Consider the following 144,179-nt stretch of genomic DNA (forward strand, 5'->3'; position numbering starts at 1 on the left):
CAATGATATTGCGCATATCTGCAATCACATCGGCAGGTGCATGCATCTCTCGTCCAAACGTCAATAATGCTGGTAAATATCCTGTGCTATGCGTGACAGCAGAATTCATCGCGAAGCGTATCGCGGGTAAGTGGGTGACCCAGGTGCTGTGATCCTTACCGACCAGAAAGGCCAGTTTCGGTTTGAGATCGCGGTTCTTCCTTTCGACCGGGTTAGCTTGCGGATGATACTTCGGCGTAAGCGACTGACTGATGCCGAACGTATGGCAAACTTGCTGCATCGTCTCGCTTATAAACTGTACACCGTTGTCGCTCAGCACTCTTCGAGGGACTCCGTATCGCAGAAACACTTCCGAAATCAGGGTCTTGGCACATTTCGTTCTGCAGTGCGAACAGCTCCACCCAGCGTGAACAGGTGTCTTCTTCGATCAGGATCCACTTGTTTTTATTTGGTGTTTCCGGTAGTAGGCAAATTTTCCGGTAGTCCGAAGTAATAGGATATTTTAATTTTTAATTGTAATTTTTTCTTTGTTAATGAAACGTGTAAATCAGTCAATCTTTTAATAATTTTTATAAAATTCTATTTTACATCTTAACAACTCCTCTTCCAATAATATTTTTATTAATTTTCGCCTCTCATTGGCCATTTGTGCCTCATGGAGTTCCTTGCGGCACATCATTTCATTTTCTGCTATTTTCATTGCTGCATTGTTTGTAGTATTAGTAATCTGTAAAAAAATGTTACAATGAATTTACATTGTATTTTTAATAACTACTATATACCATTTATGTATTTAAATGCTATTTTTAATATTAATATTATTTGTTACTTATAACAGTTGTTAACCACATTTTTCAAACAATGTAAGATAGCCAACCAGTGTTGCCAACTTGGATTTTGAAAAAGGCGTAGGCCAGATTAGAAAATTACGTAGAAATAGTAAAATTTCCATATGAGAAATACGTAGATCTACGTACTTTTTTTTTTGATTGAAATTAAGACAGTAGGGTAGGTAAAAGTGTATAAAACGACAATTCATAAGACCCTAAAAGTTGCAGACAGACAGCAGATAGATAAAACTGGTTAGAGAGATATCTCCGTGAACAAAAATAATAATAAATAAATAAATATTCCAGTAGCCGGTTAGTTTTTACAATATCTACATTCTACATGTGAAACCACCACTTACAGATAATTTAAAAAAGTTCGCTACTTTCAGGGTCATCGATTTATTTAAATTATTCAATTTTTATTATCATTTTCAGACAAATTAAATTTATACATATATTTATTAAAATGTTTAATGTGTTCCTGCGAAGGCTCGCGGTTTATTTTTAAGCCACTTTTCGTGAAAAGTAAGCCTGTTAGCGTTTCTGTGGAAAGTCTGTTTCTTATGCTAGTTTTCATCAAATTGATCGCAGAAAACAGACGCTCGACATTTGCACTGCTATGTGGCAATACTAATAAATTTTGCGCAAATTGGGCCAGTAAAGGGAACATTTGAGACGAGTCGCCTTTTCTTATTTTTGAAATATGACGCCAAAACTCATCTGCTTTGATTAGCTGATCCTCTTGAAATGGAAGATTAGTATTTCTTAGCGTTCTCCATTCCCGGTCTAATTCTGTCAAATTTGTTGGACATAATCCTGAAAATAAATTATTAATTGAAAACTAAATAAGACACAGACTCAACTTTTAAATAAAATATTTGAAGTTAATGATTATTACCTGGAAACATTTGCCCTAAATGAGCTATAGACGGTACAGAACGTCTTAAATTTGAGTCCAGCAATGTGTCAGGGTTTAAAAACCTTAAATTTTTCAACCTTTGTCTGTGCTCATCTTCAAAAGGGAAGCGATTTTTTATTTGAATAAGACTTTCAATGTAAAACTCAAGACATTTTTGTCTTAACTGTCTTATTTGATCTGGATGCATATTGTTTTTGTTCATTGAAATTAAAGCAGTAACATTGCCTCCTAAGTAGATGTCTTCCAGGGGTAAATGGTTTTCAATTTTTTCAAAATCAATATTCAATATTTTTGTTTCCAATGCTGCAACTTTGTCATGGACATGAATGCTTGTTTTTTCCTGTTCAGTTAATTCCAAATATTCTGGTTTTAAAAAACATTCCATTATGGTCTTGTAGGTTATAAAAATTTTTTCATATAGCAAGTAGAGTTTTGGGCTTTCAGATTGCATTTCTTTGTTCAAATCATTGAAGTATGGCAACACAAAATTTAAAAATTCTAAATATATTTCTGTGGTTGGTTCCATACATTTATCAAGGATTGACTGAGCTGCAAGCAATCTGTCAGTTAACACAGCACTTTGAAAATATAATTTCAATGCTGGTAGTTGTTGTAGAAGCCTTATTACTACTTGTAACAAGGACAGCCACCTTGTTTGGGCAGGGTGTAATAGTTTGAATGGTTTAACATTTACAAAACATTGAAACTCTTTGTAGTCTCCAATGCGTTTTGGACTATTCTGTATATAGTTGTAAACATCACGAGCAAAGTCCTCCACACCTCGTGGTAACTTTTTGCAAGCATATGAGGCACAAAGGTGAAAAGAGTGACATATGCATTTCATTAGAAACAGATTCGGAATATCTTTTGCAAACAATGTAGACAAAGAATGATGTTGTCCAAACATGGAATTAGTTCCGTCAGCTGCAAATCCAATCATATTTTCTTTGAATGGAATATTCTTTTCTTCAAAATATTTTGTACATGCATTATGTAAGACTGTAGCTGTACCGTCAACAACTGGTATTAGACATAGAAAACTATCTTCAACATGAAAATCAACTGCAGTCCTTACAATAAGTGCCAAATGTTTAGTTGATGATCTGTCTGTGCTCTCATCAACTATCAGTGAAAACTTATTTTTTTGTAACATTTCAATTAATTTGTTTTCAGCTACTTTACCAGTGACATTTGTAATAATAGCATGTGCCTTTGTTCTTGAAAAAGTTAATTGTGATGCAAGCTTTGAATCTTTGGCAATTGATTGTACAAGATCCTTTAGACTGTCTGCTAAACTAAATGGCAGATTGTGCTCTGCTAGGAAACATGCCATTGTTATTTCTCCAGACTTAATTTTATCTGTGAATGACTTTGATGCAGACTCAGGCAACATTGAAATAATAGTAGGTTGAAGTATTGCACCTGAAAGTAAAAATAAACGCATTAACAGGACTGCGCTTATTTTTATCATGCAGGCTGGCTCTAGCTGTAGAAAAAAATATCCTGAATACTGAAACTGAAACCATAATCCTTCACATCTGATAATTAAATAAACTTACATTCACTAATGACAATAATAAAGTAAAGGAATATTAACATTATTCTGAACTTAGAACCTAGTTCTTTCTTACACTTTATTGGAAAAGTAAGTAAATAATTTAAAACATAAAAAAACACACCAGTAGACCACACCAACCTTTAACATTATTCTTATGTTTAAAAGATTCTGCATGCTTCTCCAAAACTCTTTTACCTCCACCACATCTCAAGTCACACTTACATGAATTACAATAAAAATAGTAATCTCCTTTGTTGCTTTTTTTAATCCAACCTGAATACTTTTGGTCCTTTTCCCACAAGTGTGAATATTTTTGTTCATAATGCAGCTTTCTTTTTTTAGTGGGAGTAACATTGCGCTCTTCCTCACTGTCACTGCTTCTTTCCATAACAGAATTCAATTAAATTGAGCAGGAAGCTGAAAAATATTGAAATTAAACTAAACAACACCTTCGATATCTTAGTTCGAAATATTTTTAGGTTAAGATTTACTTTTACCGTTTTATTTACAGCAAGACGCCAAGTTTTACACAGTCTTAATTCAGTTAAATTGAGCAGGAAGCTGAAAAATATTGAAATTAAACTAAAAAACACCTTCGATATCTTAGTTCGAAATATTTTTAGGTTAAGATTCACTTTTACCGTTTTATTTACGGCAGACACCGCAGACAAGACGCCAAGACGTTTCGTTTTACACAGTCACATGAGTCTCAGTTCTTTTGAATTGACTGATGACTGACACTGTTTTTAAAATGAATGGCGTAATAATAAGTTGAGTGGCGAGGCGAGGCGAGTATGCGCTAGTATAAAACGGAACGTTTATTAACTTTTTTTTACGAAAGTAACAAAAATAATGCCCATTCAGTCTAACAACGGGATATGTTATTTTGCAATTGAATAATTTTGATAGAAAATACGTAGATTCTGGGACTAAAGTTCGTAGGTTTGCGTGGAAGGCTTAAAATACGTAGATCTACGTAAAAAGACGTAGAGTTGGCAACACTGTAGCCAACCCTCCAGGAATAATGGGTGTAATAATAAATACATATGTAAGGCCTCTGATTCTGCTGAAATACAGATTTCACCTACAACAAAGGCTATGAAAGAAACTATTTTAATTTTGATTTTAGATTCATATTTTATGTATAGGATATTTTATTTTCATTCATTTCTGTTTCAATTATTATTATTTTGTAATATTACTTAGTACAATTCAAAAAATATATCAATTTACAAAAACATTTGTATGGTTTTGTAAATTGTATATAATAGTGTATAAATGTAATAAATAAAATATAATAGTGATCTTTCTTGTGGAAAAAAACTAATGTTGTTGTTCTGTAAAATAGAGATTTTATTCTGTTAATCTATATTCTATGTACAATAATAAAATTAAAATGATATAAATGAATAAATAAATAAATAAACCTGTAAAATAGAGAAACGAAATTTTTAGATTTTTATTCCACTAAAACATTTTTCTATTTAAATTTATGTGACATTGAATCAAACGTCACAAATAAATAGACAATAGTAAAATAGTTCACAGTCAATAGTAAAAAATAAATTAAAAGACTTTTTCTTTACATATATTTCATAAAAATCATCAAATCAAGAATACCTTACCTTTTTATTTTATCTTTTATTTTCATAATTTTCTAGTGGTGGTTACGAATGTGTGATATTGTCTTCTAGGTCGGAGATCTAAAAGAATAAACTTTGATATAAATAACATTTTCTCATTGATATAGTTTTAATATGAAAATTTCCTTTAAAATTCTATTGGTGTTATTTTACAATAATGACACATGAACAATATAAGGTTATGGTTGTTTCATTATTATTATGTAAATTATAATACACAAATACAATTATTACTTTTTCATTAGAATCTTCTTTATTATCTATTACGGGCATCTTTGATGGCTCCCTCAAATTTTGTGGAGAATTCTGAAATACAAAACAAAAATATTATCTTTGTCAGGATATAATATTTGTAGAACAAGTACATTTTTTTATGCTGCATGGCCCCCACCTGATTTTAATATTTGTTGTCGCTCTAAAAATTTAGTTTTTTGCAGTCATCTTAATCATCCCCCACTGGGCTTTTATCTGCTGCATGGTCCGCGGTGTTCAGGCCATGTTTTTAAAACTGAAATATTAAATGCTGTATAATACTAACACCTATGAATTTGTCGTTATCAAAATATAACATAGAAGAATATAAAAAGGCAATAAGTGACACAACTTATATGTTAGTGATGTGTCCTTGGTATTTGTTTTTCGTCTTAGTGATTTTACTGCTACATATACTAAAATATAAGAAATTTTTGTTGCGAAATCAGCAAAAATTTGCTGGAATATGGATTTTTTTTGGAGTATTGAGGAAATCTTATATTGTGTTTTTGAAGCCACTCAACCGTTTCTTGTTTTATTGCTGCCACATTGGGAGGTTTATCTTCCTCCTTACTGACTAATGACTGGATAACTTTTTGTTGTAATCATTTGGTGTAATATTCCGCTATATCTTTCTGGCCATAGTTGCCACTTTTTGTGTCGCTATTAAAAGGTGGCCATTTTAAAATGGTGCAACCGACGATTTCATTGTTTTGGAGCTCAAATGTAGTTGTGTCAATCTGGTAAATCTAGTGTCAAATCAGTCTCCTTAAAAAGTCACTAGCGCGAGCACTTGTATAGAAAGATAAGTATGTGTTTTATTTTATGCGGTTTCAGTCTTGCGTTCAATCGCAGTGCGTTCTAAGCCTTAAAAGTTAATCCTCGGTGTTTAGTTTTCCTCTCTGGTTTACATAAGGATGGCCCTTTTCCTTACAATTATAGCACAACAATGACGGGTTAACATGTGGTTTTGTGGGTAATCTATTGTATTGACTGTTATTAACTGTAGTTCCATCCATTTTATTCCTAAGCAATGTCTGTTTTTTTTTCACAAATCTTAAATGCCTGTACTTATCTACGCAATCATTTTGTGGAGTTCCATAAATAGCAATAAGAAACCGAATTCCTTTTTATTGTTGCTTGAGGTGAAGAAACAATTCTTCAGTTCTTCAGCGTGTATCAATTGCCAAGGTCTATCTTGCTCAAATGGTCCATTAAATACAAGAGAGGAAGATTCATGTGCTTTTGATAACAAAGACAACTGATTCATCTCCGTTTGCACAATTTCTAGACATTCAGCAGGACGTCGACATGTTTCCTTCCGATGTCGTCCTTAGAGACACTTGAAACACATCTTAGACTTGGTAGCGACGTCTCACGGTTCTTTCACTAGCAGCTGTAGAAATTTCCGACATTCCAAGTGGCGATGCTCGTACTGGCAATGAAGACATGTCTTCTTTTCTCCGACTTGTTCGGACGTGATATTCGTTAATTGACATCTGGGAGGCTGGCGCGGCTGCTGCGTAGTCTCCTGCGTTGCATATGGTCCACACCGGTCCGCCTCCCTGTTGAGGAACATCATTAAATGCACCAGGACTGGATCTTGATCTTCAGCGTCGGCGGCGAAGTCGATACTGCAATACCGCCTGCATCTTGCTCACGATAATCCTTGCCATTTCCGGTGAGTGTAGATACTGCGGTCTTCTTGGCCCCCATATTGTCGCGACGGTGTTGTTCACTCGACTGGCGAACACGCAGATGTCGTGCGCATTTTCATTGATCCTAGGAAGATTCTTTACCTTTTCCAGTTCCATCAAGATCAGGGCTTCTGGTTTTCCGAACCTTCGACGATGAGCTTCCATTACTTCTTTAGGAGGGTACGCTGAATATAACGGAGTGCATTCCGTTGATTATCTTAATATTAACCCTTGCAAAGTCGTCCATTTTGGATGCGAAATAACGGGTTTCTGTCACTTAGTCGCGAGTGCGTCTGCGCGACATCGCCGCGACACTAGTCTAAAAGCGATATCTTTATAATTTTGTATGACACCTATATATAAAATCTATGTTTTTGAAATCTATATAATATAGGCTAACTACAGGCATAAGATTTAATAACCTTATTCACAGTAATTTATTTTTATTTCAATTTTTAATTAGGAGAACTTACTTATTTCCAGAATTATGTATAAAATAGGTGAAAGGTAATACAAATAACACTATTTTCAATGAATTACGATTTATTTACAAAGACAAATACATATGTCTTTAAACTTAGCACAAAAAAGCAGACCTTTTGATACATTTTGTTTATATTACAAGCTTAACAATAACACCCATTGAGAACACTGGCGGCTGAGCAGCTCAAAACAACAACTAATTTTATAGTTTGGTACTTAGTCTTGTCAAAAATAAAAATTCAGCTGTAAGGCATGTTTATTTTATGGGCTACGAACAAAAAACTAAGCACTTGAAAATGGGGACAAAAAATCTTCTACTACTAAAACTCATACTTTGAGCCATGGAGCAAATACGGGTCCGTATTTTATTAATGTTAATTTGAATTACAAAAGTTAAAGATATTAAGAAAATGAAAAATGTAACACAAATGCACACGGCAGTACAAAATTATTTCAGAAATGGTTATCGAAAAACATCAAGAGACGACGATTTTAACCACAAAGCGCCAAGGATTGATACGTACATAGTATGGATGTGGCACTAGTGAGCTCACTCACTTAACATTTTTAAAATTTGTGGATTCAAAATTAAAAATAATTCATAACATATAAACAAAGAATAAAATGAAAAACAAAACCAAAAAGACACACACACACAAAATAAAAACAATTTTTTTAACATAAATAAAACTTAAAATATAAACAAACAATATAAAAAAAAGAAAAACATAACAAAAAAATACAAATATACACAAAGTAAACATAAAAATAAATATTGCGCAGTTCTGACCATCTCAACAAAAAAAAAAAAATCGGTTGTCTGTAAAGTCGGTTTACTAACGATAGTTGAACGTGACAACGTCATAAGAAAATACTGATGACACGGTTGCATTTTTCAAAAGAAAATAATTAATTAATTAATTAATTTTAAACTAATAATTTACTTAACACTATCAACATTTATCAATAGTATGACATAACCTATAAACTCAGTTTCTCAACTTTTGTGTCAATCTAACAATTAATCAATCAATCATAGTTTACGATAATGAAATATCAGTGTACAATTATTTACCTTTATTGTTGTAGTTGTTGTAAATGATAAATGACGAATCTAAGCACTCCATATTTTCACTACAGACACAGCTGACGATACTTTAACCACACGTGTGAACTTGTATTGTGACGCTTTCTTGTTTTTCCAACGCCAAGAACGTTCGAGAAAGACAAAGACAGAGACACAAGCATGCGCCGATTCAATGCGCCTAATTCTCTAGTGCTGCGCGCGCGGCAGACCGATCATAGTTGAGTGGGAGAGAGACGCAAGGCATTCGGCGGGCCTCTCTCTCGTTCGGTGACTCATCGTAACGTTACCGGGCGTTACACTTTTTCATAAGTGACTCCCAGCCGCAACCTAATTTAAGACGTTGTCACGTCAAAAATACATGAAAGTTGGGTTGCACCACAGTATAAGGATATATCCTTATACTGTGGTTGCACCGTTGGCCCATTTAGTTTGTGTTTATGTTAACTATAACAATAACTCTGCCGATAGCGATGGAACAATTCTGCGGTGTACCAAGTTATTTGTAATTAACGTCATTTATGTTACTAATACCACAATTTTGAGTCAAATCAAAATCAAATTAAATCATTTTATTTTACAATGTGACTATTTGTACAGGTACTGGACTAATAAATTATATTTATTTGTACATTTATTCAATTTTTTTTTCTTTAAACAATGTGACAAATTCAATTTTTTTTTAAATATATTTATTCGTACATTTATTCAATTGGTGAGGTTAGGTTAGGTTAGGTTTTTTTTTTATACGATGATTTCTCAAACAGAAATTTTATTCTCATATTATATATTTACTTGTGGTTTATGTACAGGGATATTTTGCTTAGCAAGAGGATTTTAATATTTCAGATAACGCGATTTGATACGTTTTTCTGAAAACTTAAAGTTCCTTTTTGATTGAAAGATATATATAAATTATATAATAATAATTAAATATATATTGTTAAGTATTTATAAATGTAGGTATATATATAGATATTGGTTATATAATGTACATATATATTATAAATATAAAAAACATATTTTCTCTCTTTAAGTGATTAATTTGTACAATTCATTTGTTTTAAATTATTAATTATGGATTTACAAAATTTTTCATATGACGATATTGCTGTTTCTTTTCTTGTAAGATCTTTTAAACTGTATGGTGATATTTTTAGGTGTCTGCACAATTCTTCGTGGTCTTGCCTTTGGCGCGCGAAAATGGGGCATTTTTCGAGAAGATGGTTAATGGTTTGGGAGGAAGTGCCGTCGCATGGGCAAGTGTCGTCAGCGGATATCTTAAAGCGATGCAGGTAAGCTTTATGGTACCCGTGACCGGTAAGTACCTGTGTGAGTTGGAAGGAGGTGTTCACGTGTGTTCACGAAGACTGTGTTTTTTGGCGTAATGTAGTTGGCGGTGCACCTCCACCGCTTGCCTTTTGAGATGTTCTAGGTCAGGGATGGCGAACCTTTAAGTAACAACGTGCCATTTATTCTATGGAAATGTTTGATAAGGTCATAGACGTGCCATCATAATTTTGACTTAGTGATTATCGAGAAAATAATAATAATAAATATTATAAAATCTTTATTAGGTTATAAAAGGTTTATAAAAGGTAACTTAAAATAAAATTAGTGAGATTTCTGTTGTTGCAGATTAGATGATAAATTACTTATATTAGGGTTGTAAGATGTAACTTTTAGCAAGATGCATGCTGAACTGGATTCATCTGTTAAACGGTTTCTAACCGTGTTCTTAATATTATTCATCTCTGAAAATAGGGACTCGCAAGCATAGGTAGACGAAAATATAGTTAAAATGGAATGAGCCAGCTTCTTCAAACATTTAAATGTGTCTGGTAATGCATTCCATATTTCCAATATTTTATTATCAGCATTTCCACTAATGTTACCTGTTAGTCTTTCTCTTTCATTTATTTCTAATTCTGCCCTCATATCAATAAATTTTTTAACCCATATTGAACTTGATTGAAAATCAGCTGCATTTCAAATTCTTCGATTTCCAACCAATCGAATTGGGACAAGTTCATTTTATCAAATGAAGTCACATCAGGGTACATAATAAACTTAAGTGTTTCCGATAATTCCTTGAAATGAGAAAATCTCATTGAAAATTCCTTAATTAAATAATCAATCACATAAATAAATTCGTCGGTAACTTTTTCTTTGTCTGGTGCCTCATGTATATCTAAATCGTTCATATATTTTTTTAAGTTTGGAAAATATTTGTAGTTTTTGATGTCGATATCGTTCCTGAAAACTTGCAGTTTAGCCTCAAAAGCGCGAATCAGATCTATCATAACAATAATTGTTTTGGCTTTGCCTTGAAGCTTCACGTTAAGGGCCTCTTTCACCACCCTTGAGTAAAGTATCGAGTAGACTAATCGTCAGTTAAAGTCACCCGTAACTGCATGTGTCTATTTCACGACGCTCGAGTAACACTAATCATATGATTAAACTGACTCGTAACTTACTTGCCACATTGTCTGCCAATTAGCGTGTTTACTTGGCAGTTAAATTAAATGACAGGCTTTAGATTTATGAACATTTGTGTATCGGTCGTGTAAAAATGGATTTAATTGATTTAATTGACCATCAATTGGATGAATTAGAATATTCTACGCTGCAACGGATACCGAGGATTCGTGTGTTTAAATTCCGTGTTGATTATTTTACAAATTTAGACGAAAGTGATTTTTTGGCTAGATTTCGTTTATCGAAGTTTGCAGTAAACCAAGTGCATAACCTTATAAAACATAAAATAACTTCTAAAACGCAAAGGTGAGTATCATTAATTATTTATGAATAATTTAATTAAATGATTTTATTAATAGATAACCTATAAAAACATAATGTTCCTTCTATACGACGACGTATAGAAGGACGTAAAGATTGAATGCGGCGTTCTATCAGTAACCTACTTCAGCTACTTTAATTAATCATAAAATCTTTATTTCAGAAATCAAGCAGTTTCAACTAAAGCAAGCCTATTATTAACGTTGAGGTATCTTGCTACTGGATCGTACTTAAGAAGTGCGGCTGACTTTTGTGGTGTCAGTCCACCAACAGCAAGCCGTATTGTTAAGAAAGTAACTGAGGCTATCGCTCAATTACGACCACTTACAATAAAGTTCCCTGAGGACCTAACTGCACTACAAGACGGTTTTTATCAAATCGCAAAATTCCCCAGGGTAATAGGAGCTCTAGATTGTACCCATGTTACAATACAGTCACCCGGTATGTTATAAGTATTTCTAAATATTATCATGAATGGAAGTTATTATGATTGTTCACCTAGGAACGTACATAGTACAACATTTTAATGTAATACTTGTTATTTCAGGAGGCGATTCAGCTGAAAATTATAGAAACAGAAAATCTAATTTCTCAATTAATGTTCAGGTGGTTTGTGATAGTCAATTAAGATGCTTGGATATTGTGGCAAGGTGGCCAGGGTCTGTTCATGATCAGACTATTTTTTTTTTTTTTTTTTTCATTTATTTAATAAAGAAGACTTACAAAATAAACATAACCCCCTTTAATCCCCTTTCTGAATCCTTCATCCCCTGCAGAAAATTTATATAACGAATCACACATACGGACAAGGAACACCATTGAAAGATGTTTTGGTGTGTGTAAAAACAGATTTCCTGTCCTTCGGCGACAGATAACGTTAAAATTAGATCGTGTACAAGCTATAATAGTTGCCTGCTTTGTACTACATAATATTGCAATTGATGCAAATGAAGAAAAATTTGCAGACAACTATGACTCACATACTGAGGCTGGTGAAGAAAATGCAACACAGAGTCCTGATTTGAATAATGATTTGAGGAATAGACTGGTGCAAGAATATTTTTTACCATTATTAAATAATAATAGAGAGTAAATAAAACAAAAGTTTTCATTTAAAATTATTTTGTAATTTTAATTTGTACTCCTCTTCCTTCCATTTGCGCTCTTTTTCTTTAAACTCTGCCTCCTTCTTGCGTTCAGTTTCTTCAAATTCCCACACTTTCCTTTTTTCAGTAATTTCTTCTTCCAAAAATTTTTTTTGAAGTAGAACTAGATCTAATTTTGCTTGAGTCAGCTCATCGAAAAGTGTTTTTTTCTGTACATTAGCTGTAAAGAAAACAATAGTAAAATAAATACCGATAGAAATAGTACACATGACCACTCAGCACAGGTAATACTTTGATCCAGGGCAGTGGTTGTTAACGTAAGTATGATTTCACGGGCCCTCTTAGCAAAATTATTTTTATAATTAATTTTAGTGCTGCAAAAAATAACTTACAATTATTTATTTAACTAATTTAAATGCCAATAGATAAGACGGCAGACCCCAATACACAGCAGCTGCTCTTTGACTCTCAGGCCACAGGTTAAGAAATAATGACCTAGGGAGTTTCTCTATTAGCACAGCAATCAAGATGTGGTGTTGTGGCTGTAAACCTAATGTCTTACCAATCAGTGAAGAGTGTTTCCTTGATTTTAAATTCCTTCTACTAGTGACATCCCATTTTTTATTTGCATTTGTACATGGAGTTATTACATTTTTCCTCATTGGAGTATCAAGCAATGTTTGTGCATCTGTAACAAAATTAATGAATTTTAAACATAAACTTTTAAGGCAGAGACAACTACACACTTCTTTTAGGATTATATATTTAGAAAAAGCATCAAAAACAATATCAATTCATACCATTCATATTTTCTAGCATTATATTTGTTTCTCCTGGAATTGTGTCTGTACTAGTAATTGGCAATGGTTCACACTCGTCAGTAACTAGTAACATAACTTCTGTAAAAAAAATAGCATAATTACCAGATAAGAGGGAATAATTATGAAATAACATTGACTGTGCTATGAAATAACATTGACTAACTACTAAGTACTTTAGATACTTACGATTTTCAGTAGTCTCACTTTGTACAACCTCAGTTATGTCAACGTCTAATACTGAAATCCCTTTAAATTCTTCTAATTTGGGAACATCAATGACATCTGTAATATAAGCATATATTTTCATTTCATTTATTAGGAATTAGGAATTCATAATTTATTAACGATACTGAACATTATAATACTTTATTTATTAAACAAATAAACATTTAACTCACCTTGATTTTCATGACTTTGTGATATTACATCACAATCGTAAACACTTTTCATGCCATCGGTGCTGAGTGTAATCATGGATTTTATTTGTTCCTCCACATTATCCAATGAAGGTGCCTTATTACTGCCACCACCAGTGCGGTAAAGCTCCGAGCGTATTGCAGCCGACTTTTTTCTGACCGTACGTTTCAGGCCCTCATACTTTACTTTTAAAGTTTTGGTTGATCTGAATGTGCCTCCAGATCGCGCATTAAATTCGTTCTGGATGCTTTCCCAAGCGGCTTCCTTCATTTTCCACGTCGAAGCATCGCTTTTTTTATTTTCTAGCACAGTTTGATATTTCTGCACAAGGGATACCAAAATATCCCTCTCGGGCAACGAAAAGTTTGCACTTCTATCTCTTTTAACTTTGTCCATTACATCCATGATAATAAATACAAACAATAACAACCAAATAAACAACACGCTATGACGCGAAATGAAGATACGAAATTAAAAATGACAGCTAAGCTGCCAAAAAACGACGTTTGACAAGTGACTTTGACGTAATATTGAACGAATGTAACGTATGATTTGTTACGTCGTTCACTTAACCGGTGAGTTGTTACTCGAAGCTTGATTTTCGTTTGTGAAATTGATAGAAGATACTCGGAAGTTTTACTTGCCAATTAACGTTAATTGCCAAGTAACTAATTAACGCTTTACTTGGTGATGGTGAACGAGGCCCTTAGAGTATTTAAATGTTGGCATATATCTGTAAAGAACATCAATTTTGAAAGCCACGTAACGTCCAACAATTTTATTGTGAATATTGTTCAAGTTTTCCCTCATTTTGCAGAAACAGTCTGATTTCCTCCAAGCAATTAACAAATCTTTCAAGTACGTGCCCGCGACTCAACCAGCGAACATTATTATACATCAGTAAGCCGTTGTACACCGAGTTAACTTCATCCAACAAAGCATCGAACTTTCGCTTGTTTAAAGCCTGTGATGAGATAAGGTTGACTATTTTCGAAACAACTGCCAGTACATTATCAAGAGACGTTAAGCCACTCTTAGCACACAAGGCTTGTTGATGAATGATGCAGTGGAATTCCAGAATTGAATGTCCTACGTCTGTTTTAAATAAACTAATGAAACCATTTTTTTTACCCACCATACTTGGAGCACCATCAGTTGTTACAGAAACAATTTTTTTTAAATCAATTTCTATTTCTGCAAGCGAATTTTTAACGGCCATACAAATATCTGTGCCCTTTGTAGTTGTTTCCAATGATTTCATAGCTATTAATTCTTCCTTAATGACATTTCCCGCGCAATATCGAGCAAAAACAGCTAATCTTGCAGATTTAGTGACATCAGTGCTTTCGTCAAGACATAGCGATATAAAAGGAGCAGAGCTAATGTCAATTTTTTGTTGGTCTGTTACATTTTCGGCCAGTTTTAAGATTCGTTCCTTTATTGTGTTTCTTGACAGAGGAGTATCTTTGATGCGCTGAAGTATCTTCTCTTTGTTATCGAAATCATCAAAGAGAGAAGGCGCGCATGCTAACCAAGGTTCCTTCAAAAACTCTCCCTCTTGAAAAGGTTTACCATGCCGGGCAATAACATTTGCAGCCACGTAACTTGCCGCGCTCGTATGACAATTTTTGGCAACATAGTTAAACATTGATGTTGACTGTTTATTTCTGTCTTTCAATGCATTTGCAATTAATTCCTTTTGCTCTGCTTCGCTTTTTTGACTAATGAATTTGTGATTTGTTTCAAAATGTCGTTTAACAGACGATGTTCTACATACCACTGTTCCGAAACATAAAACACACACTGCTTTGTCACCTTTACTAATCATGCCATACTTCTCAGTCCACCAAGTTTGAAATTCTCTGATACTTTTACTATCTTGCACTTTTTGCTTTTTTGCTGAACTTGCCATATTAAATAACAGTTAAAAGTCATACAAATAACTCAAATATACTTTAATACATAATGATACGAATGAAAAATGCTATATTATGCGTATATAAACAAAGCGTGATTAGCAATTGAAATCTACGACGACGTAAACAAAGACAAATGAGCGCAAACAACGCAATAATGCCGCGCAGCGCCCTTTCCGCCTGCCGCCGGGCCGCCCCCACCCCGCGCACCTAACCCGAATTAACCCGAACTGTCCCGAACAATCGGCAGCGTAGGAGCACGCGCTCGCGTTCGCTCGTCATAAAAGACCTACCAGGTATATTATTATTGCGGATAGGTAGGTCGTACCTATTTCATATTTTTCTTGTGATCGGTGACGTGCCCAAAATATTGTGTCGCGTGCCATCAACGGCACGCGTGCCATTGGTTCGCCATCCTTGTTCTAGGTGGTCGTCCCACCATAGTGGCCTGATTTTACTGCTGCCATGTCCTCCCCGAGTTCGCATGGATGACTTACATGCCGTGTGTATAACAGAGGTGATATCATCGATCATGTTTTCTAGGTCAGCAATGCTTGAGTTTTGGATGTCCCTATCAAGTATGTCGGAGTTAATCATGATTGTATTAAGAGTGTCTTTAAAATCTGCCCAGTTGGCTTTGTCGGATTTGTACAGGAATGTCGTAAAATTGTCAGTTTGTCTGTCATGTGTATTGTCTTCTGTATTTATGGTATAAGTGACGGCATTGTGTTGAGATGAAGGGCAAACATTCAGGTCCACCTGCCAATCAGAGATTCGATCGACGATTCGGCTGGATGCGAAAGTGAGATCAATAATAGAGGATCTCTCTCGTCCGTGAGTGATGGTCTCAAAAGTTGGTGTGGTTCCAACGTTACAAATGTACAAATCGTTTGCATACGCCAGTTCAACAACCTCTGAACCTCTGAGGTTCGCTCGGTCACCACTCCACAGCTGGTGCCACCCGTTAAAATCGCCACCTACTATCTGATGACATCCTCTAGTGGCCTTAAGAAAGGTGTCGAGCTGTTCTAGGGTGTTGTGCACGTCTTGGTCGGGCTCTATATAGATCGAGGCTATGTATATCTTCTGATGGCCCACCACAATCTGAACCACCGGGAGGTTGGCTGTGGAGTACTGCGACAATCCCAGAGTTGATCCGCTTCCGGTTTTGGCAAGTATGCAGGCTTTGACTCGCCTGTCTCCGGGGAACTGATAGATGTCGATACCGGGGACGTTTCTGACCTCATTTGTAATGCCAACGTAAGGCTCGGATACCAGGGCAATCTGCGACTGCCCGCTCATGAAAGCAACTAATAGCTCATGGAAGCTGTGTTTGGACTTGTCCGTGTTACACTGTATGATGTTTATGAGCCTATCAGTATCCATGGTCGACACGGTTGTTAATTCTTTTAATCATTGCTCTCATGCGGGGACAGCCAGTCGATGTAGCCCTGTGGTTGGTACTCTCCGAGGTATTAAATCTGTCATTATGTTTAATGCAGGTGAGGCATCTACTGGTGGTGTTCGTCTAGTTTGGACATTCACTGATCTGATGGGACGCCTCCGCACAGTGCGCACAGTATACAGTGCTTGATGGGCATTTGGATCGGAGGTGCCCAAAAGAGAGGCATTTGTAGCACTGTACAAAGGGAGAGAACTCTCTTACGTGCACACGCTGATGATCTATGCAGACGCGCTCCATCTGAACCAGTTTCCTCCAAATCTGTGGTTGACATACGAGAACAGCGTTATATAATGCTGGGTTTCGGTTGTTTCTCAAAAACCTCACTCTTAAATCCCCTTCCCCCCTAGTAAGGTCCGAGATCTCCCTGTTCTGTCCCACTATTATGGCCACCAAATCCTCCGATGGAACCTCCTTGGAGACGCCTTTGACGATAACCATAGGCAAAATGGCGCGTGCGGGTTCGGCACTCACGTCCCTAGCACCGCTCAGGCAGCTCAGAGTGTTATCCCTCTCCTCATTGCTATTAAATTCCACCCTGAGCTTGTTATTTGATACAGCCTGAACGCGGGCAGGGGCGTAGCCCGAGTCCCGGAAGGTGACACTGCGCCTCCAGGCTTCGATGGCCTCCTGCCTGGACTTTGCCGCTTTAGGCGTGACAATTATCGCCGGTTTCGCGGTCGGCAACTCCGCGCAGCGATCGATGTGGACGCCGGGTCTGCCACCGGAAGCCGCAGCCTGTTCGTAAGAAAGGCGGTCATGATTAGATTGCTGCGTGCGTGTTTGCTGCTGTTTGGTGAATTTCTGCAGTTCCTCCCTCACACACGCAGCAATCTCCTTCCTAAACCCCTCGGAGGTGGAAGGAGGGACAGGCGGGGCAGGAGGTGCCTGTGACTCCAGCCTATTCTCAAGTATTCTAGTGGCACGGCGGATCTCCTCGGCGGCCGCGCAGATTAACCTTTTATTGCCGGCAGTGACGCTTTTTGCCTCATTCACAGCACTGGAGATACAGGCGGCCAACTTCCTGACTACCTCCATGAAGTCCGCGGTGCTGGTGATGTCCTCGGCGGTAACGGGCAATTCAGGTTTGCTATTATTTGGTGCCATATTGGAAACTGTGTATGTGTCTACAGCTGTATATTAATTTACAGAAGTGAAAAGAAGATATGTGTAAGTGCTGGTTTTAATTTAAAGTGTTTGTATATATGGTATTTTAACACCACAACATGAATTTGATATGAAAAGTGTGTAAAAAGACGAACCAAAAAGAATCCAATCCAGATATGTAAAATTTTGTTGGTCTCAAAATCGACTAGTCCACCTTAGTAAAAAACTTTTCTGATTTTTTCGTCTAAAAAGGGGAAATTCCCGCGGAACTACTGATGGTATCCCGTCGGGAGTGGTGTCTATAGATAGGGGCTGAAGAGGAGCAGATACTGAAAAAAAAAATGAAGAAGATAGCACGTCGGAGTGCGGAGAAATCGAAGAAAAACAAAAGGCGACTAGTGCGAAAAATGAGAAGTGCTATTATTATTACTAATTTGCGCAGAACGGAGTGAAATGTATATGGGGAGAAAGGTATTGATGAGACAAAGCTAACGATATAAGAATTATTCACGTAGGGCCGCGGACGGCGAAGCTACAGTGGTTTCAAAATGTCGTGAGAATGGTTAGGTTAGGTTAGGTTAGGATTTTTTTTTTTTAATATATTTATTCGTACATTTATTCAATTGGTTAGGTTAGGTTACGTTAGGTTAGGTTAGGTTTTTTTTTTTTTAATTGATTTCGAACGGGCTGATGGCAATCGACGTCATTTTTTGATGTTAAGAGCTTAGTTTCTAAAATCGATCGGTAGAGCCGTTTAAAAGTTATTAATAAAAAAAACATTTCAAAAAAAAATTTTTTGTAGTTTTTTTTAGATTTCTCAAAACCTACCGGTTCGAATCGGATAAATTGTTTGTCCAGTACCCGTATTAATAATTATAAATTATTCGTACGGTAACCGTATTAATAATTATAAATTGTTCGTACAGTACCTGTATTAATAGACTCAGCCTTTATTTTATTCAAAATACTTTCTTTACAGAGCACTTTTTGAATGTCAATACAACTACCACCACTTTTAAACTTTAAATAAATATAAATACATAATTACTCATAATTATGTAATTTACGATTACATTCCCCTATACAAACAGTTTTGCTGCAACCGGGACAGTACATGTGCACCTTCCTTTTACAGCGGGTGCACGACCGGCGCTGGTAATGAGTCGCCCCTTTCGGGTAATTCTCGATTCGGTGAGTAATGTCAATTTTTCTGTTATGTCCGGTTACAGCCGGAAAAAAGATGACAGATCTTACAAGAGTCATACGGAAGATTCTTTGAATTAGAGGAGAATTATTGAGAAGATTGGAAGAACTGCGGTGAATGATATAAGAATTCAGAACAGAGATGTTTAAGAGACGGCGGAAAAGTTTTTTGTACCTACCATTACCATACTCTTGTACGTTTTCGTTCCATTGGGTACATGGCCAGCGTCTGGTCTTTTTTGTCCACCCCACCCATCATGACGATGTAATCCAATATCAAGATGGGTTTGATGGACTCGCGCTCTTGAGCGACAGCGTTGCCATGGTACGTAGATATCATAGAAACTTTATTCTTGTCTTGCCATACTATAACATCGATGTCACCTGAGGTAAGACCAGTAATCTGGCCAAGACCCATATCCGTCTTAGTTGGTTGTGTAGGGCCTGTGGAACAAAATGACGATTTGTCCGCAGGGTTCCTAAACAGTCAAATCCCAGCGACTTGAGTCGGCGAGCTAGGCATGGGGAATTATAAAAATTGTCCATCCACACCGTGTCCCCTTTGTATTCAAGCCCATGTAAAAGCCTTAACACCAGAGCAGGCGTGAATGCTTTTGATGGATCTTCCAACTGCTGCGGTGGAGATCTCTTATGGGCGTGAACCTCAAACCGCCATAAATAACCGGTTTGAGATTCACAAATCTCATAAGTTTTAATCCCCACTTTGGCAGCTTTATTGGGAATTAATTGGTTAATATCTAACCAACCTTTCCACAGCAGAAGAGATTCATCTAGGGCAATATTTTGCCCCAGATTATATAATGATTGGATTTTTTTTATTAAGATGGGACAGTACTGGCTTTTTTTAAATATTTTCGCATCGGAGCGCTCCAGTTCTGACGCACACATGCCCAGATTATCATTAAAATTGATAAATGTAGATAATACACCAAATCGATTCTAGGACATGTGCGCGCCAACAAACGGGGTCTGGAACATGTCATTGTTGGCAGCCCAGTATTCACTTAACCGTGACATAATGAGGACCCCCATCCCAATGAGCATGGCAAAAAAGAGATAGAGTTCTTCAACGGATGTATCCTGCCACCTGGTAATTCTACTATTGGGATGGAGGTCACCGTTAAGGAACATTTGTTGAGCCACCTGGTACAATGGTAGCAGTGTGAAGCGAAACACGAGTGTTACGATTTAAAGGTTTATTCTTAATTGTAGTATACGTATTGCTATTCTCCTGATGCACTGGCTCAACAACTAACGATGTGCGCAGGCGGCACGTCCATTCTCACCCATGGCTCGCACGACACTGACGCCTGTGTAGCGTCAGTGTCAGTGCGTGCACTTGTATAGAAAGCTACGTGTTTTATTTTTATGTGGGTCCAGTCTTGCGTTCAATCGCAGTGCGTTCTGAGCCTTAGTGTTGAGTTTTCTTCTTTGGTGGTGTACTGTATTAAAATATAAGAACAATGTTTTTTGTGGAATCTCGTAGCTCTAATATTCTCGAGAGTGTCGGTTAAGTCCCCTTGAAGTCCAAATATAATTCCTCAATCTGGCTGTGCCTGTCTTCTCTGAAATATGGTATGGTTTCTCGTTGTTCCTTTCTGCTGCATTTAATGAATAATTTGTGGTTTTCTCTAAACGAATCCCAATACTCTTCTACGCATTTCATTTTCGTTTGTAAGTATCCAACTGTCATTCTTGCCGACGGAGGTATTTGATTTATTTTTGCCTTTTTTAATAACCGATGAAGATCTTCATTGAGATTCATTCAACCAATTCTTCCAACGCTGCCAATTGATGAATTACGATTAACACGTGAAAATGGCGGATGCACCAATTGAATAATTTCTTGTCAATAACACTATATTTTTGCTTTCTTGGCTCGAAGGACCTACATGTAATTAGTGAATACTTGCGATATTACTGAGATTTTTATGATTTTTGGAGTTTAATTAAAAACTTTTTGCGAGCTGCACTGACATCTTTTATTGCTTTTTTCAACAGGACATAGACAACGGATGACACTATTAACTATGAATTTAACAGACAACATTTTAATGACCAAAAATAAAAAAAATAGATAATTAATTAGTCCTATGGCCATAGACACTGAATATTATTTGGAGTATTCAGGAAATACTATATTTTGTGTTTGAAGACACTCTTTCTAGTTTTATTGCTGCTACATGCAGGGTCTATCTTCCTCCTTACTAAGAAGCGTCCATTATAGAAATGTAATTTTGCTGTATATTAGGCAACGTTTTTGTTCCAACCATTAAGTGTAATATTCCGCTTTTTCTTGCACGGTATAGACGCCGCTTTTTGTGTCGCTGTTAAAAAGGTGGCCTTTTGAAAATGGTGAAACCAACGATTTCATTGCTTTGAGCTCAAATGTAGAGGTGTCAAACGCGATACATCTGACAAAAATAAATAGAGTAAAGATTATGTATCACCTATACATAATCTTTACTCTATTTATTTTAATAACTCCTCTTCCAAAAATATTTTTTTTTAATTTTTGCCTCTCATTGGCCATTTGTGTCTCATGGAGTTCCTTGCGGCACATCATTTCATTTTTTGCTATTTTCATTGCTGCATTGTTTGTAGTATTAGTAATCTACAGTAATTTACATTGTATTTTTTAATAACTACTATATTCCATTTAAGTATTTAAAGGTTAATTTTAATATTAATATTATTTGTTACTTATAACAGTTGTTAACCACATTTTTCAATATGCAATGTAAGATAGCCAACCCTACAGGAATAATAGGTGTAATAATAAATACATAATATGTTGTCCAACTTCTGCAAATTTGTCAATTTTGTTTGTTCACGGACACATTAATCCAGAAATGGGCCTCATCACTGAAAATGATTTTTTGATTAAAATTACGGTTAGTTTCTAACTACCCCAGTGCCCATTCAAGGAATCAACGTCGTTGTCTATGGTCGTTTACTTTCAGTTCCTGGGTCCGTTAAATTTTGTACGGGTGCAAGCCCAAGTCATGTTGAAATATTCGCTAAGTTGTCGTCTGCTAAAGGCGGAGTTCTTATGAGCGACGCAAGATCGACAGCCTCGAATTCTCCTGCATCCTCTCACAGACTGTGGCGGTCTCTTTTCGTCAGATCTTGCGTTACGTCGACGTACGGGTGTAGGTCGATCTGTTACGAGCCTCAAGATCAGATGGTTTTTAAATAAAGAATTTATACAGCACCCGCACTTGTAGGACCGCAATTTGTAATATTCGATTATAAAGGACCTATTTGTGTGGTATGGCATCAAACGGCGACTGTGAAGGGCGGTGTGATTGTTGGAAATATACAAGTTAACGGTTTACAAAAAGGGTTTATTGACGCTCATGATTCTATTTACATATATAACATAGCGATACGAGCACCTAGCACATACGATATACATGATTCGGTAAGGTAGTTGATAATAGCCAAGAATAAGATTTGGTCTTACTCCATTTCAAGGTGATAGCTCGACACAAAGTTTAAATACACAATTCTGACTAATATTTCCCGATTTATACTACTTTACTTATAAACGGCTAACAAGCACTTCGTATCACTACTTTTCACAGAGATCACTTTCACATATCAATTATGCTTCACAGTATTAGGGAAAACCGACGAATGCCGGGAGAGATAAGTCTACTAATATACCAAAGTCTCGATTCCACTTTTCCGTTAAACACTGTTAACGGCTTAATTGTAAACTTTATTTAAATACAATTACGGGTTTTAGTCTACAAATTATAACAAATGGCCCTGATCAAGCAGGTACCGCGGCATAGTTTGGCTGCACATGTGTCTTAGTTTCAAATTACTATTTCTATACTAAACGATTCTTAAAGTCAACCTTTTCTTTGGCTCTGTGTCTCTCTCTCTCTTCTAATCGTTTTCCTCACTGCTGTGGTTCGTGACCGTCATGATTCGCATTAAGCACAGTTCTTCGTATGATATTGCGCCACTTATTGCGGTTCTCGGCGATTGCAACAGTATTATGAAATGTGATGTCCGAACTTGGTCAGACCAACGTAACGGGCTTCGTTCCTCCGATCTTACCGGTAATCATAAGTTTCTCGAGGTTATCAGCGGATTTTCTGGCTATATGATGTTTGTGTTTGAGAGCCTTGATGTAAATGATGTAATTGATGATTGTTTGAGTATCGATACGTTGCTCCTGTCGATGTGCTATCCACGATATCTGTAGCATCCTTCTTCAGCACCACATTTCGAAGCGTTCAGAAGGCTGGTGTTTAACAGCCTCCTGAACACTTTCATATTATACCATTTTTGACTACGCTTTATTCCCATCAAGTACATGCTTAATTTTTGATCTTTCAAACCAACGCCCCCCATGTATCGGTGTACTCGTGGACAACTGCAGGCTACTGGACCGCCTGTGCCGCGCGTCTTCCCGGCATCATCAAAGGCTGGTAGTAAATCGAAATTGCAGTGACAAATTTCACGTCCATCCAGGCAGTTAGTGCCATGTCACCGCAATGACTACTTACCACAGCACCACGCTCCATCTGGTTCGGTATTAAATCTTTTATGGCTGATGGGGTGCCATTGCGACGACGCACTATGGGACTTTTTGTTTCTTCACATTTTAATTGACATCTCCAGATGTATTCAAGTCAGAATTTTCAGATGTTGAGGTACTGCATGAGGCAATAGTACTTTAAACTTACCATTAAACCAATTAGTGTTTTGGCTCTCGAAGCGATCTTATTTTCTTTGAGCTTTCACCCATTTGGTTACAAATCGTAATCAAATTCCTTTGTATATTTTGTATAACCGTATTCACTTCTGTTGTTGATAAATGGAAACTGTCCAACAGATATTTTTCAATATCTGAAGTACTTTTCCCGGTTATTACTTGAGCACATATATCGCGTCGAAGACAAACAAATTCAGTCATTCTAAACTTTTTTCAGCAAATTCACAGATACTGAAGGAAGTTATCTGGACACTTTGATGAACATGCTGCAAAATTCGAGTTTTTATAGAAGTTTCAGTAACTTGTGCAAAACCAATGAAAAAATTAATAAAAACAGTTCTCACACACCACTATTGATCAAACGAACTAAATTGGCGACATCGGTCACGGTGGACTATAAACTATCGCCGTCACGTCATATTTAAATGGGCCCGAAATAATCTCGTTCTCAGTGACGGGACGGTGGCGGTGGATAAACGACCTTAATGCTCGTAAATGAAGTTTGTGGCTCGTCGTTAAAATCATCGTCTTTATCCCTTTCAATGCAGTTGTTCACTGATTCCAATATTTCTTCCTCTGTTAACATCCCTGCTGTGACTACTTCATCATCGCAAGTAACAAAGTCTTCATTTCTTCGTTTTCTTCTGTTAGTGCAGGCATTTTTACAAACACCCTTGATGGGTTAAACGGATTTATTCCAAATCCCTCAAATGCTTTACAAATGTTTGTCTCTATGTTTATTTTAGTCATTAGTTCCTTCAGTGACTGTGGAAAGTGAAATTTATTAATTGTGCTTGCGTGCTTTACAATTTCAAGCCATATTCGCTTCATGGACCCAAGAATGTACCATTTAGCGGTTGAGTCAAGTCAGAAAATTCTCTTTTATTTCAAGAAGGCAGTTGGGTAATAGTTAATCGGATACGCTGACTCCGTGAGTATCGGATTTTGTACAAACAACTCTCTCAATATTGCATTACAATTAAATCGTTTGTTGTTGTACCGCTTCACTAATTGTTGCCAAGCCTCTTCGTAGTTCGCGTCAGTAGTAGAAAAATTGCGTAATAACGCTTCGGGATCCCCAGTTATATTACTTTTCAAATAATGAAGCTTTTGCACCGAAGATAAACATTTGTTGTTGTGTATGAGCGAACAGAATAAATCATAGAATGTTTGCCACTCAGATGTCGACGGGGGCGCCTAGTCCGTTTGCATGGCAGTGCGTTTCGTTACTGGTTTTACTGCAAAGTGATGAAAGTATGGACGCCTGCGACTTTTCTATGAGCAATACTGTATAGTGCATGTATTTAATATTTTTGTTACGTAGGCTCTCTTGTCTATCGCCCATGTACACGCGCTGTCATCCGTCTTACTATTTTAATAGAAATAAAATAGTCTAAACAGTCTTATTGCCTTTTTATCATAATATCAGGTTATGGGCCGTCCCAAACCTGTCGTGTAGAGTATTGTTTGTGCTATAATCAGTATTAATAAAGAAAATAGTAAAAGTAAAAATTGTTAGTATAACCTCACTTTAGCTACCGCGTGCCGGGAGTGTTTTCTTTTCAGTTATTTATTAAATACTATTAAATACATACCTAAACATGGCTGGAAGTAATTCAATGATGTCTATTGAGAAGCTAACCGGTCGTGACAATTGGGCGAGTTGGAGTTTTGCTGTCAAGGCATACTTACAACATGAAGAGTTGTACAATTGCATTCTAAAAGTACCAGATGTAAAAGATTCCAACTCAGTTAAACAAGATACTAAAACGAAGTCAAAGTTAATATTATTAGTCGACCCAATTTTGTATGTACATATTCAAGAAGCACAAAATGCCAAAGAGGTATGGGACAATTTGTCAAAGGCATTTGAAGACAGTGGACTGGCTCGAAAAGTTGGTTTATTAAAGGAACTTATTAACACCAACCTAGAAAATAGTTTGTCAGTCGAAGACTATGTGAATAAAATTTTGACAGCCGCGCACAAGTTAAGAAATATAAAATTCAATGTTGATGACGAGTGGTTAGGCACATTAATGTTGGCAGGGCTGCCAGAAGTGTACAAGCCTATGATTATGGGACTAGAGAGTTCCGCCATAAAGATTAGTGCCGATTTAGTGAAAAATAAACTACTACAAGAAGTAAAGGCATCGGACACTACCGCTCTTTATACTAACTCCAGAATTAATCAACCCAAAAATAACCAACTTAAAAATAAGAAAGGCCCCAGATGTTATAATTGCAATAAATATGGGCACTTGGGCAAAAATTGTTGGCTAAAAAAGACAGGCAATAATGAAAACACAAAACATAAAACAGGATATGTCGCAGCTTTTTCAGCATCAACAGTAAATAACTTCAATTTTTGGCATGTTGACTCAGGGGCATCCATGCACATGACTATGCACCGGGACTGGCTCACTGAAATTAAACCTGCACCTGTACCGAGCATTCGAATTGCGAATAACAAAGTATTAAAAGTTGAATGCTGTGGTGATGTATGTATCAAAGTATATCGTCGTTGAAGTGACAATACCTCCTAACTAACATTTTTTAAGAAATCGACTTTTTTATTGCAATAGACTTAAAATTCTATTTAGCATGGCCTAGTTTTTTTTCTACCTGATATTTCGTTTTTAAATAGCAATTAAAACTCTGTGGAAATAGCTCCTATATGCTCAAGTAAATATTTACGTATTTTTTTTTTGGTAATATCTCCTATCTACTTGTTCAATCGACTACACTCTGCCGTGTTCGTCAATCTACTGACCGGCGGTAGCCGTTTCGCGGAATAACAGAGCGAGAGAGAGATGCTAAGAGCAAGTTTGAACTTGTTTTTATGGCACGGCGTTTTAGTAGTGCTCTGATGCTTCGCGAGATAATACACAAAAGTTATTTAAGTGGTGATTTCTTCATTAAAAGTGTTTTTAATGTGCAATTGGGATATTTAAAGGAATTGTTGAGGAATAGGTAAGTTGTTTAAGTATTTAAATACTGTTCGGCTTGGGTTTGATTTAGAAAAAGTGTTATTCATTTTTTTAAATTGCAGATAGAAGGTATTTCTTTACGAAGTTTCGTTAATCGAGTTAATAATCTTATTTAGGATAATATTATATTAACGGACTAGTATAAATAGTAATGAAATCTTTTACAGGTGTGTGCACCAACTTAAATGATGAAAAGGTATCAAGGTTATAGGGCTAGAAAGATGATTAGTCTCCTAAAATTAAATCCTGAAAATCGTCATGACCAAGAAAACTTGCTGACAGGTAAGTCATGATGGCAAAACTTCTATTGGTCATCTGCTTTCGAAAATAAAAATGTTTATGAATATTGTGGAAGTACGTTTTATTATTTTTAATATAATTGACCTATGCATTTGTTTATTTTTTTTTTAGTGGCTGATTCTACTGTCAAGAGGACTACACATAATGAAAACGCTTCAGAATTTATAGTGGCTGATTCTTCTGTCGTAACGCCTAGTAAAAATTCTTCAGAGTTTATATCTCTTAGTGAATATCCTAAATTGTTTATTCCGAAATCACTTTCTGTCTCAGATCTCACAAGTGATTCAATGTTAATGAAGGAAATACGAGCTTGCTCTGTACCCCCATCAATAAATTTTAATGTCACACCTTCAGAAAATTTACAAGTTGATATGGATAGTCAAGATAGATCCTCATCACATCTTCATCACAGTATATCAGATGCAAGAATAGAATCAGAAAGCCCATCTTTACTTATTAATTTACATTCAGTCACTCATTTTGATCCTCCAGTAACAGCCAATTTTTCAAATGAGAGTGATACTGATACGTTTCAGAGTTCTTCCTGCTCATACGCACCTTCGTCGTCATCAAATGACGAGGAGACTCACAACCAAATAGCTACAACATCAAGCGCTTCTCAAAATGTTTTCTACGGTGATGTTAATGAAGGCAGAAAACGTCGTAAAGTTAGAAATATGAATGAATGGAAAAAAAATAAGAATAAAAGACTGAGAATGGAAGGTAAGGAATATTTAGGATTCACTAAAGAAAGAGGAAGGAAAATGGAACATAATAAAACCCGGCCATGTAAACAAATAGGAGAAAGGTGCAAATCCAAATTCTGCGAAAAAAGCCAAAACAGACTATGCAATAAAATTACGGATGAGTGTAGACAGAAAATATTCAGTTACTTTTGGAATAACCTGAATTGGGATCAGAGAAAGATATACATTACAGGACTAATCAACCGCACGAACGTGTCTCGAAGAACTTCTGACGTTAGTTCAAGACGCAAAGGTACTTTGCATTATTTTCTCCCGCTGGACGCAGATTCCAATAATAAAGTACAGGTGTGTAGAAATATGTTTTTGAAAACTTTTTGCTTGGGGCCTTTCACCATCCAATCGTGGGTAAGGAAATCGGAACTTGGAATGCTACCATGTCAAGACATTCAAAATAGATTAACCATTCGAACTGCTAGGCGAGGAGCGGAAGAGAAAATGTCAAATCTTAATTATTTCTTCGATAACATACCTAAGTTGCCTTCGCATTATAGAAGAAAAGAGACAACAAAACTTTATTTGGAACCTACTTACAGGTCTATCACTGATTTGTACAATCAGTACAAAAAGTTCTGTATAGACACTGCAGTTACCGCTGTTTCTAGATTCACATTTGAAAAGTCCTTTAATGACAAGAACCTTTCCTTATATATCTTGAAAAAAGACATGTGCGACATTTGCTGCAGCCATGCAGTAGGAAACATTGACACAGCTGAATATACCGCACATATTAATAGAAAAAACCGAGCAAGACGTGAAAAGGACGAGGACAAAGCAAAAGCAGCCAGAGGGGAAATTATTCTGCTAACCATGGATCTTGAAGCTGTTAAAATGTGTCCTTATTTGACAGCTAGTGCATTGTATTTCAAAACTAAATTAACGACCCATAACTTTACTGTTTATAACTTGACTACCCACCACACAGTCTGTTACTGGTTTGTTGAAACGGCGGCTGATTTGACAGCGAGTACTTTCACAACGTTTATTATTGACTACTTAGAAAGGTTTTGTATTACTAGTGCTCTGCCGATTGTAATTTTTTCAGATGGATGCACGTATCAGAACAGGAATAATATTTTAAGTAATGCATTACTTAATTTGAGCATTAAGCATGGTGTCAGCATTGAACAAAAATTTTTAGAGCCTGGTCACACTCAAATGGAGTGCGACTCTGTCCATAGTGCCATTGAAAGGAAATTAAAAAACAGAGAGATCCATTTACCTAGTGACTACATTAGAGTCACTAGAGAAGCCCGCACTCATCCCTTTCCTTACGAAACAGTGGACGTCGATCATAGCTTTGTTAAAAATTATGCAGACCCCTCAACCTTTCGATACTCAAGTATTCGGCCAGGACGCAAAGTGGGTGATCCCACAGTAACTAATATTCGTGCTATCAAGTACTCCGCTGACGGAACAATCACAGTCAAATTGAATTTTGACGACGATTGGGTAAATTTGCCAGTAAGGTCAAAAAATAAAGACATTGCCACCTACTGCCAATTAAATACAGAACCACTTCCCATTTCGATTACGAAATATAACCATTTGCAAAGTTTAAAATCTGTGTTACCAGCGGATTGTCACAATTATTACGATACATTGCCTAAGATTTAAATTGGATTAATTTTTAAAATTTGTTTAAAAAGTAGCTAATTTAGTTGATTGTATTGCTGATTAATTATTTGTATTTTTAAATTTATAATTTAGAAAGTTGGTATAGCATTTAAAATTGATCTCACCATTGCATGTCATGTCTTATCATGGCATGTCATAATTTCTACCATTGATTGCCTAAGTCTTAAAATATTTTATTTTTGTTATTAAAATTTAATTTCTACCTAGTTTTGTTTAGTGAATTGTATTTTTTTAATTATAATAAAAGTTAAGTTTGAAATAACTTAAACGCGTTTGTATGGACGATTTGTAACTGGTGAAACCAGTCCTAAAATTCGTTGGTTATTGTGTTGATTATATTGTTGTTAATAACAATTCTCTTTCCTTAATTTTTTATTAAAGTTTTGATTTTTACAGTACAAATTTTATTTCTAGCAATAAATCCTAACTTCTTATTCCATAATGATTTTTCCCTATAATAAGATCAATACCTCCTAACTGACGGTTTTACAAGAATACATCATTTTATTTAAATTGCTGGTTATCAAAATAATACGTAATCCTGTAAACATTAAATTAAAAGTTATATGCAAATCCTGTAATCAAAACCTAAAAAGTGAATCGTTTTTTTCTTCTCCTGTAAAATAAGCATATCTACAGTTAGGAGGTATTGTCACTTCAACGACGATATGCAAAAGATGGCAGCACAGATGCAATACAGGTGAGGAATGTTTTATTTGTACCAGAATTGAAAACTAATTTGTTGTCCGTCAGCAAAATAATCAAAAGTGGATGTCGAGTAGCATTTAATGAGAATGGCTGTGAAATTTACAATCTGAGTAACAAATTAGTCGCAAAAGCAGATTTGATCAATGAGACATATTTGTTAAATACTTGTAAAAATCAAAACATACACGCCATGTTGGCCAAGACTGATGATGATATTTATTTGTGGCACCAGAGAATGGGTCACTTAAATTTCACTAATCTTAATAAATTACCTAACTGTACAGAAGGTGTAAAGCTGTCATCAAGAAAAGAAAATTCGACTTGTATAACATGTCTTGAAGGTAAGCAAACAAGAAAACCATTCCCCACTGAAGGTTCCCGCGCAACCAGTTTGCTAGAGCTTGTCCACAGTGATGTATGCGGACCTATGGAGCATACGTCTATAGGAGGGGCTAGGTATTTTGTAACCTTCACAGATGACTTTTCTAGACGAGTACATGTATATTTTATTAAGAATAAATGTGAAGTATTTGAAAAATTTGTAGAATTTAAGAATAGAGTTGAGAATGAATTGAATACAAATATAAAAATTCTTAGAAGCGATAATGGAACCGAATACAAAAATAATATATTTCAATCCTACTTAAAAAAACATGGAATATTACACCAAACATCCAATCCATACACTCCAGAACAGAATGGGCTAAGTGAAAGAATGAATAGAACTTTAATAGAGCGGGCTAAATGTATGATTTCAAATGCTGAATTACAGGTCACGTTTTGGGCAGAGGCGGTTGCTACAGCGGCCTACATAATTAACCGATCTCCTGGTACCTCTCTGTATCTATTCCAGTGGAGACAAGCCCATGAGTGTCTGTCGTCATCCTCGCCATGCACATTTCTTATAACGTTATAGCATAAAACGCGTGCTGCTGTCACTATGCGTGTTGGCACATTAGCGAATGACGTAACTCTGCCTTGACATGAAATGTACTGGACGTTTCTATCGTTGGCTGGTTCCTCTGGTACCCAAGCTAACTGCTGGGCCACACTTCCAATCGTTGATGATGGCAAACCAAGAATCTTGTAGCGCTTGGCCTCTCTGAGTCTATTAAAGACGAACTCAAACATACGGGGATGGATCCTGTAGCGATCGTTCGTAAACTCAACATCATCTGGATCGTCTATGATCTTCGTCATGTTGAAGTGCTGATTCTTGTTGAATGGTTTTGGTGTTCTCCATCCCAACAGATTCGCAGTGGGTTGATGTCTTAGTGGAGGTTCAGGTTCGTTCTCCTCCGGTTCTTCTGGCTCTTGGACCCCCGCAAGTACGTCACCGGGCTCCGGTGCTTCATTCTCGCGGTCTAAGAGCAATGCAAGTTCATTGCGTCGTCCTCTTCCGCGACCTCCTCTTTCTCTGCCTCTTGCTGGTGCGGCTTGAGGTTGTGCAGCTGCTGCTGCTGCGACGGGCTGTTGGACTGGTCTTGCTAGGTCGGGCAGGATGCCGTTCGGCATCCTAAATTCTACGTCATCGCCTCGAGCTTCAAGGTCTGACAATATCCTGTTAAAAGACACAGCGGGTGCGATCTTCGTCTCGTAATCCCTATGTGTCCGTTCTGTTATCAGACCAAAGTGGCCATCAGGCCCAGGCTCTTCAGCGGTCAGGTAGTGATTGACTCCCCTGACATCCGTATAATCGCCCATACCTGCTAGGTACGTGGCGGCTCCTGCCCCTAACACCACGTCGTAGCCCTCGATGAAGTGGATCAACCGATCCTGATCTGGGCTGGCTTCCCCCCTGCGTTTCGCCATAATGGCCACGCGATACCACCACATTAAGTGATGATAATATGCATATGCACTCTGGGGAATGTTTTTAACGACGTGCTTATCGCAATCTGCGATGGCGTCATATTCTCTCTCAACTAATGCGACGTAGCCGGATGCGTCTGCGTTAAACTTCTTGGTCCCCTCTGCGTTTGTGAGGCCCCTCTCCCCCTCGTTGACGAAGGATTGTAACCACAATGGATCGTTAGTTAAAGGTGTTGGATTTGATGATAGTCTTTGTGGTTTGGGTAATTCCCTACTCGTCAATACGGGCTTCGGTCGCTTGAAGGGCTTACGGCTAGCGCCCTGCTTCTTCGCATTTAGCTCTGGTGAGTCTGACGGTGATTGCGTTGCTGCCATAGCTTCGCTCCTTTTCTTTATTACTTAAAAAGGGTTTATCATAATATCACAAAGTCTTCGACTATCACGATTACTAAAAAAAAGTATTTGCAAATGGTGTAATCGTTTTATTCTCCTTACGAATGGACTACAAGAAAAGTTAGAGTTACGAATTTGAACATTCGAGAACAGTACCACAGATAATATAAAAACTCATGCTTGCGTTCCATTTATCTTAACACAAATTTTACCTGGCAGGCCGTTTCCTTACTGGTTTTACTGCCATCGACTTTTGTGATGCGGCAGCAGATATCGACGGGGCCGCCAAGTTAGTTTCTGTAGCAGCGCATTTTATCAGTGGTCGCGCCAATTTATAACTTATTTTTAATTACCCAGTGAGGAGTGGACGAAAAAAATGCCATGAAAATAAGACTGAAACAGCAATATCTATTGCCAGGGTAAATGAACTTAAGAACAAGATGAAACTAAAGAGGAGAGAGAGAGCTGAAAAGAAAAACTATGAGCCTTATTGGGTTAATTTTGAGATTGAAACAGTTAGGTTGCCAAGAACAAAATAAGCTTTTACTACAGGGGAATGTAAACATTACAATCTCCTTCAAATTAAGTTTTAACAAAGTATCTAGGTAATGTAATAAATCCTTTTTGTTTACATGACACCTATTACCTATAAAGATAACTAAGCTAGTATTATTATTTAATTGAGCATTACATATATTATGCATAATCTCATAGAAAGATACTGGTCGTCTCGAGAGAGAACTCAGTAAACTTCCCATGTCCTTACCAATTTCATCGCAGTATATCATTACATTACATCAGCGTTTCCCAGCCTCTTTCAGTCCACGGACCCTTAGGAAATCAAGCACAGTTTTCACGGACCCCTTTAATAAAATAAACAGCAAAAAAACGAATTAGGTATTTATTTTAGTTATTACAGATACAAAAAAAAAACAAATACAAAAGGTAATTTTATAACTGTTTATTATGACAAATATGAAAAAAAAATGTTGGTGTTGCTATTTTGCAACTAAATCAGGGATATTCGGGTTGATTTTGCTACGAGTACGAAGCTGTAATCTCAAACCAGATTCTACTTGTAAATTGTTTCTGTATTTGTTTTTTGTATAAACAAGAGTAGAGAATGCCTTTCCACATAGATATGTGGTTGAAAAAAGCAGTAAAGCGGTCCTTTTGCATTTAATGAGCGATTTATGTGTGGTCTAGAGATGACACCGCGGAGCCCCATACATATACTCGCGGACCCCCAGGGGTCCGCGGACCACAGGTTGGGAAACACGGCATTACATCATTACATTACATTGCTGTACTCGAGGGAGTCGTTGTTTACATTTAATACACCTGAGCTGTCACGCAGTGATGACTGTAGTTTTACTTGCGTTGAAGATGGAGGTGAAAGCCCACACCCCGGATGTGACTCGCTGTGATATTTGCAACCACATGACAAAAGATCACCTTCCAACAGTTGCAAACGAGCAGCATTATACTTATTTAAATCTAAGAGGTCGGTCAAAGCCTGAGAGTGTCTCTCGACCAAAGCCTGAGCTTTCTCATACATGCAGGTCATCATCTGCAGTGAGGATTCTAATTCTGTTATTTCAGACTTATGAAGCTTCATACTTTAATATAATTATGGTATTGTATATTATATTAAAAGGATTGAGATACAGTCGAAATATTTAATAGTACAGTATAAAGTTATAATTAAATATTTAGTGCAACAGTGCACAGTTTTATACGGAAATAATATAATAACAGACAATTTTATACAAAAATGTAGAGTCCTGGCTCTATGGGCTCTACCTAGAGTCTTGTTTTATATTCGAGCTGGTAGGGCACCCCGAGCCCTGTTCGGCAAGCCCAAACTCGGGCACTCTAGCCCTACGGGTTCTGGAGATAGGGGCTTTGTAAATTTCCTGATTTTCAGGAAAAATGGCTGCGCTGCATGTTTAAATTGCAATATCTCCGAAACGGGTGGGCCGATTTTCCCCGAGTTTTGGGTACCGTCAAGGGTGCGCCGACCTTCACCAATTGAGCCTGTTTTCAGGCCTGTAAATTTCAGGTCCCTGAATGCTGAAAAAAGGGCGCCAGTCCTGTTCCGGGATGCGGGGGCTATGTTCCGCTGCAAACCACAGCCTTCTACGACAATCCGTTTGGGAGCTATGGTTGTTTGAAGTTTGGCAATATGGCCGCCGTAGCTGTCAAACTCGAATGTTGATCGGCTGTAACTCCCTTACTTTTCGCCGCAGATAGTCGAGTTTGGGATCCTCCGGTTCAGGCTGACCTCCCCTATACACCTATAGCACCCCCAGACACTCGAAAAATTTGGGGCTCCAATCCATCTGGAAGTAGCCGAGATAGTAGCTGACTTCCTCCCGATACTAAATCCAAAAGCTGCAGTGTCCTGCGGCGTATGGTTCGGGAGTTATGGCGGATTGAAGTAATTCCAAAATGGCGGCCTACTGTGAAACTCCGACTTTGACGGGCTATAACTCCGCTTTAGGAAGTCGGAGCGACTCCGAGTTTTCGATGTTGTGGTTGGCCGTTTTTGATCTTTCGCCTGGGAGTGGTTTCAGACTGAATTTTTTTTCAGGCCTGAAATATCCTGAAAACACTTGAATCTTATACTATAGGATTTCAAAACAGAGTTTTTCTACAGCATTCTATTTTTGGTTTACAAAATGTATCAATATCCAACACCTGCCCTTACCAAAAAATCGCTACACTTCCTAATAAAATAGTCTATAAACAATGTATCATATAAAAACACAATCACATCGTCACCGTCATTACATCAGTAGAGAGATACTCAACTCTCACCAAATTTTTACTAATTATGTCTCTGATAAAATGATGTCTGACGTCAATGTGTTTCGTCCTAGCATGAAACATTGAATTCTCAGACAACTTAAGCGCGGATTGATTACACTAGTTTACAGTACATCTGTTGCCGGAAAAAATATCTGTTCTTGAGTACATATATTATTCACATTTTAAATATGTAAGTTATTATTTTTTATCAGCTTTAGTTTTTCAGTTTCAGCTATTTAAAACAGAAAGGTTTTTTCTGTTATAAATAGCTGAAACTGTTTATATGGAAAAAAAGAAATAAAAAATTAAATTAAACATTTAGATCTAAAAAACTTCGTTTTAAAGCTCTTCTGTTATGTGTTGATTATGGAAAATAGCATATCAGAGACCAGCAATAGTCAGAAATCATATTCGGATGCCTGCTAACGTTCTTCTATCACGCGTGAGTCCTGATGCATACGCTCTCCTTGCTCTTCGCTCATATCTCCTCAACTTTCCTGAAACCTGTCCAGGTGACTATGGAGAAAGTGGAGTTTTATATTCATATTGCACCCCATATTTTTTAATTGTAAAAGAAGGTCTTCAACAAGGTCAATATAATTTTCAGATTTCTTATTTCCGAGAAAATTTTGCATAACAGAGAGGAAAGCTATCCAAGCTCTTAATTCAAGCTCAGTCATTGAATCTCTAAATTTGGCAATCTTTCTTAAGTTGTCGAATTTGGGGCCCGTCAAAAATCCTGGCTTTAATCTGCAATGGCGGAAGGATGATTTTGTCACGAGCTGCTATGGAATTCTGAACGAACTGAACTCTTGATGCCAACAATTCTGAAGCTCATTTAGAAAGCTCCAAATCTCTTACAAGATCATCTAACTCGTTTTGGGAAAAGCATTTCGGCTCATTTGGTATACCTTCAAAATTCTTCTCCTTAGGTACATGGACCTATTACGATTACTTCACTACCAAATATTCGGACGTGACATACATCTGGCTTTGTATTAGTCCACAGCTCAAACGGTGTTTTGTTATTTAAACCCGATGCAACAGTTCTATTCCTGAGATATACGAGGGTGCGTTTTTAAGTCCGCGGAATGGCAGGGTTGGAGGGGGGATAGCGGGCTCGTTAAGGGCGGTACGTGTTAAGTGACTCATAAATAGTATAAATATAAAGTTTTATCACAATTGCATCATTAGTTTTAAAACTATCGACAATTAAACAACTCAATCCGGAAGAAAATTGGAAGTATGGAGAAAATCGAGCATCGCGCCGTTATAAAGTTCCTTACCAAGCAAGGAAAGTCTGTGCAAATCATAATGGAAGAGATGTCATCGGTTTACGGGGACTCTTGCCCTGGAAAAACGATGGTTTACAAGTGGAACAACCTTTTTAAGCAAGGCAGGGATTCACTTGAAGACGACCCACGACCAGGACGGTCTGTTGAGGTGACCATTCCGGAAACGATAGCGGAAGTCGAAAAATTAGTACTGGAAGATGCTCGGCTAAAGAAGAAACAGCTTGCAGAAATGGTTGGAGTATCGGATACAACCATTTTTAAAATTCTGCATGACCATCTTGGCATGACTAAGGTCAGCGCGCGGTGGGTGCCGAGAATGCTCACGCCGCCTCAGAAACAACAGCGCGTTGAATGTTCCCGTGCGTTTTTGAACCTCTGTGGAGAAGATAGGGATATTGTACTGAATCGAATTGTTACTGGAGATGAAACTTGGGTTCACCATTATGAACCTGAGTCTAAACAAGACTCCATGCAGTGGCATAAAAAGGGTACAGCACCTCCTAAAAAGTTTAAGGTGTCACAATCGGCCGGCAAACTCATGGCGACAGTCTTTTGGGATGCAGAAGGAATTTTGTTAATAGATTACAAAGATAAAGGTGTCTCTATAACCGGAGAATATTACGCAACAATCTTGGGGCGGTTAAAAGAAGCCATCAAAGAAAAAAGACGAGGAAAATTATCCAGAGGTGTCCTGCTGTTGCACGACAATGCGCCCGTACACAAGAGCCGTATTGCACTGGCTGCCCTGCATAAGGTGGGCTTTGATATTTTAAATCACCCACCCTATAGCCCAGACCTGGCTCCCAGCGATTATTATCTCTTTCCAAAAATGAAAAAAGAGCTTCGTGGAAAGAAATTTTCTACAGACGAAGAAGTAAAGGACGCAATTTCCTCGTATTTTTCCGACAAGGACAAAACATTTTTTTATGAGGGTTTAAATAAGTTAATACAAAGATCTGAAAAATGCATTCGTTTTGCAGGAGAATATGTAGAAAAAGAAAAATAATTTTGACATTTTATTTTCGCTCCTTGTCCGTCATTCCGCGAACTTAAAAACGTACCCTCGTATAATGAGTGTCAATCCTAATAAACGGACAGTATTAGAACAGATCCCGGAGGTTAAATACTCAAAACACGCGTAGCTACAAATACTAGGCTGTGCGCGGTTACAAACAACTAAAGCTCAAGTTCATCTCAAATCTCAAGGACTACCCGTTAAAGAGGTATTTAGGATGTACAGCAGCACAAGGCAACCGTATGAAATGGTCCTTGTGGTACTGCCAAATTCAATCGAGGCAAAGAAAATCTTTGCCATTAAAAAGGTATGCCTACTCTCGGGCATTACCCTTGAGGTTCCCCACAACCGCAAAGTGCCTCGTAGTGCACTTGCTGTCAACTATACAGACATTCGACCAGAAATTGCTTTGCACGTCTTCGCTGCGTCAAGTGCCTGCGAGACCATAGCAACTCCGAATACCCCTGACCCCTCGAAAATCGACGACCAAGGAGGCCCACTCAGTAAATCAATTCAACAGAGAAAACTCTCTCGAACCCTACGGCTAAAGCCTTCCATCTTCTAGCCGCACCCATCCCCAGCGCATGCGTCAAGCCGCCTTCGATGGTGGCAAAAAAGTAAGACGTTTGTGTATGGTATTAAATAAAAAGTCAATGTACAGTGGATTTCGTTTTATTTTACCCGCCATCACGCCACATAAATAGGAGATAGCACTTTTATAATTGACATGAGACGCAGACATGAGAATGTTTTTAACGTATGAGAGTATGTAACGATACTCCAAAATATAGTACATTATAATAATAATAATAATAATCATTTATTTCAGACAATATAAACAAAGATACAAAAGTATAATTGAATACAGAGGTCCATATCATATATTTTGAAGGTGGTAGAACCCTTTGTGGTTCGACTCCGGCGGCACCACCGCCACACCTATTTCTACCTAATAACAGCAGTGTTAGGCGCTGCTGTGTTCCGGTTTGAAGGGTGTGGTAAGGGAGACAGACTTTTCCGAGGCGTTCCAGCTTAGTCCTCAGGGGTAGCGGCGCATCTGTGGCCGACCTCAGGTAGGAATATCTAATCCTATCTGGGGTTGATTACAGATGTCCATGGGCGGCAGTAGCCACTTACCATCAGGTGGACTGCATGCTCGTCTGCTGCTCTCATATTATAAAAAAAAAAAAAAAAAAAAAAAAAAAAAAAAAAAAAAAAAATATATATATATATATATATATATATACCTTACAGACTAACATACATATTAATATATACTTATAACTAAATCACGTATTTGCGGCGACGTGAGGCGCGGGTCTGGTGACTGCCGGGTGTCCTCTCCGTCCACGGAATTTCCGGAACACAACTCCCTTCGGCCACAGCTCCTCCTTCAGGAAGGTCAACAATTGTTCGGTTGGGACGCGTACAACAAATGAACTAAAGTTCACTGCGTTACGCGCCTCCAACTTCTCGACCACCAGTCGGGTATTGGTGTTGATCGCCAAGTACTCCACTACGTCAGACGGCTTCGTGTTGTAGTGAAGCCGCGAGACATACACGAGCGTTACGGGAACAGCAGGACGCAGTACATGATCCGCTCCTGTCGGTGCTGTGCCACATTGGTTACGACAAGGAGGCTTTTTCTTCTTCCTCTCCACTTTAATAAAGCCATCCTTGTCTGCCACACGGTTGGGTTTACTGAACATTTCCATCACTTTAACGTCAAAGTACATTTGTTCAGGACGCAAACGTTGTTCTTCGTTAGACGGGTCAACGTCTTTCAAGGTCGTCTGTTGAACATACGATTTAGACAAATACGTCTCTAACAGCTCCTGATAAGTGACCGTCATTTTAGCGTACAAATTCGTGAGAATTACCGATTCAAATTGGAACAATTCGTTCAGCTTCGTGAATTTCGGCAAGACCCACTCGAGAAATAGATAAAAAAGTTTTATGATAGGGTTTTCGAGAGCTTGAACAATTTGCTCTACTGAGTGTAATCGTGCGGTTAACATTTGATCTCGAAAATAAAGTTGTAGCGCGCCCCATTGTTCGAGGATTCGTACAACAACAGCACTCAAAGACAACCAACGCGTTTGCGAAGGTCGAAGAATCTTATGTACTTTGATGTCCAAAAAGGTTTGAAATTCTTGAAAATGATACTGCCTTTTCGCGCTGTTGCTGAACTCGTTATATATGTTACGAGCCAAAGCTTCACAACCACGGGGCAATTCTTTGCAAGCTTCGCTAGCGCAAAGATGCAGTGAATGGCAAATACATTTAAAAATATATATGCCTGGACAATACTGTAAAAATCTGCTTGCAACCGAGTTTTTACTTCCCATCATCGTGCTGCATCCATTTGATGCGAATCCGATGATATTCGAGAGTGGAATGTCGTGCGATTGTAACGAATGAGTTACATGTCCGAACAAATGTTCGGCCGTTGCACTCTGGGCATTTGTAGTTTTGTCGAAGATTTGACACAGGTCCCAAAATTTGCTTACGACTTGACCGTCTTCAGCATCGAAAAATCTGTAAATAACATATTGTAATTAAGCATATAATCATTTTTCTAATTCATCATGACTCAAGATCCGAATTCTCAGTCAATAAAGTACCTCACAAGAATGCACATCGTTTTAACTGCAGCAATATCTGTACATTCATCAATGAGAACACTGAAGAAACTTGATTTCAATTTTTCGCTCAGCTTCTCCTTTTCAGAAACACCGATAACGTTTCTTATTATTGCAGAACCCTTCGTGGCCTTTAATTGCATTCCTTTCACGATTTCTGAATCAGTCACACATTCTTTCAGCAACGGTGTTAAGTGATCTAACACTCGGAAGGGAATATTGTGATCGACAAGGAAAGCACACAATTTTATTTCCAATTTATGGGAGGCCTCGTTATCTGCAACTTTCTTGTCTGTTTTATTAAAAAATACAGGTATTTTTGGTTGTGCGGGTATAAATTTCTGCCGTTGACTTTGTGACTTGAAGTGATTTTTCACCACAGTCAGTTCTGCCTTAAAACTGACATTGCACGTTTTGCATTGGGCTTTATGAGGATCACCAGGAACCTTGGCAAGCCACGTCTTAAAGTCGTTAATAGATAGCCAGGCATCTCGGAATTTCTGTACCCGATGCTTATGAACGATTTTAGTTTTTTTCTTTGGCGGGGTATCGGGCAAAATGTTTTCCTCATCGCTGCTCGCATGTGAACTCATTCTGCAACAAAGAGTGAAAAAAAAAAACAGATAACAATAGCAAACGTATTATCAATACGTTAAACATTATCAATAATGATTGAATATGTACCTACCCGAATTTTCAAACAGACCAGATCAGAATCACAATATCGTAAAATTCGTAAATCGCAACAGACAACTGAGACAACACACAACAGCTGACCGAGCACCGAGCTATGAGCTGACCGGCGCGGGCGAATCGACGCAGAGAACTAACCAATGGAAGATAGCCAGGATTAAACTAATGTCTCCGATTGGCTAAGTTTGGCCCACAGATCTATATCTTAATAGATCCCGCATGTGTACGTATTAGCGTGGCCAAAACTCGGGTTAAAGGAAGTGGATTCAGCTCACTTCGATGAAATGTCATTTAGTCCGAAAGCAACATTTGTTGTCATCGGATGTCAATTGACAGCAATAAACATGCCAAATTGCGCTATAATAAATTGTGTAAATTCTACAAGTAAAAGTAGCCGCGATAAAGAAAATATTTCCTTTCATACGTAAGTACCGTTTTTCTTAAAATATGTGTTATTTATTTTATAATTAATTATTTAAAATTTGTTGTGGTTTCACAATGACAATTAGTTACTGAGTGTGTTTTATCAAATTTTTAATCCATTGCAAATTTTGGTTACAAAGTTGTAAAGCTTCTGTATTAAAACACGCAATGAAAAGTAAAACGATCGATATTTCCTCTTGTTACTTAAAGATGATTGTCATTGGTTATTTCGAAATGAGTACTTGGGGTTGTACATGCCAGTTTCTTGTTCTCGATTATTTAATCGATTTTCGAAATGGATGAATAATAATGTTGTCTTAATAAATATTTTGTAACATATTCTTTTTATTCTAATCATGTTAATGTTTTTTGTTCTTTTTTTAATATTTACCATTAAATTTACAGGTTTCCATTGCGATTGCGAGTGCGCCTACGCACAATCGCCATAATCAAATAACGATATTTTTGCAACTTTCTATGAGAACTATGTATATAAAACAGTGTAAGCTACCTTGATGTAGCAAGTGTTTTTATTTATCATTTTATGTATTTGTTCTTATGTTAAAAAATGAAGCAATATAAGTTTTTCTAGGTCTATTATCCATTTATAATACGGCATATACACGGGGTCTACTGAAGTCGAAGGACTTCAGTTGGCCCCATGCTGAGACTATTTTAACACCAGAATTTAATAAATGTTTAAGCAATATTTATTTTGTATTAAATCTTTTTTCCGTAGACATCTTGTTTTATTTTGTTGAATAAATTTATGGACGACACGGTAGATTTTGATAATGATGATTCGGCGACTTTTTTACCAAAACATTCGCAGAGCACTAGTAAAATAAATCTAGACGATCGATTTCTCGAAAATCTATCTTCGATTTTTCGATTTCAAAATCGATTTTTATAGCAGAACCGAATCGACTTTTGAAACGATTTTCTCTCTGACGGAGAATTAACAATGCACATCTCTAAATCTTTCTTGACAAGTGTCAGTCGATCGGATAAAAGTGGCACGCTTGGTTTTCATACAAATGAAGGTACATGTGTCATCTATTTAGATATAGGTCTGTGGTTTGGCCCAACTAGAGCTGCTCGATAATTCCGGTGTAATCAGCCAATCCAGACAAAGAGGAAAACACCGGAAATATCGCCACTGTGTTTTGTTAAAAAAAAAAAAAATAGGATTATCCAAAATTATCGTACATTTGCGTACGATAATGACTCGCAATCGTACATCGTACGGTGGTACCAAATTATCGTACATGTACGATAATTATCGTACGGTTGCCAACACTGACCACACTGCGAGGGGGTTCGATGCGGGGGTTCCCGCTTTCCCTCTCTGGCCTCGTTGTCTTCCGCTTCCCGGGAAGCTGGCGGGAGGCAGCTGCAGCGTAGTCACGTTGAGGCGTGGACATGACGACGCACGGCGACACCTCGGCGGGGGGAGGTGCGGGGCGGGTGATGCACGTGTCACCACATGCGGGCGCAGCGGTCGGGGTCGTGTCAAGTTTCGCAGACTCGAAACTTGCTGACGAGGTGTTACATGCCCCACGACGCGTGTTGACGTTATTAACCTCTGGCGACCTACTTACTGTCACAGTATTGCGTAATGTAGCAATTTCAGCCCGTAGGTCGCTGATGGTATCTTGCGAGGCTTCTAACTTCAGCACTACTTCTGCCAGGCTTGTCTTCAACGTTGTGATGTCTTTTAACAGCCTGGTTACATCCACATGGTCGAACGTGACGGGCGGCAGCTTGTGGATGTTCTTTGCCACGAAAGCTGGTATGTCATCGGGATCAGTCACCTTCAGGATATTTATTATGTCCTGGAGTCCTTTCTCTCCTTTTTCGTCCTTCCTGCGGGAAGGCATCCGGTCGCTCATCCCAAGCGACTCAAACACGAGGTTCTTAGCACTGCGACATGAGGTTCTTAGCACTGCACACGAGGTTCTTAGCACTGCACACGAGGTTCTTAGCACTGCTATATTATTACTACAACAAAATCGAAAACATCGCAGATTCAAAAAAAAAAATATTTAGTGACAGATAATACCACAAATATGGCGCACGCGGCAACAATGCTAGAATGGGATCATTTTGGGAGCTATGTTCACAAATTAAATTTAATAGTGCAGGAAGGATTGGCCGTCTCTGAAATAGAGTCCACAATTTGTAAGGTTAAAAAAAACCGTGGCTCATTTTAAACGGAGTAGATTAGCAAATGATAAATTATAAAAATACCAAATTAACGGCCAAAATATACCACAGAATATGGCCAAAACAGTAACGACATCTGTTCCAACTAGTTGGAACTCAGTTTCTAATGCTGCAGCGTTTCTCCGAGCTTCAGGAAGCATTACGTGCAATCATTCCCAATTTAAGTGCAAATCTCCCCATCATACCACTAGAAGAATGGCGTTGCATCGATCTACTGATCGAAGTTTTAAAACCTTGTCACGGAGATGATGAGAACCGAAAAATACCTCACGGCTACTCGTTACGCAGGGCTTAATTAATGTTTACACACATCTAATAAAACAAGAATATTAAGGCCCTGTTAAACATTTAATAAGTACCTTGAATAATAGGTTGTGTAAAAGGTTCAAGGACATCGAGCACAATCAAGCGATTGCATTGTGCACGTATTTAGATCCTCGCTTTAAGCAATACGCGTTTAAAGATAAACTTTATCAAAATAATTAAAATATCCAACATTATACATAGATAGGTCTTCAAGCTAAATATGTGGGCTGTGCTTGCTGTCAAAGCAGGTTTTGATGACGGCAATATACATGCCACGTCCAATATGTAAATGGTCCCTACATCTTTTGTTGTGGGAAAGTCAAATTTCCAGGAATGAGGCTTTTTTCTGAGAAATGAAACTTATACTCCATTGGACTGTATTTTTGAAGCAGCTTCCCAATCTAATATAAAACGATTTATTTTCTAGAATTTTACTAATAAAAAGTTTATTCCAACCATTTAGTATAATATTCAGCATTTTCTTGCTCGCTATAGATAGTCGCCACTTTTTGTGTCACTTTAGAACCCTTTGTGGTTCGACTCCTACGGCACAGCCGCCCCACCTATTTCTACCTAATACCAGCAGTATTAAGCGCTGCTGTGATCTGATGTGGTAAGGAAGACATATTTTTTCGAGGCATTCCAGCTTAGTCCAAATTGGTAGCGGCGCATCCCAACTAATCTTATTTTTAGTTGATTACAGATGTCCATGGGCGGCGGTAGCTACTTACCTATCACGACTTTAGTCTTATTATGAAGGTGCTTTAAAATTTGAAATTGGCAGATTTTTTTCAAAATATAAGAAATTGGTCAAAATATCTTCAAAATACGTCGGCGCTGCGCAAGTGAAATTCACGTACAGTTTTTAAACTTACAACTATTTCCTTATGTTCATGAATTTCAGCAGATTGAATATCTGTTTTAAAATTTTCACATGTACTACATATACCATTGCGAGGAACTGCAAAAAAAATATTAAAATAGGGATTGAAAATTTTCGAAAGTTTTCAAAACTAACTACTACATAAGTGATTATGTTCGTAGTGCCTATATTATTTTCGATCCATCCATCAGCCTTTACGAGTCCACTGCTGGACATAGGCCTCCCCTAATCTGCGCCACTTCGACCGGTCTTGAGCCGTCTGACACCAGCGGTTACCGCCGTCCGCTGCAGGTCATCAGTCTCTCTGGTCGGGGGGGCTAGGGATGGGCAAATGGGAAAAAAATATCGACATATTATGTTGTGTTTACTAAATATATTTATCAATTTTTGACATTGCTATTATTAGAATTTAATTTATATAAGGTGATGACTTTTTTCAATATTAAAATGTAACGTTAATAATATGTATTATATAACTGACTGTAAATTTGCATGCTGGCAAGGCAGGATTCGAGAATTGTAAATAATTTTAAGAACTTTTGTACCTTATTTTGGCAAATAAAGAAATATGAATATGAATTACATACATATAATAATAATCATATTTTCAGTGGAATGACTTATACCGGACCTCACGCCTCCCATTGCTGCTTCGCGTGCTGACAGTCCTGGGCCCGTAAGGCAGCCAACTCCCACCCCTACACCCACAGTAGAGTCGCCACCCGCAGCCACAAGAAGACGTCGATTGTTCAGGCGCGGCTCTGTCTCGCGTCAACGGCGTCCGACTCCATTGCTCGACACTTCTCGACGCCGTCGCGTGTCTGGCAATCTAGGTTGGAAGAAGCGTCGGCGCAATTAGAGTATTTAGATCAACGAGATTGCCGCTGAGCACATGCGCCTGCGGGACAGGGAGCTGGATGAGCGTCAAGCGGAGCGGGAGCAACGGAGAGAGGAAATGAGTAATTGGCAGACAATTGCATTGGAATTCATTCGGCAACGAGAGAGGGCGCGACAGGCAGAACTAAAAGAACGGCGATCAGACGCGGCACAATTGCAGACTCTTGTGGCGCAATTAATTGATATTTTAAAAATATATATTAATAAGTGTAACAGAACGTCGTACTATCGTCTTACGAACGCACACGCACACATCGACAATTACGATGAGAAGATGGTGGGACGAGTCTAAGCACCGAACGCACACAGCGGCGACATAAAATGATATAAATAGCGCGCGCCGCTTGCCGAGATTAATTCGTTAGTTAGATGGCAACGAGTGCGTCACGGAAAGCCAGCTCGGAGATCAAGAGATGCAATAGCCCCGCAGTCCATCCCAGGACCATTCATAGGATATTTCATTAGCTAAGCAGCGCTTGACTTGAGCGGTAGCACCTCTCAAAGAGAGCAATAACTAGGGAATCAATTCTGTATGTTTTATGTACAAGTATGAATAAACCTAGTTCTTAGTCATCTATCTGTCGTTTTTCTCATCACACGTCATCATATTTGGCGCCCAACGTAAATCTACTGGCATCAATCTATTTGACACCAACCGAAGCTATACGCGTATGCAATTTACGCATAACTTAAATCTACCCTCAAGAAGACAGACGAGAAACCGGACTTTATGATAATAACACAAGAACAATTTACTACCTTGTTGAACAAACTGTCAGAATCCTGCGAGTTTGCAAGGAACAATAAAAGCTTTGCACATTGTTCTACAAAATACGACGGCGAAAGAAACCACTATAAAGTAGAGGAGTTTATTGCGAGCGTATCTATATATAAGAAGCTGGAAAATATTACGGACGAAGACGCCTCAGAAGGTCTAACCCTACTACTTGTTGGAGAAGCTGCTACCTGGTGGAGTGGTATTAAGTCAGAAATAAAAAAGTGGAGTCAAGCCTTAGACTCTATCAGAAGTGCCTTTGCGCCTAAAATGTAGGCCTATGAAATTTATATGGAATTGTATGCAACAAAGCAAACCAAGGAAACCATTGATGATTTTCTTTCTGAGAAGCGTGTGTTAATGTCTAAACTTCCTGCTAAAAGACACAAAGAGGAAGAACAGTTAGATTTAGTGTACGGCTTACTGAATGTATCATACAAGAAGGAGATACCACGCACCGAAATTAAAACCTTTGCGGAACTCCTTGAACGCGGTCGACACTTAGAATCTATTATTAAGGAAGCAGGAGACCGGAAAGAAAAACCTATTACTAAGGTAAGAAGATGTACCTTCTGTGGGAAGAAAGGGCATACAGTTGACGTATGTCGTAAGACCATCCGCAGCAAGTAACAAGTAAAGTAGTATTAAAAGACACGCCGAAGATTTCTTGTTATGGATATGGAGCTCCAGGAATCAAGAACAAAGAGACGCCACCAAAACCAGTATATTTTTATACAATTAAAATACGATGCAAGCTAATATAAAAGTTCCTACCATTGAAATATCGGTAAAGGGTGAAAAGGGGTATGCTTACATTGATACTGCCGCCCGAACCAGTATTGCTAGTACACAGTTGTATAAAACGATTATAAGGAAGGGAACAAAATTTTACTGCCTTGCCAACAGAAATAAAACTGGCTGATGGCACTACAGAGAGTTTTGATCCTTTACCAGCAACTGTAGATATTATTATTGGGGGACGCATATTACCAGACACTTTCTCCGCCATACCTGAAGAGAAAGACAACCGGACACTGTTGGGAATAGATTGTTTAGATAAATCAGGGATTGTTTTAAATCTGGGCCAACGTGGTTGGTATTTTATTGACGAACCTGAAACAACCCATAATTTTCCGAACCTAAGCAATGAAGTCATACCATTGAAAGCAGCGAAAGCAATAAGTTTTGTGGAGAACAAGGAGGAAGTTAGTGAAGAAAATTTATCCAGTTTCCTCACATATGTAAGAGACCAGAAGAGATTGTCACCGATGTCAGAAACACCTTCACCATTAAAATCAATCGACAGTCCACCTAAAAGCAAGCGACCGAAATGGACACTGCATAAATTAAGTTCACCACCAAAATCTGTTCGACCACGTTAGAATATTTTTTTAATGGCTGTAATTTCATAAGTTTTCATTTTTATTGTTAGACATCGGATTCGTTTCGTATTGTTAGACATCGGATTCGTTTTGTGGATCTCTGCGAGAACGACGATATTTGAAGCAACGCATCCGTCGATCTGCTTCCTCAGCCTCCTCGAGACCTCAGACTAAAAAAATATTTTGCAGCAAACATCGCCATCTTATCTTGAAATTAATTATTTACACGAGTTCACGACACCACAACTCGCAGAATAAAATCCGGTGAGTGGCAACTCGTTGACCGATTTCAAAATTACGCCACTTTACATTGTAAGAAATGTCAAATGCGCAACTTATACTAACATACCACCTTTATCGACCGTTTACGAGCTCACCTTCCTCGGTCAAGCGAGTCCGAGCTCGAATGAAAATAATTATAAAACTCATAATGCCATATTTTAGTTCCAACAAATTCCGCTAGACGCGCTGCTAGGAGATGTATGGGCGAGCTCGTTAACGAGGAGCGAGTCGTGGAAACGTTACGCGCATGAATATATTCGTCTAATTAGGTAGTTAATGAAAGTAGTTAAATTTGTTTTATTAGTTTGTTTAAGTTTCTTATATAATAACAATTTAAGTGATTGGTGCAATATCTGATAAGTTACATGCAAATATATATAAATATAGTTATTAAAAATGTCCCGCGTAAATATCAGTTCGTTGTGGAAGATATTTGTTAAAACAGACATTGTGGCTAAAACAGCTAGATGTACACTAAGTAGTAACATATACAGTTACAAAGCATCGACAGGAAACCTCAAGTCGCGCTTAAAGAAGAAGCATATTGATGCATATAGGCGTGTAACGATAATTCAGCAGCAGCAACAAACACCAACACTGAAGAACAACAACAACAACGCAACAACTGAAGTTTGAACAGCACAACCCACGAACTTACAACAAGAACAACAATGGACTATTCCATCAACGATACTAGCTGTACAACTACAGTCTGAAGCAGCGTCAACGGTGGCTACGACTAGTCATGCAAACTTTAGACTCAATCAACAGAGAATAGACAGATACGGATCAATAAAAAAAATTCGAAACAGCAGAAAGAGCAAATTGACCAAGACCTGCTCCGCCTTTTTATTGATGGATATCAACCGTTTTCATTGATAGAGGAGGAGTCATTTCGGAATTTCGCACGTTGGATTCCGAGATACAATCTTCCTACACGGAAGACTATATCGAACGTGATTATTCCAGCGCTATACACTAAAACAAAGGGATTAATTGTCTCTCAATTGTCTTCTTGCGCAGAATCTGGAGGTGAAAATATATACGCGCAAACGAATCTTATTTGGCAGTAACGGCGCACTATGTCAATGATGACTTTGCGATAAAATCTATTCTTCTCGAATGTCGCAGCTTCCCCGCAACGCATTCAAGTGTAAATATTCAGGCGGCGTTACTGGAAATAGCAGATGAATGGAACATCAAAAATAATATTAATTTTGTGGTGACAGTGTGGTGACAACGCGCCCAACGTTAGCTGAGCGATATTGATATTGGATGGAATCATTATGGGTGCTATGCACACACATTAAATTTAATTTTACAAAATACTTTAAACGATTTTCAGTCCGGAGAAAACTCCACGCTAGTAAAAATAAAAAATATTGTGCGACATTTTAAAACAAGCTCAACGGCACAATCTAAACTTTTAAAATCTCAAATAAATGAGGATCCGAACTGTATTCCGAAACGCCTAAAATAAGAAGTGCCCACACGCTGGAACTCATTATATTATATGAGTACAAAGGTTTGACGACTTAGATGTTCATAAACAAGTGGCAGAAGCAAAACTGATAAATAATATGTACCGGCTCAATACAATGCAATGTTCTAGCATACATGTCTACGATTAAAAGTAATGATGCTTACTTATGGCATCAGAGGATGGCACATTTGAACTTTGAAGACCTAAATAAACTATCAGAAAGTACAGGGGGAAAAATTGAAAACAAAGACAAAGTTGTGTGCATTTCATGTTTGGAAGGAAAGCAGTCGAGAAATCCTTTTCCTTCTGAAGGTAACAGAGCAAAAGAATTGCTAGAACTCATACACTCAGATGTCTGTGGCCCCATGGAGGTCCAATCACTGGGAGGTGCACATTATTTTGTTACCTTCATCGATCACTTCTCCAGGAAAGTATGTGTTTATTTAATAAAGAATAAGTCAGATGTTTTTGAGAAATTCAAAGAATATAAAGCCATAGTTGAAAAACAACTTAATCTATCGATAAAGACTCTACGCACTGATAATGGCAGAGAATATCTAAGTAATGAGTACCAATCTTTATTCCATACTAAAGGAGAATGCCCATTCTTGGTACTGGTTTTTCTTCTGCGTCAAAATGAAAGTAATATTAAAATTATTTATTGTTTTTTTTACGTCGTTTGTCCATCAGAATTTTTGTTTTGAACAGGGGATTCCATTTAAGATAAAATAAGACGATATGTTGATTGTTGTTCTTAAAAAATTAAATGGTGGATTAGGGATGCGATCTGAGATCGATTAATCGAAGAATCGATCTTTTGGGCCCAAAAAATCGATTATTTTAATCGATCTGCTGTAATGGATCGATTCAGTGAATCGATCCTTCACCCTAGAAAATCGAAAGTCGATCTTTTCGAAGTTGGTTAATGTGTTATAGACATTTTTTGCTGACGGATAGGTACTTGTTTGCTCCTGATGACCTTTTTTTTTTTCGAATCGATTCAAGAATCGATCTTTTTCGGAAAGAATCGCCATCCCTATGGCGGATTTTAAACCCTGAATTCAATAAGTTCCATTAGTGTTGTGACTAAGCAAATAATTTCATTACAATCGATAATTGTTTATAAAGTGACAATTTGATGGCAAGGGTACCCAATTTTTGCTTTAATCGATTTTTCGTATTGCAATGGTCAAATCGCGTGTTGTTGATTGGTTCTCGTAAGAATAATTTCAAATGCATTTGCAATAATAAAAATCTTTATTTTTATAATAAATTATTTTATTTCATTTCGAAGGCATGCGAGTGACTTAAGAGTATGGATGCTTACACAGAGATGGCGCTGCAATAGAACATCGTTCGTAATGAACGATATATTTATATTTTCTTGTTATTTTACATCGATGTTAAAACATAACATACAACACATAAAACAAACAATTTATAAACATTAAAACATCGATGTTGTTTTAACATCGATGTTTATGAACGAACTTCGATGTTTTAAAACATCGATGTATCGTTGCATCCCTACTTGCGCAATATGACATTATCGGTGCCCGGCCGCCATTGTCTATTTTGTTGTGTCGATCGAGTTTTACTCTCCACCGAAATAAACTGTAAAGTACTGTGCTCATTTATATTATTGGGAACGTGTACTTCTTGTTGAATTGAATATACCCTAAAAATGTCAAACACATTGAGTGAGGTGTCGCTGATAAGAACATTCGACCGGCGGAACCGGTGTATCAATTGTTCTTTTTTGATACCTAGAAACCAACGAAGGCATCCTTTGGAACAAGCGCCTAGTTCAATAATCAACATATTGCAGTCATGGATAACTCCTACACAGGTGAGCTTAATTTATTTGACTCTTATGAACGGGCATCACCTACCTGACACATTCTATTTTTTCTTTCTATTAATTCCTGAATGAGGAAAAATATGAAGTATGTATTATTTTTAAAAAGAAGGGATGGCCCCTTAGCGTATCTTATGTATTATGGTATCCAAAAAATACCTCGCGTAACAGGTACTAAGCTAATTATTATTTTATACAGAATAGTTCCAAATAAGTAACAGATTGTGAAATATATTTTTTTATATCAGCTGTCCCCAGGAAGCATTATTTGTACTGAGTGTTCTGAACTTCTCACAAATCAAGCAAACACAAGAGAAACAGTTTTAACTTTGCCTGCCTTTGGACATAGGAGTGTCTGCTTTCCTTGTGGAAATTCTATTTTAAGAGCACGTAGGACATACTCTGTACAAGATCGTCAAGAAAGGAACATTTTACTGAGATTGGTTCCGCTACATCTGGTAAATAATTCAACTCATTAACAATATGCTTATGCAGCTTGAAATAATACTTATTATTGTATTTATACATTATATACATTTTAGGTTTCAAGAATGACACGTGTGTGTGCTGCTTGTTGGAGGTCAGCTACAAGAGAAGTGCAACGGCAACAGCAGCATGACTCCAATCGCCCTCACCTGGAAGATCTTGTGCTGAGTGGAAATAGTATTCCAGATCCACCTCCTCTTCCACCACTGAGACCACATATAGTACCAGAAGTTACACCAAAAGTCACATCATCAGTATATAGACGTGCTGCTAATACATCTGGTCACTGTATTTTTGTGAATTGTTTTGAACCTGAACGACTACTTATACCATCTTCTTTAAAGGAACTATTACTATATAAAAATAAGTTCTATGTCCCAGCTGGTGCGCGTGTCTGCCAGCACCACCTAGATAATGGTCCTTGGCATGAATTAACCTCCCAGTTAAGAGATTTCACTGGTAGGCAATTTGACAATATTTTAAATATGATGCAACGAGCAAACAGTCATACATTAGATTTTTCTAATATTTCAACGATGCCGACTCATTTATGCAATTATTGGCTGGGTATGAACTCGGGTCAGTTTCATGAATTATTAAACTGTGTGCCAAATCTAGCAGAAGAAGTACCAAATGCTATCATAGCTTTGTGTATTTATCTAGTCAAGCTGCGAACTGGTGACAGCAATGAAAGATTGGCCACTCTTTTTAAAAAACCACGGTCTACATTAGAACGATTGATGACAAATGTCAGAAATTGTTTAGTAAATAATTTTGTCCCCTTGTATTTGGGATTCAATCATATGACTGTAGAAGATGTTGCTTTTAGAAATAGGATTATTCCTGAAGGAATTTTTGGTAACCCTGAAATGCCACCACATATTAAACCTGCAATAGTAATTTGTGATGCTACTTATGTATTTCTCCAAAGTAGTTCTAATTATTTATTTCAAAAGGAAACATATAGTCTCCAAAAACTAGACAATTTAGTGAAACCATTTATGATAGTGTGTTGTGATGGTTACATTGTAGAATGTCTGGGTCCATACAAAGCCACTAGTAATGATGCATCAATAACTAGTCTAAACTTAAGAAATGAGGAATCTTGTTTAAGATCATTTTTTAGAAGAGGTGATGTTTTTATTGTTGATAAAGGTTTTCGAGATGTCATAAATGAACTCCAAGGACATGGATTTGTCACATATATGCCTGAGTCTCTTCTTGAAAATGAGCGCCAATTAACAACCGAGCAGGCAAACCGTTCTCGTTTAGTAACCATGTGTCGCTGGGTTATAGAAGTTGTGAATGGTAGGGTAAAAAGAGATTTCAGATTATTTCGTCACGTTTTTAATAATAGAGCTGCTATGCACCTCAAGGACGATTTTAGAATTTCTTGTGCCTTATTAAATAAGTTCCATATTGTCATAGATAATCCACCGGAGGCTTTAGAATATGTTACAATTGCTAAAAGTAGACTTTCACTTGTCAACCATTTGGCAACATATGTAGAGCAAGAAAATATTAATAGAAGGAGAGTATGCTTCCAAACAATCGATAGTAACAATCCTCATTTAGATAGATTTCCACGACTCACAATATCTGATTTAAAGAGGTTGGCCCTAGGTACTTATCAAATGAAGCAGGCCCGTTCCTACTACGGGGAACATGTGCGACAATCTGGAATGTATTCTGTCGAAATTAATAATGAATTAGATGATGATGTTCCTCTCGTCTTGGGTTTAAATAACTATCTATTGAGAGGTAGAATTAAATCCCGACATGTGAACAGTCGCACATATTACACATATTTATTATTAAGTAAAGACGATGCTGTAGCAAACACCCTAGATGCTATAGTAGGTTACTATTGCAGTTGTCTCGTTGGTAAACGAACCGTTGGTTGTTGCGCACACGTAATGACTGTGGTATGATTTCTAAGTTGGGCTCGCTTTAATGACTTTGATGCTCCAGCACCATATTTAGATAATTTTTTCGATGAGTGTGAGTACGATGAATAAAATCATCATCTTTAATTGTGTTATAATGAAACAGTTGTACTTGTGTGTGTTGTACCAAAACTGTAACTGGGTCCAATAAAACAATTCCATGAAAACATTTGTGTTTTTTTTCCACTGAATCTCTTTAAGCTGTTGTTTATTTGTATTTACATATATTTTTCACGTTTACATATATTTTTTACATTATGCAGCAACATGCTTAGGTTATTTTAGGTTTCTTACCTATTACCATTAAAAGTAAATAGAATATGTTAATCGAACTGCATTATGGGTACCTACTATTAGTTAAAACCGTTCATCAAACGATCTACCTTAACCAATAAGTCGGGTAATTTCGATTTTGAGGTTATGTTACATTTCGGCAAATAACTTCAGAACCCGGGTGCTGATCTAAAAAATAATTATTGGGGATAGTAACTGGTTAATTATACATTGTCCACAACAAGTTTCAATTTGATGCAATTCTGGACGGCGGTCCATACATTCATGGGCATTGTCCTTTATTAATACTAAAGTTATTTCCATACTAAAAAAATTAATAAAGTACTTTATGAAAGCAATTCAAGCACATGAACCTTCTACTGGTGAAAAATTTTCCTGAACTTGTCTATTCATAAAATCATAAAGTGTTCAAACGCGGTGCAGTCCATCTGATCTATTATCGTCATCATTTTCTAAAAATTGCAGCATTTGTAGTATTATTTCGAAGCGATTTCTCGACATGACAGTACGGGGAAAAGGATGTCCAATGATATTATCTTTGGACCAATAATCAGATAATCTGGGAAGCCGTACTAAGCCCATTAACAAAATCAATCCAATTTTTTTTCATTTCATGAAGGTTAGTTGGGTACCCATTTACGAATTCGTGCACATTTAGTAGCATTAGGTGTTTTTGTTATAACATTTAAATTAAAGCAAACTTATTTGTATTGTTAACTATAAGTTCCAATAAATCGTTAGTTACAAAAAGTGATAAGCAATCCGAAGGCGTTATATTGATCATGCAACGTATATGATATGGCGGGCCAGGAAATTCGGTTAATGGAATAATATGTCGTTGGTCACCTCTTGGCTGGGTCCACGTAGAACATTGTTTATTGCTGGAACTCAATAATTTTATGAATTTTTATGAATACACAACAACAAATTTAAATGGATAATCTACAAAGCGTAAGTACTATTCTATTAATAAATTATTTTATATAATACTTAAAATTATATTTTTTTTTTCTGGTGAAGGGCAAGGCACTCGTAAAAGATAGCATTATTCGCCTTCTCGATATAATTTCCTAGTACGAGGTAATACCATCAAAATCGACCAATGCTACAAACAATAAACTGAAAGAAGAAGCTTAAAACTCTTCTGTAATATTTCCACCATATGTATTTAAAACACAGTCACCACCAGCCGACACCGCAACACTACTGTTTTGAGCTGTTTGCTGACCTGACCAGCTCAACGTATGTTTCATTCATCCTATCACCACCAAACTCCACAGAAAAGCCAGTGCATGTAGCACCTAAAATAGACGCTACGCGATCTAGCCCTTCGTCTGGATGAATATCTTTCCCCCTCCCGTCTGCAAGTTTAAAACAAAATGCTTAGGGCAAGCAAAATCTGATGCACGAGTATAGATTAGTACATTTATAGATTTGAGGACCTTGAGGTTGTTCTGCCTTATTAATGCACTGCGTTTCATAGTAGACTTTTTTAAATTCTCCCACTTCCCACTCCCCCAGTCGAAGTTGTTTAGGATGCCTAATGTCTACCGTCACTGCACATAGTCAAAGTTTAGGTAAACATAGTAAAAAAATTTAAATCTAAAAATAACCCTATTTTTTTCATGTCATTCGCATGTGCAAATTGTTTTATGAAAATGTAGGTATAGAAGTGTCTTGTAGTTTTATGTTTGTTGTTGTTTCATGTTCGTTCAAAAATAAGATATTACTTTATTCGTTTATTTTGTTAAGTGGGGGTCTTGGTTTTTTATCAAAATAATAAGTTATTTATTATCTGTAAACTGCCAGTATTAATCTGCAATATTGTCTGTACCGTAGACCGTCTGTGCTCTATGACTTTACTTGGTTTAAAATCTTGGTCGTTGAATAAATCTCTTCTGCTGATAAAGTTTAAATAAACGCTTAAACGCTTTCTGAACTTAAGTAATGATGCAATACCCTTGATGGAAGCAAAAGGAATTACTTTTGTGGACAAGAAAGGAAAATACTGAAGATATTTTTTGAGTTTTCTCACATTTAATAAGGGAAGTGAGGATCTTGTCACCGATTATGAAATCACATTCACCAGTAAATTCCATCGAGAAGAAAACAAAGACCGAAATGGACATAGCACATCACCACAACTTGTTCGTCCACGTAAACCAGCTGATAAAAATCCATGTAAAGTCCACGTATTACTAATGTACCAATAAATCCTACTTCTCTTTATTGTGTTGTTGTTAATTAATAACTTTATAAAGATACCTTACAACAGGAAATTATGATTTCATACTAAAATTATCGCGGAATTGAGACATTTTATTATGTAACGGGTACTCACGATATGCGGTGTTTAATTTTTTTATTGCTGATATTTCGACCCAGTTGCATGAATCGTAGTCAAGGTGAAACTCAAGAAACAAGGCATAGCGCGAGTACCTACCCGTTACAAAGTAAAATGAAAACAGGAAATAGTTTTCAATGCGTGATGAATTTTACTATCTCGTAATCATTTGCCGTGAGAATGTTTTTAGATGTTGTACGATTATCGCCGATAGTAATCTACTCCAGTAGCACTACCATGAGTTGGCATCGAAACGCCACTATAAATTACGCTAGTCGATAAAATGTAAACTATCTTCGAATACTTTCTGATAAAGACCGTACCATGACTTAATTTTACTCGCTAGCGTTAACTCGATTCTATTCCTTGTTATCAAGTCATTATGTTGGTAACAAATACTATCGTACTAACTTCACTCTTGATGACACTGTCTCTTTTTAACTATACTGAAAGGACAGAGTAAGATAATAATTCCCAAAAAAATAAAGTATCCAAGCCGAATAATTAAAATTTTAAATAACCCTGCAAAATAAAAAAAATATTAGGAGTGCTTAAACTTTTGAACAGACGTGACTTTTAAAATTATATCTGTTACATACTGAGTCTACAGGCAAAGGATGTATTGATTGTCATTATGAAAAAATGGATATAATTGAATAAAATATTATTATAATTTTCCTTAATATTTTTATTAGAGTTACGATAAACTCAATACAACAGCTCAACGAAAGCTCAATTAAAAGCTAATCAAGAGAAAATTAGGTTATCAGTGTTAAAATTAAAGTTCAGATGCTCCAACTCGTTGGAACTCCACATTTTTCATGATTAAACGATAAATAGGGGAACAATTTTAGGGGACCGATCTTATGCGGCGGAGGAATTTGAGCCCGATACATTCCCAATATTAACAAGCCACGAATGGCAGATTGCTGAACAAAGCGTTGAAGTATTGGAAATATTTGACGTCGTGTCAAATGTTGTCAGTTCCGAGAAACAAGTGACCGTTTCGTCAATAATTTTATTCTACAAACAAATGTAAAAACATCTATGTGCCCTTATAGAACGTGGAAATTTATTGGCAGAAGTGAAATTACTGGTAGAAACGTATCAAGATCTTTTAAAAATTCCTTTCGAAAATCTGGAAGACAACGAACTTCTAACCCAGAGCACCATACTTGACCCACATTGCAAAAAAATGGCTTTTTAAACGAAGCTAAATATCTAAAAATCCTTAAGAAATTGTACAATAGAATTGTAGTGTGTGTAGGACTCATAGTTATATAAGTTAGGTTAAGCTTAGTATTAAGACAGTAACAATAAAGACATCAAACAACGAAGACGCCTCTCAATACCATACGAGCCTGCTTTAACACTACATGGCGACCCTGCCAGTCCGGTGCGCGTGTGGGGTGTAGTGTGTGTAGGACTCATAGTTATATAAGTTAGGTTAAGCTTAGTATTAAGACAGTAACAATAAAGACATCAAACAACGAAGACGCCTCTCAATACCATACGAGCCTGCTTTAACACTACATGGCGACCCTGCCTGGCCGGTGCGCGTGTGGCGCTGCCACGTTGCACGCGCACCGGGAGGCGTTCGAAACGAAGAAGAAAAATTTTAAATGAAGCTTGAAGATGAAAGAAGTTTTCTGATATAGAAGAAGGAAAAAAAGTTAAGAAAAATTGAAGATCACAATGAAAAGAAAAAAACCAAAATGAAGAAAGAAGTTCTTTTTTGTGGAAGAAAATTATATCAAACAATGAGAAAAATAACTAAGATGAACAAAGAAGTTCCGTCATGAAGTCATGGAAGAAGACAAAAAATAGATTAACTGAACATCGTGATCGTGAAAAACATAAAATAAAGAGAAAAATGTCTTCGAGGTCCTCGATCATCTTAAAAGGAAGACCAAACATCAAGAAGACTACCAAAAGAAGATCTACTCTTCATCATCAATGGACACCGGTCAGAGTAATTTTACTGCCGACGAAGACCAGCCCTTGTGAGAATCCTTGGCGTAAAAGATCGGCTCAAGAGAACTGGACACGACAACACTGGTTACAGACATATACAGCAGGTACCTCTAACAAAACAGCATAAATGTAAATTAAAAGAAAGTAAATTGTGTAGTAATATATAAATTAAATATGAGTATATGAACCAAATTTTCTGTTTGTGTATGTGTTAAATATTAGTCAAAGTTTAATTAATTGTTGCAAAATTATTGTTTTTTTATCATATAAATAATTTATTGTACCTTCAGTTAGACTATTAATTATTTCAATTTAGATACTGTGTTATTATTTACATAGTTTAATATTTGTTTTGTATTGTGAATGTTTTACATACCACATTTCATACATTTTGGATAAATAATTAAGTTAATGATGTAAAGTAATAAGTAAACCCAAATAGTAACAGTAGTTTCAGACAATCCGCGTTCTAATTACGCTTACTTGCAAATAGTTTGTTACGAATCTTATTACCCATCCTTTATGGGAATGGAATGTGTTAGTTTCGGATTGCAAGAGTGATGCAATGCCGATGCAGTTTCGTTTTACATGCACACTTGTTTAATAATGTGTTACTTTGTCTATTTTAATAATCACATTTTTATGAATTTAGCTTTTTCTGTTCATTTGAATTTGTATTATTAATGTTTTTATGATAAATGTCTATAAAAGTTAAAGGTTCATGTTTATAAAACTATGACTGTATGTAAATGATTATTATCTTTGAAAGTATATTGATTGATACTGAATAATTATGACAAGAATGTAAGTACGAGAAATTAGGAAGGATTCCATTCGTAAGTTAGTACTTTTGGTAACGATCGGGATTGATCCCCCGAGGATTAAGAGAGTATTAACATGCGTTTGAAATATTGCGTGTTGTATAAGTTTTATTTAAGTTGGTTTTATGAGAGGAATAGTAGCAGAATTCTGTGAGTGAAAGAAAGAATATATTGTGTTGAGAAATCTTGATCATACTGTACGCGAGCCGTCTGTGTGAAAGAAATCCAGAGGTAGAGATTTATAAAAGAATAATGAAATGATTTGAAAGAGTTTAATACTTTAGGAAGAGTGAACTTAACCCTCTTTATGCCATGTTCTTGATCATGTAGTTACGCGAGTCGTATACGTGAAAGAAATGGTGGTTGGAACACTGAAATGAGAAATAGTAATGAGGGAATGAAATAATGTAATAATTAAGGGAAAGGAACTCTAGTACGTACTATAGGAGTAAAGGAAAATGTGAAATGAAATGAATACGATGTTAAAATGTAATAAAGATGTAAGAAAATTGTATTGAACAATATAAACGTAGGAAAGGAGAAAGACTGTGATAATTATGAAAATGAATTATATAACTGGAAATGATATAAGTAGCTACATATTAACTCGGATTTGACTATTGGCGCCTAAACAGAAATGTATACTTGATATAACTAAAACGCATAAAACGTCAGCGCAACGTAATTGTGTAATAATGAATATGACATATTTTTTTCGGATTTGATTTTTATAACTAAGTTAGTAACCTAAGATCTACATTTAAGGTATATAATAATATTATATTATAATAATTTAGTTCGTAAAAATACTATTATCTGTTATCTTTTTATTAGTTTATATTATTTAACTTTGAAATGTTTATGTTAGTAGTCTTAACGCATATTACACCATCCTTACTGTTTTTTTTCTAAATTTTGTAATGTAAAAAAAAAATTAAATCGTGTTTTTCATTTTTTTTTTTCAATAACCCGTGGAGGTGTAGTGTGTGTAGGACTCATAGTTATATAAGTTAGGTTAAGCTTAGTATTAAGACAGTAACAATAAAGACATCAAACAACGAAGACGCCTCTCAATACCATACGAGCCTGCTTTAACACTACACACTTTTTTATGTTGGTTAGTTGGTTAGAGGAATAGTAGTAGGAATGTAGTGTTAAAGCAGGCTCGTATGGTATTGAGAGGCGTCTTCGTTGTTTGATGTCTTTATTGTTACTGTCTTAATACTAAGCTTAACCTAACTTATATAACTATGAGTCCTACACACACTACAGAATATCGAATATTAAAATCAGTTGCCAGGAAATCCATGATAAAACTCAAGTCTCTAAGGAAATCCACAAGCATCAACCTCATCTGAAAATATAGTGCCTCGTGTTGGCAATCAAATTAATTTGGTTAAATTCACATCCATCTACTGGTTAAAAGAAGCAACATTGGCGCAAACTGGTTAAAAGAGGCAACATTGGTGGGTTTGACCCCACGTCACTAAGGTCACCCATACCGCCCGCTCTTACATGAGCCGCCTCAACTCCATGATTGGTAGACACAGCAAGTTGTCAGCCAGGAATAAGCGAACGCTGTATAAGGTTTGCATTCGACCGGTGTTAACTTACGCCTCTCCAGTCTTCGCTCACTCGAATCCCTCCATCCTAGACAAACTCCAGGTCTCTTTTGTCGTCGGGCTCTCAATGCTCCCTGGTACGTCAGGAACGCCGACTTACACCGCGACCTGGCGCTCGCTCCAATGCAACAAGTCCTTAAACAATTCTCTGAAGCGTTCTTCACCCGCTCAGAAAATCATCCTAACCCTCTAATAAAAGCTGCCTCTAATAAAATAAAAGCTGCCCCTCTTCCTACACGTCATAACTGCCGTCGGCCAAGAAATATCTTGACTGACGCTCCTAACAAACTCTCCACGGATGTGGAGAATCTTCTGGCCGCCCACAGGAGCGAACAACTTTCCATTGATAATCGTCTTTCCGACGATTCGAGTCGTATTCATGATACGCTGACTATCCAGCGGTCGCTCTCTAGGGAGCTCCGCTAGCACCTCTCGTTCCTCAACGAGAGGTCGCTATCCGATGTCGGCTGTACGGTCCCATAGGGCGAAGCCTTTAAGGAGAATTTTTAGTGGGATGGTCCTCCCTTCAGGAGGTCCTTTCACCAGCCCCCCACGACGCAGGCACCGGCCGTCACGGCCTGTAAGTGCTTGGATGCATTTTTACTCCTCCCTCTCCGTAGAGGGCAGCCCAATTTTCCACCCTGCCGAGATTCATTCGCTAGTTAGATGGCAACGAGTGCGATAGCCCCGCAGTCCACTCAGTCCTTGAACGCGGTCGACACTTAGAATCTATTATAAAGGAAGCAGGAGACCGGAAAAAATAACCTATTACTAAGGTAAGAAGATGTACCTTCTGTGGGAAGAAAGGGCATACAGTTGACCTATGTCGTAAGAGACTATTCGCAGCAAGTAAAGTTGTATTCAAAACCACGCCGAAGATTTCTTGTTATGGATACGGAGCTCCAGGAGTCATAAGAAGGAACTGCGACGTGTGCAAGAACAAAGAGACGCCACCAAAACCAGTATATTTTTTATACAATTAAAACTACAATGCAAGCTAATATAAAAATTCCTACCATTGAAATATCGGTAAACGGTGAAAAGGGGTATGCTTACATTGATACTGCCGCCCGAACCAGTATTGCCAGTACACAGTTGTATAAAACGATTTTAAGGAAGGGAACAAAATTTACTGCCTTGCCAACAGAAATAAAACTGGCTGATGGAACTACAGAGAGTTCTGACCTTTCAACAACAATTGTAGATGTTATTATTGGGGGACGCATATTACCAGTCACTTTCACCAGGCAGAGAGGACCGACAGAGGAAACGGCTGCATGTGAGAACAGACCTACGACGATAAGACAGGGCGTGCTCGGCACGTGTTTCTTGAGCGTGTCACTACGCTATCTTAGTTTTAAGTCAACACTTCCACAGCTGTCGTTGCTCAACTCTACACGTTAGTTTGCGTACCGCCACGTTGTGAGATCTTAAACCGGCTAGACACCAAGGTGCCCCACGTGGAAACAGCTCCCTTTCTTTGGGTTGAGTCCCCAAGAAATTTTGGAGACCGCACCTTGGCCCGACCATTGGACAATACTAGAGCAACTTGCCCACAAGACTGTGACACATAAGTTCTTCTCTTTTACCAGTCTTATGGTACAAAGCGAGGACCCTTACTTCGAACCAACTCCAATACAGAGGTGGATTCTGAAAAGACTGGAGCATTTTGAGGACGTAGCACACGTCTCATCTGAACAGCACGTTCATCTTGCACGGACACGTGGTAGTCGCAGGCATAATTAGCCTACTATGCCATTGACTATACCTATCATCTTAGACATATTTCAATTCTTACTGACGGCCCCCGGTTACACAAAAGTTTTGCCTTGGTCGATCAGTAAATCCACCGAAGCGGGTGTAGACGAGTGGCAGATAAATATAAAGATACCACCCGAACTGAACCCTTCTACTGCTTTTACTGAATGGTATTGGATGATCAGCGCTGCTGTTGAACACCCACCTTACCCAGGGCTAATAATCATAAGTCCCAGATTGACTTTTCTTTCTCAAATATCAGACTGTGGTCATTCGACTACTGTACGAAAATTCTTTTTTACCTTTTCGCTACGGGTGCGTAACGCACAACATGCTAGTCTGTGGGGTGCTTTAGACGAATTGCAGGCGGAAAACACCTTGACCGTGCGTGAATGTAAGACCAAAATTAAATTGTTATCGAACTTAATCAGAAAACATCCCCTCTTTGGCATTGAATCCACGTCCCCCATTACGCGTTCGAGGTGTGGAGGTTGTACTCCGGGACTATCCATTGGAATTCAGAATAGTGGCGACACGTGCCTACGACCCGGATTGTCGACTGGCCCTCCCGCGGCAATTAGAGGACTACGATCTGGCTCCTAAAGTTAGGTTGATCGAATATCATCTCCGTGAGTCCTTGTATCACGCTTCGTTAACGGAGCTGCGCTGTTTTTGGACATTCATCTTCCGTATAGAAAGTACCACTTAAATATATTCAGAATGATTTCGATATTTGCGTTCAAGTTGTCTATAATGTACATGCTTCCATATATATATTTATCTCTGCATCCCGAGAAATATACAATCAATAACTTGAGTTTGACTACATCATATATATCCATTGACGGTGTAAATAGCGTATCTGAGGTTTCACTGCACTTGGATGATACAGGGTGTCTGGCGGCAGATTTATTAATTTATTAAATAAGATTATTTCAAAAAGTAATAAACGGTGCGGGGGGAGGGTGGTGTCGTTAGAATCAGCGATCGTGCGGATCGCTTAGTCACGATGTCGCAGTGGTCGAGTGAGCATCGCGCGTTCGCCATCGAGGCATTTTTCAAGAGTAACGATTCGTACGTAATTGCTCGTCGACAATTTTGTTCACACTTCGGTATTCGACGGATAAGTCATGGACCGAGTGTGATTTAATTCGTTCCTGGGTGCAGAGGTTCCGCGCAACTGCTTCGGCTATGAACACCCCACGGCCAGGGCCCAGTCGATCTTCAAGGACTCCCGAAAACATTGAACTGGTTGAAGAAAGTTTGCGTGAAAGTCCGCGACTTTCGATACGGAAAAGGGCAGCGTCACTGGGACTTCCAAGAGCGATTATCCATGAAATTTTAAAAAAGGATCTAAAGTTCCATCCATTCAAAATTCAAATCGTTCAATCGTTAAACGGACACGTTAATAAGCAAAACTGCCGTTACTGGTCTCCAAGATCCCATAACCCTCGACTGATCGAAAATGCTCGGGGCCAGGCGACAAATGTCAATAGTGAGAATTATCGACGCATGATTACAGATTTCTTTTTGCCGAACCTGCGAGCTCACCCATCGTTCTCATCCCACACGTGGTTCCAACAGGATGGTGCGACCGCACACACGGCCAGAGATTCGATGACTTTGCTTAGGGAAGCTTTCCCTCAAAAACTGATCAGTCGCTTTGGGGACAACCCGTGGCCACCAAGGTCCCCCGACTTGACTCCTATGGATTTTTTTTTATGGGGCTACTTTAAAGAGAGAGTTTACATTAACAATCCCCGAACTCTTGTGAACTTAAAAGAAAACATTCGACGAGAAATCAGCACCATTGAACCAAGTTTACTGCAGCGTGTGGCGCGGAACACGAGGCTCCGTTTTGAACTGTGTTTGCAATTATTCTGTCGTTCAATAGTTTAATTAAAACGGTATATCAAATAGTTATTTTTTTATTTAATTTTGAAAACATAAATCTGTCGCCAGACACCCGGTATTACTCTCATAAGGCCGCTAAGTGCTACAAAGCACACAATGTTCTCTTATTTATTTGCCCCACAGACAAAGAACTAACTGCACTATAACTAATCAGTATTTTAAAAGATAAATGTTAAGTATGTTATAACTTAATAACCTCTAGTTGTATTTAGTATTAAGGGAAATTAGATATCCTTCTGTCCACAGTCGTTGTACGTGTTTTAAAATGTTTTTCGGTGTAATATTAATAGGCATAATAACTGTATCTAATTGTATGCCTATATGTATTGTATTATCGGTGTTAAAATAAAGGTATATGTAGATATTTTGTTTTCTTCAAATTAAAAACAATACACTTTCTACACTCACATACTAGAATCCCATGTGTCGTGGATGCCATGGACACACACAAAGACGAATACACAAACACCCAGACCCAGAACAGATATCTAAATTTATCATTCAGCTAACTATCTGCCCGGGGGTCGAACCCGAAACCCTCTGCATATCAGTCCAGTATGGTTACGCTCCTTTTCTCCGGTCATCAAATTACATCGCATAAAACGTTACAAATATTTATTAATTGGAAATCAAAAGTTGTTTCATCGTATCAAATACAATATTACTTTCCAGTACTTTTCAGTAGAAATCAGTTTTTGGATAATAACTACATAAATATTTATGGCAGTGTAATGTGGTTCCAAATAACACTTTACAAAATCAACTTTGGAACTTTACAGAATATAGTAATTACGTTTTATATTCAAATCTATCTAGGATTCTTTGTCTCTTAGAAACCTGTAAAATTCATAAAGACTAGAACAACTAGAGCGTTACAACGCTTAGTGTGGAAGAAGCCCAACCTAAGGGCGTTTACGAGCTTGCCATCGATAAATCCATTAGCTATGTCCACACTGTGCCCTTTTTTGTTCATCAAGGGCATGCGTCATAGCGCAGTCAACAGCGCAAGTCGGGCATGCCCTTGACGCATGCGCAATGACAGTTGAAAGCGTAGCGCGCGCTATGATACACGTCATTCCGCGTCGGATGGATTTCTGTTCCACAAAGCGTTCAACAACAAGATGGCAGACGAAATTACGTTGAATTTTATTGAAGATTACCGAAACTTTCCACAGCTCTGGGATCCAAATAACAAACTTTATACAAATAAAGTAAAGAGGAACGATGGTTTACAAGTTTTGGCTACTAAATATAACATGGACATCGATGGTGTTAAAAAAAAGATAAAAAGTCTACGCTCATATTTTTCCAAAGACCATCAGAAAGTTATGAAGAAAAAGAGTGGCTCTGGATCCGATGAGTTCACCGTGTGACGGTTCACCGTGACGGTTCACCGTGGTTTGCCTATAAACATCTGTTGTTCACTGCTGACTCTGTGACGCCAAGGGAAACTAGAGAAACTAGTACTGAGGAAGAAAAGGTATTTTTGAACGCATATTTGTTGAAATTAATTTATTACATTCTTCCACAAAATAAATGTTATAAGTATTTGCTTTGAAACGGTATTGCTCCAATATCTGACATGAAATAGTTCATAAATTCCTCTCGTATTTGGTTCGATGTATTTGATGGCCTACGAGGAATTCTTTGAAGTGCCCTGTAACCACTGTCATCTGCAGTTATTGCTCTCCACGATCCGGGAATAATTTCTCCAGTGCGTACATCCTCATTATCAAAACAACCTGGAGGGCAGTAATGACGGGATGAATCTGTTTGCAATCGTAGAAAATTGTGAATGTAACAACTCAAAACAATATCAATTACAGTACTGTCGACTTTTAATTCAATTGGCTTACGAAATATTCTAAATACAGATGAAAGCAGCCCAAATGCATTTTCAACCATACGTCTTGCCCTTGATAACCTATAATTATACACTCTTTTTGGAGACCCCACATTTAAATTTGTTGAATACGGTTTCATAGTATAGGTAGATAGAGCAAATGCATCGTCAGCAACTTCAACGTCGGAACGTCGTGCTTCAACCTTCTCGCTTATGCCAGGCAGGCTGGCTTAAAATAAAAAGAAGAGCATCTCGGCAACAAGAAAGGGAATTAATGGAATAAGAAGTAATTAACCAATTAAATGAGGATCCAAATATAGTGAATGCTGAAAATTCCACAGTAAGTACGTCATCACCAGTGAGAGCGGACAGACTGTTTCTCTTTCTGTTGTGGAACCGGCTCCTTCAGCTATGGAAAATTCTTTGTTTCCAGGTATGAGGCACTCTCCTCCAACAGCGGGTACGGGTATAATATTCAACAACTCACATAATATTAAGATCACGCCAAATTAATAACGAGCGTGAACTCAATCTCCGCCCAAATGGACAGACTGAGGAAGGACGTCGAGAGGGTCAGTCTGCTCAGACGATATAGTAACAACCAACGACAAAATATTGGAGACCCAGGCCACTAACCCCACAAAAGACCTCGCCCCCACGAAATTAGCCAGTATAACGAAAAAACTTGACGACCTGACTGAGACACTATAAAAATCGACCAAACAGAACAGACCAATGCCACAAACCCAGCCACATGACATACAGGAGCACCTGTAGCCCATCACCAAACGCCTGGAAATAGTGTCATCTGAACTAAGAACAATGCTCGCGAGCTCGCGAGCTCAAGGAGAAAACACCGCCGCCTGCCAATAGTATAGGCACCGAAATAGCACTCCAAGAGCTCGCAAAGGCAAACACAGCAAAGCCGACATACGCCCAGGCGGTCTCCAAACCCGCACCACCTAAGCCCAGCCCGAACCATACCCTGATCGTGTCATCGACGGACCCCCAGAAGACCGGAGGAAATATCATTGAGACGATCAGAGTGGCTTTGGACCTAAAAAGGACAGGGGCAAAGGTGGAAAAGGAAAGGGGCACTTCCACCTTAAGCTGAGCACCAAGCACCATGGTCATGGCATACACATCAGTCATACAGGAAGCGTGCAAAACAACCATCCCGAGAACAGGGCTTTGGAAAGGGAACACTAGACTACCTTGTTGATCGAAGACCCTCGAAGAAGCACTGAAAGACACCCATCGGAAGAAACGACGAATAAGGAACGCTGCGTCCCACCGAAGCCAATCCTAAGCAAGATCATGAACAAAGAAAAAGAAAGAAAATGCTTCCTTGAATACCTGGACTCCATCTTCCGGGTAGTAGCCAAAAGGAATTCTACAATTATCAGTAATTATCGCAAGCAGCAGCACAACCCACAACAACCCTAAGCCGAACACTGGAAATAAACGAGGACCACTCAGCGCAAACACCCAATCCCCTTGATAACTCCCTCTCAGCATTTACCTACTTGCTCCAACAAGCGGAACAAGGGGAACCATGCCTTAGAATACGGCGAGTGGCCCTCTTTATGGACAACAACACGGAAAGATTCGGCATAAGCTTCTGCAACACGAATTGCTCAGGCAGAGTAGGCATCTCACCAGGCTTAGCGGCTCAGTACCTTCATGGCCACAATGAAGCGCAGCACATACAACGCGCTATCCGAAATCTCTGTGGCCAAAACGCACTGCAAAATAGTGCGATCGAAGAACAAGACCATAGCACTATTTGAAGGGAGCGATAAAGAAACTCAGTTCGCTCAAGCGTGCGCGATTCTACTGAGACTCGGAGACCCAAGCGAAAATCCCGACACAACACCAAGGGTACTAAGCTTGGATGCTATTGTACATAAAGGGAAGAGCGGAAGACCACATGGGAAGCCAAAAAGCCTCCAAAAAGCATGAGGTAGTTGTGTATAAAGACCGAGGCGAAAACTTCGGCTTTCTCAAGCCACGACAAACAGGCATAACCACCGCTCTAGACCCTGTAGACAGATGGGGACACCCCGTAGCTTGCCCTGAAGAAGTCAGTGGATCTGAAAGACTGCAACAAAAAAGAGCAGCTGAAAACACCACAGCCGGAGAGAAGCTTGCCGAACATAAAGAGAGGAGAGGAATGCTGTCTGCGATAATGAGAACATTCTAAACCGTCTCTCAGCACATACCAGGGAAAAAACTACTGACAGACCAACAGACACCGCTGACGTTGCCGCGTTCATCGGTTCACGTGTAACCCTGATAGAGATCGACGCATCGTTTGTCTCAGCATTTCCGAGATCGATGCATCGTTCGTGTCAGCGTTTCCATCACCTCGTTAATTTATTAAATTCAAAATTAAGACATTATTATTTGACATACAGAACCGGTCAGACTCTGATAACCTAATTAATATTTTTAGTGGTGATATTTCAGATAAGTATTTTCAATCTAATTTACTTTTATTATTATTATATATTTTACTTTATATTTATATTAAGTGTTTATCTGTTACGCGTTTGTTTTTAGTCTGTGGCGGTTTTTGTTATTATCTGGACTACAGTATCGTGAACAGTCTGTGCAATCGTATCTATTTCCTCTTTTAAGAGATAAGAGTACCTTTCCTTCATCCCAGATCTGTCCGAACGCCTAAATTACCCTAAAATCCTATATTACTCTTCAAGATACTAACACATTTGTGCAAATTAAATATTTTTCGTGTCATTTATTGCGAAATAGTTTTAACAAAACCGCAATGGTGGCAGTTTTACTATACATAATCTTTACTCTATTTATTTTTGTCAGATTTAACGCGTTTGACACAACTACATTTGAGCACCAAAACAATGAAATCGTTGGTTTCAACACTTTCAAAAGGCCACCCTTTTAATAACGACACAAAAAGTGGCGACTATAACGAGCAAGAAAAAGCAGAATATTACACCAAATGGTTGGAACAAAAATTTTGCCTGATATACAGCAAAATTTCATTTTTATAATGGACGCTTCTTACTATGGTATGGAGGAAGATAAACCTTGCAATGAGGCAGCAATGAAACACGAAATGGTTAAGTGTCTTCAAATATAGGATCTCCTGAATACTTCAAATAATATTAATATTCCAGCATATTTCTGCTGATTTCACAAACATTGTTCTTTATTTGTTTGTTTTTGTTGTTTGAAGGACAAAAACAACATCAAAACAACAATTACGTATAGCAGCCCTAAGAGGATTGCTGACGCTACCAACCACAAGACCTAGATTCATTGCAGATTAGCAATTTGACAATTACCAATTAATATTTTCTTTATTTAAACATTGTAACATTAAAATGTGCATTCTTAATCCAACTTCGATAGGAATTACTATGCTTAGATAGAATAGTTTTGTTATTTTAGTAGAATTAAATTAGTTCTAAAATAAATCTGGCTTTTTTTTGGAGCCTCCGAGAACAGCAATCGTTTCCAGACATCGACGCACCAGAGAAAACCAGATAAAACACCTGTAAGTGCACTTGAATCGTTCTCGTGTTGCTTTCCTTTTGTCTTAAGTAACCTTCACCATTTTTTCCACCCTAGATCCGTTAGGGAGTCGGCAGTCTGAACTTCATCAGGCTCGCCGTAGTGTTAGCGATAGTACAAGAAATTTAGATTTTGAGTTAGATAATAAATTAAGTACTTTTAGTAAATTAGATAATAATATAACAAGGGCAGTTGACCCGGACACCATTTTTAAGGCACTCCGCCTAGTCCCGGACATTGATGGCAACCCTAACGTATTAAGGAGATTCATTAAGGTTTGCGATCAAATACAGAAATATACCTATTCGCGTCTCGAGAGAGTACTGTGGTAAAAAGATATGTATCGATAGACTGGAGAGATCGATCGGCAGAATATATAGATGCCTTCATCAGACCTTGGCAGTACAAGCTAGCTAGTTATGAAGTACTTGCGCACTGATCCAGGCAGTGAATTTTCAAATACATGTCTTCTAAACGGCATACTTAATAATCACAGGGACAGCAGGTTGTACCATCAATTCCAATGGCATCCCGGATAGTTGGGCATGCACACGTAGTCGTCTTATTAACAAATTTTCCGATCAATGTGACGAGACTACGCTATACAATGACCTCTCATTACCACGCAAGGCAATAGATTCCCACAGGAGTTTTTCGACCACTGCATGACACTTTTTAGTACCATTATGACCTATGTGACGTTGCACGAAACTATACACAATACTGTGACAGCTAAACGTAGCTTGTATAAAAAAGTGACAATGCAAGCGTTCGTTCGTGGTAAACGAAACTGGACCGGACACCGACCGGTTCGACCGGACTCGAACCGGACAGTTCGAAAAAATTGTTTACAGGTGCTGACACGAACAAAAAAGTTAGTTCAATGAATTATTATTCATACAGACTGATGGTTCGGGAAAATGAGGACAATCACATCTTAAAACGTCGGCGTCTATTTCACCAATATGCTGTGGATATATATGTGAAAGTTGAAACTGAACGATTGACATTTATCAGGTTGAACCAGGCAAAACTCCGTTCCGAGGAATACATTCATCTTCGGGATGCCATTAATGCTGATGGAAATGCACAGAATGTTGGCAGAACAACTATTCTCCCAGCAACATACGTCGGAAGTCCACGTCATATGCATGAATATGCTCAAGATGCTATGTGCTATGTACGACATTATGGCACACCAGATTTGTTTATCACATTCACATGCAATCCAAAGTGGACAGAAATTCAACAAGAATTATTTACAAGCCATTGATCGCCACGATATCACTGCAAGGGTTTTCAAAATGAAATTAAAATCACTCATGGATTTTATTGTTAAGCATCGCGTGTTCAGCGAAACGCGCTGTTGGATGTACTCAGTTGAGTGGCAGAAACGCGGATTACCACATGCACATATCCTCATTTGGTTGGTTGAGAGGATAAGACCGAATGAAATTGATCATGTGATATCAGCAGAAATTCCCGATTATAATGAAGACCCACTGTTACATGAGGTTATTACAAAAAATATGATACATGGTCCATGTGGAATATTAAATCCCATTTCTCCGTGTATGGTTCAAGGAAAATGTTCAAAACGCTACCCAAGATTAGTAGCAGAAACTATTACTGGAAATGATGGATATCCACTTTATCGCCGCCGATCCATTGATGACAATGGAAAGTCATCAATAGTCAAAGTAAATCGACAGGACATTGAAGTTGATAATCGTTGGGTTGTTCCGTTTTCGCCATTACTCTGCAAGACATATAAAGCACACATAAACGTCGAATTTTGCCATTCCGTAAAATCCATTAAATACATTTGTAAGTATGTCAACAAAGGTAGTGATATGGCTGTCTTCGGAGTTGCTGCTGAAAATTCAAATGATGAAGTCACTCAATATCAAATGGGCCGCTATGTCAGTAGTAACGAAGGCATGTGGCGTATATTTTCGTTTCCTATACATGAACGACACCGGAATCATATGGCGGAAGATATATTGCATCAGATGCGTCTTAGAACATCGAATGCAGATTTACAAATGAACGAAGAAATTCACAATGAAGCATTAATTTTAATTGAGGACATGTGCTTGATGCTTACCAACAAAGTATTAACACAAATAGGAATGATAGCACCCAATCGCCCAATGCACAACGCATTTGATCAAGAATTGAGACGCGAAGCCCAATACGATTCCGAAACATTACGAGAAATGGTTGATAGAACAGTTCCCCTTTTAAATCAACAACAAAAATATGCCTACGAAACGCTCATGAAAGTAGTGAACGATGGAACTGGTGGGTTTTATTTTTTAGATGCTCCTGGTGGAACTGGAAACACGTTTTTGTTATCATTGATTTTGGCCACGATTCGATCGCAAAATGGAATTGCACTAGCCCTAGCTTCATCAGGTATTGCAGCTACGTTGTTGGAAGGCGGTCGAACAGCTCATTCAGCTCTCAAGTTGCCGTTGAACCTTCAAATAAATGAAACTCCAACTTGCAACCTTTCGAGGAATTCTGCCATGGTCAAAGTGCTGCAGCAAACCAGATTGATCATTTGGGATGAATGCACGATGGCTCACAAAAAATCTTTGGAGGCATTAGATCGCTCAATGCAAGATTTACGAAATAACAAAAACCGGTTTGGTGGTGCAATGATACTATTGGCAGGTGATTTTCGACAAATATTGCCAGTTGTTCCACGCTCAACGCCAGCTGATGAACTAAATGCATGTTTGAAGTCGTCCATTTTATGGAAATACATTAAAACACTTAAATTGAGTATAAACATGAGAGTCGAATTGCAGGAAGACCAGTCTGGAGAAGTGTTTTCCAAACAACTGCTCGATATTGGTAATGGTAATATTGCTGTTGATACATCATCTGGATACATTACATTCCCTACCAATTTTTGTAACTTTTGTGAATCAAAGACCGAACTCATGGAGATGGTTTTCCCAAACATTGCTCAAAATTACGTAAATCACGTTTGGTTAAGCGAACGTGTTATATTGGCCGCAAAAACTGTTGATATGAACGAAATGAATTTTCAGATTCAAGAGAAAATAGCTGGCGAATTGATGAATTACAAATCAGTTGATTCCGTTACTAATGAAGATGAAGTTGTCAATTATCCAACAGAACTTTTAAATTCGCTGGAATTGCCCGGCTTACCACCACATAATCTGCAAGTAAAAATCGGATCAGTAATTATTATGTTAAGGAACATAAACCAGCCACGTCTGTGTAATGGCACCCGGCTTGCGGTGAAGAAATTATTGAACAATGTCATCGAAGCCACAATTTTGAAAGGGAAGTACAAAGGCGAAGATGTTTTAATCCCACGCATCCCTATGATACCGAACGACATGCCATTCAGCTTTAAGCGTTTACAGTTTCCAGTGCGGCTTGCATTTGCAATGTCAATAAATAAATCGCAAGGGCAGTCGCTAAGTGTATGTGGCATCAACCTAGAAAATCCATGTTTTTCCCATGGCCAATTATATGTCGCCTGTTCCCGTGTCGGAAAACCGTCAACATTATTTATTTACGCGCCAGAACATAAAACTAAAAATATAGTTTATCAAAAAGCATTAGAGTAGAGAGAAGCAGTGAAGGGTACAGAGACTATTAGTTGCTTTCTAGAGCGCGCGTGGTATTGAGCTCAGTGTTTACTTAAAAATTCCAAGTTGTTCAATAGCGATTTGTAAAAATATTAGTGGAATTATTGAATCCTATGGAATAAACACTATTATGAAAATATATATTTTGTTTTTTATTTAATTAAATTAGTAAAGTCCTTTTCAGGTATAGCGAGACCAGGGAATTATGGATTCATTTTTATATGGAGGATATTATAGATTCCAGTTCAAATTGAATAGGTACCGATACGTAAGATAGGTCAGCTATACAAAATAAAGTAGTGCATCATTGCTACGCTAAGGCGGTACGAAATTCGCCGGGTCAGCTAGTTTGTTATAAAAATGCGTCGCAGTCTCACTACTTCACTTCTTCATCTGACGACTCATTTCAATTGGAGGTAATTTTGCATGATACCAAAGCCCAATGCCTTCCGAATGTACAGTTAGGACGAGGCACTATATATGCTGACTAGCTATCGAGGATGCCACCGAGCTCCTCGTAAAAAATCGGTTTAAAAGAGTCCCCTCCCTCCCCGAAAAACCATTCTAAAAGTGAAAACTCCCTCCCTCAGCCCTTACGGCTAAAGCCTTTACAGAACTAGCCGCACCCGTCCCCAACGCATTGGTCAAGCTCTCTTGAATGGTGGCACAAAACCGGGAATAAAACTAAGGCGGGCGCCTTAGTTTTATTCCCAAGCTTCCTCGTAGCCTCAGAAACGAATTCTTCCATTGCCCGCAAACCAGGCAACACTGGCTGCGAAAGACTTCCAAGATTACGGAATGCCATCAACATCAGTGAGCTAAATTTAGCCAAGAACTCAGGGCTCCCAACTCACCCCACAATGGTGACACGAAAGCTGATCCTTCCACTGCCCGCAGACCAGGACACCATGGCTGCGGAAAATATTAGTGCCTATGGAATGCCAACAACGTCAGTAAGCTAATTCTAGCCAAGAAACTCAGGGCTCCCTGTTCACCCCACAATGGTGACACGAAAGCTGATCCTTCCACTGCCCGCAGACCAGGACACCATGGCTGCGGAAAATATTAGTGCCTATGGAATGCCAACAACATCAGTAAGCTAATTCTAGCCAAGAAACTCAGGGCTCCCTATTCACCCCACAATGGTGACACGAAAGCTGATCCTTCCACTGCCCGTAGACCAGGCAACCCTGGTTGCGGTAGATTTCCAAGCTTACGTAATGCCTTCAACATCAATGAGGTAATTCTAGCCAAAACTCAGGGCTTCCAACTCGCCCCCCTATAATTTATTCGCAGCTTGCGAGCACTAGGGAGTAGTAGACACTATGTGACTGTCCAAATTCTTGTTTGCATTAATCCACTATGGATTGTACAGCAAATAGGAAACACCATACAGGTAGGTGTATAAATATAATAGGAAAATATAAAAAAAAACACCGCCTTTTTTGTATGAGTGCGGGATTGCCATAAAGGTAAATAATGACACGCCAAATCATATGATGATGCATACAAGGCCACAAAGTACGGGAATTTCATAAAAATAAGGCGGACCTGACATACCCTTCGCAAAAGCTTATTCAGTCCCAAGAGCTGATCCTTCCTCTGCCCGCAGGGACCGCAAAACCAGGTAGCCTCAGAAACGAATTCTTCCATTGCCCGCAAACCAGGCAACGCTGGCTGCGAAAGACTTCCAAGATTACGGAATGCCATCAACATCAGTGAGCTAAATTTAGCCAAGAACTCAGGGCTCCCAACTCACCCCACAATGGTGACACGAAAGCTGATCCTTCCACTGCCCGCAGACCAGGATACCATGGCTGCGGAAAATATTAGTGCCTATGGAATGCCAACAACGTCAGTAAGCTAATTCTAGCCAAGAAACTCAGGGCTCCCTGTTCACCCCACAATGGTGACACGAAAGCTGATCCTTCCACTGCCCGCAGACCAGGACACCATGGCTGCGGGAAATATTAGTGCCTATGGAATGCCAACAACATCAGTAAGCTAATTCTAGCCAAGAAACTCAGGGCTCCCTATTCACCCCACAATGGTGACACGAAAGCTGATCCTTCCACTGCCCGCAGACCAGGCAACCCTGGTTGCGGTAGATTTCCAAGCTTACGTAATGCCTTCAACATCAATGAGCTAATTCTAGCCAAAACTCAGGGCTTCCAACTCGCCCCCCTATAATTTATTCGCAGCTTGCGAGCACTAGGGAGTAGTAGACACTATGTGACTGTCCAAATTCTTGTTTGCATTAATCCACTATGGATTGTACAGCAATTAGGAAACACCATACAGGTAGGTGTATAAATATAATAGGAAAATATAAAAAAAACACCGCCTTTTTTGTATGAGTGCGGGATTGCCATAAAGGTAAATATTGACACGCCAAATCATATGATGATGCATACAAGGCCACAAAGTACGGGAATTTCATAAAAATAAGGCGGACCTGACACACCCTTCGCAAAAGCTTATTCAGTCCCAAGAGCTGATCCTTCCTCTGCCCGCAGGGACCGCAAAACCAGGCAACGCTGGCTGCGGAACACTTCCAAGTTTACGGAATATCATCAACATCAGTGAGGTTTTTGGCTAGGATTAGCTAGCCAAAAAACTCAGAGCTCCCAACTCGCCCTATGAAATTATTCGCAGCTTGCAAGCATTGGAGGGAGGAGGGACACTATTTGGCTATCCAAATTCTTTTCCACATTCATCCACTATGGATTGTACAGCAATTAGGGAACAGCACACAGGTAGGTGTAAATATAATAGGAAATAAAGTGTTTAATTTGAGTGCCGGATTTGTGAAAAAAAGGACTCATTTTACATATTTGGCACATTTAATAATAATAATTAATTAATATTTTAATTTTGTTGTTTTTTTTTTATATATTTCAGCCTAACGATAAAGCAGACGTGCTACCGGATGGAAAGAAGTCAACGTCGCCTATGAACATTTGCAACACTAGAGGAGTCGCCAATGCATCGCCGGTTTTGAAGGAGAGCTCTTTTTGCACCTTTTTTGAAGAGCCCCATGTCATAGCGCTCTGGGAATACCTCAGGAGGAAGTTCATTGTACATCTTGCAGGTTCGTGGCAAGAACGTCCTTGCAAACCGAACCGTGGAGGACCGCCACGGGTCCAGTTAGTGTGGGTGGAACTTCATCCTTCGTCGAGTGATGCGATGGAAGAATGGTGACGTAGGCACCAGGTCAAATAGTTCCTCGGAACACTCACCGTTATAGAAGTGTTTTAGAAAAGCAATGTAATTGTCTATTCTCAACCGAAAACTCGGTCGTTTTTATCACGGTACATGTATCTTTAAAGTATTCTACGAGTATATCCATACAAACGCACGAAACGCAAGTAATACATAAGTAAGTTATCATCGGGTGTCGTATGCGCTCGGTGACGGACGCAAACACAGCGGTTACGAATGTACTCTATTTCATATTCACGATTTGCGCGGCGCACGTAAAATGGCTATGAGATCTGAACAACTCATAGCCAATGAGGTGTTGGCGTTTCTACAGCACGCCATCGACACCATAGATGAAGTCAGCATCATCCGGATATGCAAGACGAACTTCACACGCGAGGAGATCGGCAGTGCCAAGATCCTCCTGTTTGAGTCGCTTGGGATGAGCGGCCGTATACCTTTCCGCAGGAAGGACGGGAAGGGAGAGAAAGAACTCCAGGACAACCGGGAAATTACTCGTCCCTGAACGACGCCGTGCAGGCAGCGCTACACGAAGATCAATCATCAGGTAATTCCGGAGATATTTACATAATACGTCATCAAAATTATAATCAATATAATGTTTACAGAGGTCCTAGAAATTCCAATTCAGGACAATTTAGAGGTCAGCGTGGACGCGGCACGTATTTTCAGCATCGGGCCCGAAACACACCTGTTAGAGGGCGAAGCGTGCAATGGGGCTGGAGACGTAACAATTCTCAAGGACCTTCGAGGCCACAGTAACAGAGGTAGGTCTTCATAACTATCATAATAAAAAGAACCAAAGGTCGAGCGAAAAGCATACCATGCATATTTTGTCACTACCCCTACCCCTGGGGATTGAGGACTACGGAGGGACATCAAAAATGAGGTCAATGACCGAATTATTAAGTACAGGATGTTTTAAAGAAATAAAGGTTAATATGGTACATAAGACAAGATATGGATTGGAACACCTCGGATAAGGACAAGTCCCTTATCACATCCTGGAAAATGGAACATAGCAGCGCTTAAATTGCTGTCACGAAGAGGAATATAATATGTGACAATGGTGCCTCAAGAGTAAGACCACAACATTCTAACATCTTCCCAATCTCAGGACAAGTACAACTTTGTAATATAAAACATCTCATGACATCATAGACTTTATATCAAAAACATGAAAAATTAGATTGATCACAGAATTATTCGGAACAGGATGTTCTAAAGAAATAAAGATTAATATGGTACATAAGGCAAGTTTTATTTTCATTTTTATTTTTCTATAATACAGGAGAAGCAGACGAGCATGCAGTCCACCAGATGGTTAGTGGCTACTACCACCCTTGGACGTCTATAACCAAACCCAGATAGGATTATATTCCTACCTGGGGTCGGCCACAGATGCGCCACTACCCCTGAGGACTAAGCTTGAACGCCTCGGATAAGTACATCTCCGTTATCACACCCTTCAAAACAGAACATAGCAGCGGTTAAATTGTTGTTATTAAGCACAATGTGACGATGGTGCGTCAAGAGACAAACCACAAGATTCTATCACCTTCCCGAGATTGGGAAAATTCTTCAGTATCTTAGGTCAAGTACTCTATCAAAGATTGTAATGTAAAATATCAAAAATATGAGGTCAATGACTAAATTATTTGACACAGGATAACGATTAATATGACATTTAAAACTTTATATGATGTTTAGTTATGGAAGTGCGGAGCCCCCAGACACAGACATTTTGTTTACTATATATCTAGGTATCTCCAAAACACTTATGATGTAAACCATGTACGTTAAAGAAATAAATATTGTTTGATTTTGTGACAAAGTTTTATTCTTTTATTTATTTATTTATTTATTTTACCACGCCAACAGCTTAACAAACAAAACTTCTATAATATTATACGTATACAACTTTTCTATGTATGTAAGCCAATTATAGGCGTGTACAATTTACACATATGACATGTTATTGCTTATTTTAATGGTTAAAAAATATCGAACATAATGCAATATACTAAGAAATATTATGAGGTAAATTAATGAACATAAAAATCATACACACAAAGACATTAAATTTTACATTAATAATTTGGTTAGCTTCTTTTTCAAGCCTAGGCTTGTATCATGAAATATATCAATGTCTCTGACTGATACACATGCTTCGTTGTATTCCGCACAAATTCTTGGTAGGGTTGAATTTTTGAAAAGGTTAGTTGTACTTGATGGGATATGAAATATTTTAGTGAGAGGTTGCCGTGGATAATGGTGGGGAACATTGATATTTATACTTTTACCCTGCCATGGTTCTCCAAAGTATGACCTTATAAGAATTTATATTGTATTATGTATTTTTTTGTATAGAATCATACTTAGTTAGATTTAATTGTAATTCACACGCCTTACAGGCCAAAATATAAGATGACATTGCACACCTATTTAATACCAAAAATTAACAAATAAAGAATATTCCATTCTATACAATTTTATGACACAAACAATGGGTAGCAAACCCTATTCTGAAATAATACCATTTGCCAGCTGGTAATGATTGAAAATGAATGAGTCGAACCATAAAGGGTACTACCACGTTCATGAGGTTAAAGGATTTAGTCACTTTGTACTGTAAAATATTCAATGACATCCATAATAGGAATATCAAAAACATTAATTAGAGGCCACTTTTCAATTCAAGAACAGGATTCGTTTATAAACGCTTTTTTTTTTTAAACGCATTCTACACTCACTGCCCCACACTAGGATTCCCTGTATCTTGGGTGCTATGGACACACACAGAGACAAATACACAAACACCCAGACCCAGAAACAGAAATCTAAATTCATCATTTAGAAATCTGTCTGGCCGGGGATCGAACCCGGGACCCTCTGCGCGTCAGACCGACATGGTAACCGCTCCGCCACGCGGGTCGTCATATAGTCATGTACACACTTATTGACAACTGATGTTACTAAAGATATAAAGATTAATAAGGTATAGTGTGCATAAAACTGCTAGTCCTCTTTAAATATAGAAATGAATCGCGTCGCCATAGCAAATTGTATGACTACACCTGCTTGCAACAACTTCAGAGCCGACTGGCAGTTTAGCGTGGACTATACATAAAACCATAAGGCAGGGTGCTTAAGAAATTCCTGTTCCCATACCATTTTTGGTAAGGTTGTATGCATTGATTTAAGTATATGTTATACCAACTAGAACTGGCATGAATATTTAATAAACAACACAAACTATAATGGAGTCAATATTACAGTAGCTATATAGCTAGAAGATTAACAACAAATACTTTGCCCTCAAGTAATGTGGCCTAATATAATAACAAGTGAACTTTTTTGTTTATAATATAGGAGTAGCAGACGAGCATGCAGTCCACCTGATAGTAAGTTACTGCCGCACAAGGACATCTGTTAACCGTTAGGATTACATTACCTGAGATCAGCCACGGATGCGCCGCTACTCTTAAAGACAAAGACTGGAACGCCTCGGAAAAGTATGTCTTACCACCTAAAAGCAGAACACAGTAGCGCTCAACACTGCTGTTATAACAGAAATAGATGTGGCGGTGGTGCCGCCGGAGGCGAACCACAAAGGGTTCTACCACCTGATCTACCTACCCAAACCAAGTCAAACGCACTATCCACATTCTTGAATATGTGATGATTTAGCAATCATAACGACGCGGCATGTACCATCATTAAAACAAGGCGACTTGAAGAAAATCTTGATATTAAACGAGACAATAGATAAACGAAAATTATCTACCTTGCAAATTAATTGTAACACCTCCATGACATTTTCAAGTAATATAATTCTTTAGTTTATTTTTCCTTAAATCTCGGAAATGCATTTTTGGACTATATTTCACTGTCATTTTAAATTGAACACAATAATATTGGGCGAAGTAATGTTGAAAAATTAACATATTTGCACCGGCAGTCACCGGCTGCGTATTACAAAAATCAATACCGATTACCGACATCGAAACCGGAAGAATCGAGGGATGTTAAAAAACTATCGATTTTTATTACAAATCGATTATTATTTACTTCAAATCGGTTTTTTATTAATCGATTCTATAAATTACGTGTTTATATCGATTTACAGAAACAGTTAACCGTATCTATGCGACGGATGAAAATAACTTGCAGAAGCTTCAATTTTATAAACAACGCCATCAATGCGATAAATGAAAAATCTCAAATTAAGTTCATACGTATAAGCGTATAAGTTGTAATAATAAAAACGGTGCCATCTGTAGCCATGTACAATAGTTTCAGAGTAATGATGAGTGAGATAAAGTTATTGCCGTGCGGCCAACGCATAGAGGTCACGCTTGACCCGGTAGCATCGGGTGCGCGCCCAGAGCTCACGCAGTCTACGCTTTTTTGCGAGCGCTTCACTCAGACGGGCTGGCAGAGGTGTTGAGTAGCGACCCGCCTCCACAGGGATCTGGGTGGTCGAGGGTCGAGGAGAGTGGGCCGCTGAATTTAATTTTTGGTAATGGGTTCTTAAATTTCTCCCAGTCCGTTTTACTGTGGGCATTGGGGAGCTCTAGACACGCCGCCCCCATGCCAAGGGTGACCAGGATGGGCAGGTGTTGTGTATCTAGGTCATACGGAACATCCACTTGGACTGGACACGGGAGGTTCTTGTGGAATACTATGTCCAGGGCATCGGGACGGTGAGACCTAGAACCCCACACCAGATGTTTTGCGTTAAGGTCACCAGCCACAAAGGTCGGAACACCACCTTTGTGGTTCTTGGATGTTGTGGATGTCCTGCGGGTCAAATTGGGTTCTGTTACCACGACCCTTGGCCACCTCTGCGATCTGCGGTCTGTCGACTAGTGCCCTCCACAACGACAGCCTGGGCTGGGGGATGGGCACAGACGGGGCGTGGTGCGGGCTGAGGCAGCGGCCGAGCTGGCGCCGCCACGGACTGCTGCGTCTGTATCCCTACCGGGGGAATGCGCTTCTGCGCAGCCTATTAAGGCTCCAGCGACGACGGCGGTTGTAGATAGGCCTGGTCACTCCGGCACTCGCGCCTTTTCACACACGAAAGGGACGGGTGTACAGACTATGGTGCTCTCTCGCTCGCACCCCGAAGTGAGACTTTAGGAGGGTGCTTACAAAAAGTCGTCCCGGAGGCTTGTCATCCGGCTTAGCAAGCTGGATCCACTCCTAATTGAGTGCAATTATTATATTTGCACTGCAAAGATGTTTGCACAGAAGGGCATCCAAACACTGCAATCCAGATGATTGGCACTCTTAGTAAACTCGGTCTTAATTTTTGTGATTTTGGAACTTGCGCGGGCGTTCGAGAAACGCGATACACATGAAGGGCAAGCGGCGCGGGTTCTGAGCGGATTAAAACAATGAAAAAAAAACATGTTTGTTTTCTTTATTTGTCAAATGAATAGTTGTACAACCAGTCATTTTAGTTGTGTCACAGTGAAAACTTTTTATTTTACAAATTTTGTAAACATAAATCGTTGTACAACCAAGGTTATTTTGGTTGTCAGACTGTAATCGATGTATTATACAAGGATGCATGGTCCTACCACTAAGTGTATCTTAGTCCGGTCTTATAATATAAGCAATGCCATTCTTTCTTGGTTATATGATAATGTATTCAGCCATAAGGCACCATGTATTTGTTTATGTTTATTTGTAATTTGAATATTTTTTTAACACGAAAGGCATGATTCATATTGGATCTGTTCCTTTGGCAAATAAAAGTCGTGGCATTTTTCGTTTGGATCATCTTATTTAAATAAATGAATTCCATTGTATAAGTTTAATTATCAGTTATTACTAAACCCTTATTAATCATCAATCTATCCATTTTTTACGTACCGAAGATCGAAGTCGGTTTGTGAAAGAAATTGTCCATGAACCGCACTCCCGTGAACCACATCCGCGCGCACTCTGGCACAGAACACCTATACTCCTAACGGAACACTGGCGAGCGGCCGCAAAGAGAATATAACCACTACGTTTAAGTGGCCGTTCGGCTGCGCGCACTGCGACGCCAGGTTCACGCAGAAGCACGGCATGGTGTCGCACGTCAAGTACATACACGTGACGGGGCAAACGGCGCGGGCTTTGTGCGGATTACAACAATGAGAAAAATCTGTTGGGTTTTAATTAAATAATAATAATAATAATAATGTAGTTTTTTATTTGTGTACCTTACTTACGGTACGGTCGTACAACCAAGTTCATCTTGCTTGTCACACGTTATGATTATTGTTTCATGTTGTATGTTAATCTGGAATACATGGTCTTACGACTAATACTATTGTAGTTGTGTGGTAGGATTTGGGCGATGAATAGATAACAAATAATTTGATATTTTTTGTGTTTATAAAGTTATTACATAAATACTGAACTCTTTGATAGATATTACGATTTACTGCTTTTTAGTTCGGAAGGTTGGCAACATTAGTTGCGTTGTAGGTATAGGGAATCTAGGTTTAAAGAATCGATAAGAATTTTAAATGATTAAAGCTGTTTTTACAATTAAATTAAAGTAACAAAACATACTTTTTTCTTTTACTTATTGATGACCATGAATTGAGCAGACACCATCTTCAGTAATTAAGTAAAAAAAAAAATAATCAATGTACTAGTACATTCTAGCAATAGTAATAAAATATGATTGTTACAGAAAAAAGGAACAATCGAATTTTGATTTTCTAAAATAAAATATCGATTAACAAAGTCCACGATTAAAATAATCGAACTTTTTGGTCCAAAAAATGATTCTTCGATTAATCGATTCCGATTCCTTCAAAACGCATCCCTACAATCCGTCATGTCATTTTACAAAATCAATATTACAATAAATTTGTAGAATTTCCAGTTTGCAGCGTTTTGACGCGCTCTGCATCTCCTGAGAATATCTGCGGTTCCAGGAAAAGGTAAAATCCCGTTTTAATTAACGTATTCATTTCGGATTTACAACAATAGAACAAACTTTAAATCGGCTATACATCTGATTCATAAGCACCTCAAAATATGCTTTTATTGATTATATCTTCAGATTCACGTGTTAATTTTGGAGTTAAAATATGTAGCAGTAAATTAGCACCGACGCATCAATAAATTTATTGTATATTATTGATTATTTTAGACATGATGCTTAAATGTGGATGCCACAATGTTTGTTTCCTTTTATCCACTATATTTGTTTTAAAATTCGTACATTATATCAAAATAGTATGTAGATATGATAAATTATTGTCTTTTGCGCATTTTAGTAGACTCCTGACTCCGATAGATAATTTAAAATGGACGACCACACCTCGCAAATATTTTTTTAAAGCGCAATCTTCTACTTCATAGTGTTAGCGTCGTGGTGATTATGGTAATGTTCCAAATTTAAAATTGTTTGTGTTGTAGTAATATAGATATAATTATATATTTTTTACGTTTTAAATAAAGAATGTGTGATATACATATGAGGCGACCATCTTAGACTTCAAGAGTAAGAACGCATCTCTTAGTGGCGTTAGGTAGGAGCTTTTCGTTAAAGTTAACAAATGTAATGATTCATTAGATTGTTTAATAAGGGTTATAGATAGGCACAGATTTTTTAATCTATTTTTGTTTATATAACACAATTCATAAGACTTCAGTATGATTAGCATTTTGTTCTAGGGTCTTGTGTATATTTTTCTACTAGTTTCTGTGGCATTTTTGATAAATACAAACTTATACTTAAGTGGTTCAATATGGCGGCGCCAAAGCTACACATTTAAATTTTTTTATTACAGAAGTTATGTAGGACCATGCAGTCCACATTTTTGCATAAAACAAAGCAAATATTTTAATTTTTTTTTAAATTTAATTTAATAGAGTTTTTTTCTTTTCAGATCACTTGTTGGCCTCAAATTCTCAAATAGAACATACTGGAATTTGCTATTCAAGTTTGAATAAGAAGCATTACTTAAAATCTATATGGACTTGCAATATAATTAAAGGAAAAAGAACTTCAGAGAAATAATGCCTCGAAGGTTGTCAATTCTCGTTGTAGATTTCTTGTTATTGAGTGGTCTGAACAATTGGGATATAATAGTTCTAGATAATTGAGTTTCTACTGTATGTTGATACTTTTGAGGATTAATGAGAAGTCTTGAAGATTGTCTAGAAGATCCAAGCTTATGGAATGCCATCAACATCAGTTGGCTAATTCTAGCCAAAAATTCAGGGCTCCCAACTCGCCCCATAATGTTTTTCTACATGCTTTCTACACTCACAGCCTCACACTAAGATTCCCTGTATTGTGGGTGCTATGGACGCACACAGTGACAAATACACAAACACCCAGACTCCGAAACAGAAACCTAAACTCATCAATTAGAAATCTGTCTGGCCAGGATCGAACCTAGGACCCTCTCTCAGACCGACATGGTGACCGCTAGCCACGTGGGACATCTTGTTCAATGTGTGTGAAAGTCCTAACAGAAAAAAGTTGGCTCCTGTGGAAGCAGTTCCCTACAAGCTTCAAAAACAACATTGTTTATAGTCGACAGATTGCAGATGATAACACAAAAAAATAATGTAAAGTAATATTTTAAATGATATGGAATGAGAATTTGGTTACGCTGGAAGCGATAACCTCCTCAGTATCTGACATCAGCGGTCCCACACGATAGGCACAAGTGTTATAACAATATTTCTAATGATAACAATATCATTGCTTCTTCACTTCGACTTTGTAACAAATATGTTGATAATTCTGAAAACTGATAGACTGACTTGAAGATTGTTGTGTTTATATTGTCGTCGCTTTTTGTTGTTGGGTGGTCTGAAGAATATTTCTAATGGTAACAAATTTGTTGATACTTTTCAGGACTAATGGGATGTCTTGAAATTTTCCTGATTTTATTGTTGTCAATCTTGTTGTTGGGTGGTCTCAGAACAATATTTCAACTTATTCATTGAGTTTACACATTCCTTTACAAGGTCTTCTAGCTGAGTGGCAAAAATGGATACCTTAATTGTGAGGTGTTCATACTCCATATTCCAGCATTGTCAGTCAAAATACTACCTTAATCGTTTAAACTATATTCCGGCATTGTTAGAAAAATTAATTTTACATCTTTAAAAAAACTCAAAGTGAATTCCCAATCAATAATATATAACAAAGATTGTGAAATTTCTTCTGCATTGTGAAATGGTGTCTTTTTAAATTGAGTTATATTAAATGACTTAAGTTATCAAAGATGTGTCAAGTCTACATTGGCACTTGGTAATCGCAGTGTGATAATAATGTGAACCATATCAGTTATTAGTTAATTAACTTATTGAGTTACATTAATTAATTAGGATAACTTAATTAACTTGTTACTTAAATATTAAGTTAATTAACTAATGATGTTATGTCTTTTGAGTTATACATCAAAGGAACAAAAATTGAATCTTTATATTTTGTCAAAAAAAAAACAATGAAAAATATATTTTTTGAAGAAGTCTTTCAAAGTATTTCAGTCTGATTGTTTTAACTTTACAAGTTATCCTCTATGTGGTTCTGTAACCAGGTGTGTTAAAAGCCTTCAAAGTCACTCATAAGATGGTAAAACCTTCTGTGGTTTGTCTCCGGCGGCACCAACGCCACCTATTTCTATTATAACAGCAGTGTTAAGCGCTGTGTATTGATAAGGCAGTATATTGGGATAAGGCAGATATGTTTATTAGACATTCGAGACATTCCAAATTGTCGTCAAACGTACGGCAGTAGCTTACCATTAGGTGGACTGCATTTGCTACTAAATAAATGTATTATAGCGTATGCTTATAATTGTTACAATTAAATGACTGAATTGTGGATTAATTAGATTTTATTGGATTGCTTTTAAATTTACAAATTCACTTTACAATGATCCGCAGAGTAAAGAATAATAGACAGGTGTCACAGATAATGAAAAAGCCATTAGATGGAAGGCACAAAATGTAAATTGTACAGATAATATATTTTACTTTAAAAATAATCCATGTTCTGCTTTTGAAGTTTTTGATAAACACTTTCAACATGTCATATGTTTCAATTCACAAGGATTTCACGATATAGAGGGGAATTGTTAGGGTCCTGGGACTTCAATAAGTGGACTGTACAAATATAAGGCTGGTTTAATAACCGCTTAAACACATGAGGGTTATCCCGGTCAAATAATATTTTAGATAATTCGTCCGTGCCCGGCTCGTACCGCCACCGCACCGCCCGCGCCGATGACGTTGCCCGCCTCCTCCGCCCGCGCGTCTCCTCCCGTGCGTGTTATGTAGGAAACTCTCACTCTCGTTTTGTCTGTCCTACTTTATTTATTTTTTAGTTATCTATTTATTTATAACAAAATCCACAGCTCTTAATATTATGTGCAAAAAGATCCTGTGGTTGTTCTGCGTTTTTTCATAATTTTTTAGGGTTCCCCGTACCCAAAGGGTGGAAATGGAATCCTATTACTAAGATTCCGCTGTCTGTCCGTCTGTCACAGGGTTCTACTTCTTGAACCATAATAGATAGACACTTCTGTGTTCAACTATATCAGGTTGTCAACGCACACACTGCACACCTATAGTCTCATACATTATAAAAATTAACAACAAACTAAAACTTTAAGAACTTACACACATTTTAACAAACGCCCTATGAAAATAAGAAAACATTCGAGTTCAAACACGACGATCACGAATAACATTACTTTACTACAAAATGTCAAAAACCGCACGAATAATGTTTTGGATTCCGATTGTGTTACCATTAATATCGAATAAACGTGCGGATAGAGTGTTGACATAGTTTGTGTAGGTTTGCGAGTGTTTGTAGACGAATTGTGTTGATTTTTTAGCAAATAAAAAGGTATTCGTAAGCGCTTGCGACGCGTCTACACGTTTCTGCGTTTTATTCGTTTGGTGGATAATTCTGTTTATTTCCAGAGTATATTTCAGTCTTGTACAGCCATTTGAAATTTGTCTTTGTGGTTGTCTTCACGACTTGAACTTTTATGCTGTTGTTCGGCTTATCGGCGACACCTTACCTCTAAAACGATTACAAAATATTAAATTCCTCATCTTTATGTAAATTCTTACAAGCGGAATAAATCTTTATTAAGAAAAAGGGGTTTTGTCACCCAATGACTATGTCACTCCCATAAAAGCTCGTTTCATATTGTAATTACAATATTATCACTCCTAAATACAAGGTATTTATATTTAATGTTATCTAGTGGGACGTTACATAAAAAAAAGTATGAAACACAAAAGTTATACTGCAAACTTTTGTATTTCATACTTTTCACTACATTTGAAGCTGATTGTGTTCCTCCTTCATACTTGTCGTAAATTACAAGTGAGAGGGCACAAGCGAAATTCATAGAAATACACAAGTATATCCATTGAAAAATTTTCTTGTTTGTCCAACGGTCATTATTATGCGTATATGACAACCACAAGAGCGGGAATGAAGATCGTCAAAAATGACAGCTTATCAATCATCGCTGCGCATCGCTTGACGTTGACAAACAAAGCTATCTATGAATGCAGAAAAGCATAATTATTTTTAATGTAGTGATCTCATATAATTGTATAAAGTAGGAGAAATCTCGTCCTCTGGTGGAAGAAAATTACTAGTGCATTGCAAACAATTTTCGTATATCCATTGAATTTTTTTCTTGTTTGGTCTGCAATGGTCATTATTATGCGTATATTATGTAGTGATCTCATATAATTGTATAAAGTAGGAGAAATCTCGTCCTTTGGTGGAAGAAAATAACAAGTGCATTGCAAAAGCCAACTATTTTCATTGTTTCACCTTTTTCTGGTGTAGTTAAATTGATCGCTTTTGCACCTTCTTTGCTAAACTTTTGTAGGTTTATTGTTTACTGAATACCCAATTCATACCCTTCTTTTTGTTTTCGAGGGGGAAACAATATTGTTTTTTGTTTAAGACATAATTTTGTTGATTTGTGCTTGAGCAATGGATATCATTCTTCAGGCTACAAAAATACGGGCTGTTCTACCCGTTAATAGCGAATTTGACACCATAAAACTCATTTTAAACAAAATAACAAAAAACTAATTGAACGTAAAATACGTAACTTTTCACTTTCGTTTCACTATAAAAAATGCAAGTGAATCAAATATTTCTCACAAAAAGTTAAGTTCACGTTCAAAAACTGTCAAAATACAACTCACACTCGCGAACGAATGCTCAAATGTAAAAATACATTATATAAAAAGTTGTCACTTCACGACGAAATGAGTTACGTTAACCGAAATGCGAAATAGAAAGACTCCTCGAATTAATCGACGTCAACGACACTAACCGACTTGACTAGGCCCTTTATGTGGGGCTCCTGGGTCTCATAGCCCATCTCTCTGTAGTTCCGGGACCAGAATAGGGCTACGGTATCCCCTGCCTGTCGTAAGAGGCGACTAAAAGGGGCCTCCGGGGTTGCGGATGGCAATAGTAGGAGCGCGTACCGCCCGGCCAGCAACCCGGGGATGGACGGCGGTATGTCGGCCAGTTCCCACGACTCGATTTTCTGGAGGACCTAGTCTGTGGGGGTGAGAGGTTTTTCCTTCGGCAAGAACCTCTCGACTGAGTCCTCACTAACCTAAGATCGCGCTGTGGTTGTCTTTGTGCGTGCTAATACCTTTTCCCGCAGCGATCTTTGCGTCTTTAGCACCGGTCTCAACGATGATGTTGGCTTCATTACCGGTGCCGACAAGTGGAAAGCGGCCTCCGCAGATGTTTTAGCAGCTTGGGACGTGGCTGACATAATGTGATGTATTGATTGTAAATTAAATAAATAACTTTAAACTATGGTCCTTATATATACGACGATGGTGAAGGTGCCGGAGTAAGCCTTGTTGCTCTGCTCGGTGATTTTCGGTTGTGCGATAGGAAATCGGAGATTCCGATGGGGCCAGATGGTGGGGAATCTCCTCGCGAATCATTTGAGCTCAAACTTGGCTGTCCTATCTCGCCTGGGACTGGAGTTAGGGCTCCGTGGGGATTTCACTTTTTGAGGGGGTGGGGGTTAATAATAATTATAAATAAGCTTCAGTCTGCAGAGTTTTGAATTACTTATTTTATGTAAAACATCCACAGCACTTGATGCAACCTCTTGCCATTTTTGCTGTCTGCAACTCCAATTCCCGAATTCTTAATCGATCCCTTTCTAAATTAATTTCCTCTGCATGTTTCTGGATAAGCAATTTTCTCCATTCACCGTCAGTATGGGCAAGGTGGTCTGAAGGTTCTGAACCAATGATCCTTCGGGATGTCCTTCTACGTCGACCACGAGGGGTCTGACCCTGCTGTGCTGTGAGAGACTCTTGATGGTGATGACTTATAGTAAGAACTCCACCTAAGCGTATTAAAGAAACATATGATAAACAATCACATAATGTACTAATACTAGTAATACAGTAGAAAATCGATTATCCGTACCTCAGTTAAACCTCCTTCCTCACTCGGATCAAATAGCTATTCTTCACAAACGCAATTATCCACATTTTGTATAATCCGAATGCCGTACGACAAGAAATAGTTTATCAACTTTCTACGGGAGTAGTATTTTCAATAATGGCTAATTTTGATAATGATTCCTAATTTAAATATGTCCTACTTTGGTGTCTAGAGAAAATACACAGTGAAAACAAACAATGAAACTCGATACAGCCCCACAGTTAGTCTTACAGTGATGCTATTGCTTAGGATATACACAAGCGCAAGAACATTTATAAATACATCCAAAATAAAATATTAACATAATTATTGCTTTAAACAAAACAATCCTGACTCACTTTTAGTTTTCAAATGACATTTAAAAGTACGAAACGTTCATAACTATGTTTATTTTTTACAACTGTGAGGGTAGTGTATTGATATTCGTACAGTGTAAAAATCGGCTACTTTGGACACGGAAAAGTGTGGCTAAAATGCGGGTTTATAAAAGTTATTTATTTATGTGTTTATCTATAATCTCAAATAATTTCTCAACAAGGGTCTGCCATCGAGCCACTTCAGTTCGCCGAAGGTCCAGCTCTGCCTGTCGCGCTCTTTCCCTGTTTTGAATGAGGTCAGCGGCAATCGTTTGCCACTGCATCATTTCGGCCCTGCGTTGTTCCCGCTCCGCCTGTCGTTCCTCCAGCTCCCTTCCCGCAATCGCATATGCTCGGAGGCTAACTGTTGTGTTAAAACGCGCCGGCGCTCATCCATATAGGCAAATTTCGCTGACGCGTCTTCGGAGGTATAAGGTCGCCCATATACGCGGCGGCGTCGAGGGGTGTTGAGGTACTGAGCCGGGCGCCGCTGCTGAGTGGCAGAACTGCGGCCTCGACTTTCTGGCGACGCTATTGTAGGCCTAGGGTTGGGAGTATGCTGCCTTACAGGTTGATTGTCAATGGGAGATGTATGTCTGGGAGGAGTCAAATCCGGTATTAACAATTCCATTGAAAATAGGAATATACACTATATTACTCAGTGGTGCGTTTTTGACAAATCATTCTACTGAATCTAACGGAACAGAAGAATGGATTGAGCATAACGTAAAAATTTGCGTTGTTTTGAAAACTTCTGGTAAGGGTACAGGTGTGTTAAAAACCTTCAGAGTCGCTCATAAGATCGTAGAACCGTCTGTGGTTTGTCTCCGGCAGCACCACCGGCACAACTATTTCAGTTATAACAGCAGTGTTAATGAATCAGTCGACTGAATAAGAATTGCATACATAACAAAAATGTCATGAGCCAGGATGGATTTACATAAGTCTTTGCAGAGTTTTGAATTACTTATTTTATGTAAAACATCCACAGCACTTGAGGCAATCTCTTGCCATTTTTGCTGTGTCTGCAACTCCAATACCCGAATTATTAATCGATCCCTTTCTAAATTAAAGTCCTCTGCATGTTTCTGGATAAGCAACTTTCTCCATTCATCATCAGTATGGAGAAAGTTTTGTGCAACCGTATTCATATGAGTTTGGATCCTACGGTACCGTGGAGAACCAATGATCCTTGGGGATGACCTTCTACGTCGACCACGAGGGGTCTGACCCTGCTGTGCTGGGATTCTTGGATGGTGCTGGTAGTGGTGAGGAGGGTGGCCCGGCTTAATGCGATAAAATCTTTATTAATAATATACACTTTTTGGGAATTTATTTTTAAAAATGATGTTATCCAAATGTGTACCTTCGTGTTCGCGGAACGCATTCAATCTACCGCTAGAATTTGTAACGGCTTGGCAGGTAAGTTTCGTAACGGCTCACATTTCGTGGCGAATATTTTGTTTTAAATGCGCTAGGAAAGTTTATTGACAGATTTTAAATTTAAGGTAACCCAGTAGAAAAAAATCCATAGAAGTCAGGTCAGGATTGCGTGAAGGCCTTTTCATGTACTCGTGACAGAGACGCATTGGACGTGTTCGACGTTTCGTTGGCTATTGCCAGGAAAATTCTGCAGTTCGGGCAACTATAATTCATCAACATACTCACTTAATTTATTGTAAGAGCACGTCCCTTTTCATCTTCAAAAAAGTAAGGTCCGCTATTTCCAATTTGTCCAACTTGGCCAGTTTCAACTCTTTAATGACGTGACTGATTCAGTTTTGCCATTTGTCAGCCGTACCTAATACGATTCAAACCCTCTTAGTAGTCTTAGTAGTTTTTTACGTCTGCCATCTTAAATGTGGTATTATTTCTAGCAACGTATTTGACGTCTGCCCAGATTAGCTCAATTGGATTAAATTCACAGTGGTATGGGGGTAATCTTAACACTTCCACACCGACTGACTTTGCCATATCGTCGATCACGTACGACTGATGTTGATTTTTTACGGTTTTTACCTTTTTCAACAGTTGGACCTTCGTTTCAGTATCGTCAAAAGAAATGTTCTTGAACCCTTAAATGCATGACTTGTTCATGGCCCACGCCATCTAGTATCACGTCTAATGGGGGTAAAACTTGACAGGGCTTTCCTTTCCGTATCTTGGGAGGCGGGCAAATATTTTTACCATTTTCTGCGTTTCATACGAATTCTATACCTGCCAAGGTGAGAATCCATAAGGTCGACACCTCCCACACGTGCATTATACTGTTTTACGACTTTGGGACAAGGAATTTCGAGTTTTCGTTTCATTTTTTTGTCATACCTTTTGATTGTTGCTGCAGGTCCTGCACCTACGTAAGTGGATGCCAGGACTACTTGTTTGTTGTCCTTCCACGAAACCGCAGATATGTCCACATTTTATAAATTGGTGACATATTCTTCATACGTTCCTCGAGGTATGGAACTTTTCATTAAATCTTTTTTGTCTAATCTACAACTTTTCCCCAAACCATTTCGCTGTATAGTTCCTAAAGAATGGATGCCTTCTGTGAGGTCCAGGGTCCCAGATTAAATAGAAGACTTCTTGCTTCAAAAATGGACTGTATTTATTTTTCTTTCTTATATATGTTTCTTCATTGGAGGCGCCGGAGGGAATGAATCCTCCTTACAAAAATGCCCCTTTATATTCATTTCGCGCACGCCACATGTGCGCGCGACCTTGTGAGGGCGTGTCCGATAGAGACAGCACTATCTATCGGACGGAGACAACAATAGCCCTCTCGCTCTTACTTATGTCTGTCTCTCTATAGCACTCTATCTCTCTATAGAATAAAATAGCACTCTTTACTTACGAATTATCAGTAAATACACATTAAACAATTTTACAATATAAACAAACATATATGCTACCTTATAACTAATACAATTTCCAATAAATTCTTAATAGTAAAACACTTTAAATATAAGACACATCCAAACAAATAAGAGATACTAAAATATAAAGACTAATTGTCAGTTACACCTTCAGTGGCCAAATGATACATTAGGGGCAAAGATGTATAAAAATTATCGAAATATATGATTTCTTTGCCTAGGAACCACTCTGATCAACCTTATGACAGTTTGTCCAACAACTCCTACTTCACTTGGTAGTCTCTCGTCATATTTTTCTTTACCCGTGTCAGAAGTATGGGAGATTCTAGATTCCGGGAGAGCCCAGAGGCTGTCAGTACAGAACTCTTTTATTCAACAAATCTTACTACTCAGACCTTAATCCATCGCCCATCCATCCATTTTGCACACCCTAATAACTTATTATCCCTATACCGGTGTAGGATTACTACGTATTTTAAATTCGCGGGAGTCCGGGCGCGCATACGAGCGGCGCGGGCGATATATATGACGGCTAGGTTCCGACTGACTGGCGCTGCGATCGCTGCATGCGCGTGGGCAAAGATCCCGTTATGTAAAACAAAGGATCCTCCGTGCGCTCGTACTAAACTACCGATCGACCCGGCGATGTCTGTCGATTATTTATATTTAATGTGTTTTATATGTTTCGTGTGATGAATGACTGAATAATGTGTATGGTGAGTGAGGAGTGTTTGTGTAGATAAACGTACATATAATAAATATGATAAAATAAATATTGTGTAAAGTTCAAATATATAAAATATTGATATAATAATATATACGTAAGATATATGTCACCTACACCGGAATATTTAAGTACAGTACCATAATTTTATTATATAGAGTCAGTAAGAAAAAAACAGGATCGCGCAAATATCACTCACTTTACAACGCTTATCATCGGGTGGACAGTCCGACAACGTTGACTGGGCGTTCTTCACGACGACGCAGAAGCCTCACGGTGCGCCGCAGTTCGCTAATTTCAATACTCCGCTGCATCCAGTGGTCGGGGCACTTTCTGTAGAAACGGCACAGCATGGCTCCAACCCTCATGAATAGGATCACGCAAATTGTTATGAGCACATATGATGTCATACTGGCATGCTTTATTAATTATTTGGTGGACGCACTATTTCCAGCTCTATTTTGGGCGATAATTACCTTTTCATTTTTTGTTTGCCTTCCACCCATATTTATATACTTATTAACGTTAAGTCCACATTAAATTTCATATTAAAATCCACATTTATTGTCCACTCAAAACTGACGAGACGGTGTCGATAACCGTAATCCACGCACTCGCCTCAGTGCTCCCGCAGGCTCCGCCGGTATGATTGTGTCGACGCCCATGGTCCATGTAATTGGGCGATGGTCGCTGCCACTGGCCTCCACGTGCACGAAATATTCAACGGTGCCTACCCCACAGTTAACGTCTGTACTGTTCGTGTATCACCTTATGTCAAAGTATCGACTCACTTATGTTCAGACCGCACACACATCCGTCCCACCCCGCTTCCAGCACAGTGAGGGGAAACCATGCTCCGATCTCACCATGTCGCAGTCCGCGGAGTGTACACATATTGCACATACATTACAAATCCCATCTGGCGAGTTTGATGGACCGTCTTTGAGTTGACTGGCCAGAGTGTCCATAAAAAAATACAAAATGGACTGGAGAGTCATAAAGGAAACAAACTTATCAATACTTTCCGGGACGAACTTCTATCTCAGTATTTTTTATTTTCCGTCCGTATATCCATTGAAATTTAGAATTCTTTCTGGTTGGTCTCTAATGGTCATTATTATGCGTATACGAGTATGACAACCACAAGAGAGGGAATGAAGATTGTCGAAAATGACAGCTATCAATCATCGCTGCGCATCGCTTGACGTTGAAAAACAAAGATAACTATGACTGCAGAAATGCATAATTATTTTTTAATGTAGTGATCTCATGTAATTGTATAAAGTAGGAGAAATCTCGTCTTTAGGTGTAAGAAAATGACAAGTGCATTGCAAAGCCAACTTATGCAGCACCCGCACTCGTAGGACCGCAATGTGTAATATTCGATTAAAAGGGACCTACTTGTGCGGTATGGCACCAAACGACTGCGACTGTAAAGGGTGGTGTGATTGATGGAAATATACAAGTTACGGTTTACAAAACTAGGGTTTATTTACACACGATTCTATCTACATATAAAAATAGAGATTCGACTACCTAGCACACACGATGTAACACGATTCAGTAAAGTAGATTATAATAGTCAATAATAAGAATGTTCTTACGCGATTCCACGATGATAGCTCGACACAAACTTTAAATACACGATTATGACTAATATTACTCGATCTATTCTACTTTACTTATGAACGGCTAACAAGCACTTCGTACAACTACTTTACACAGAGATCACTTCCACATTTCGATTATGCTTACGCAGTATTAGGGACAACCAAGGAAGAACGAATGCCGACGTTGTGGTTGTCTTCTCGGTGGGGCCTATTCGGGGCTCTTGCGGGGAGTCCTTTTGAAGGTTTTGCCTAATGAAGGAGGGGCTCTTCCGCTGCCCGTGAATACGAGCAGGTCCTGGGGGAGGTGGTAGACAGGGGGTCCTCCTGTCATACCTTCCGTTGGTCGCATTTGGCCTGGTGCTGGTGCTGCTGGCGCTGCAGATCCGTCGGTCCGTCGTCTTCATCTGTCCTTTTGCAGAGGAAGTCTTTGTTACTTACGTAGGGCCCACTACTCACAGTGGGCGGACATCATTTCGATGCCGCATCGAATAGCAGGCCCTACGTCGTGGCCCTCGCTTATAACAGCTATTATGGGCTGCAGCTTCATGTTCAGGTCCTGCAGCAGGCTCAGCTGCTTGCTGCCGGACTCCTCATTGCTCCCCCGGCTCTCTGGGAGTGGAAGTAGGGGTTGCGGTGGTCGACTTCTTCCTTGGCTGCTTTTGTTGAGGCTGCTGAGCAGCAGATGTTGGTGCGGGTGGGGCAGTGAAGGGGGCGGCTTTGGCCTTCTTCCACCTCCTTCTCCGACTCCTCTTGGGAGCTCCGCGACGATCTGTCGGTACTTTAGGTGCGGCCTTGAGGGAGCCAGCCTGGCGCTGCTCAACCTCCGGCTGTGGCTGTGAAGGACTGGCCGATGGAATCCTTCTTGGCCTCTCTATCGGTCTGGTGGAGAGGGCATTCGTGCCGGCGCGCTTGTTGCGCGCCCCCCGCCGGTACACCGGGCATGCGGTGTGATTTGCGGGATGAGGTCCGCCACAGTCGCACAGGTGGCTGGTTCTTCTCGCGGTCGTGGGCATTGGTGGGTCGCGTGCTGTTCTCATACGCGGGCATACACAGCAGTTCCCTTACTGCGTATATGCCCGGTAAGAGGTCTTCTGTTCTGTTCAGTATTACCATGTGGATGCAGCCGGGCCGTCCTCTGCGGACCCGGATGGCGCGGGCGTACTCTGGTGAGTACCCCAAGTCGCGGAGCTCTTCTATGATGTCCTGCGGGTGTGTGTTTGAGGGCAGCCCCCTGATGGCCACCTTCAAACTCTGATCCTTAGGCAGGGAGTAGGTGTACCAGGAGATTCTCTCCCGGGCTTCGAGGTCGGTGAGATACGACTGGATCAGGGGTCCTGGGTCACTGGGTCCTCCCTAACTGCTCCTTGAGCACCTTGAGGTGTTGGTGCCAGTTAGGGAGTTTTTCCACTATTAGTGCAGGGAATCTGCTGCCGGCAGAGGGAGCTGCTATAGGCGTTGCGGCTTCCTGGGCTGCGCTGGTGCCCGGTTGCGGTGAGGTGATTTGCGGCTGCGGCGGCGCGGCGGGGGGCGCGCTTGTGGACGCAACCGCGGTCGCGGCTGTAGGTGGGCGCCGCGCGTCAGGGGTGCGCGGTGTTGGCGGAGTCTCCTTCTGGCGTGGCGTGGCGGTCTGGGCTTGTGTATCGCGAGGGCTGGGAACGAAATCTCTCCGTAGCATCCTCGGGTCCCCGCTGCGGATTCGTAGGCGTCAGTCGCGGTGGATTGCGCGCTTTGCGTGTGAGACGTCGGGCTCCTCGGGCGCCTCTGGGCACGGTCAGTGTTGAGGCTGTCCCAGAATGCGGTGACAGCATCTAGTTCAGGCCTCGGGTCTTCTTGGGCGGTCTGGTCCTGCTTGGTTTCGAAAATGAAGTCAAGCAGGCTTGTCGCGATGTCGTCTGTGGAGTAGTCGTTTTCCCGGAAGAGCTGCAACCTCACCAGCTCCTCGCGCCTCCGCCTGGTTTCCGGGGAAGACTCCGAAGACCAGTCAGGGGTGCTTGCCGGGGGCCGCCGGCCGGTTGCTACGGCCGGTCCTGTTGGTTCCGCTAAGATGCGGGGTGCCGATGATGGCGATGGCGTCGGCGTCAACGTCGGTGTCGTTGGTCCTGGGCGTGTGGATTCCTGCTTGCGGGGCCCAGCTGGGCGCGGCGGGGCGGGGCTCGTTGGACGCGAGGGTCCCGGAGACCGCGGCGCGGACGGGGGAGCGCGCTGCACACCAGTGAGAGTCCGCTGATCCGCGGGCGGGCGGCGGAAGGAGATTCGGCTGCTGCTAGCGCGGCTGGCGTCGCTCGCGGTCTCGCTCCTGCGGGTGCCGGAGCGACCGCTGGCACGCGCTGCGGCGGGGTTGGTGCGGCTCGGCCGCGGGCTTTACCGTTGTGGGGCATCTCGCCCTCGCTGTACTGGGCGCCGCGTCCCTAGGGGTGCGGCGCGGATGCGGATTGGCTTGATGCTCCCCTCAGGCGATTTTGGCGCGCTGTCCCTTTCTCGCCTGAATATTAAAAATATTCGGATAGAGAAAGATTATCGAATGGTGCACACGTGCGAATGGCTTTTGCGAGATGTGGCAGTCCAACGAATGCCGGGAGAAATGCGTCTCCTAATATACTAAATCCTCGTTTCCCTTTCCACTTTGTTCCCGATAGCCGTTAAACTCTGTTAACAGCTTTATTGTAAACTCTATTTAAATACGATTACGGTTTAGTCTACAACCAATAACAAATGGGTTATCTGGTCAAGCAGGTACCGTGGGATAGGGTACTTTGGCTGCACATGCGTTTTCGATTCAAATGACTATTTCTAAAGTAAACGATTCTTAGGGTCGACTTTTTGCTTTGGCTCTCTATTAAGTACAGTGAAGGGGACATGGTCGTCATAAAGAGGAACCAACTTGGTCCAGGACTTAAGCTGAAGCCTAAATATTTGGGTAAGTGCAATGACTGATACGAGGTGGAGAAATTGGATAGTCCTATATACATAAAAGAAATTTAGACATACCATTTAAATGAAGTACAGGTACTGCCATATTTTTTAAGCGATGATTATTAGGATTTTTGTCTTCTGGTTTAAAGTGATAATCACACACTCTTTAATTGTTATAGATCTTCTGATAGTCATCATCTGGCATTTTCTCACCCAAAATGGCAAGCCATGTTGCAAACAACTCTGCTCGTTCTTCAGGATGTGGAAAGCGATGCATAAGTACAGCAATACTTTACGGCTATTTATTCTTCATTGACGATTATTCCATACTTACTCCTTATCTGTGGCCCATAGCAATCTCAAATGATACCTTTTTTTTTAATTTTTTTATTTATTTATAAAAGTTATTCTGGGCCAGCCTGACAGCCATAGCATCGATCTTGTAGTAGGTTCCACTAACACACATCATCTCAACTTTTATACCGTATTTTGCGGGTTTATTTGGAATATACATTCGGAATTTGCTCCTACCTCGAAAACCCAGTAATTGCTCGTCTATGATAACGTTAGTCCCAGGGGTGTAATTATTGCGACATTGCGATATAAGCATCACCCAAATCACTCTTATGGTTGTAAATACATCACCCTGGATCCTTTGCAATCGCAAGTCTCGGTCATCAAATCGTAAACATCTTAGGAGAAAATGAAATCTTTCGCGGCAGCGACATATCCAGTGCCGCAATAATTCGAAATAAATAACTCATTGGAAGTTACGCCTTTATTTCCAAGATATTTGTATCACCCTGTGTTGAGGTCACAGTCTTATATATGTCAGATCGCCGAGCCTCGCGTCTGACCGATATAGAAATGCCAGATGGCGTTCCTTCATAGTGCACCAACTACTTTCGGTTCCAACAAAGAAGCACACAAGAAAATAATAAATTCGGAGCCGATGGATTTACAAGTCCACACGCCATCAACGTCAATTGTCAACTCACTCTCAAAAACGAAACAATAATCATAGTTCTTATAACAAAAAGGCGACACTTGCAACCCCATCCGGAGTTACCCGCTCCAAAAATATAGTCTACTAAAATAATTGTTAATGAAGTAATTTGAATGGAAATCATAAAATAAGATTAAATAGCTTCAACTCAAAATTAACTAAAATTAATTGAAAATAATAGCCCGCGCCGTTATATATATGTCGGAGAAGGACGGCTCTCATCGACATCATTGATAGAATTTATGGGTTTTGTGGGCGTTGTCATAGGGTAGATGCAGGCACAAATACAGTAATCACAGTATTTATTGTTCTCTTAACATTACAACTTCGGATTTACAAAATAACTATACTATACTACTACTATTTCTTTACAAACAAAGGATTTGAGCAGCAGGTTCAAGGTAGTGACTACACGCTCCAAAGCACAACGAAATAATGATCCACCTCGATCACTCACATCAGTTCTTATCAATGTTTCCCCACCGCGCCGCCACATACCTCGACCCCACTAGAGACCTCTTAAAAGTCTCTGCTCTGATTCTAATACGAAAGCTATACAATGACTTCGATTGATCAAGTACCAATAACATTACTAAAATACTAAAGTAACAGTATAGCTAAAGCTATATTAAATAACTCTGACTCTTCCTCCGACATATATTTTTGACTTTTTATAGGTATTAGCATTTTTGAACATTCGATTTTTCATTGTCACTTTCACTCCTCATATCCTTTAAATGGTTAAACCCATTTCGATAAATTTGATGTATCGTAATGTATAAACTACGACCTTTCATTTGATACCCAACATAGGTATATTTGTAAACATTCACTTTTCCATACAAACTTATAATGTAAACAAACGCAAATTCTTAGTTACTGCACAAAACTATTTACATGACTATTATCTTATATAGCATTGTGGTCCTGCCTGTATAACACTGTTATCCCGCATAGTTTAAATATTAACTGATAGTAAATAATTGTTATAACATGTTTTACAGAGTCCCACAAAAAGTTAACGTCGTACGAATATTATTATTATTAATACAAAATGTAATAGTAAGGTTGTCACCGTCAAAAAAACAAACAATAATATAAAACGCTGGAATTTAGCAACATTTACAGTCATGACATTTACAGTTATAGTGCTTATAATTACATTAGCTGGCTCTAGCCCACCGCCCTCCTGCGTCCTGCGAAAATGTAGCATTCTAATGATAAAAGAATTACTAACACAAAAAAAAAAATACATACATAATGTTTAAAATATTGGTATAAATTATTCCAACGTAAAGTTATATATACACAATTTTAGTCAATAAAACAATATATTTACTTGTAAATACTTGTACCCAATAGGATACCGTCGTTTTACGATTAATGTCAACTTAATTGTGACGTGTGACCGTAGCAGGTTGTCAAAATAAAAGACGATTTGCTTCTTCAGTTCTTTTCTTCTTATTCTTATTCTGAAGCGTACACAAATTCCATACAAAATAGCGAGCTTAGGTACTTTTTCCGGGTACCGCAGTAGGCGCAGGCTAAGTCAACAACAGCGTCCTATTGCCGTCTCGCTCTAACATAGCCTGTCCTACTCTTACAATGCTATGCTTACATTCTATTGCTATCCTACTCTTACATATCTGTTCTTATTACGTACGATTTATTTATCACAATAAAATGTCTTAATTACATAGATTACACAAGTTACATTAATCAACATTCTTTACATTTACATTATATACATTAAATTATATTCCTAGGCCGTTGTCGTCCGTAATATTCATGATTCCCTAGTGCACCAGTGCACATTCGGTCTCTGTCACCTTAAGATAAGAAAATAAAATATAATTTTAAAAATTTTTGGGCCTCGTAATCGTGCTTGTCCAGCTAAACGGTCTCTAAAGAGGGTGGGTGGGCGGTCAAAAATTTGAATATTTTCTGTTTTTCCGCCGAAATTGCCGAGGAACGGCGCGGCGGAAACGGGTGTGAGTGTCTACGGATAGGGGGAGACCTGTAGAACACCGTATAGCAAATTTGGAAAATATAGGTTGAAAAACGGCTGAGAAAAACCGAAAAACCGAAGGTGGAATTGTAAAAATTAAAATTTTTATTTTTTGAAAATTTAAAAGCCGGAGACAATGGAATTAGGTATAGGTGCTCGATCGTGTAGGGGTGCGAACCCCTTTAAATGGGAGTATGGTCCGGCCTCCGCCAGGTTCTGCTGTGCCTGGAGACGCTGGGGCTGCGACCTAGATACCAACGCGTACCATGCCGGCGCAGGAATATGGATATGTTGTTGTCAAAATTTGCGCGCCAAAAACAGCAGTTTCAGAATTTAAAAATCTTGCTCCTGAAGGAAGATATTCTATGTCAAAGTATATAATTTTAAATGCAATTAATTGTTTCCTTACAAGATAAAATTTTTCTTTTTATTTCAGGTAGTGTTGTTCTGCGGTATCTTCGTCCCTGCCGACTTTCAGCTTTCTATCTTCGTTGGTTGGTTAAAGTGAAATTTCTCCTGAAGGCGTGGTCCAATCTTCAGGTTTCTGATGCCAGGTGGTTGGAGGTATCAGACTTCACCCAGTGGTGCAAAAATTTGGGGGGTGGCGCACACGAAAATCGTCTTTTTTAGTCAAAGATAACCTCGTACTCAAACGTGGTTTTCACAATTTCCACTTTTTTTCGGTATTTTCCACTGCAATGCGTTTAGGTTTCACTCGCGCTTCGATGCCCTTCACCGAGACACACGCGGAGGTATTTTATTTCTTGAAATTTGGTTAAGAATTGCCGGATTTATTGATTTTTTAGTACGGAGTACGTGTAAATTTGCTGTTTACGCTCTGCAGGGCAGAATGCGACTGTCCCTGTAGTACCGGGACCAGAATAGGGCTACGGTATCCCCTACCTGTCGTAAGAGGCGACTAAAAGGGGCTTTCGGGGTTGCGGGCGGCAAGAGTGGGAGCTCAAACCGTCCAGCAAGCGAGCCCGGGAAGGACAGCGGTTTTGTGTGGTCGCATATCGCTGTAATCACCAGGGGATTTGAGAGGAGCGAAATTGCTCCCCAAGGGCAGAGCCCGATAGAAGGGCATCGCGTTAGGAGGACTCCGGTTGTGTTCCGTTGGAGATCCCGGAGTTCTCCACGAAACGCTGAGGACGGCCACCGGGGGGATTTAGTGGGGTAAAAATCCCACATAACACGGCGTCACTCCCATGGCGTCGGGTACCTTTTGAAGGTTTCCCCCTCGTCTACAAAAAAAAAAAGGGCAGAATGCGGATGGGGTTAGGATTTTTTTTCTTATTCCAATGATTTCTCAAAGAAGTGAGCTTTTCCTCATAATAGGGTTTTTCATTTGATTTATGCATGTGAACATTTTGTTTATTACATGAGGATTTTAGTATTTCAGCGAACGCGATTTGATACGTTTTGCAGTCGTACTAAACATTTCCGTCTTTGATGGAACTATACATATAGAAATTAATGTAAAAATATATTCATTGTTCATATAATGTATACCTATTATAAAACTAAGTAATTTGTTCTATTGACTTGCTTTAAGTTATTAATAATGGTTTTACAAAATGTTTCGAATGATGTAATTCCTTCTTCTTTTGTTGTTAATTCTTTTAGAGTATACGGTGATATTTTTAGATGTCTACAAATCTCTTCATGAACTTGTCTTTGTCGCGCGAAAATGTGGCATGTTTGTGCTTTGTGGAAACCTTAACCGGTGAGTATTTATGTAAGATGGAAAAAGATACTTGTGCTCACGGATGTCATCGAGCTCGGGGAGAATACGTCTAGTGTGTTGACCTTGCTCGGAGCTCTCGAATCTTGCCTGCCAGATTTTCCAGTTTTCGAAGCTGGGAAGTATGTGTAATCTGGCGATTAGTGCTGGCGAGCTGCACTATTAGCCGTTGCATCCGCAGCCTCATTTCCAAGGATTCCGGTGTGGGCTTTAACCCACGCGATGACTATGTTGTGTGTGGTTAGATGGTTATGAATGATTTTATGTATGTTAGTTACAATGGGCTGTGTATTGCTTCTATTTTGGATTGCATATATTGATGAGAGTGAATCTGTGAAGATATAGGTATTCTGGTGATTACTGTTAGAAGCCCATTGGCAAGCCCTCCAAATCGCGTACAGCTCTGCCTGAAAAACTGTGCAGATATTGTGCAGCTTGAATTTCTTGGTGACGGTGTTTGACCTACCAGGCTCGTAGCACACGAACACTGCCCCTACGGAGCCATCCTCCTGTTTACTGCCATCTGTAAACATGCGCTCAGACAGTGAATCGCTGATGCGATCCACATCCTTCTGGTTGTGTGAGGGGATCACATCGATGGTAATACGTCTGTCAGGGTGGAGTAATTCCGCCACAGGAGTGGGTTTTTCATACTCAACATCCTCCGGTAGTTAGGGGTTTCTACCGTTGAGCCTGGTTTGTTCGACAATTTGTACCTCTCTCAATTTGAGGTCTAAGGGGATCAACTGCGCGAGCGCTAGTGCAGGCGTAGTGAAAACGGTACGAAAACCAATCTTTAATTTTTTTTCCGTCAATTTCTTCTTGATAATCTTACGTATTTTTTGATTCAAAAGCTAGTAAAGCGTTGTTTACAAAACCTCCGGCAGATCCAGCGTGACATATAATTAGGCGTCCACCTTTTCCCATTGGCACTTTTGCACAGGAAGCTTGCGTATCGTCCGTCCAGGTCTAAGGTACGGTGTGGTTCGCATTTAACCAAGTTTCATCAATAAAAAATACATTTTCCCAATTTATAATGTTATGCATTTTCTTTAAAAATGTTATTCGGTGTAAAATAAGGTCACATCGTTCCATTATTATTTTTCTTTTATCAATTTTCTTATATTTGAAACCAGTTTTGTTTCAAATTGTTATTAAAGAAAGATGTAGAGCTACCGCTGAATAAGCCAACATCTTCGAGTGATATTGTCTTAAAAAACCCCCCCTCCCCCTGAGAAGACCCTCTCCGACTCAACAATGGTTGGTAACAGCGTGATTAAGCAATTATATATAAACTACAAATATCTCCCCCTTGTTCCTCCACACTCAAATAAATCCATTTCTTTTTTTATAACTGACTCTAATTTGTGTGTGAAATCACTTCATCAATACATGTGTGAAATCACTTTTAGACGCTCGCAGAGTTTCTTCTAATTCCTCATAAAGTGAAGGATTACTTTGTGTAGCAGTAGAACTTAAATTTAAATCCTCTGCAGTCATAGAAAGTGGCAGTTACTTTTATGCGACGTTCGGAGATACGATTGTCCATCGAAGATACCAACTTTTCTGAAAAACTTTTAAGGTCTTCTAGTTTTCGAATTATGAAACGCAGCGTATGTTCTGCACTGACTAATTCAGTATCTCGACGACATAGTACCACAACAGCCAATTTCACTGTCTGAAATGTATCTATTTTCCAAATCGATAAGGACAGCATGTTCTTCAGCCGTGAACAAATAGTCTGAATTGGAACTGAGTGAGATGTCTATTAGGGTCTTAGCTACACACTGCTTTACTCTATTGTATGTACTTATCATGTTACATAGGCTAGACCAACGTGTCTTGCAGTTAAATCAAATCAAATCATTTTTTTAAATTCAAAATAGGTTCTTTACAGAGCACTTTTTGAATGTCAGTAAAACTACCACCACTTCACAAGGTGTTTCGTTATGGAGGAGAGAGTCAAGAACCAGTTGAATTGTTTTGCGGATGTGTGTAACACCGCTGACCATTGCCGCCTAATCCCGTCAATCTCGAACGAGATCTCGTCATATTATGCTTCGGGATTGATTCCGTAAAATTACACGGGATCTCGCGAGATCGGGATTACTCGAGATCGGAATTGCATTCCCTAGTTCCAACGCGTTGAAAAATCTTTTTTAATTTCAATGGTTCCAGCTGCATTTGCTGTTGAATTTCTTTTAATTTTTTTGCACCAGGTGGACTTCGATGAAAATACTCTACAATTTGTTTCACTTTGCCAATTCTATCCTTTATTTTAGCAATACTGGTTTGGAGAACCAAATTTAAACAGTGTGCGAAGCATCTAATGGACCGCCAACCACCGATCTGAACTGCACCGACAATGTTGGCAGCATTGACTACTACTGACTGACTGACTATCGCACCAATTCTTTTGTCAACACCCCATTCACTAACTTTTTCTTGAAGAAAGTCTTTTAAATTTAGACTTGTGTGTCTTTCTTCAAAATGTACGCAGCCAATCATTATCAATTCAATTACTTCCTGATATGTTGCTTTCATTGCCTCGTTCTTGTTAAGACGATTTTCTAAAACTTTCAGTCTTTGAATGGAAGACGTACGATATATCTGCCATCCTCATCCCTTTCAGTTGTTTCATTGAAATATTGTTCACATCTTTTTTTATTATCATATGTGAACATGGTTTCCTTTGGTTGTCGTTGGACTGACTCTAGTTCTCAGAACCTTTTGAGCATGTCATTGCTTTCTGTGCAACAGTGCATGACCTAACCCGAGAGAATCCAACCGAAACTAGTAGCCTGTGCTATTAAAGTACCAAACGGACCTTTCTTCATGCCTTCTTGTAGTATTTGACTGTATGTTTCTGCACCCAAAAGAAGGTCAATGTGATTTGGAACATTAAATTGTGAATCAGCTAAGACTAGATTTTTTAATTCACTAAAAATGCACTAAAAATTTATTATGGCCTCCACTTTCTCAGCTAAGGGTTTAGTGCCATCCGCTGAAATTTCGAAGCCTAGAAATTTTACTTACGAGGCTCCAAATATGCACTTGCTAGAGTTCAACACTAACCCAAAGTTTCGCAACCTACCAAAGACCTCATGTAGATGTATTTCATGAGTTTTCGGATCCGTTGAAAAAACTAATATGTCGTCGATATAACAGTATACGAAGTCTAGCCCTCGCAACACCTCATCGACAAACCGTTGAAACGTTTGACCAGCGTTGCGAAGGCCAAATGTCATATAGGGAAAATCGTACAAACCAAAAGGTGTTGTGATAGCGGTCTCCAAGACCTATATCGGACGGATTTACAGGCACTTGATTATAAGCCCACGTTAGGTCTATTGTGCTGAAAACGGTACAGTTAGACAAGCTATGTGAAAAATCCTGGATGTTGCGAATAGGATACTTGTCTGGAATGAGGCGTGCATTTAACCTGCGGTAGTCTCCACAGGGTCGTCAGCCATTTTTCTTCGGCGCGAGGTGGAGATGCCCAAGGAGACTATATTATAAGGTTGTAAGGGGAGGATCGAAATCAAACCATTTCGAATGCTCAATCGATACCGATTTATTAATATTTTGGAGACACAATTTATAGGTGCGTTACATTAGGTTCAAATATTAGCCATACACTACAAGATTGTGAAGGTCTACAGGTGCCCATCTGCAACATAACCTCAAATTCTGCCTTCGCGATTTTTAGCCTATCAGGCGCCAGTCTGCGCGGCGCACACAATTCAGGCGGTCCTGGTGTGGTACGGAAGTAATGAAATGTGTTGTGTTTTGCAATTGTGTCCTTGTTGTTAGTATCAGGAGGTCGGGTGATTTCAGGGTATTGAGTTAGTTTAGTGTGATAGGCTGAATCACCTGACTCAATTTTTACCGAAGAAACATTATCAAAATTTTTTGTCAGTGAAGCCGTGGTGGCAAGCATAGTATGACCATCGACTAAGCGTCGGTTTTTAATATCTACCATTAAATTGTAGTGGGATAAGAAATCGACGCCTATTATCGCTCGCGTTACATCGGCTACGATAAATCGACAGGGGAAGTCGCGGCGCAAGCCTATATTCAATGACAAGTTCTTAAAGCCGTAAGTAGTAATTACAGAACCGTTTGCGGCACACAAATCAAAGTTAGTTTTTTCAAGAGGTTCTTTAATCATTGAATATGGAAAGACACACACATCGCTCCTTGTATCTATTAAAAAAGTTATGTAAAAAAGTAAGATAAAAGATTTTTATCTTTTACAAACAAGCGACCACTTAGAGGACAGGCGTCGGTCGCCATAACAGACTGCCCTATACTTTTCCCGAATAATTGCACGGTTTTATACACTTACGCGCTTTTTCACCAAAGGAGAATGCCCATTCTTGGTACTGATTTTTCTCATGCGTCAAAATGAAAGTAATATTAAAATTATTTTTTGATTTTTTTACATAATTTGTCGATCAGAATAGTTTCTTTGAACAGGGGATTCCATTTAAAATAAAATAAGACGAAATGTTGATTGTTGTTCTTAAAAATTAAAATGGCGGGTTTTTATACTCGGAATTCAATAAGATCTATTAGTGTTTTGACTAATGATTTTCTCATGCGTCAAAATGAATGTAATATTAAAATTATTTTTCGACTTTTTTACATAGTTTGTCGATCAGAATATTTTCTTTGAACAGAGGATTCCATTTAAGATAAAATAAGGCGAAATGTTGATTGTTGTTCTTACAAATTAAAATGGCGGTATTTTATACTCGGAATTCATTATTTTAGGTTTTTAGCATTATTTTAGGTTTTTTTACCTTCTACCTTTAAAAGTAAATGGAATATGTTAATCGAACTACTTCATAGGTACCTACTATCAGTTAAAACCGACCATCAATCTATCGTCGGATATTTTCGATTTTGAGGTTATGTAACATTTCGGTAAATAACTTCAGAACCCGGGTGCTGATCTAAAAAATAATTATTGGTGGTAGTATTTGGTTAATTATACATCGTCCACAACAAGTTTCAAATTGATGCAACTCTGGACGGCGGTCCATACTTTCATGGGCATTGGCCTTTGAAAGGATACCAACAGAGCGGGTGTTTTAGGTGATTGGAGTTTGACCTGGATCTGGAACCTGGGCTCTTTTGGGATCGGGAACGGTAACGCGAAGGTCGGTGTAGAGGACTGGACCTGTCAGCGTAGTGGCGTAACAAGCGGCCGTTCTCGTCGACTTTCAGGGACAGTTGCTCCACCATCTTCCTCAACTCGGCCATTTCGCTCGACGGGCTGGGGTAGGGAGCGGTGTAGGACGTTGCGGCCACCGAGCACGAAGTCACGATATCCAGAATATTGTCGGCGAGATCGGCAAGCTGCTCAGGTGCAAGCGTTGGCTGTGAAGCCAGCACCGTTTGCACGTTGCTGGGCAGGCGATGGGACCAAATCGTTTTGACAAAATCTGTTGGGACTGATGGCCCAGCCAGGTCTTGCAGGTGTCGAAGAAACTGCGACGGCTTCCGATCGCCCAACTCTTCGTGAGTTATTAATATACTAACTGTCTTACCTTTTTTTCGTGAGATGCAGACAGACGGCGAATCAGCTCACCTTTAATTTTCTTATAACGGTTTCGTGCGGGTGGGTTCACGATCACATCTTTGACTGCCTTCGCATGCACCACGTCGAGGTTAATGGTCACTTGGGTGAACTTCTCGGCGTCGTCAGTTATACCGAAGTTTGCAAACTGACCCTCCAGTGCGAACCATTTTTCGGGGTCCTCTGGGGAGAATGGTGGTACCTTTAAATGGAACCTTGGCCTCGGAGTCATTTCTGCCATGCCGTCGTCATCTTCACGACGTGCGGCAGCTGGAGATGGACGCATTTTTTTCACTCGCCGCGTGGTGACGTGGTCGTCATTGCGTGATCCGGCAGTTTGGGCTGCGTCACTGCTGCTGTCGCTCATGATGGTATGTTCTTCTCGGGGTCACCAGTGTAGGTGGTAGGTAGTGGTGAGATGATCGGTTGAGTGGTAGTGTTTAAATAACTCAAGTCCAAATTCACGAACGCACAATTCTTATTACACCACAGTACACACTCAATACTTGATACTGGAATTCAACAATGTCTTCGTCTTTCCACAGCACTTGAGGCAATCTCTTGCCATTTTTGCTGTGTTTGCAAATCCAATTTCGAAATCTTAATCGATCCCTTTCTAAATTAATTTCCTCTGCATGTTTCTGGATAAGCAACTCTCTATTGATCATCAGTATGGAAAAAGTTTTGTGCTACCCTATTCATATGAGTTTGGGAGAACCTAATGACCCTTCGGGATGAACTTCTACTCCGACCACGAGGGGTTTGACTCTGCTGTGCTGGGACTCTTGATGGTCCTGGTGGTGGGGTGTCACATGCTGCCTCCACTACATGTGCTGCATCCATTTCAGCTTCCTCTTCCACTTATGTGGGCGGCACTGTGGCAACTGTAATCTCTTGGGATGGTCCCGGCACATTCCAAGGCTCAAATGGATCTGTAAAAATAATGTTACATTATTGTTACTGATAAATAGCTAAGTATGAACCGAAGTGAGTGTGAACACACTGTACTTAATTGGAGCCTCTACAATCTTATTACAGAAGTGATTGATAGAAATATACGTTAGTTGCCAACCTGCTGCCAAATGTTTTCAAATTCCGGAATTCCTCAGGGGTCTCACTTGGGTCCAGTGCTATTTATTATTTTTATCAATGATATTATAAACTGTTTTTGGCATTCATCGGCATATTTGTTCGCGGACGATCTGAAATTCATAAAAGTAATTGAAACAAGCGAGGATATTAAATTATTGCAATCGGATATCAACAGACTTCTTCAATGGTGTAAAGAAAATAAATTGCAGTTAAATACGACTAAATGTTATCATATAAAATTTTCTAGGAAGTCGCAAAATTTGCCATCGGACTATTATGGAGAGAGCTCTCAATTTAAAGAAGTTGATTGTATCAGGGATTTAGGGGTAACAATTGACGCAAAATTAACGTTCTTACCTCACATTGATAATATTATTAATAAATCACTAAGAATGTTAGGATTCATCAATCGCAATAGTAAGCATTTTCATAACCCTAAAACAAAAATGATTCTATATAATAGCATGGTTCGTAGTATTCTGGAATATAATTGCATTATTTGGAGACCGCATTACGCTACACATACGTTGAGGCTCGAACGAGTACAGAAACGTTTTCTGTGGAACCTGGCTTATTCTGCCGGTATTGCGAAAAAAATAACATCTTATAATGAGAGATTGAAATTCTTCAAAATCATTAGTCTTGAGAAGCGCAGAGACATCTGTGCTATAAATTTTATGTTCAAAATCTTAAAAAATAAAATCGATTGCTCAGAATTATTGTCAGAGTTTACTTTTAAGGTGGGTACTGACCAACGTTACGAGGTGTAATGTAACATTCGCATCGAGCGTGTACGCATCGAGCACGTTACGCTGTGTTCTAAAATCGGCGTAACATGCTCGTCAAAACTCTGTGCTCCATATTCGCCGCCAGTTCACTCAAGATGGCCGACAGCGAGGCCGCGTTGGTATCTTTGATTCTACTTAATTATTGTTTTATCCAAATTAAGAAGAAGAAAAAACGTTACTGGACATCAAACTTATTTAAAAACAGAGGCGTATGTGGTGGTTTGTCATTGATAGCAATTTTAAAAAACCAAATGATTACTGGACAGTATAAAAACTTTGTACGTATGTCTCCGATCGAGTTTGAAGAACTCGTGAATTTAATTGGACCAAGTGTACATAAAAAGGATACAAATTATAGAAAAGCAATCAGTGTCACCGAACGATTAGCACTAACGCTTCGTTTTTATGCAACAGGAGATTCCTATACTAGTATGCAATATCTTTTCAAGATATCAAAGCAACGAATAGGATTTATAGTAAAAGAGGTCAGCGAAGCCCTTATTGGAGCATTAAAAGAATATGTAAAGGTATGTAGTGTTTTAATTAATTCAGAAAAGCAGTCATTACATATCAAATTATTTAATCAATTAAATCACCAAATTCTGATAAAAATCGTTCACTCATAGCTGGTGACCCATAGTCACTTTGATGGGACGTATTTGATGCAGGTGTTTCAGGGCTTTGCTGTGGCATCGGTTGGCTTTGCTGTGGCATCGGTGAGGCTCTTGAAATTGTTCGTGTAGAGTATCCTTGTGAATAATAATTGTTCGTATTCATGCCAACATAGTCATATTCTCCGCGATCAGCACTAAACAATATATTAGATATATAATGTTGTACATGCATTTTTGTTGTTTTTGAATACGATCTTAGTTTATTTGCCAAAAAAATACCATAGGCTTCACATTCGTCAATTTTGTGCGAAGTTGATTCCGTTTGCTCGGTTTTCTTTTTTAAAATGTTGTAAGTAGATGCCATTATTTCCTCTGGGCTTGGGACAACTGCTTTCTTCCTTTTTTTGGCAGGCGGAGGGCAATCATTGTCGCTTTCATTGGCAGGCGGAGGGCAATCACCAAGCGGTTGTTCTGAAGCACCTTCACCTTCACGTAGCTGAAAATAAATATAAATCATTATTTCAGATGCCAGAAACACCAGAGCAATGGCTGGTTGTAGCAAATGACTATGATACTTTGTGGAATTTTCCACATTGCTTAGGCGCAATCGACGGTAAACATATTTTACTGCAGTCACCGATCAACAGTGGAAGTGAATTTTATAATTACAAGGGTTTCTTTAGCATCGTATTACTGGCAGTTGTTGACGCGAAATATAACTTTTTGTATGTAAACATTGGATGTCAAGGAAGAATATCTGATGGAGGGGTTTTCAATAACTGTGAATTAAACGAAAAACTAAAAATTAATGCATTAAACATCCCTCAACCCACTGCGTTGCCAGCAAGAACAGAAGAAATTCCATTTTACTTTGTTGCCGATGAAGCTTTTGCTCTTTCCGGAAATATGATGAAAGTATATGCAGGATATCATGAACGTGGTTCTAAAGAAAGAATATATAACTACCGACTTTGCAGAGCTCGTAGAGTGGTGGAAAATGTGTTCGGCATATTGTCTGCAGTGTTTAGAGTTTTGCGGAAACCTATGTTGTTAGAACCGAAAACCGCGACATCTGTCGTAACAGCAATAACATGCCTTCACAATTTTTTAAGAAAAGGTAATAATGCTCAGGTATATACCCCTGCAGGTAGCTTTGACGAAGAATCGAACGGCCAAGTCAGATTAGGAAACTGGAGAGAAGGTAACAATGATATGACTAGTATGTTACCCTTGCAAATAAGACCGCGAAGGGCTACAAGATCTGCTCACAATGTTCGTGATGAAGTTGCTGAATACTGCATTCAGCAAGGGTCTGTAAGCTGGCAAAATAATTATGCTTAAAATGGACTTACAGTATCTGTTGTAGCACGAGGTCTATTTCTATCAAGTAGAAATATCATGGCTTTGTATGCAAACCAACTACTATGGTACACTTTATCTGCACCTGAAATTAAAGTTGCAATTAACAAACGTCGACCCAAAGTAGTATATTTCGTGAATATCGTTATCTATGCTAGCAAAATAATTGTATTTATTTTTTATAATAAGTAATTGTATCTGTCACTTGTGGGCCTATGTACTTAAAAACTTAATAAATAATTACGTACCTTGTCCTGTACTAGTTGATTGTTTAATTTTTTGTTTCTCCCTCCTCAATGATGCCAGTAAACTGGTCATTTTTTTTTTACATGTTTCTCTTTCACTGTCGAGTAACAAAGCCAATCTATTCCAAGCGTCTTCTTTCTTGAGTTTGTTATAATGCTCTGGATGAGCTACATTCCACAACACTTCCTCATCTCTGTATTTTTCTATAAAAAACAAAGTTTTTTCTTTGTCCCACTCCATTTTTTAAAATATAGATGAACGACGTTTGATGATTCGCGACGCGCGTGCGCTCGTGACTACTTGCAAGAGCGTACTGACTGAACCGCGTAACACACAAAGGGTTCGCCAAAAAACCGACAGCCGGGTGGAGCACTCGCAGCGAGCAACGAGCGGCTCGTTGCTCGCTGCGAGCGCCTTGTTTCTACGTACTGACTGCACAAATGCTCGCTGTGTAACACGTTACATTACACCTCGTAACGTTGGTCAGTACCCACCTTTAGAGTTCCGATTCGATACCCTCGTAAGCAAATAGACCCTCTCGTAATACCAATCAGAAGAACTAAATTAGGTACTAACTCTCCATTCGTTAAAATGTTTAAACTACTTAACAGCCTTAGCGAATTAGATATTAATCAAGATTCATTGACAAAGTTTCGTAATTCAGTAGAATTAAATTAATCAAAATCGTTATTATTACGTTGTCAAATTGTTTAGAGTTGCAGTGTACGATTAAATTGGTACGTCTTTCCGTTTCTGCATGATGAGTTTATCTGTAAGTAGCTGTACATTTTAGACTTTATAACTTTAGATGTATAGTTTGTAAGGAAGATTTTATTAATGTACAACTGTAGATAAACCTGAATAAATAAAAAAAAAAAAAAAAAAAAAATCGCCTATAATTCCTGATGATGAAAGTAAATGCAAACATGAGTACCTGACCACCAAAGAGACAGCTGTTGTGCGTGGTATATAATCCATTTCTTCAATCCTATCATAAAGGTAGGTAATAGTTTTATTGACAAAGCTTTTTTTTTGTTAAATATCCAACATTAAAGAACTTTACCTATGTTAATAATTGGGCTTTCTTCAGCTGGCTCAACAGCGGTATGTGGAGTTAGTGTTAACGTCAGAGTGCGGTCTGGGTCTTCATCTTGTGCCTATTGTTATAAAATATTATTTATTATATAATTACAATAATATATTTTTTTAGCAGATAAAAATATCAACTACCATTCCCTTTTATTGTACATATTTTTACACAAGTTATATAATGCGTCGGGATGCAGCAGCCAGGATACAGAAAGACCGAATTACTTATGTAAACGTATTTAATCAAAACAGAATATTACATGTTTTGGATTAAATCTAATCTAAATTAAAACTACCTAACCTAAAATGGTGACTTGCTGGGGCAATGTTAGCACCCAGAGTGAATTCCCACGTTCGGGACTATACAGTCAATACAGTGGAAACGGAGCGGTGGTGCGGAGTCAGCGTTCCCACGGCACGGCGGCGGTGCAGGATCAGATGTCTTCTTGATAATTTTGTTTAAGGCGAATTTCTGACTATGGTGATTAAGGCCAATATATAATACACAGAGAAGTAAAATAAACATAAACAAAATGGTGTAAACAATGATTTCCTGAGATGACCATTTATTGTGTAATATAGTAGTAAAGTAAGTCAGAGAACCACACCTGTACGTATAAGTCAGCTTCAACCACATCTGTAAACACAGTAGCTGCTTGGACACCAATTATTTGCAAAACCCGGAGCTCCAGGTCGCTTAGCTTTGCCTGTAGGGCAGGCCCACCAGTACCAGAAGCTGCTCTATTTATCTTAGCAGACTTCTTTTTGGTGTTATTTTTTTTAATCACTCCATAAAGGAATAAATTATAAATGTACTTTTAATTTTTCTTTAATACAGGAGTAGCAGACGAGCATGCATTCCACTTCTCAGTCCCTTTACTTCCTCCTGTGGGATTACCGTTTAAAAGATGGGTGAGCTCTTCCCATTTCCTTATATTTCTTATCCTTCCTTGTGGGTTTTTTGGGGTTTATTTAAATCACCGTGTCTTAAACAAAATACAATTTAAATTAATTACTTGTGCATGCGATGACGCTCCGCATGAGTATTATTATGGATTTGAAAACAATGCAAATAAAAAATTACTTTATACTCAGTCTGCCATATAGTTCACCAACATTTCGAATTGAGTCGCACTTGTTTTCATTGTTATATAGTTTATTACAATCAAAACTTCAAAAGAATGCAACAGGTTGTTCCTATGCACGCCAAATCACTTGCAAAAAACTAGACTGGTGACAGTGTGAACAGATTAAATTTTACGAAAATACCGAGGTACCTCAAAAAAATACTGAAATATACCGACTAACATAGGACAGATATACCAATAAAAATACTGATTTTCTTAACACGTTTCATTTATTCATACTCACAATAAATGTAAGAGTTATATTTTGACATCCTTTTCGAAGGATTAAAATTTACACAACCTCCTTCATCCTTAACATCTTGCTTTGTTTTTTAAAATAGCTGACACATTTTTGTTTCTAAATCTGTTTCTTTGGTGCGTTTTTATTAAATTTACCTGTGAAAATATGCGCTCGCATGCAGCATTCGACACTGGTATACATAGAAGAGATTTACTAAAACTAGTTATATTTTTGTATTTTAACATGCCATCACTGTTACAAATTTTTCCAACTTCCACCCAAAATTGTTCACACGAAATGGGTGAGCCAGTGCTGGAAGATTGTAACAAATCACTTACTTCGCGATCAAACTTTAGGGTTCTATATTCTTCGCCAATTAACTGCACTTGTTCTGGCTGTACTTCGCATGGGAAAGTTTCTATCACATTTCGTAAACTGCGAAATTCTTTATGCACGGTAGTGTGTGGGTCAAGAAATTTTAGTACTCGAAAAACTGGATTTTCAAAAGGAAAACGTGATATCAATTGCGTGCTCAACTCAATTAAAAATGATTGGCACCTTCTGAAAAACTCAGCAATCTGTTCTTTCATGTGTAGATTTTCCCTGTGTTTGATTAATTCTTGGCCTACTTGAATACCTAAGTATGTACACTATGATTATTAGTATGTAAAACGACGCAGCGACAATGCTACGTCGACGCAACGCAGACGCAACGCGCCGTGTGGACCGGCTCTTAGACGTATTCGACTTTGCTCCATTCCTCTGGAACCATGTTCTTTGGCTATTGCCAGGAAAATTCTGCAGTTCAGGCAACATATGGCTCAGGATTGTGACATAACTTCAAGACTGGTGTAGTGCTTGCTTCTAACACTATCACTTGCTCGGCAGGGTCAGGCTGAGTGGAAGACAGTACGTCTTCTGAAAGGTTCTGTAGACGTGGTAGATCGTAGACCCATTATTCTCAAAACTCTTTCATCCAGAAGAGTAAGGTTTGAATTGTGCTGGGTCTTCCCCGCCAGTACTGTTTGCATCTCTATTCATCAGAGACGCCTTTATTCTTGTCTTCGTCTTCCAATCAAACCACACGTCAAACAAATGAAAATATAACTAATATCACATAGACACTAAAACTAACAACATTTTGTTTGTGGACATTATTATATAATAGATAAGAATATTAAATGGTAGACAGGGGTGTCTCGTAAGTACCACGACAAACTTGGTAAAATGTCACCATTTTTGCACTATCAAATGTTTTATATTTAAAAAAAATCAGTCTTCTTCATCTTCTTTCGTTAACTGCGTGTACAAATTGGATGATGCAGTGTTTATTTTTTCTGTTAACTTATCAGGTAGTTGGTCTACCACACTGAAATATAAATTGATTAAAAGATGTAAAGGAACCATGAAAAAAATAGGGATATTTCTAGGTTTTAAATTTTTTTCTATTGTTTCCTCAGCTTTGACTATTCACGGTGAAAAAAAATGTACTAAACTATAAGTGCACATTGCTCAAAAAATATGTCTAGTTAATAGAGATTTCAAAAAGGTACCACACTTACTATTTAATGTTGAAAAAAAGTTAAGGCTGTTTTTGTGTGAAAGTATGAAAGGGACTGAAACCAACTAAAACGTAATGATCGAGTTTTTATTTAAATTACGCTTGCTACCAACTCACAAAGTATCACATCGTTGTCACAAAATTACATTGTTGACTAGTTAGACACCTAAAAATATCCTTCAGTTGTAAAAAACTAAGTAACTAACTAGCAAGCAAAATAATACAATTTTTCAAGTCAATTTTTACCTACTTTGAACTGTCGTGTCGAAGTGAAACTTCATATGTGCATGTAATTTGAATGACAATGCCATAATTTGGTATCTTGTTACATACCTTTATCTGCAGCACAATAATTAGGAGAACAGTCAATATTTTCTTTGTTCTCACTACTCCACATTCTAGGCTGCGAATAATTGTGTTCTAGTGTTACTTGCAGTCCATCTGAAGGAATAACACCTGTAAAAAATATTATTTAATTTATATAACTTGTAACTAATGTTAAGCAATGATATAGTTAAATGTGTTATGTCAACTATATCATTACGTCTACGTCTCTGTTAGTAATATTATAAACATAGCTAAATAGTTATGTTTATTATAGCCGGTCCACCAAATAACTTTGTTTTTAAATGCTATAAAAACTTCTAAGGGCTCTTCGCTCCAAATACTTGAGAAAGTCATTGAGGCTGGGCTCTATCGCAGGGTCGCGCTCGAGCTGGTATGCTCTTGCTGTATGCATGTCTAATTTGCGAGACAATGTACACATAAGAATTGTGTCCCAGTATTTTACATTAGGCTCATGGTTTAAAATTGCTGAGATTTCCTGCTTAATGATGGCAATGAAATCTCTCACGTTTGAGGCTGTGAATTTCCCTAAAGCTTTAAGATCTAGTAATGCATTAATGTGCCTATTTTCTTACGTTAGAGGTAAGTTTTTCATTACATTTAAAGGTTCGTTTCTTAATGACTTCTTCATGGTCACGAATATCTTGAGCATTTTTAGTAGAGTCCGCAGGAATTTGCTAATTTCTTTCTCGCGTTCAAAAAAAGCTTGTACCTTAAGTATACGGGCCCTTTCTTTACTGTGTATCTTTTTCCCACCATGTTAAAGATACGCTATTATTAAAGATACACTTCTGAAAAACCCAAACGAAACAATGCCAACAAAAACTTAACTTAAAACGGAACAAAAATGTACAAACACCCTTGATGGGTTAAATGGATATATTCCAGATCCCTCAAATGCTTTACAAATGTTTGTCTCTATGTTTATTTTAGTCATTAGTTCCTTCAGTGACTGTGGGAAGTGAAATTTATTAATTGTGCTTGCGGTGCTCTTTGTAGCTTTATAATTTGTTAAAATTTCACGCCATCGTGAAGAGGGTCTTCATGGGGCGAAAATAATCTCTTTCGTTTTTTGAGGCGAAATCGTTCTGCAGATCGTTATGTTACAGAGGACAAACTCAAAGTGATCTTAAAAAAGGAGCTAAGAAGCGAAATTGAAGGAGTGCTCGAGGCTACACTGACTCGCATGGTGTCAAATCAGTTAAAAGATATAGGTATGTAATCGCTTCGCTGAATTTCACGAATCTATGTCGTTTTTCTCGGCACAGACGAGGACTTAAAAAGCATATGGAGAACACTCTTCGTATCTGCAGTGCCTAAAAGAGGAAAATAAATCTTTGAGAGAATGAAAACATGAAACAGCAGCAGTGAGCTGATTGCAAAATATCGAAATTACTGGTGTTCCGGAAGATAAAAACGAAAGACACGGTAGCCATGGTACAAAAGATATCAGAGCATATTGGTGTCGCTGTCGGACCATCGGATATCGAGTTCGCGCATCGGTTGCAGCCGCGGCGTGCCGCGAGTGCCGTGCGTCAGCGCCCTTTTATTGCTCGCTTGAAACAACGTTCCACTAAAGATAGCTCCTTCAGCAACCATTGCATTTAGAATCTGTTTATTGTGTGCGTCTACAAGAGTCTTTAGCAAATGCAGGTAATTCGTCGATTTTATAACATCTTCTGTTCATTAATTCCAAGTCCTCGGGCGTCATGGTCCCAGCAGCTAAGTTATTTAGCGCAGAAAAATGTGGCGAGCACATAGTAATCGATCTTCGAGAGGAGTCAGATCTTTCAAGACATCAGGTATTGAAGGAAATATCAAGCCATTTACTCTGGCTAAGCGAGGAACTTTGAAATGTCGAATGTCCGTTGTACAAGTGTTACAGAAACACCCGTATCTGCCTCTGGGTTTAGATGGAATATTTGTGACAAATACTCACTCGTATATTTGTCGCTTTTTAGTCTTAATAAAGATTTAGAAATAGTTTTAATGGACTTTTTATGCCAAAGACGTCCGCAGCAGTGACATGGATTAGAATGACCTTCTTGTATGGCAGAAGTATATTCCTGACAAACTGCTTCCCAATTAGACGTGAAACGTTCTTTACGGAATTTAGCTACATTTTGTTCATGACATCTATAACTTTCGTCTTGACGAGCAATACGATGCGCTTGAGTATCGCGCATTTGCTCTGAGTCTCGGTACTCGCGTTCGCTACGAGTGATACGAAGTTCTTGAGTTTTGCGCAATTGCTCGGTCTCGCGGTACTCCGGTTCGAGACGCGCAACGCGATGCGCTTCAGTGTCGCGCAATTGCTCTGCGTCCCGGTACTCGTGTTCGCGATGAGCGACGCGATGCGCTTCAGTGTTACGCAGTTGCTCCGCCTCGCGGTACTCCGGTTGGAGACGAGCAATGCGTTGTGCTATAATATCGCGCCATTGCTCTGTGTTGCGGTATTCGGGCTCGAGACGAGTCAAGCGATGCGCCTGAGCATTTTTTGCTGCAAGCGTGTTGAACGTCTTTTGTATATTGACCTATCTTCTTTTTTTTATTGCATCTCTTTCTTTTTCTTTTAGTCTTATTTCAAGTTTGTGTCTTGATACTCTTTTTCTTTCAGTATCTGGGGGTTAGCCAAGTTGACATTCTACAGTCGCTTGCGCTGTAGAAACGCTAGAGAAACGCGTATGAAATTATCAATGATCACGTGATCAAAATAGCGAAGTAGAAAAGTCGTAGCCAAGTTACACGATAGAATAGAACGCTAGCGATTCTACAAAGCCCATGTCATTGCTTTTTTCCATACAAATGACAACCTTTTGACTTTTTTGTCAAATTTGTTAGCGAAGCGTATTCTAAGATAAATGTCATAGAGAGCGATCGCGCTGACCCTGTAGAAAACGTAAACGCTAATCAAATGGCGGATTCTGTATCAGCTGTTTGTCACTGCTTTACTACACGCTATCATTGAAATGAATTACACAGCCGTTTTCTCTACTTTAAATTAATAGGAGCACATAATATAATAGATAGATAGAATAGAACTGAGAGTTATTCCAGTGTTTAAATAAAAATATAGTCTCAGTTTAACTGTTTTATTGCATCATTATTAATTCATTTTTTCATTATTTTCTCATATTAGCTTTACTTCTAACTAAAAAAATATTTAAACCTTTATAGAAAAATATAATATTAATATCCGTATTCTTTTTTCACACCGTTACAGTCGGCCATCCTGGAACAATTGCACCGCAATTGGCGCACAACACAAATATTAAATCAAATTTCAAGTAAATCGATTAAATCGTCTCTAGTCACTATGTCCTCGTCACTACTTGTTTCGCTGCATACAGGAGCACTACGATATAGTCTCAAGGCATCAGCGGCCACAATACCTGAAAACTTCTTGTAACTGCGTATTCCCTTTACGCTTTTGATTTGGTAACGTCCACAAAAAACGGGGGTGAAACTAGAAAGGAGTAGCCTGCCGGAAGTTATAGATAACAAAGATCACAGTCTCACATTTATGGATTACTGTGTTCATATATGTAAGATAGTTAATAAGAGGAATTAAGATAAATAAGAAATTTTTGTATTAAAATAAACAAACAAATCATTTTTGTTAAAGTACATACAATAGTATAGTACTAAAAATGTAAAATATAAAACTGTAAGATTGTAAAATTAGTTAAGTATATTAGTTATATTAGAAGTAAGTTTTTTTTTCATAAAATAAATAACTTTGTAACCTTGTAAGAAAATAAATAATTGTAAGCAAAGTCCCTGAAAACATATCGGGGAAAAACCGAAATATAAAAAAAATATCCCGCTCACCATTGGTAAAGTGTAAGGATCCTGGGAGTTGACATCTCGTGTGACGTGCAGTATCGGAGTCATTTGGAAGTTAAAGCCAAGTTGGCATCAAAGAAACTGGGCGTCCTGAACAGAGCCAAGGAGTACTTCACTGGGGGGCAACCCCTTTTGCTTTATAAAGCGCAAGTGAGGCCCCACATGGAGTAATGAAAATAAAAATCGTAACAAGAAGCAGAGTGAACGACAAAAGAATGGGTACAAAAAGGACTATAAACTATACATAAAAGTGAAATGGGAAGGCTTTCCCAGATTCGAATTCCAGGACAACGCTTAACATAATCGAACGTCATTGGATTCGAAGGGATTTACGACGCAGTATATCTCATACAGATCGCAATAAAAATTCTCCCTTACAATGTTTTACAAGGCCCATTAGCCGTCAGTCCTGCTACTTAATGGATTTATCGATGGCAAGCTCGTAAACGCCCTTAGGTTAGGCTTCTTACACACTAAGCGTTGTAACGCTCTAGTTGTTCTAGTCTTTATGAATTTTACAGGTTTCTAAGAGACAAAGAATCCTAGATAGATTTGAATATAAAACGTAATTACTATATTCTGTAAAGTTCCAAAGTTGATTTTGTAAAGTGTTATTTGGAACCACATTACACTGCCATAAATATTTATGTAGTTATTATCCAAAAACTGATTTCTACTGAAAAGTACTGGAAAGTAATATTGTATTTGATACGATGAAACATCTTTTGATTTCCAATTAATAAATGTTTGTAACGTTTTATGCGATGTAATTTGATGACCCGAGAAAAGGAGCGTAACCATACTGGACTGATATGCTATGCTGATATGATATGATAGGGTTTCGGGTTCGACCCCCGGGCAGATAGTTAGCTGAATGATAAATTTAGATATCTGTTCTGGGTCTGGGTGTTTGTGTATTCGTCGTTGTGTGTGTCCATGGCATCCACGACACATGGGATTCTAGTATGTGAGTGTAGAAAGTGTATTGTTTTTAATTTGAAGAAAACAAAATATCTACATATACCTTTATTTTAACACAGATAATACAATACATATAGGCATACAATTAGATACAGTTATTATGCCTATTAATATTACACCGAAAAATATTTTAAAACACGTACAACGACTGTGGACAGAAGGATATCCAAGTTCCCTTAATACTAAATACAACTAGAGGTTATTAAGTTATAACATACTTAACATTTATCTTTTAAAATACTGATTAGTTATAGTGCAGTTAGTTCCTTCTCCAAGAGAAAATGAGACATCGAAACTAGTGTCATCTCTTTCGCACTATGGTCTTAATTGTGTTCCGTCATTGTAATATTATAAAAACAATCTTACTTTAACGAGGTCTTAGTACAAAATTTAATTTAATTATAATACTTTTTATGAGTGACTAAATTACTTGCACACAAAAATATTTCGCAAACACAACAAATTACGAGATTTATTCGGGTTATTTAAAGCAATACAATTGACAATATTATTACAATGATTAAGCCGTGATTTGTTATAAGTTACAACAATACTTTTATTAATGATAATACTGACATTCTCGCATCTCTGGGCAGGGGTACCACAATACTAACTTAACCCACTTGACTCCCTACAGAAACGCGCGGTGCGAATCGTCAATGACCCAGCGATCTCTGATCGGTTAGAACCCTAAGTCTGCGGAGGGACATAGGTTCCCTCTGCGTGTTCTACCGGCTTTACAATGGTGTGTGTTCTGAGGAACTGTTCGTTCTGGTGTCTACATCACCCTTCCCTAATCGCACCACTCGCCGAAGGATGAGGTTCCATCCACATCAACTTGACCCGTGGCGGTCCTCCACGGTTCGGTTTGCATAGTCATTTTTGCTGCGTAAGTGCAAAATGTGGAATGAACTTCCTCCTGAGGTATTCCCTCAGGACTATGATATGGGGCTCTTCAAGAGGGGTGTAAAAAGAGCTCTCCTTCAAAGCCGGCGATGCATTGGCGATTCCTCTGGTGTTGCAAATGTCAATGTGACTGCTTTCCATCAGGTAGCCCGTCTGCCTATCGTTAGGGTAAATATAAAAAAAAAAGTTTATTGACACCTCCTTATCACACATTTTCTTCTACAGAAGACGAGATTTCTTCTACTTTATACAATTACATGAGATCACTACATAAAAATATTTAAGAATTTCTGCAGTCATAGTTATCTTTGTTATTCAATGTTAAACGTTTGACAATCATCGTTCCCTCTCTTGTGGTTATCATATAAGCATAATAGTTGGGGAGCCCAAGAGGGGATTTTGGGAGTGTCTCTAGCGCGACAGACTAAGATATGGGAGATATCTTACATTCTGTAGAGTATCTTTAAACCATAAATGAGCTTTCTATGTCGGGAGGTTTACATAATCAAATCGATCACTGGATCATCGATATTTTGACTTGACTGATGCTGAGTGTTTTCAAACTTTGCTTGAGTATTGTTATTACTTGCCGGAGTTTAGTTTTAACCATATCTGCACTTATTTTTACTCCTGACCTTTCAATACTCCAATCATAGGTTCGTATTCTTCGGGTAAAGCATCTAAATCCCGAGTTATCGTGAACACTGAATCCGATGTTTCTGAGCTCATGATTTTGTTTACATGACCTTCTACACTGGAGCTTGTTTCTAAATTGGTGTTAATCAAGTCTCACAATTAACCAACTTTTCTCAGTAGACCAGAGTCTTGAAATGCTTGTGATAAATGTTCCCAAAACTGTTTTGACGTCGTCGCATTTTGTATATTTATAAAATTTATCGGATCCACTTATATTAGTTCTGATTTTGCCTTTTTTTCTTTACGTTTCTCCCAAAATCCCTATTAAGTAAAGAGCTCTTCTAATGGGCTTAGTACAAAAACGGCGTAATTAACAGAGACTGAGTGCTGATGAATACATTCAACTCAAAGACACTTGAAATCAAAACGCTAATGACCCATATATCAAACGGTCAACCCGGAATCTTTCCATCTTAATTCACAGATTCTCTGCGTTATCTGCATGAAAAAACCTAAGATGCAATGACAGGAAATCCTGGAAGGGGGTAGGATGGTGGTGTGGAACGCAACTTATGTCGATACACTGGCTCCCCCTCACCTCCAGGCGTCTTCGTCTGGCGCGGGGCGGCTACCGCTGCTGAAGACACCAAACGTCGTAAATATGTTAGTTTGTCTAATAACTACATATTTGTAGCGTTTCCTGTTGAAACGATGGATCCATGGGGTCAGCCGCGATAGTGATATTTTTATGTTAATGTTTATGTTTTTAATCTTTGTATATACATATGTCAGATGGCCGAGCCTCGCGTCTGACCGATATAGAAATGCCAGATGGCGTTTCTTCATAGTGGACCAACTGCTTTCGGTTCCAACAAAGAAGCACACAAGAAAATAATAAATTCGGAGCCGATGGATTTACAAGTCCACACGCCATCAACGTCAATTGTCAACTCACTCTCAAAAACGAAACAATAATCATAGTTCTTATAACAAAAAGGCGACACTTGCAACCCCATCCGGAGTTACCCGCTCCAAAAATATAGTGTACTAAAATAATTGTTAATGAAGTAATTTGAATGGAAATCATAAAATAAGATTAAATAGCTTCAACTCAAAATTAACTAAAATTAATTGAAAATAATAGCCCGCGCCGTTACATATGTTATATCAATGGCCTTAATCACCATAGTTAGGAATTCGCCTTTAACAAAATTATGAAGAAGATATCCGATCCTGCACCGCCGCCGTGCCGTGGGAACGCTGACTCCGCACCACCGCTCCGTTTCCATCGTATAGTCCCGAACGTGGGAATTCACTCTGGGCGCTAACATTGCCCCAGCAAGTCACTGAGGATAGTTAGTTATAATTTAGGTTAGATTTAATCCAAAACTTGTAACATTCGGTTTTGATTAAATACATATATATATAAGTAATTCGGTATTTCTGTATCCTGGCTGCTGTATCCCGACGCAATACATAACTCATATGTACTTTAAGTAAATAATTTTAATAGTTTATAGTATAATTTATTTTAGTTTAATTAATTATTATTTTAATGTTTTATTTGTACATATATTGTTAGTATAAAATAACTATTTTTTGCAATGACTTATGTCAGAAACTATGGGATCCCAGACTTATTCGTTACTTTTACGTTTAAACGAATGACCTGATGTTAAAGCGGAACTTTCTTGTCAGCTGTCTTTCGATTGTAGGGTATTTCATTTAAAGGTGAATAAATTGATAAAATTATTCACATAAGATGAAATAATCGGCAAAATGAAATGTTACATGGCAAGTGAGAAGTGGCAGAATCGAGAACACGTTACATGCGGTGCTGTCTGACGAATAATAGAATTTCCCATTCACGAGCGGCATACAGTTTCGCGGTTAGCCGTCCACTTAGAAAATGACTAAAATACACCCTGTATTTTACCGCAGAACTAGCTGAACAAGTGGCCCAAAACCCACGGAGAACTACTTTGCAAGCTTTCTTTGATCTTTGTAATGAAGATGAATTCGCAGACACTTCTATACCACGAAGCCCCGCAATACTTACTGCACGTGGATCGATAAAAACATTTACAAGAAGGAGGCGTGGCGAGAACGTAGTTGGCCAGGCAAAAAGAAGTTGCCGCTTTAAGGGGTTTATTTGGTTTGCAAAGAACAAATTAAGGAGAAAATTAACGAATTTATTTGTGAGAAGCAAGCAAGCATAAACAGGAGTAACAATTATATCTAGTGTACGGTTCATTAAGCTGGCAACTACAAAAAATATGAATATACAATGCCACTTGCATTGTTGCTCGCTTTCTAAGTAATAGGCAAGCCAATAGGACAGGTAGATAACTATTTGGTTTGTAGGTAGTTTACGTAAAAAGTAAAAAGGGAGTTGTAATAAATGTATTTGTCTACTTACCAAGTTTAGTTTTTCCATTGTTTTCTTTATCCTCAAAATTTGGAAATAAACTTTTACATACGTTCTTCCAAGCTTCTTGTTTGATGAATTTATTTTTGTAATCTTCGTTACTAGTATCCCAAAGAACAGGGCGCTCCTCAATAAGTGATATAAAAAAAATCAACGTCGTACTCTGACATTTTTTTACATTGAAGTATACGTCTTTCCCACACGCTTTCTCAGACTGAACTAAAATGGTGTCAATAACTGTGAAGAAACATCGCAGGAATGCGCGATGCGAATCAATTCGCAAGTTCTTGCGATGCGTTGAGGGAGCTCGCAATTTTTTACGATGCGACGACGCATTGCAGTTTTGTGTACAAGCTCAATAACATAATATTTTGATTCTTATTCACATTAGATTATGTTCGTTTCTTGATTGAAATATCTCACGTTTGGAACTAAAATTTATTATCGGTAGATTTTGTGGGAAGGTTGCTACTGTGGTGCGGGTATGAACTTCTAAGTCGACAAACCTTTGAGCTCATATAATATAATGAGTTCCAGCGTGTTCGGATCCTCATTCGGTTCGGATCCTCTTATTTGAGATTTTAAAAGTTTAGATTGTGCCGTTGAGCTTGTTTTTAAATGTCGCACAATTTGTTTTATTTTTACTAGCGTGAAGCGTTCTGCAGACTGAAAATCGTTTAAAGTATTTTGTAAAATTAAATTTAATGTATTTGCATAGCACCCATAATGTTTCCATCCAATATCACGTATCGCTCGGCTGAATATTTACACTTGAATGCGATGCGGGGAAGCTGCGTCAGTCGAGAAAAATAGATTTTATCGCAGTCGTCATTGACATAGTGCGCCGTTACTGCCAAATAAGATTCGTTTGCGCGTGATGTCCATAAATCTCCCGTGAGGCATATATTTTCACCTCCAGATTCTGCACAAGAAGACAATTCAGAGATCATTAATCCCTTTGTTTTAGTGTATAGCGCTGCAATCATCACGTACGATATAGTCCTTCCTGTAGGAAGATTGTATCTCGGAATCCACTCCACTGAGCTCCCTTGTTACCGCTTCACAAGGTGCAAGCACTAAACAAAGTTCCTTGCACATTTGCCACTCATAAGATGTTAAAACCTCCCAACTTAAGTTTAAAATGGCACTATTAAGAGAAATCTTGGAGTTCTACACACCTCTGCAACATGTAAAATGTTGAGATCCAGCGAGTGGCCACTTCTTGGATTAGTACTCTTGGAGCATTCCCAGACTGTTCTTGATACTTTTTAAGCTTCTGCCAAGCCACATTGCTTTGTTTGAATTGTCTTACTATTTACTTTACTTTGTTAACAATGTCATTTACCTCATTTGCTTGTAAGGCATCAGTTACAGCTAGATTGAGTGTGTGGGTATAGCATGGAAAACGTTTCCAACCAAGCTCCTTTTCTATGGCATTTTTAATATTGCTACCATTGTCTGATACCCCTAGTAAAACTTTGTTTGACAACTGCCATTCATCAATTATTTGCCTCATAACTTTAGCCAAGTTGCTGGCAGTGTGAGCCTCTTCTAAAGGTATGCAGTCTAATAAGCAATAGCGCAACTCACATGACTCTTCTGCAATATAATGAGCTGTCATAATTCATATGTCGTAATTGACCAAACGTCAACAGTGATACATACAGACTTGACGTCCCTTTCTAATATTGATTTTAGAAAGGGACGTCAAGTCAAGATTCATATAGTGATGGCAATAAATTATTAGCAAAATATTTTCGGCTGGGTATGACGTAGTTCGGAAATGCTAGATGCGTCAGATCTCTAAAGCCCCGGTCTCTACCATGCGAAATGGTTGGTAATCTAATATAAAAAGCTGTATAACTTTTTCATCTGTTTTTTTTTCTGTATTGCCGCGACGTTTAGGAATATAATCTGTTATAGCTGGATGACTGTATGTCCTTCGTGCAGAGCCCTGAGTAATTTCTGTGCTGTTAGTGCTGTTGGGAGGTTGGTAGGTAGGTAGGTAGGTTGGTATGGCTGCTACCACTTGGTACAGGAACACCAGTCTTTTTAGTTTTACTGTTTGGCAATATTTCGTTGCGCCTTATAACGCAAACAGTGGGATGTTTACGCTCTAAATGTTTTTTTAAATTGGTTACTGAAGATTTATATGACATTTTTAATTTACAAATATTACACACCCCCTGAAAGTTCCCAATTTCGACATGTCGACATATTATACTTTTATGAACTCACCCAGTGTACAACAGAACAGATCGATTTGGTCTGCTACAGTGTTGAGCGTGCACAAAGCTCGCGTTAGCGGGGCATCGCGCTACAAGTTAACATAACAACATATCTTCCAGGTAAACAAATAGCGGTAAACAATTGAGTTGAATTACAACAGCTTTGCTTAGCAGATCCTGCATACGATGTACCTAATAGGATCGACATCCTATTGGGGGCCGAAGTCTGTGGTCGGATATTAAAGGAAGGTGTGCAAAGAGACTAAAAAATCTAGAAAGGAAATTAAATAACGATTGTTTGTTAAGGGAAAGGTACACCGATGTAATAAAAGAATACTTATTATCGACATTTTGATTAGTGCATATAATCCAATGTGTAACAATAAAAATGAAAACTTTCATAAGTTTAATTTCATAATTAAAGCCTTAATTATAAACTTATTCTACTTATTAATATAGATTTTTAAAATATCAATTAATTGCGCCACAAGAGTGTGCAATTGTGCCGCGTCTGATCGCCGTTCTTCTAGTTCTGCCTGTCGCGCCCTTTCTCGTTGCCGAATGAGTTCCAATGCAATTGTCTGCCAATTACCCATTTCCTCTCTCCGTTGCTCCCGCTCCGCTTGACGCTCATCGAGCTCCCTGTCCCGCAGGCGCACGTGCTCAGCGGCAATCTCGCTGATCTAAATACTCTAATTGCGCCGATGCTTCTTCCAACCTAGATTGCCCAGACACGTGACGGCGTCGAGGAGTGTCGAGCAATGGAGCCGGACGCCGTTGACGCGAGACCGAGCCGCGCCTGTACAATCGCCGTCTTCTTGTGGCTGCGGGTGTCGACTCTATTGTGGGTCTAGGGGTGGGAGTTGGTTGCCTTAAGGGCCCAGGACTGTCAGCACGCGGTGCAGCAATGAGAGGCGTGGGGTCCGGTATAAGTAATTCCACTGAAAATATAATTATTATTATTTTATATCTAATTCATATTCATATTTCTATATTTGCTAAAATAAGGTATAAAAGTTCTTAAAATTATGTACAATTCTCTAATCCTGCCTTGCCAGCATGCAAATTTACAGTCAGTTATATAATACATATTATCTACGTTATATTTTAATCTTGAAAAAAAAATACAAATAATAATATATTAAGTTTATTAAAAAAGTCAATTTAGTAGTCATCAACTTATATAAATTAAATTCTAATAATAACAATATCAAAAATTGATAAATATATTTAGTAAACACAACATAATATATCGATACTGTTTTGGCCATATTCTGTGGGATATTTCGGCCGTTAATTTGGTATTTTAATAATTAATCTTTTGCTAATCTACTCCGTTAACCCTAGAGTAGTCGCGCCTTTCCATGAAACGTGAGTGGTCGCGTGGTAAGCATTTTGCCGCACATGTTTATTTTTGCTAATTTTAGTTAAATAAATCATTAATAATTTTAAAGGAATAGAATAAAACATAGACTTTCATAAATTATCATTTACTAAAGTTTTGTAATTAGGAATTATTAAAAAAAAAGCTTAAGTATATCTTGGGTACTTTTTTTAACTTTTTGCAATATCTTTACCTTAACACATAAAAAATGAAACTAAATATCAAAATTAAACGTTTTCCTGTATCTTCGATATGTACTTCAGCAAAACAGTCCGGAAAGATACACATACAATATTCGTTGCACAGTATCTGTCCGCATCTATTGTACCCTTTTTTGGTTCTTCTTTTTTTTTTTGATAGTCATACTGCGCATATACCTTCTTTATCCGAGGATATATATTTGTGCGTGTTACTTCTTCATTTTCTTGTAGTTTTCCGGTGTCACTTACCTAAAAAATATTAGTTAGTAGAAAAAATAAAATATAGAAAATCGCCCATAATTCACAAAAACACAATAAATATCAATGGTGTTACGATGTTTACATCAAAATAACATTATATACAACTAAAAATAACAATATTTCAACAATACTAAAAGATCAGGCACATTAATTTTACTTACGTGAGTAGTCGCGCAGTTAGCAATTTGCCGCCAAACGCGACACACCAACAATAACCGCATCCTCCTGCGGTCGCCTGCGCCTTAAATTTCTTCTAATTTCTAAAATAAGTAGGTTAGGCACGAGGGGGCAGCTACTAGGAAGCTTGATCTCGACAAATACACCGTATTTATTATAATAGGATTTTTTGACCGCGGACGGCAAAATGCACATAGCGCGAGCACTCTAGGGTTAAAAATGAGCCACGGTTTTTTTAATCTTACAAATTGTGGACTTTATTCCAGGGCCACGGCCAATCCTTCCTGCACTATTAAATTTAATTTGTGAACATAGCACCTAAAATGATCCCATTCTAGTATTGTTGCCGCGTGCACCATATTTGTGACATTATCTGTCACTTAAAAGTTGACTTTATTTGAGATGCTCCACGACTCCGTTATCTTCTTCAATTCCTCTGAAATATTTGCGCTTGTATCAATATGGAGGTAAATTCTAAGGTCTCGCTGTGTAGGTAATGCTCAGTTACCGCTATGTAAGGCTCCATACTCCTTGACGTCCAGCGATCTACAGTCAAGCAAATAGACAGGCAGAAGTTTTGCAATTTATTTTTAACCTCCGCTAGTTTATTTCATATTCAGGTATTAATAAACTATCAGCTTAAGTTCTCCGACTCGGGATTTCATAACTGGGATTTAATGCTTGATTATATGCCCGGAATCCTTCGTCCTTTACAATGTTGAAGGGCAAAAAGTCATTCGTGATCAGTTTTAATAAGCAATTGTCAATCTTAGCTTTCTCATGCGATGTTAGTTTTCGGGTTAAAAATGAGGACAACAATGACTACAACAAGCAGCATTATTTGTGTTTGTTGTGCCGAACCTCGCCTTTAGTTGTTCCACGGTAGCAGCATTTGCTCCTCCAGCAGCATTCTGGGCTATCCGAGCCTCCCATTTTAATATCAAAGTCCGTAAAAGTTCGTGCTACGCGTTGACAAAGACGGATCACGAGTTTTAAATTTCATCGCAGCGTTCGGCACATATATGGATAAAGGAATGTTACTAGCCCGGGGGCTGACTACTGCGCTTTGGTAGTTTGGCATGTTGTAGTGTAAGACACAATATATATTCATGTGTTATATTAGAATAAGGTCAGTATCTCTCCAACCATCACTCGTTTTGCTTAACATCTAACATTACATGGCGAACCTGCCACCGCCGGCGCCGGTAATACGACGCTCAGGTATGCCGGCGCGTGTGCAAGCCTAATAAGGAATCAAGAATGCTGTTGTCAAGGCAAGATCATTATGATTCATACATCGGAAAACAGAAGACACACCAAATGATTACAAACGGAGAAAATCGGTGGCCAAAAATCTAAAGAACAAGAAATTATAATCGCCCAAAACGTAGCCGGCAACAGTGCAACTAGAGGACAGCTACTGCAGCATGCTAGCACCGCCTCGATTATTCTCACAGTTATCTGCGTGATTTTAAGTTTCGGTGAAACAATATTATTATGCCGCTATTATATAAAATGCCAGAGCAAGTGGATTCAAAGAAATATTGAGACGAACGAGTTGCGGCGAACTACGAGTCTGCTGCGCCGACAGCTACGTGACGGAGTACCACCGAGGTCAGTTGGAGTTGCAGCAGTATGACGGCTCCGGAGGAAGCATAATATTATCAGTGAGTGAAAAAAAATGTATACACCATAAAGTATTTTTTTCTAATAAATGGGAGATGTAGTGTAAGACACAATATATATTCATGTGTTATATTAGAATAAAGTCAGTATCTCTCCAACCTTCACTCGTTTTACTTAACCTCTAACATTACAATGTGAGGTGTGTATTAGGATACGTAATGAAATCCGGAATTTGTTCTAATACTGTCCGTTTATTAGGATTGACACTCATTATATATCTTGCACTATAACATTGATTAATTTTTTAAATTAAACTAGATTTTTTTTCTCCTTTTTATTAAATATTAAGATGATTTAGAAAAGGCTGAGTCTACAGGTACTGTACGAACAATTTATAATTATTAATACGGGTACTGGACAAACAATTTATTATTATCCGATTCGAACCGGTAGATTTTGAGAAATCTCAAAAAAACTACAAAATTTTTTTTTTTTAAATGTTTTTTTTTTTTAATAACTTTTAAACGGCTCTACAGATCGATTTTAGAAACTAAGCTCTTAACATCAAAAAATGACGTCGATCGCCATCAGCCCGTTCGAAATCAATTTAAGAAAAAAAAAAAAAAAAACCTAACCTAATCTAACCAATTGAATAAATGTACGAATAAATATATTTAAAAAAAAATATTGAATTTGTCACATTGTTTAAAGAAAAAAAAATTGAATAAATGTACGAATAAATATATTTAAAAAAAAAAATTGAATAAATGTACGAATAAATATAATTTATTAGTCCAGTACCTGTACAAATAGTCACATTGTTTAGAAAAATATTAAATTAATATTATTTACAAATTATTAAGTAATACGAGTATATACAATACGATGTGGGGTTGTAATCGATTTGTCGTAAAAATCGTTTTTTTTTGGTTATCTATTTGTATATCACATGCTTAGTGCCTGGCGATGGCATGTGTCAAAATGGGCCTATTAAATTGTGACGAATATACAAACGAAATATAGCGACTAGAGATTTATCGCGCGCATCTTGTTAGCTTTACGGACAGCTTCTTCCGACGGAATAGGATCCTCAAAATCCATCAACCTATTAGGTAGCTTCATCACTTCGCCAAGCATACGTCGATTTACTTTGTAGTCTTTGCCAATTCGTAATCGTTTTTCTCCACTTACTTGTCGTTTTTTCTGGTGCGCTACTCCACGAGAGTCAAAAGTAGAAACGTATAACGTCGCTGGTTCAGACAGCTGGTTCAGTCAAACAATAAATGTGAATTTTGGAATCGCATTCAGAGCAGCTGCCTTAAATTGACAAATAAACTTCCCCTGGGTTTCGATCAACTTTCGCATATTTAAACGAGAAATGGCAAGGCAACTTCTTGTGAGTCCATAAAATATCATAGATAGCATACGCCCAATCAATGACGAGGACCTCGTATTCACGTTCCTTATAGTTTACGACATGAAACTTGAAAGCGGCCCATTCACTTTTCCATAAGTTTATTTCTGTTAACCGTTTCATCAACATTACTGTAGTTTTTTATCGATTTCTTTGACTCCAACATTTCAATCCCATGGATTCTATTAAACACATTATTCCTGTTTGGGATAAGTAAAGATAAAGATAGTCTTTAGACCGTTACCGTTAATTAATTTTGGATGAATTAAAAAAAATGCAAATATTTTCGCCTTTAATACGTCACTTTTTAACACTTCTCACGTATTAATTCTTAATTAAACACGTTTTTACACTTACCTGTACTTATCAGCACCCGTTCCGAAGTAGAATCTGAAAGAAAACATATTTTTTTTTTTGTTAAGGAACTTACCGAACCATAGAAGTAAAGTCCCGTTTCCCCATACAAAGTATACCAACTCAAATTCCAAATATATTTACACCATCGTATTCGTCTCGACGAGACCGTTTCCCACATACCCCTTACGTTTCTCTCCGTTTTCTGAATTTTTCATTATAATTTTTTCCGTTTTTTAAAAATCAATTATTGGTTTTTCGAATTTTCTTCAGCAGTTTCTTTACCGATCCTGTGTATTTTTCTTCTACGGTATTCTTGACGTCCCCCCCTATCCATAGTGACCACTCACACCCGTTTTCGCTGCGCCGTTCCTCGGAAATTTCACCTTAAACACCGAAAAAAAATCCAATTTTCGAATTGTTAATAACGCTTAGCTAGACGAGATCGATTCCGTGACCCAAATTTTTGCGATTCGCGGAATCGATTTCTTTTTTGCTTCTTTCTCATTTCCCATCTACCTCGTACTAAGTAAAGCTTCCTTTTTACATACATATAAGTTTATATTGAAATTTTTGATAATGGCGAGTACTTCGGCTGTGCAGCCTTAAGTCGTCGCAGGCGAGTCGTTCTTCGACGCACAAACGTCCAGCGACACAGACAGGTTAAAACACATCCAGCACCTATCCAGACGCATTGTTTTTGCCGTAACTGCGGGAAAGAGAGTCTCCAGCGAAAATAAAAAGCTAATCATCAACTTAGCTAAGGAAATCGAGGCGCTCTCTCGCGCGAAACAGTTGTGTCTGTTGATCAGTCCGGCATGCTGGGTGAAATCAGGTCCACGATACAGAACGCTATTAAGTCAGAAATGTCGAAACTGAGCAGACCTGCACCAGTCAAGGTATCTGCTCCTACATACGCACAGATAGCCTCTACTGTGTCCCCCACTCAATGCCCAAAACAAAGCCCTCTCTCATCATATACCCGTCTTCAGAAGACAAAAACCGAAAGGAGGTCACAGAGCAGGGGCGCAAGAGCATAAATTTTAAAGAAGTCAGCTATGCGCCGGCCGGTGTTCAGCCGGTCGGGAAAAACAGACATAGAGTGGAGTTTGACTCGGTGGTTCAGCGCGATGAAACTTAAAAGCGGCTAGAAAACACCACTGCAGAAATTCGCGCTGGACCAAGGCGCAAGCTAAGGCCTATGGTCATATTGAAGGGAATCCTAAAACAGACCACATCAGATGAACTGACGAAGCTGATAACTCAGCAGAACCCTGAGGTGGGACTGTTGAGGCCTGAGGCGGAGGACCTTCAATTTCGCTTCGTTAGTAAAAACAGAAATGATAAACTGTACAATCCTGGGTTGCTGGCCTCACCTCCCGTGTGGAGGAAGATTGTGGAACTCAGTAGACTTAATGTGGACTATCAGAAGGTCTACGTAGAAGAGTTAGTGCCCCTGCTGCAGTGCTACAAGTGCTTGCAGTTCGGCCATCTTAGGAAGCACTACTCCACGGAGGACACTCTCTGCGCTCATTGTGGCGCGGAGGGCCACACAGTGGAGAAGTGCGTGCCCTTCCAAAAACAACATCGAAGAGAGTAAAAATCAAGTGAAGTTAAATAAATTACTAGAAAGTGAAATAGGTTTAATAAATAAAATTTGTTTAATATTTGATAGTGTATTTCCAGAGGTTCTCAAGTTGTCTTCTGAGGCAAAGGTTGTCCCCTCTAGCTCGTTTTTAGAAAATAAAATGTCAGACAAGATGTTTGACTTAAAGATTGCGTAAAGTTTGTTACCTTTTATGACGAATAAAGAGGACAATACGAAACAGTTAATAGACGGTATTGAATATTATAGTGCAGTATTGAGTGAACCAGATTGTAAATCAAAATTAATTCAATTTGTATTAAAGAGCCCATTATCACAGCATGGTAAATTAAAGTTATCACCAAAATATGAGACTATAGATGAGCTTTAAAGGATATGCGTCGTCTGTTATTACCACAAAAAAGTTTTACTGCTATTCAAACCAAAATGCAGCATTGTAGACAAAATGATAGATCGATTTCTGATTTTGGAGAAGAACTTTCTTCCTTATTTACAGACCTTACGATTTCTCAAGCTAACGGTGATTCGAGTAGCTAAAAAGTATTGAGACCATTAAATGAAAAGCGTGCCGTGAAGCGTTTTGCCGATGGGCTAAGAAATGGTAGGTTAAGTGTTATTATCGCTGCGCGTAATTTTTGCGCAGAAACATCGGATTCAGTGTTCACGATTACTCGGGACTTAGATGCTTTACCCGATGAATACGAACCTATGATTGTGAGTATTGAAAGGTCAGGAGTAAAAATAAGTGCAGACATGATTAAAACTAAACTCTGGCAAGTAATAAAACAATACTCAAGCAAAGTTTGAAAACACTCAGCATCAGTCGAGTCAAAATATCGATGATCCAGTGATCGATTTGATTGTGCAAACCTCCCGATATAGAAAGCTCATTTATGGTTTAAAGATACTCTACAGAATGTTAGATATCTCCCATATCTTAGTTTGTCGCGCTAGAGACACTCCTGAAATCCCCTCTTGGGCTCCCCAACTATTATACTTATATGATAACCACAAGAGAGAAACGAAGATTGTCAAACGTTTGACATTGAATAACACAGATAACTATTTTTTATGTAGTAATCTCATGTAATTGTATAAAGTAGGAGAAATCTCGTCCTGTGCAGAAGAAAATTTCTAATAAGGTGTCAATAAACTCAAATCAAGACGGTGAGTGTGTGACCATGAGGCGCCGCCTTTAATACTCATATTAACATCAGAAGATCTACATCGGGCTCTTTAAGTAGTCCTTGTCAAAAAAGTAATTAGTACATATGCAGAAGGTCATCAAAAAAGACTTCATCTTCGCGTCAATATCGAGGCGAACCAGCTCCTCGATACAACGGACTAAACCCTTTGAGCTTGTGACATTACACAGTGTAGTGTTATTGAAATAGTGATAAGTGAACATTATAGAACACAAGAACAATGTGTCTACTCCCTTATGTGTTAAAACAAAGAAGTGCAGTGTCAGAGGACGCCACCTTCATTATATGATTATTTAGCAGTATAAGTTAGCGTAGAATTACTCATTAGTCTTAAATTAGGCTCGATCGTAATTAATATAAAGTAACTATTACTCACTTGGTACTTTATACAAACAAAAAAAAACATCAGACACCCTAAAATACGCACCCAGATGTTCTATCACACCTTCCGATTGAGTCAACATACTTGTACTGAATGTAAAAGAACCACTAAACACACTACAACTACCGGCAGTAGACTTGAGTTATAACAGGTCAATCGCTATATCTGTTGTTTCTGTTACTGTTCCGTAGAAATAACAATTCTCAATATCTGTTATTTAATAACAGCCTATTATTTTCCTAGGCTTGGCAGCCGATTTGGCAATGTTAAAACATTGCCAAATCGGCTGCTAGTTTTTTCTCGAGTAATCTTTCCCAATTTTCGCTTTTCCTAAAGCGATCTGTGCTGCAGCTTCAGATGTGTCTAAGTTAGTAGTACTAAATATATTTGTTTGGCGGCTTGGGAGATGGATAGGTTCATGTGGTAAATTTATTGTCGTATGAAAGTATCCACCCTGTATAATGACAGACTCACGCTCCCGTGTTGGGTCGTGGTCGTAATTCAGTAAGTATTAATAAAATTATTTTTAAGGTATAGTGTCAAAATTCTTTTTAAATCCTCCACAACAAATTGAAGGGATACGAAAATCCCCATTGTCCGTAGGCACGTAGGAACATAAGTGAAGTCCTAAAAAGGATTCAAAAGTGAAGTTGATGTGGTAGTAAAACCATAGCGTGAACTTACGAGTACCTCATCAATCGTGCCTGAGCTCCAAATCCTGGAAAGTGATATCCTGGCCGGAAGGCCAACTTCCATCGAAACCTGCTACAATAATTGCCTCTGAAGAGAAACCTCAATAAAAAATATTAAAGAAAAAATTACAAAATTAACTAGTATGGGTCAAAAAACATAATGCAAATTATACAATACGTTACCATACAATAAAATTCTTTAAACCTAACCTGATCTAGGGTTAATACAGCTTAATAATGTATCCCAGAGTGACATGCCTCTTGATGAATATGCAAGTAAAATAGAGGATCTTTTTGTAAATTTAACTATATCCCAATCTGAATCAAATACTGAAACACAGGCTATATTAACAGCAATAAATGAGGCGTTAGCTATTAAAAAGCTTGCTGATGGTTTGAGAAATAAAAGGCGTCGTTACTTACTCAAGTTTGAAATATGCTGTTAGAGCCGCAAAAGATGAAGAGAGTGTAAGACACAAAATTAATTTCTAACAAGAAATATGTAACTCCTACAATCGAAACGAAAAAGTCTAATGTAAACGCAGATTTATACGACCATAATTCCTTCATTATAAAATTATTAAATGAATGTAGTTTAATGACATTTAGTAATAGAGAGAGTAACCATTTAGTAACAATAACAAAATACGACACGGCTTAGTTATTTAACACTTAGCGAAATTACGCAATTTCGCATTGGATATTAAAAAAGGAGCATAGTCATGGAGACAACGCAACTCGAAGGTACGTCCATTAAAACGGGCAAACCAGATATTCGCCATCAGCTAATGCGAAAAAACCCTTTTCTCGTTTTCTCGGAGATCACAAGCAAAGAGCTGCCAAAGCCCAAGTATCTATCAACAGTCAATTCACCACTCACAAACGATCCCTTATGGCAACAGGAATTTGTCGACGAAGGAGAAAGACGCGTAACTAGCGAAGAGTCAATAAAGGTGTTTAAATCTTGTAATTGCTAATGCACCTAAATCTTTCTGTCAAAACAAAATAAGTGATTACTTTAAATAATATAAATATAATTACACTATGTATTTAAGGTTCAATAAATTAGAACGTAATGCATAATACTAATACGTTTTATTTTCCTTATCCCGAGTAACTTAGCGTAAAGAGTGGAAAAGGAAACATTGAGGGTAAATAAAGTTACAGTGCATACCCAGTGAGAAATATAGGTGTGAGAGTTAGTCCTGTTGGAGACATCTTAGTGATCAGACATATTGGTAAAACCGCTCGTGCCCTAAATATAGTTTATATTAGTTTATTAATGAAATAAAATTGTTTTTAAAAAGTAATTCCGTTGGTTCCGCAACTTAACTCTTAATAGGCTTTCTATTCGATTGCCGTATAATTGGCGTCTTAAAACAAAACGTGTGCACTCAATTACGAAATATTTAAGACTAATTACATATGTATGTTATGTATCATTAGATAATCAAATAAACGTAAAAAAACTAAAAATGTCGTCTGGCATTTGCTACAAGTACCTAATACAAATAATAGGCTTTCTTGTGTAAGACGCGTTTTTGGTTCGGTGGGTATTGATCCGATACAGTCCACTAGGGGCGCCGATTGGAAATGTATGGGCAAATACGTAAACAAATACAAAAACATTTTTGTAAAAACTCATACCAAGGGTATTGTGTCACTATTGTTAAATTAGAGACGTATTTTTATATTACTTTATTAAATTAATTAAAAACTCGACTGCACCAGAACGGCCAAAGCAGAATTTCAAAAAACGGTGAAATAAGTGTTTCATTACTTTTATTCAGCAAGTCAGATACAAAAATTGCAGTAGAATTGGGACATGGAGGGATCCGTGCTAGCAACAAGTGGCTTCAAAATTTCAAAAAACGAAAGAGATTGATTTCGCCCCGTGAAGAGGATATGGCGTGAAATTTTAAAAAAATATAAAGCTACAGACAGCACCGCAAGCACAATTAATAAATTTCACTTTCCACAGTCACTGAAGGAACTAATGACTAAAATAAACATAGAGACAAACATTTGTAAAGCATTTGAGGGATCTGGAATATATCCTTTTAAGCCATGAAGGGTATTTATACATTTTTGTTCCGTTTTAAGTTAAGTTTTTGTTAGCATTGTTTCGTTTGGGTTTTTCTAAAGCGTATCTTTAATAATAGCGTATCTTTAACATGGTGGGAAAAAGATACACAGTAAAGAAAGGACCCTTATACTTAAGGTACAAGCTTTTTTTGAACGCGAGAAAGAAATTAGCAAATTCCTGTGGACCCTACCAAAAGTGCTCAAGAAATTCGTGACCATGAAGAAGTCATTAAGAAACTAATCTTTAAACGTAATTAAAAACTTACCTCTAACGTCAGAAAGTTATACTACTGCTTTAAAACTCCTTGAGGATAGGTACAATAATAAGTATATTAATGCATTACTAGATCTTAAAGCTTCAGGGAAATCCACAGCCTCAAACTTGAGAGATTTCATTAAGCAGGAAATCTCAGCAATTTTAAATCATGAGCCTAAAAATAAAAAGTAAAATACTGGGATACAATTCTTATGTGTATATTGTCTCAGCCTCAACGACTTTCTCAAGTATTTGAAGCGAAGAGCCGTGGCAATGGAGAATGCTGACCATCAACCGAGTCATCAGGTGAAGGAGCTGGGTCATCGGGTTGTAGCACACGCAGCTACTACACAATGCTTATACTGTAAGTTACATGATCATAAAATTTATAATTGCAAAAAATTCCAATTGCTTCCCGCAGTAAGTAGGGTTGAATTCTCCAGAGAACATAAACTCTGCAATATATGTTTGGGGGTGCATCAGGGGAAGTGCTTGAAGGCTCTATCGGGAAAAGGGAAGCGCTTAATAGTTGTACACATTGGTATGTTATCATCTTAATATTGTTAGCTTAAGATCACATAATTTTAGATGGGTGTTATCATGGAATTGAAAAAAGGTTTGTAAAAAAATAAACTCATGCATAGCTAAGCCAGTCGCTAATTTACAATCAGGTTAACATAAAAGTATAGTTTCTATGCCATCTGGTCAATATATGATCATTAGGCTGCTACATGTACGTTTCACATTTTATATTTATCATATTTTTATAGGTAACGAGGATGAATTTGTGGGAAATGGAGAATTAATTTTCGAAAGTAAAAAAGGTGAAGGCGACTCTCATAGAGAGATGAACTCGAAGGAGTTTGAAGAGTGGTTCTCTAGAACTCTGGAAAAATTAGAACCAAACTCCATAATTGTAATGGACAATGCCCCATATCATTCTCGACGCTTGGAACGAGCGTCCTTCTATCAATTGGTTAAAAAAAGACATACAAAGTTGGCTAACAGAAAAAGGTATCTCGTTCCAAGCAGAGATGATAAAAGGACAGCTTGTGGACTTGGTAACACCTGAACGTGAAAAATACTCAGTATTTGTATGCGATACAATAGCGAAGCATTATGCTGCTTCGCCATTTTACATTGAGGTATTAAGATTACCACCGTACCATTGCGAATTAAGTCCTATCGAGTTGATATGGGGCCAAGTAAAAGGCCATGTCGCAGAAAAAGACAAAACATTTAAAATAATTGATTTAAAAAAAAATAAGTGAAGCAATTAAATCTATAACTTCTGGGGCATGGCAACAATGTGTCAATCATGTAATTAAGTAGAATTTGTTCGTTAGGTTCTGTTCAAACGGTTTAATTAATACAAAAAATAGGAACCCCACGAAGCAGGGTTCCAACGACCTTAGTGTACTCAAATTCTGGGTTAAAATTGCCGTTTTGATTGTTTCAGAACGAGCTTATAGACTATTTATGGGGGGTGAGATGTAGGGGGTTGGTTTCTTTCAATATCATTTACATCCCCTAATTTTTAAGTCTTAATTCCTAATAAAATACGTAGGTATCCTAAAAATTTAAAAAAAATGATTTAAAAAAGGGGCAACCCCGCCTTCACAGGAGAAGTTACTATGACCCACCCCCTCCCCCAACCCAAAATCAGCATCAAATTCGACGGGTCATAAAGTACAGTTATACCGATAATTTTTTCTCCTGATGTTCTAAAAACAATTCTTGGCATTTTTCAAAATCTAATAACTATGCAGGTCGAAGTATAATATATATTTTAATAACGATAAATTAATGGATGTTAGTATTAAACAGCATTTAATATTTCAGCTTTAACAACATGGCCTGAACACCGCGGACCATGCAGCAGATAAAAGCCCAGTGGGGGATAATTAAGATGACTGCAAAAAAACTACATTTTTAGAGTGATAACAAATATTAAAAACAGGTGGGGGCCCGCAAACTGTGCCACAGGCAAAAACAAGTGAGGATATTTCTGCGTGGCTCCCTCACGAATTCACAGTCGACACTAATGGGTTTGACTCAGATTACCTCCTTTTAGTTGCTATTCTCTCTAAATGTATGAGCCATGTAGCATAAAAAAACATGTTCTACATTTATTATATCCTGACCAAGATAATATTTTTTTGTACTTCAGAATTCTCCACAAAATTTGATGGAACCAATAAAGATGCCCCTAATAGATAATAAAGAAGATTCTAATGAAAAAGTAATTGCATTTGTGTATTATAATTTACATAATAATAATGAAACAGCCATAACCTTATATTGTTCATGTGTTATTATTGTAAAATAACACCAATAGAATTTTAAAGGAAATTTTCATATTAAAACATGGCTGCTGTTGATTGTACCAAATGAGCTTGCAACCACTATATCAATGAGAAAATGTTATTTATATCAAAGTTTATTCTTTTAGATCTCCGACCTAGAAGACAATGTCGCACATTCGAAACCACCACTGGAAAATTATGAAAATAAAGAAAAAATTAAAAGGTAAGATATTCTTGATTTGATGATTTTTTATGAAATATATAACATATAAATGTTTTGTAATTTGATATAATTTTTGTATTAATAACTAAGTAATATTAGAAAATAATTACCACTCTTTACGCTAACGTAACTCGGGTTAAAACGAATTAGTATTATGCTCTACGCGATTTTGGCGTGTTAATAATAATTATAAATAAGCTTCAGTCTTTGCAGAGTTTTGAATTACTTATTTTATGTAAAACATCCAGAGCACTTGAGGCAATCTCTTGCCATTTTTGTTGTCTCTGCAACTCCAATTCCCGAATTCTTAATCGATCCCTTTCTAAATTAAAGTCCTCTGCATGTTTCTGGATAAGCAACTTTCTCCATTCATCATCAGTATGGAGAAAGTTTTGTGCAGAGGTAAAGAGTGGAACAGGAAACATTAAGTGTAAGGGAAAGATAGCTGTGAGAGTTAGTCCTGTTGGAGACATCTTAGTGATCAGACATATTTGTAAAACCGCTCGTGCCCTAAATAAAGTTTATATTAATTAATTAATTAAATTAAATTGTTTCTAAAAAGTAATTCCGTTGGTTCCGCAACTTAACTCTTAATACGCTTTCTTGTGTAAGACGCGTTTTTGGTTGGGTGGGTATCGGTTCTGATACAGTCCACTAGGGGGCGCTGATTGGAAATGTATGGGCAAATACGTAAACAAATACAAAAACAGTCATACTAAGGGTACTGTGCTGCTCGTCACTATTGTTAAATTAGAGACGTATTTTTATATTACTTTATTAAATGAAAACCCGACTGCACCAAAAAGGCCGAAGCAGAATTTTTAAAACCGGTGAAATGAGTGTTTCATTACTTTTATTCAGCAAGCCAGATACAAAATTTGTAGTAGAATTGGGACATGGAGAGATCCGTGCTAGCAACGAGTGGCTTCAAAATTTCAAAAAACGAAAGAGATTGTTTTCGCCCCATGAAGAGGATATGGCGTGAAATTTTAACAAATTATAAAGCTACAGACAGCACCACAAGCACAATTAATAAATTTGACTTTCCACAGTCACTGAAGGAACTAATGACTAAAATAAACATAGAGACAAACATTTGTAAAGCATTTGAGGGATCTGGAATATAACCCTTTAACCCATCAAGGGTGTTTGTAAAAACTAATAATTT

The 144,179-nt window shown here is 38.4% G+C and overlaps 6 protein-coding genes and 5 long non-coding RNA genes across 16 annotated transcripts in view; 5 read left to right on the plus strand and 6 right to left on the minus strand.

The window, feature by feature from the left end:
• The window catches only part of LOC140755570 (uncharacterized), a 7,990-nt gene extending 2,438 nt beyond the window's left edge, over nucleotides 1-5,552 (minus strand). For both annotated transcript variants that reach the window (XR_012103800.1, XR_012103799.1), the window contains exons 1-4: nucleotides 5,342-5,552; nucleotides 5,185-5,256; nucleotides 4,933-5,010; nucleotides 1-727 (exon numbers count right to left, since the gene is read on the minus strand). The exon at nucleotides 1-727 is cut by the window's left edge. This is a non-coding gene — a long non-coding RNA (uncharacterized LOC140755570). The remainder of the gene's footprint in view (nucleotides 728-4,932; nucleotides 5,011-5,184; nucleotides 5,257-5,341) is intronic.
• On the minus strand, nucleotides 1,035-4,318 carry LOC140755568 (uncharacterized). 3 transcript variants are annotated; one of them, XR_012103798.1, is made up of 4 exons: nucleotides 3,949-4,318; nucleotides 3,805-3,868; nucleotides 1,729-3,724; nucleotides 1,035-1,646 (listed from the first exon to the last, which is right to left on the minus strand). It is a non-coding gene; the product is annotated as an uncharacterized LOC140755568 (long non-coding RNA). The 3 variants fall into 3 exon arrangements; XR_012103797.1 differs by having other exon boundaries at nucleotides 1,729-3,171; nucleotides 3,530-3,724; nucleotides 3,805-4,318; XR_012103796.1 differs by having other exon boundaries at nucleotides 3,805-4,318.
• Nucleotides 5,553-12,370: 6,818 nt separating the features above from the next.
• LOC140755557 (uncharacterized) lies at nucleotides 12,371-14,322 on the minus strand. 2 transcript variants are annotated; one of them, XM_073090849.1, is made up of 5 exons: nucleotides 13,591-14,322; nucleotides 13,379-13,474; nucleotides 13,172-13,270; nucleotides 12,934-13,059; nucleotides 12,371-12,591 (listed from the first exon to the last, which is right to left on the minus strand). In XM_073090849.1, exons 1-5 carry the CDS (start codon nucleotides 14,012-14,014, stop codon nucleotides 12,374-12,376), a joined length of 963 nt encoding a protein of 320 aa, XP_072946950.1. In that variant the 5' UTR covers nucleotides 14,015-14,322; the 3' UTR covers nucleotides 12,371-12,373. The 2 variants fall into 2 exon arrangements, with proteins under 2 accessions (XP_072946950.1, XP_072946949.1); XM_073090848.1 differs by having other exon boundaries at nucleotides 13,172-13,474.
• A 12,496-nt stretch (nucleotides 14,323-26,818) lies between these two features.
• On the plus strand, nucleotides 26,819-30,132 carry LOC140755571 (uncharacterized). Its single transcript, XR_012103801.1, has 2 exons — nucleotides 26,819-27,319; nucleotides 27,449-30,132. It is a non-coding gene; the product is annotated as an uncharacterized LOC140755571 (long non-coding RNA).
• An 8,888-nt stretch (nucleotides 30,133-39,020) lies between these two features.
• Nucleotides 39,021-40,127, minus strand: LOC140755558 (uncharacterized). The gene has a single exon (XM_073090850.1). It carries the CDS (start codon nucleotides 40,122-40,124, stop codon nucleotides 39,063-39,065), a length of 1,062 nt encoding a protein of 353 aa, XP_072946951.1. The 5' UTR covers nucleotides 40,125-40,127; the 3' UTR covers nucleotides 39,021-39,062.
• Nucleotides 40,128-50,363: 10,236 nt separating this feature from the next.
• On the plus strand, nucleotides 50,364-54,222 carry LOC140755540 (uncharacterized). Its single transcript, XM_073090822.1, has 3 exons — nucleotides 50,364-51,614; nucleotides 51,872-52,081; nucleotides 52,166-54,222. Exons 1-3 carry the CDS (start codon nucleotides 51,450-51,452, stop codon nucleotides 54,038-54,040), a joined length of 2,250 nt encoding a protein of 749 aa, XP_072946923.1. The 5' UTR covers nucleotides 50,364-51,449; the 3' UTR covers nucleotides 54,041-54,222.
• A 29,632-nt stretch (nucleotides 54,223-83,854) lies between these two features.
• On the plus strand, nucleotides 83,855-86,896 carry LOC140755572 (uncharacterized). Its single transcript, XR_012103802.1, has 2 exons — nucleotides 83,855-83,981; nucleotides 84,936-86,896. It is a non-coding gene; the product is annotated as an uncharacterized LOC140755572 (long non-coding RNA).
• A 21,925-nt stretch (nucleotides 86,897-108,821) lies between these two features.
• Nucleotides 108,822-109,720, minus strand: LOC140755379 (uncharacterized). Its single transcript, XM_073090574.1, has 2 exons — nucleotides 109,366-109,720; nucleotides 108,822-109,291 (listed from the first exon to the last, which is right to left on the minus strand). Exons 1-2 carry the CDS (start codon nucleotides 109,718-109,720, stop codon nucleotides 108,822-108,824), a joined length of 825 nt encoding a protein of 274 aa, XP_072946675.1.
• Nucleotides 109,721-111,180: 1,460 nt separating this feature from the next.
• Nucleotides 111,181-113,203, plus strand: LOC140755554 (uncharacterized). Its single transcript, XM_073090843.1, has 2 exons — nucleotides 111,181-111,760; nucleotides 112,373-113,203. Exons 1-2 carry the CDS (start codon nucleotides 111,281-111,283, stop codon nucleotides 113,186-113,188), a joined length of 1,296 nt encoding a protein of 431 aa, XP_072946944.1. The 5' UTR covers nucleotides 111,181-111,280; the 3' UTR covers nucleotides 113,189-113,203.
• Nucleotides 111,756-113,692, minus strand: LOC140755561 (uncharacterized). Its single transcript, XM_073090854.1, has 3 exons — nucleotides 113,455-113,692; nucleotides 113,200-113,291; nucleotides 111,756-112,343 (listed from the first exon to the last, which is right to left on the minus strand). The coding sequence occupies exons 1-3, from the start codon at nucleotides 113,690-113,692 to the stop codon at nucleotides 111,813-111,815; spliced, it is 861 nt and encodes a 286-aa protein (XP_072946955.1). The 3' UTR covers nucleotides 111,756-111,812.
• Nucleotides 113,693-141,227: 27,535 nt separating this feature from the next.
• Nucleotides 141,228-144,179, plus strand: part of LOC140755573 (uncharacterized) — an 11,399-nt gene continuing 8,447 nt past the window's right edge. For both annotated transcript variants that reach the window (XR_012103804.1, XR_012103803.1), the window contains exons 1-3: nucleotides 141,228-142,478; nucleotides 142,653-142,724; nucleotides 142,935-143,011. This is a non-coding gene — a long non-coding RNA (uncharacterized LOC140755573). The remainder of the gene's footprint in view (nucleotides 142,479-142,652; nucleotides 142,725-142,934; nucleotides 143,012-144,179) is intronic.

This window comes from Epargyreus clarus, unplaced genomic scaffold (genome assembly GCF_041222505.1).
Source record: "Epargyreus clarus isolate Ecla_fem2 unplaced genomic scaffold, WU_Ecla_fem_2.2 ptg000033l, whole genome shotgun sequence".
NCBI lineage: Eukaryota > Metazoa > Arthropoda > Insecta > Lepidoptera > Hesperiidae > Epargyreus > Epargyreus clarus.

Excerpts from the sequence above, each read along its gene's own strand:
- LOC140755557 (XM_073090848.1), bottom strand. The coding sequence starts at position 14,014 with ATGGATGTAATGGACAAAGTTAAAAGAGATAGAAGTGCAAACTTTTCG. Across the intron at positions 13,060-13,171 it reads AATGCTAGAAAATATGAATG|ATGCACAAACATTGCTTGAT; the intron begins GTATGAATTGAT and ends ATTTTGTTACAG. Across the intron at positions 12,592-12,933 it reads GAAACACTCTTCACTGATTG|CTAATGTACAGAAAAAAACA; the intron begins GTAAGACATTAG and ends TTTTCTTTACAG.
- LOC140755558 (XM_073090850.1), bottom strand. The coding sequence starts at position 40,124 with ATGATGGGAAGTAAAAACTCGGTTGCAAGCAGATTTTTACAGTATTGT.
- LOC140755540 (XM_073090822.1), top strand. The coding sequence starts at position 51,450 with ATGTCAAACACATTGAGTGAGGTGTCGCTGATAAGAACATTCGACCGG. Across the intron at positions 51,615-51,871 it reads CATGGATAACTCCTACACAG|CTGTCCCCAGGAAGCATTAT; the intron begins GTGAGCTTAATT and ends TTTTTATATCAG. Across the intron at positions 52,082-52,165 it reads GATTGGTTCCGCTACATCTG|GTTTCAAGAATGACACGTGT; the intron begins GTAAATAATTCA and ends TATACATTTTAG.
- LOC140755379 (XM_073090574.1), bottom strand. The coding sequence starts at position 109,720 with ATGAGCGACAGCAGCAGTGACGCAGCCCAAACTGCCGGATCACGCAAT. Across the intron at positions 109,292-109,365 it reads CCGTTATAAGAAAATTAAAG|AGTTGGGCGATCGGAAGCCG; the intron begins GTGAGCTGATTC and ends TAACTCACGAAG.
- LOC140755554 (XM_073090843.1), top strand. The coding sequence starts at position 111,281 with ATGCTCGTCAAAACTCTGTGCTCCATATTCGCCGCCAGTTCACTCAAG. Across the intron at positions 111,761-112,372 it reads CATTAAAAGAATATGTAAAG|ATGCCAGAAACACCAGAGCA; the intron begins GTATGTAGTGTT and ends TCATTATTTCAG.
- LOC140755561 (XM_073090854.1), bottom strand. The coding sequence starts at position 113,692 with ATGGAGTGGGACAAAGAAAAAACTTTGTTTTTTATAGAAAAATACAGA. Across the intron at positions 113,292-113,454 it reads ATCAACTAGTACAGGACAAG|GTGCAGATAAAGTGTACCAT; the intron begins GTACGTAATTAT and ends CTTTAATTTCAG. Across the intron at positions 112,344-113,199 it reads CTCGTGCTACAACAGATACT|CTACGTGAAGGTGAAGGTGC; the intron begins GTAAGTCCATTT and ends ATTTATTTTCAG.